The sequence below is a fragment of the Corvus kubaryi genome, unplaced genomic scaffold (assembly GCF_017639235.1).
Source record: "Corvus kubaryi isolate FWS band 111438036 unplaced genomic scaffold, C.kubaryi_AGA036_p1.0 37398, whole genome shotgun sequence".
Taxonomy (NCBI): Eukaryota; Metazoa; Chordata; class Aves; order Passeriformes; family Corvidae; genus Corvus; species Corvus kubaryi.
Window position 1 is genome coordinate 11,784,567 of NW_024581137.1, and position 139,680 is coordinate 11,924,246.

At 41.8% G+C, this 139,680-nt stretch overlaps 3 protein-coding genes across 6 annotated transcripts in view; 2 read left to right on the forward strand and 1 right to left on the reverse strand.

The window, feature by feature from the left end:
- Window positions 1-15,789: 15,789 nt before the first annotated feature.
- Window positions 15,790-92,288, forward strand: AOAH (acyloxyacyl hydrolase). Of its 2 annotated transcripts, none has more exons than XM_042042853.1 (22): window positions 15,790-16,063; window positions 16,648-16,802; window positions 30,132-30,227; window positions 34,657-34,717; window positions 35,818-35,917; window positions 43,848-43,907; window positions 49,270-49,340; window positions 50,628-50,688; window positions 51,192-51,262; window positions 51,768-51,816; window positions 52,159-52,207; window positions 53,320-53,414; window positions 60,481-60,572; window positions 62,478-62,560; window positions 68,843-68,879; window positions 69,898-69,972; window positions 74,920-75,092; window positions 77,517-77,575; window positions 77,656-77,715; window positions 79,260-79,356; window positions 82,407-82,483; window positions 88,823-92,288. In XM_042042853.1, exons 2-22 carry the CDS (start codon window positions 16,649-16,651, stop codon window positions 88,949-88,951), a joined length of 1,749 nt encoding a protein of 582 aa, XP_041898787.1. In that variant the 5' UTR covers window positions 15,790-16,063; window position 16,648; the 3' UTR covers window positions 88,952-92,288. The 2 variants fall into 2 exon arrangements, with proteins under 2 accessions (XP_041898787.1, XP_041898786.1); XM_042042852.1 differs by lacking the exon at window positions 15,790-16,063 and adding an exon at window positions 16,121-16,260.
- Window positions 90,531-119,692, reverse strand: ANLN (anillin actin binding protein). 3 transcript variants are annotated; one of them, XM_042042849.1, is made up of 25 exons: window positions 119,570-119,692; window positions 115,258-115,411; window positions 114,601-114,885; window positions 113,837-114,183; window positions 112,910-113,132; window positions 111,808-112,001; window positions 111,564-111,671; window positions 110,961-111,081; window positions 109,970-110,086; window positions 109,201-109,427; window positions 108,515-108,666; window positions 108,057-108,204; window positions 107,283-107,418; window positions 106,779-106,961; window positions 106,089-106,215; window positions 105,200-105,248; window positions 105,064-105,120; window positions 103,268-103,306; window positions 102,868-102,889; window positions 102,021-102,133; window positions 100,328-100,381; window positions 97,428-97,514; window positions 95,790-95,897; window positions 94,252-94,424; window positions 90,531-93,899 (listed from the first exon to the last, which is right to left on the reverse strand). In XM_042042849.1, the coding sequence occupies exons 1-25, from the start codon at window positions 119,585-119,587 to the stop codon at window positions 93,776-93,778; spliced, it is 3,366 nt and encodes a 1,121-aa protein (XP_041898783.1). In that variant the 5' UTR covers window positions 119,588-119,692; the 3' UTR covers window positions 90,531-93,775. The 3 variants fall into 3 exon arrangements, with proteins under 3 accessions (XP_041898783.1, XP_041898785.1, XP_041898784.1); XM_042042851.1 differs by lacking the exon at window positions 119,570-119,692 and adding an exon at window positions 118,987-119,135; XM_042042850.1 differs by lacking the exon at window positions 100,328-100,381 and having other exon boundaries at window positions 119,570-119,691.
- Window positions 119,693-131,825: 12,133 nt separating this feature from the next.
- The window catches only part of KIAA0895 (KIAA0895 ortholog), a 26,183-nt gene continuing 18,328 nt past the window's right edge, over window positions 131,826-139,680 (forward strand). The window contains exons 1-2 of the mRNA XM_042043002.1: window positions 131,826-132,001; window positions 138,854-139,536. Of these exons, the coding sequence (XP_041898936.1) occupies window positions 131,977-132,001; window positions 138,854-139,536 (708 nt within the window). The 5' untranslated portion in view covers window positions 131,826-131,976. The remainder of the gene's footprint in view (window positions 132,002-138,853; window positions 139,537-139,680) is intronic.

Here is a 139,680-nt window from a genome sequence, read left to right on the forward strand (position 1 = left end):
ACATGTGAAAGGTTTCTTTGCCAGGAGTATGACATTTAAAGAGCACCAGTAGAATTATTCCGGGTGTTTTTCACCAGCACAGGTCCCTCTGCACGTGTTCCTTCACTCATAATACCCTCTGTCAGTCTCTGACATTTCTCAAAGCCCTGGGTTCCCCCTTTCTGTCTCCCGTCCAGGGGGCGTGCAGTGATACCTTACACATGTCCACCCTTTCATTTATCCTAAATAGCCAAAGTACAATCCAGCCAAGCCGGTTTTCACATAAACCTTCATCTCACACTCTTGGTTCTCTTCATTCCAGCACAGTCTGAGGTCCATTGAAAACTGAATTTGAGGCATTAAAATGGGCTGGTGTGAGGGTGGCATCTCCAGCATCTGATAAGGTTGTTTCAGCCCACGTTCTTCCTTCAGTGAGGAACTTTATCGAGTCCTCTACAGCACTCTTCATAAAACCACTTCTGAGCCTCCGGCTTCTCATGAAATCCGGCAGCTCACAGGTGGATGCACACACACAAACACATGCACACACACACAAAGGGGGCAAGTGCCTCAGTTCCTTTTCCCCAGGAAACCTGTCCTAAATGATCTCATTTAGAGCTTAGAAGTGTTGGATGCTCCAGGGGGCAAGCACTGAGGTGAGAGGGGATGGAGAATATCAGAGCTGATGGCAGCTGGTGGGTTAATGGCCTGGATGGGACAGGATGTGAGGAGAGGAGCGTGGGGCAACATGAATAAGCAGCCAGGTCCCCACCAAAAATATGGTATACCTGCAGCCATGCTCAGGCACAAGATGAAGTGAGGATAACATCCTTATTTTAGATTTTTATTATTATTTTGAACCGCGGCTGTTATGCCATGTAGAAGTGCCCTGTTGGCATGGGTGAGCTGCATCACTGGGTTTTCCTCACCTTGAATCCCCCAAGAAGAAGCAGCAAGGTGCTAGTGTGGGTGCTCCACCCAACAGAAGGGGAAGAGGAGCACTGATGCAATGCCGAGCTGGCCAGGAAAGTGGCAGTGGTTCTGTTGCAAAATGCCACTGAAGGAAGATTTAACACACACAAAAATTGTGTGAATTTAGCTGAATCACTGATTCAGTAAGGAAAACTGAGAAGCTCAAGTGACTGAAATTTGCTGCTCTGTTGGGGAAGATGGAACAGGAAAACCTTGGAAATATGATTGCCTGACAAAAGATTTTGGGAATATGAAAACTACAAGCAACATCGAAATGAAAGCCACTTTTGAAATACCAGGTCTTAGTTACTGAACAACTAGAAAACAATGGTATGGCCACTGAAGTAATCCCCTCTTGATGAAACAATACCCTCTGCTTGCAAACAGGTCCAAGGGTCAGAGCAGACCCTACTAGCTCAGCAGAAGGGGTCCAAAGAGTAGTTTTTAGAAGTTAAGATGTAACACTCTATGGTAATATAAGGACTCTTATAGGCTGTATGTAAATGCTATAGGATTTGTATCTTGTATTAGATTGGTTAGTGACAATTAGAATATTCAGTACAGAAGATGATTTATTGTATTGTAACCAGGACTTCAGACATTCTCACTTCTGATTCTGATTCTCTCTTCTCTATTCCTCTCTTCCACTTCTACTCTTACTTCCACTCTTGCTCTTACACCCTCTCTCTCTCTCACCTGCTTACTCTCTTGGGCCTGCTCAGAGCTGAGTCTAGCAGCTCTGAGCAGTGCCCCAATACCCACGCCCTTTACAATAAACCGACTGTGTCCCAAGACCTGCCTATAGAGATCTCCGTCTTCGTCCCGACCGAACCCGCCCCGTAACCTACACTGCTCAGCTGACTTTTGGACTGTCCCAACTGGGTCATGGTTCTTCTGAAAAGAATTAGTGTTTTAGAGCCCTTTTTTAGTTCTAAGATTTAAAGTACTATAAAAAGTTGGAATTGAAACAAAATGTTAAATTTTTTTTGGTTGGTTGGTTGGGTTTTTCTAGTTTTTCACTTTTTATTAGAAGCTTTTCTTCTTTTTTTCCCCAGAAAAGAAGCCAAACTGCAGCAGTCTTGATACCCTCCTTTGATCAGAAATTCTGGCCTTGTTCAGCTCCAGAACCTCCATCATCAAACCTGCATGGCCTGAGGAAAACCATCCCACCTGGCCATGTAAATGACTAACAGCAGGAAGGTACACATAACAGCTCCATCGACTCATACAGAATGAATGGAAGTATTTTCACCTAAACATATTTCTAATATGAAAACAGCAGTCCAAGCCCCTGACTATTGTGGCGTACACAGGACTAGCTGCAGCCATGAATCAAAGCTGTCTTTGAGGGGAAAAAACCAGGAAAGCAAGTGGCAATTGCCTTCATTGATTTGGTTTGATTTTAATCAAACCCAAGTCATTTTTAAATTCCCAGAATTGAGGAGGCTACTCAGCAATGGGCTTCTGAAGACAGGTTCTTGAATTAAGCTAATTAGTCAAGTGACTGGCAAGTATTCCTTCAGATCACCCTGCCTGGAAGAAAAAAAAAAAAAGGAAGTGTTGTGGATTTAATACATTTGTTCATGCAGAGCAAAGAAATTAAACACAGCCAGCAGCAGTGCTGTGGTCAGCCTGGACCTGGGCACAAACACCCTGCAGGCTGTCCTGTCTACCCCAGGGTGGGCATCAAGAGCCTAGACTTCCAGGTGAGCCCTTGGCAGCAGGGAATTGTCCCCTGCAGTTTTCCAGTGCTTTCCACTGTGTAGCTTCCTAGAGGTTTATACAATGACAGGCAAGCCTGTCAAGCAGGCAGGAGGTGTAGGGGGAGCACTGTTTTCCTCTCACATTTCAATGAGGCTTGATAGACCCTAGATGCTGAGTTTTGCAGCGACTGAGCAGGGTACTGCTACATCACCTCTGCAGGGCCTATCAGAACTGCTCCTCCCAATCAGAGGCACTGGCAGGTATTTTGCCATGATGCCTTGCTGGAGGGGTGCTCAAGAGGAGGCAGTTTCCATGGCTTTGCACCCTCTGCCCAGCACACAAATTCCTCCATGAGGGCTGAAAATAGTGGCTTTGCCTTGTGGGAGCCATCTCCAGGCACCTGATGGCTCCCCAGTGGTGGTGCTGAGTGGGGCAGCTCTGTCTAGGAAAGTCATCTTGGGGGAGCAGGAGGTTCCTGATGTGGTGTGTGAGACCTTCATATCCCATGCCAGGTGCAGGAGATAAAAGGTGGTTCCTTTGCACCCCTTCTTTGCTGGATGGGGCTGAAGCTGCGCTTTCCACACCGTGAAGAGAAGGAAAGCATGTCTGTAACTGCCTGGTTGGCCAAGTTCCTGATGGCCAATTAGTGCCTTAGTGCTACTGAGACCACCTTGTCTTACTAGCAGCATATCAGGGCACCCAAGATGATGAGGGAGCACAGTTTTATGCTATGTACTTAAAAAGAAAAAAAATTTGGTATGGCGAGATGAGAACTTTTTGGTGTTCCCCATTTATTAATGGATTCATAATTCTCTTGCTGACAGATTAGTGCATTAAAAAGGCATTTTGCAGCATCTTGAACGTGCTAGTGAAGGCCCATTTCCATTGGCCTTCTTTACAGTTTTCTAGTTCTGAAGCTTGCCACAGACTCCTGTGGGCAGCCGTCCCTGTCTCCCAGACAGTTTGGTAATGCTCCGTGTCTTTTTGCAGCACACACTATCTCTTTTTGGGAGATAGGTATGCTTATCTTCAAGAAAGGAACTGCATTAGTAAGGTAAGAGGGGATTTGATTCTACCGTTGCAATGAAGGTAATTAATATTCATCTCTGAAAGACAGAGGTGGATGTGAGGACGATAAAACTGGTGTGCAAGACTGGAGCAACTGGTGCTGAATAACTCATGAAGAGGATCCTGGGATTTAGTAATGACATTGTGAAATTTAATTTCTTGCATGAACCGTTCCCTGCAAACAGAGAATAAGGTCCCATCAATTCCCCCTGGTATGAGCACAAAGAATAGCTCCCAGCAGTCTGTCACACTTGGGACAAATGCAGGATTAATATATTGTGGCTTGTGTTGGCCTGTGCCATGCCTTCCTCATTGTCATCTGAACCTCCAGGGGATGGGAATGTCTTATTAATTAATTCTCTTAATTCAAGCACCTGTGACTGATTTATACTCAGTGTAGGGTCTGATCCTGCAGGGCAAGAGCTGGCTTTGGTGAGGTGCACCGCTTTCCAAATCCCCAGCAGAAGGAAATTAGTGGATTTTATGCTGCAACATAAGCAGAGAGAATATTTGGAAAACCTCTGCTGGCTTTTCCCCCGTGTAGCTAAGACATGGCATTTGTTGCTCGTTGGTGCTACAGACTCACAACTCAGCCAAAATTCACTTTCTAGGGATGTATGTATGCTTGGTTTCATCCATGGGTGACAGCACGATCTGGAAGAAGAAGGGAGAAAATGATGTCAGGGGGAGCAGGGGATTTTGCTGCTCAAGGAGGCAGGGGATGAATCATCCTTCTCACAGAGATGTGGTCTTTTGCCAAAGGCTTCAGCTGGTGCCCACCAGCTCTTTCAGCTTGGTGTGCTCTCTCCTCAGCTCCGCTGCAGTGGCCAGCCTGCTTCTAATGCAGGAAACAGTTTGTCCTGGGAACAGTCCTAGCAAGTGCATGCATGCTCACTTCAAGGGCAGCCTGACATTGTGGTCTCGTTACTCTCTTTCAGGCGGTACCACAGCATGGGGTTATACCTGGGAAGCTGAGGGGCCAAGCAGTGCATGCACAAATGGAGCCAGCAGCCAAGGTTTGGTGGTCCCAGCCCTCCTGGACAGAGAGGTCAGTAGGTGTGATGGATAGGCCATTCAGTGGGTCACAGCAACTTTCCCACTCGCAGCTGAATCACCAAAGAAATAAAAGTACGCAAACAATCGAGCAATATTTTAAAATGAATGGTTACAATAAGCCCTTGTCCTGGTGAGATATTTTTCTTTAGTCAAAGGGAAAAAGAATGTGCTTCCTTTTTTTTTCCTTTCCCCATAAATGTGATAGAAGAAATTTCTTTCCAGATATGAGTCTTTTCTGCCAGGATGTATCTGGTCTGTGTGCACACATGAAGTACATGTGGAATTTTCCTTGGGGAAAAAAAACTGGACAGTAATTCTGCCTGTCTCACTGCCCATCTCTAAAAATGCTGAAAGCAACTATTTATATTATGGCAGTACTGTTCTGTGGTATGTCCCAAGTGCTGCAAGCAGAAGTGAGCAGCTTTAAGGAATGATGGAAGTCTTAGCTACCTGTGCACTGGGAAAATGAAGCATTTGGGTAAATACAGTATGTGGCTTCTGTTGGAAAGGTTATTTGCTCTCAGAAATGCCTTAGGACAAAGCTACAATGTGAGGGGAAGCTCTAAACATGTGTGCCCCTAGATGGCTGGAGTGGAAAAGCAGAAAGCACCACTGAAATTGCTGAGGACCCACCACTCGTGCCCTGAAGGGCCAATGTTACCATCTGCGTGACCACACTATGCCAAGAAGAGCAAAGTGCAGAGTTAAGGTGAGAATGGAAAGATTCCACGACATATTGATTTTATAAGCAGTGTCAATTAGCAGGTCAAATTTTAGTAAATTAAGTCTTGGGCCATGGGATCCCAGCTATTCAGTATTTTAAAATTTGCCAGATCTTTTTGGGGGCATACAGCTGGAAATCACACCGGCTATTCTTCCTATAAGCAAATACAAAACAGCACCTCAGACAGCCCACATTGTCTTGTGTTTATCTTGGTGAGAGGAAGGGACTGATTCATTTTCACCTGGGTACTGTAATCTCACATCATCAGATAAGCTTTTCTCACACCATCAGCCTGCTTTCCTATGGCCTGTTTGCTCACCCTCTGCTCTGGGGAGAGTGAAAACCACCCCCAGACAGCCTGAATGAAAGCTCAACAGCAGTGTGTGGGTGGCACCCAAACAGCCCACATCTCTAGGGCAAGGGAATGCACCTCTGACTTTGTCTCCTGATGCTCTCCTGAGAGCTACAGCTAAGCATGGAGGAGCTGTTGTGGTACAAAGCATCCTCCCTCTTGCATCCTGGGTAGAATTGTTTGGCATCCTTTGAGGAAAACAGGCCCACAGTGCTAAGGGAGCCCTTTAGTGAGGTGGACACTCCTCAGGGATGCTGGGGAGCACCAAGGATGCCATCCCAGGTGTTGTGTACTGGCAGAGTTGGGGTCTGGGAGCCCATGGAGCAGTTGGCACTCTTGGTGGGAGCAGGATCGAGTCCCTTTTCTGAAAACACAAGCAGACACCTGATAAACATAGGTAGAGAGTTTTAGTTAAAAGTTACAGCTTACCTTCTTCATCTGCAGTTATTTTTGCTAATCATCAAAAGAAACTGGATGTAGGATTAAAGCAAAGGAATGATCTAGACACATGAATTATGAATTTTGCATCATGAATTAATGCCTAAAATAGTGTGTTGCACCAAATACATCTAGGGCAAGTGCTCTTTAGATTTGAAGGACTGGAAAGGACACCAGCTTCAGGGAAAAGAAATAATTTCTTTGTAGATCCTAAAAAAAATTTGGGGCAACTTTCCTCTACCTAATTGGCATCTAGTAGTTTCTAAACTCTTTATACAAATTTTGCCACAGTGATGTTTTTGGGTCTTGGCTGCTCATCTTGAAAGGCTTCACTGGGATTTGCTTTTCAGAAGGTCAGTGCTAAGCATTTGCCAAAACCCATCTGTCATCAGGGAAACGGAGAACCAAACACTGAGACACCAAAACGCAGATGGGTACTTTTGGGCAGGAACATCACTTTCTGTATCTTTTCTGCCTCTTCTCACTTCCTCATTGCTAAATGCCCAGAAACTTGCAATGTGGTATCATTAAAATTTCTTAACCAGCTTTCATGGTTTCCACATCAGAGCTTTGGGGCAGGGGACTTCCTTTCTGGAGGGCATTCAAGGAATTTGGCTACAGAGGGTGAAAAAAGGACAGGCTTGAGTAGAAGAAAAACCTTGGTGAGAGCTAGATACCCAGATCACTGGATAGCTGCATAAATAACGTTATTAGCCTGGCTCAAGGTCTGAGGCTTACCCCACTTGGCATTAACCACAGACATGCTGATGGAACATCTACTTACATGCTGTCACCCACTTCTGCCCCAGCCCAAAAGGAACTTTGGTCTACTGCCTTTCCAGCTCCTAATACAAAATGAAATTCCCTATCTTGCACATTATCTTTTATCTGGACATTTCCCAACACCACTACTGCTGTATCGCTCGGAGGCGAAATTATTCAGGCTTCCCGCTGGGGATCTGCAGCATCTCTGCTGCACAGAGCGAAGCACACACAGAGACTGCAAAAAGAGCTGTTTCCAGTATGCATGGAATAGATTTGGGCATACCCAGATATGCAATTATTATCATTTAGACTTTCTGAAAATCATTTTGTGGCATCTGATCATTGCTAAAAGTGGCTGCTTGCTTGTGTTAAATTCAGAGCCTGGAGATCTCCAGAACACACCTGTTCTCTTCCTTTGCTTAATGTGATGGGAATCTAGTGAAGAATGACAGACTTGCTGCTGGAGTGCCTGTCTGCCACCTCTTTGTGAGACTGAGAAAGCTGCATTTGTTTTTTGGTCCCCAAAATGCATTTCCACTTACTCATCCTTCCAGAAGTGATGAAGAGGTGCCCTTTTCCTTCAGGAGGTATAGTTCAGAGGGTGAAAGTCACTCAGTCCGTGCTTTGTTATCTTCTGGGCATAGTGTTAGAACAAGATGTTTACTCAGATATTTTCATTTTGAGAAAATCCTCCAGTGAGGGGAAGGAGTTTTATTGGAGGTTCTTTAACACCCTCAAGCTTTGTTGCTAATTTATGTTGGTAGCTTTAAATACACGCGAATGATGAGGCTAAATGATGAATGGTGGCAAAAAAGTTACAGGGAGAAAAAATACACAAATACTCCAATGTTAATTTGTTTTCTATGCCAAGAAGATGAGGGAGATACTATTTCTGTGTCACACTTCCATAAAACCCTGAGTAACATTCCTGAATCCTCCTCTTTCTTTTTCTCATTTGTTTGTAGAGCATTCACTCTACATTATTAAGGTAAAGAAAAGAGAATCTCTGGTGTGGTGTCCAGCAGCTTAATTTAAATACAAATAAAAAAAAATTTAAAAAGGAAAAAGGGACAGGAAAGCCTGAACCATACTTTCTCATGGCTGTGGACATTCCAGTGCAGGAAAAGGAGGTTGGTCCTGCATCAGCAGGCTTGGAGTCCTTCATTGTGGAAGACAGATAGATTTGCAAGGCAGAAGATTGCCTGCTCATTTTGTCTGAACAATTTAGTTGGGTAGATTTTGCTAATGCCCATGCCTGTACTCCTCATATTTAAATAACCTTATACTGAGCATATATCAGGGTTCAAAAAGGATTCACTAACTCATTGAAATACATCATAGCTCTTTTTTATGCATCCAGAGCAAGAGCAGAAAGACGTCAGAAAGGTATTATAAGAGAGTGAACATTTATCTGAAATGCTATTTATATTTCATTTAATTGGCTGAAAAGGACTGTGGAAGGCCAATAATGAGTGAGGGAGGCAGGCAGCCATCCCACTGTGCATGAGGGATGGTGTCTTGATGGGTGGTTTAATGACTCCAACGTGTGTGGAGGGGCCAGAGACCAGGCAGCTGACCAGGCAGAAATAGGCTGTGTTCAAGGCACAGCTTGAGTGGGGAAAGAAGAGTGATGCAGTGCCTGCTTTCCCCCTCACTTACAGTTTGATGGTCCTTGTGCTGCTGGTTTTGATTCTCATGGGTCCATTTCTCATTGTGAAGGCAGGAGTCATGCCTGCCTTCTCCAGGTTCAAGTCTCTTCTGGGATGAATTAATGTGTCAGATTTGCATCAAGCCCCAGCTGCTCACCTTACCATATCCCTCAAGAAGGGGCCTGAACAAATGCTGCTGTGTTTAACTGAGCATTTTCTTTAATACCCTAATTTCTGGAATGGGACAGAAAAGAAATGAAAATACAGCTCTGAGTCTGAAGCTGGAAAGAGATAAGTCTGTGGGATGCCCAGACAGGGTAAGGAAGCAGAAAGGGTGAAAGGTGTTCTGAATAGAGAGCCATTTTGGAGAGGCACGTGTCTGCTTTATGGTGAGGTAGCTGTGAACAGTGGGAGATAAAAACAGCTGCCCTTGTCATCTTCTTGTATATATGCAAGGCTAAACCATCGATGTCGGACATCAGCATAAAGTCTGACGCAAGTGAAAAGACAGACAAATGCAAACAAGCCCACCATGAATTTTCAGTGATAGAGCTAGGCAAACTGTGACAGAGGAAGTTTAAACTGAATATTAGGAAAAAATTCTTCATGGAAAAGGTTGTCAAGCATTGGAACAGGCTGCCCAGGGAAGCAGCTGAGTCACCATCCCTGGAGGTATTTAAAAGATGTGTAGATATGGTGCTTAGGGATGTGGTTTAATGGTGGATTTGGTAGCAGTGGGCTAACAATTGGACTTCATTATCTTAAAGGTCTTTTCCAATCTAAATGATTCTATGATTCTGTGATCTGAAAGGTGAAATGTTAAGGGATGACCTCATGCCTGAGTTTGGCTTGTCTGTATAAGATGAGATTATCAGTGCGATCTTTACTGACTGCTACATCACCCTCATCTTCTTGAATTAGTGGATGTATATTCCTCCAAGTGCTTTGAGTTCTTTCATACAGCCTGACTTCTCTATAGCATGAAGGCTCTGTACATAGCTGGCTGGCCAGTGACTTGCCTAATCAATATTTGAAAAATCAGCCTGCTCTGCCTTTTCGTATTCACCCATGGATGATGGATACTACTCCTGCAGGGCTATTTTGCTGATGGAAATTGTCCAGCTCAGCTGCAGGTCTTTTATTATCAAAGCAAATCAGTGAAAGATCTCTTTAGAAGGACCAAAAAACCACAACGTCCCCCACCCTATTACTGAATGGCAAAGTGCCACCACAGTACATATGCTGTAGAGATCCCATTTCTGAGCACAGAAGTCCCAGTACAAGCCTCAATCAATATGTTTAAATAAACTTGTGAACTTTGGTATGTGCTAAAAATGCCTCCAGTGACATTCAGCACTGTTTCCTAGCCCAAACACTGGGAATAATTATCTTTTATTGGCATCTGTTCTGTGCTGAGATCAAGAGGCTGTTGAGCTGAAATTCTTTTATTTGCGTTACTGGAGGAAAGATCAAATGGAACAAATATAATCAAACATTTATTTTTCTTCTTCTCTGATGTTGTGATGCTCCCCTTGTAAGCACTTACAACCTGGCAGCATCTGGGGCAAGCTTTTGCCCCACCCCCCTCCACCACAGCTTCATCAGCACTAAACTGGGAGCCTGATAGGGGGTTGCATTTCTGACAAAACCCAACGCCATAGCGATAGCGCTGCAGGGATCGATGCAGTAGATGCGATTTTGCCTTGCCTAGCAGGCTACTAGCTATTTATGGCAAGGCAATAATCACACTGAGTTGGTAATGCTTGGATCTCACTTCTCTGGGATTTAAATCAGTACCCAAACTGCAGGACAGCAGAGAGTCTGTCCCAAGGTTCCTGACTTGTATTTAAGGCTGGCTCTGAGTGACTCTCTTATCTAAGGCCTCTGACAAGTCTTTCAGTAATATTGCCACACTCTCATGCTCCTTAATTGCCAGAGTTGAGGGTTTGGGGCACTTTTGTCTAGATAATAGCAAGAATTAAGTCTTCTTTAGGTTGGAAAAGGCCCACAGCTGTGCCCATAGAACTCAAACTGCAAAATCTATGTTAGTAAGATTACCTCTGGATTTGTAGGGTCATTTGCACACAGTAAGAACACAATAGCCAGGTTTGTTTTTCTGCATTAATATCAGACGACTGAGGAAATGTACTGCGTCACCAATAATCACAGAGCCATAGAATCATTTCGTTTGGAACACCACTTTAGGATCATCAAGTTCAACCATTAATCCAGCACTGTCAAGTCCACCACTAAGCCATGTAAATCACTGTAGGGCTCCTTACAGGCAGTAGTGAGAAATACACTTTGAGGATGCAGTTCATCAGATCCCTGCTTTGCAGAAAGCCATCTTTAGTAGAAAATCCAAAGGCACCCCTTTTTTTCAACCCTAACAGCCAGAGCTTCCCAGAAGCGCACAACCTGCTGTGCTCAAGTGTGCAGGGTGATGTAGCTGTATTTTTCATGTGTTCCCTGTTTGAAAGCCTTAAGAGGCTTGTTCCCACATTTTAATGTATCCAAACTGAAGCCAGTCATGTCAACGATTTACATTTCTAAGAGCACACATATCAACTGTCCTTGCAAGCTGGGACAGGTAACTTCATTAAAGGTGGCAGAATAAAGGATAATCATCTCAGCTGCTGCATGGCAATAACTTGGAACAAATTTTTTCGATATGAGTGCAAGAAAATACTGGTTTAAATGCTTTCCCTGCAGCTTTGAATGACAATGAGATGGAGAGACTCTGAAACAGACGCATAACTTGAACTGCAAGCAGCAACTGATAAGGAAACTGGGGCAGAGGGAATGACTCAGTTGGCTGTGGTGCAGTCGCAAATCCACATGGGGCTCTGGAAATGTTCATCCGTGCCAGTGATAATGCACCAACCACAGAGATGCTTATGACAGTCAGAGAAATTTGGAGAGCAGTAATGAAAAATAACCAACGCAATAAACCACTGGGAACTTCAGAGTCAAAGGGCACAAAGGACAGCGTTTTGAAAATAAAAGGAAGAAAAGGGACTGAGAAGATCTTTGATCTAAAGGCTTCTTCCTGCAGGTTTTATCTCTCCAGACACAAAAATACAAGGTTTATGTCTATTCCCTTAAGAACTGAACAGCGTGTCAAAGAGGAAAGAAAGGGAAAGAAAGACTTCCAGTATAACATTTAATCATCTTAAAAATGCATACATGAATGTGACAAAGAGAAAAAATGCATATATCTTAAAAATCAATATGTAAAAGAAATCTAACCAAACAGGGGGAAAAAAAAAAGTGCATTAATGTGTGCAGTGACTTGGACAGAATAGGATAGATAAATATATACTGCCAGCTGATCTCCTTTTGTAAGATAACTATTTCATATTTCTTTTTTCATCTAAGTGGCCCCTAATCCTGACAGATGACAAACCAATTCTTGCTTGTCCTGTTTTGGGGCTTCATGGAAGTATTTTTCATTCTCTCTTCTTTTTGATGGCTTTTTTCAATGTATTTGCTGTATACATAAAACAGGTCTTTAGGGACCCGTTATAGAAAGCAGCATTGAAACTAACTTCATTTTCGCATCTCATTTCACAGTTCTAGCGGCAATCACGTATTGCTCCCTACAGGGAAGGGGTGACTCTTAAATTGTGTTTAAGACCTTACTCAGAAAATCAGAAACCCTAACTCGGTTCCATTGCATCTCTGTCAGGGGCAGCAAAGATAGAGGCTGAAACCTTACCTGTCCCCTAGCTGATCTGACACCACCCCCCAAACCAATGTACATTAGGTGTCAGGAACTCATATGGAAGCACAAGAAACGGAGAAATGTTGTGGGTCCTTCAAACTCCAGAAACCACACCCCTGCTCTTGGGATCAGACTAGAGGATTGTATTTCTTCACTAGCTACACGTGTTCCCTAACACTGTCTGCTCTGCCATCATGGAAATTCAAGCTTGTCTTTGCATGCTTTGCCTCAGGTTTTTGGCAGCCACACACCTGCAAGTTTCTCTCAGATCTGCTTAAACTAAGAGAGGCTTGAGGGTGTGGCTGGAGAGATTGGGCTGGGAGTGACCGAGTGGGGCACTTCATGGGTCATTAGCTCCTGCAGCTAATTGGGAACTAATGGGGTCTGGTGACCCCCAACCAAAGCCCTCTCCTACATGGTGTGTCCCCCACACATGCTACTGGCCTGTACCTGAGGATATGGTAACTGAGATTTAGCTCTGCAGAGCCTCACATGTGCTAAAACTCCCAAAAAAGATAGACTGGATCAAGCTGGGTGAGCTGAGAAAGTTCTTCAGTGTGTTCTGGCACCCTGAGAGCAAATACTGAGAGCTGCAGGACTTCCCTTCAGAGCAGAATTTAACCAAAACCCTGCAGAGAATGCAAGGCACATCCTTCCTCATCTGTGTGCTGAATGGAGGGAGTTCTGGCCCCCTCCCATTTCCTTAGCAGGAAGCAGCAGCAGGTTGGCCAGTGTATATCATGGATATACATGTGTATTCATTTATTTATATATATATTATCACTAGTACCACTAGTCCAAATTCAACCTTGAAAAAATTCAACTGACCCTATGTGTTCTGCCTAACAGCTAGCGAATGACTGTGGAGCTAGGTCATTCCAGGGCACTGAGGGTTTCCCATCTGCAAGAGGTGGTGATCTCACTGCACCTCTGGCTCTGCACTGGCCTTGCCTCCTCTTCAAAAGCAACACATGGAGGTTCAGAGAGACAAAGTGTTGACTGCATTCTCAGCGCTATTTAGGTGAGTAATGCTGCAGACAGGTATTTAGTGGGGTGTCCAGGAGCATTTCTGTAGAGTTTATTCCTCCATCCACTTGGCTCTCATCGTTCCCAAAAGCACGTTTCAGGGCTTTGAGGCACTCGTGGGCTATAACAACCCTGAGCAGCCCCACCAGCCCTGGGCACCCCCCTGAACTACACTCCTCTGCCACCTGGCTGGACCTGCTCCAAGCCCAGGTTGCAAACACATTAAAAAGAGCTGATTTTGTTACAGCTCAAGAACTGTAGGGTGACCCTGCCAGACCCTTTTGGGCAGGGGAAACCCCAGACATCACCTCTCTGCACCTGGTGCTTTGCAGAGGGAAGAGTTGCTCCAGCTCTCATACTCTATTTCTAGGCAGGCAGCATCTCCTGAGTCACCCTTGACCTAGGTCTGCTTCCCTGACTTACGTGTTGTGCACAACCTGATGGAAGCATTTATAATCAAATGCTTTCCTTTGGGACAGGTCTAATTTGTTTTTTACCTCCCATTAATATCATTTATGCACTTGCTAAGATTAAAAGGCAACATCAAATGCTCCTTCGCTCCTGTACCAAGACAGCTTTAGGTCTTACCGTGTCACGGACTTGGAAGTAATATAAAATCTGCTTGGCAAAAGGAAAGGATTTGCTATCTGATTGGAGTGGGAAGAAGAAAGATTTCACGCTGGTCTGGGGAGGGGCCAGCAGGGGGAGGGGTGTCACCTTCCCAGGTGGCCTCTAATTCAAATCTCTCATTTCTCTGACCAGACTGCAGATTTTAAAAGCTTTGGGGTTTTGTTTCTTCAATTGGTTTAAGAGCTTGACTAATGTATAAGGTACAGTGCAAAGCAGCTCTGTGTTACACATGCAGTTATCTCACTGCTCTTTCCACAGGCTAAAATGAAAGAAAATAGCACAGCTGATTACAGGCTTCAGCTACATGCTTTGCAGGTTTACATGCCTGGGAGCAGCTTGGGATCTATCTCTGTGCTTTATAAGTGCCGTTGTTTAGCTTTGTGCTTTGCAATAGATATAAAGCAGAAACCATTCCCAAGACCTCTCTGCTAGGAAGGTTTTCCTTGCCTATTATTAGCACTCTGCTTTTGCAGAAAATGCTCATGAGCCAATATGCAGAGTTCTAAAGGACTTCAAAGTGTCATTGGGAACCAAGTGATATGTGTGTTAAAAAGGGTTTAATGGAGCTGCAGTCGCTGTAGCACAGTGTCTTTTTATAGCAAGTTTTTACAGCGTTAAGAAAAACATCCTGCAGATTTCAGTAGGATTGGCATATGGATAAGGTACTTTGCACTATGATTTTTGTTTATCTGCTACTAAAAAAAAAGAAAAAAGAAAACCAGCATTGCTAGCTATAGGGAGAATAATAAGCAGAAACAGTTCTGCAAAACTCAGGCAACAGTTATTACCTTCATTTTGGGTTTAATTATTTTTTATATTTTTCAAAGAAAAGCATATATTTGAAAATAAATGGCTTGGCTTAAAGAATGGAGATAGAGAGTGATTTATATTCACATTGAAGATTTTATAGTCTTTTTTTTTTTCCCCCAGAGCCACTGGATTATATTATCGTTAGCACAAGGCAAATCCTCCTTATCAAAGTTGAGGCAAACTTCCTGGGACTGTCTTTAGAAGGTCGTAGGGGAGGCTCCCAAGGAAGGAAGTGGTTTGCAAAAAACACATTAAATACTGAAGCAGGTCTGATCCATGTGTGATCGTGTTGGTCTGCAGGAATTGGCTGGGAATCACTGATTTTAATACATCCTCTAGTTTCCTTTTTACAACACTATTTGTAAGTCTCTTTTAGTTATTCCTGGGAAGCATGTGGGGAATACTTGATGAGACAGGCTCCTCATTGTCCTTTAGCAACCCATGTCAATGGCCTGCCCACTTCTGAAAGAGACAGACAGGGAATGGAAAGGAAAGATGAGTACCCATTGCCCACTGTGAGGGGAAGAGACTTGCGCTGGTTTATACAAAAAGGCAAAGGTGGAGGTGGGACACAGCTTTGTCCCTCCGGTGCCTCAGTCCTAGATCACCTCCTTATAGCCATCCTTGCATCCACAGTGCCTGGGATGTAGCTGTTTGGACTTGTTCCACCTCTGAAGTCATGTCGTTTAAACATGTTTTACTCTCTGCTTTTGCTTCAGGCTGGGGAACGACTGGTTTATGCCTTGTCTGAGGGATTAAAAAAAACAGAGCCAGGGAAACCTTTAGTTGTTGTGACTGCCAAAGCAGGAACAGCTCAGGATTTCTCAAGGCGCACAGGCAGCTGGGGGCTGCAAGCGAATGTGCTCAAAGCCGATGGGAACGGGGGTTCAGCTCCCAGTGCTGCCTTCACACTGGCAGCTGTCTCCCATCCCTGTGGCTCGGTCCCAGCACTACTAAAGCCCCGGCAAAACCCCAGAACCCCAGCACGGCAGCCCCGTCCCTCCTGCCCCTGCGGCTCCATCTTGAGCAGCTTCTTTCATTTTTCACACTCAATCCTCCTGAACGGAAACCCTGGTCAGAAATTTTACAGAAGCAGCTGAAGAGATTGGTTTTTTTTTTTCCTTTCTGCGGAGGAGGACAGAGGAGCAACGGCGCACGGGGGAAGGGTTTGTGGAGTTGTTTTTTTTTTTTCCCCTTTTTGCAACACTAGTTTTTCAGGGGAGTGTCTTGTGTTATTAATGCTGAGTGGCTCCGGCAGCTGCTGTGGTTCAAGGTCGTTAGTCATCTACTGCTACTGCAGGAGACACGGGAGCGCTGAGCCAGAGCTGTTCATCCAACCCTCTTGGTCCTCCCAGGCCAGCAGGTTGGGAAGAGCTGCACATGGGGCAGCGGGGTCGCGTGGGGGTGTGGAGAGCAGCCTGGGGCCACAGGGGCATCCTCCCAGCCTGGTCACAGTGTGCCCAGGTCTATGGGACCTGCTGGGTTTAATGGGTGGCAGGGCCTGAGAGGGGCTGAGGGGTTGGGAGAGCACCTGCGATGTGCGAGTGTGGGATCCTCCATGCACCCCATGAGAGGGCAGACATCTCTGTCCCCGCCTGGGAATCTGTCCCTGCATTACTTACAGCTGCACAGGCACGCCAGTCTCCTTTCTCCTCAAGCTGCACGGATGCAGGATACTCCCTGAGAGTTAAGGGAATATAGGTCCACGTGCACCCTTCCCTCCTTATTTCTTCTTTTTTTTCTTCTTTAGGATGAAGGGGTCTAGGCAAACATTCCTTAATTTATTCTGCATCCTCTGGCTCTTGCTTCTGCTGAAGGCTGCCTCTTCCTCCCCTCTGCCCCATGGAAAAGACCCACGACCCCCTTCGCTCCCCTTTGGGCTGTACAAAGGACACACCTGTGTTGGTATGTATCCAGGTTTTGTTTGCCTGCTGGACTAGTTCATTCCTTACTCTACTGGTGAGCTGAGAGTTGCTATTCACATCATAAATTGCTTCTTTATCTATTTCAACAGCTGTACTGCAAAATGCTTGTAGTCTTTGGTGAAACAGTCACTGAAGATTTTGCAAGGCCATCATGGGATCTGGAATTATTTTATGATTTTGTTTTTTGACTGCTGCTTCCCAAAGTTCATGTTTTTGCTCTGTGGGGAATGGCATCTGAAAAGTTGGCTTTGATGTCGGTAGGTGTGGGATCAGGAAATAGGATGTTAGGAGGTCCTAGTGTTTCTTAGGGTTCACAATGCATTTTGCTTAACTGGCAGGAAGGTTCCCTTCAGGCTTGCCCAGGGTCTCCTCATTGATTTCAGTGCCTAGAAAACTGTTCTTAAGGATGGTCAGTCCATACTGGGGCCAGAGAAACTTCGTGGTCTGGATGATCGTCTCTGGATAGCCGGGTTGCAAAGGCTGCTTCTTCACATTTCCTTTCCTTTTTGTGAGCACACACGTCTGCGTGACCCATACAGAAGTGGGGCAAGTTGGCAACCCCCTTCTCACGTGACTTCAGTGACTGTGGTGATCCCCACAGTACCTATAGCTGGGGATAGGTATCCTACAGTCTCAGCTGGCTAAGTGATTCCCAGAGCAAGACTGGTAACACTGGAATCAGTGTAGACTGTGGATATCTCTGCACCAGAAATGCCCTTGGCATTACAATCCATATACCTAGGGAGATGTGGTAGGTTATATTTTTTAAGTGTGCAAATGGGTATGTCTTATGCATTACAGTCATATGCTTTATTTTGTCATCAGGGGGACTTGTTGATCTTACAGGCCTTTTTCAGCCTTAAAATTCTGCAGTTCTTCTAGCTTCCCAAGGCACCTTTGTGCTGGAAACATAAACCCTGTGACTGCTCTCCGTCCTTCAGAAGGAAATAATTCTTTTCACTGTGGCTCAGGGAATACAGTTAGAAATAATAATCCTAAACTTGATAAAAGCAGTTTTTTGCCCCACTTCTGAGCCACCCACAGTGCCCCTGACAGTTTTGGTGGGGCAGGGTGAATAGAAAGCAGAGTAGAGTCAGGGTGGTGAGGTGGTTCAGCCACCAGCCGGAACATGAGAACAAGAGGTGAAAAACAGAAATGGCTGTGAGGCTGTCCTTGTTTGGGCTGGGAGCCGTGCAAGCGGTAACCGAGCAGCTGCCAGAGCTAGGGGGAAGTGGTGTTGTTTAGTAGTGAGCGCTTAAGGCAATAACAGTTTTGATGACAGGAAAGGCAGTGATCATGCTCATCTGTGGGATTTTTACACTGGTGGTTTTTGGATGTCAGGTTGTGAGCATTGTCTGTCCTTTCCATCCTGTTGACCCAGAAAACTTTTAAATACCACATATTGCATTGAAGTTGCCTTGTGCAAGAGAACTTGTCCTTTCTTTCCTTCCTAAAGGGAGGGGAGCTGTACTAGCCCCATTGCTGGGACCACTGAGCATCTCTTTTTTCAGGGAGGAGACGAGAAAACCACTGCCTCCCACACCAGTTTCTCTTTCTGAGGTGTCCCTTCAGCTAAAAACATCCTTGTGAGCTTGACTCAGGACCAAAACAGACTGTGCCCATCTCTGTAAACCACAAGATAAAAATGAAGTGTGGATGGTGCTAAAAGGGGCATGAGCCAGGCCTGTCAGGGAGGGCTGGTGGCTGCTACCCCAGATGGCCAACTCTGGGCTTTTGCTGATTAGCTGCTCTTTCTACTAACTCTTGAAAATACTGTGTCCCTTCCTTTTCTCAAGCAGAAAGGGAAAGCACAGAGGAATTGGTGTTTGCACTTGCCATGGCTTGGAGCAGGGGTAATGTCAGCTCTTGCATCTGATTTGGTGACCAGCCCTTTCAGGAGCACATCCTCCTAAAACTCAACCCCAGATTCTTAGTTGGCTTACCATCTGAGAAGGTAATGAGAAAGAGATATGAGTACTTCTGTGTCTTCTTGGCCTTACAGATCAAGGACAAGATGATTTCTTAGAATCAGAGAGAATAATAGAATAGTTTGGGTTGGAGGGAACATTAAAGTTCCTGTAGTTCATCCCCCCTGACATGGGCAGGGAAGCTTCCCTTGCATCAGCTTGCTCAGAGCTCCATCCAACCTGGCCTTGAATAGTGGCAGGAATGGGACATCCACAGCTTCTCTGAGCAACCTGTTCCAGTGCCTTCTCACCGTCACAGTGAAGAATTTCTTCCTTAAATCTTACCTAATTTTTAATGTGAGAAATTCCCATTGCTAAATGCATAGGAGATTTTCTTGAAGAAATGGGTTTTTTTCATGCAAGTTTGAATGTGTGGTCAGGTGTCTAATCTTTCAAAGTTATCTGCCTCACTTTTCTGAGGGAAATGAGGTGGCTACACACTGAATTTCTGATCACTCCTGTGTACCACCTGCTTGACTGAGATTGCTATGTTAGTAGCCAAATCCAGTCAGAAAGTGAATGCTCTTTCAGTAACAAAACCAAGAAAATATTTCCCATTAAGCCTTTCCACTGAAAGTATCACACTTCTTGAAGAAATACATGGAAATAATATGACAGGAGAGCAAAGTGCAGCTCTGATACCTCTGTTAAATGTGCTACAACTTGGTTGCTTCCTCCTTCTGTTCCCCTTGCTTGCAACACTCCCTGGGTAGGCACCACCATCTGCCCCAGTATATTCCAGTCGTACTGGCAAAGAAGTTGGGTAATTCAAGGGGCTTCCCTGCCCTTAGCAGATCCTGGAAAATGTATTTTGGGTAGGCACCTATATGCCAATATGGCATAGGGCTGGAGGAGAGGAGGGTGTGCCTCCAGTGAGATTTAGACAGAAGTTTTAATCACCCTTCCTAACTGTAGAAAAAATCGCATCATTTTTTCTCCGTTTTCCTGAAAAATGTGGCTGCTTCATTCAGAGAAACTCTTTTCATAATTGACTTGGTGTAGAAACAAAACAACTGGAGTGTTGCAACCTAAAATGGGGTTTAATACTACTTCATTTTAGAGTTACAGCAAAGAGGGGGAAAAGCACCCAATATTAACCCTCCCAACCACAGGATCAGATGTATACCTAAGCAATTCCTCACTATCTAAGATAACTGGTCTGTAGCAGTACCTAACCACAGCCAGGTAAATGGTCTTTCTTTGGCCTTGTCACAAGAAAAACTTTCCCAACATCTGACAGTCCTTTTTCTCCATCAGTATTTCCTGTCTCCCCAGGCTGGTAAAATGCCACCCTTTTTGAATTCTGTGAAATCAGCTCAGGCCCTTCCTCTGGGCCTTCTGCACTCTTTGCGTGTGATATATTCTTCTGGTTTTTCCTTATGATAGATGAAAGGGCTTTTGCAAGTTTTCCTGCATGCAAAAGCCCACTAAGCTGTTTTTCGTCCTGCAAAGGCAGTGAGGTTTTGTTCTGTGCCCTGGTTTGGGAGCTGGATGCTGGGTCTGGCTTTCCTTTCTGGGTTTGTTACTCATGGGCAGTATGGCTTAAGGGATTTATTCAGGATGAGACCTGGAAATCCCTTTGCTGAGTGCAGCCTGACTGTTTCAGTGCGGCATTCTGAGAAAGAGATGCAGTGTACTTTTCTCTCAAAAATTAAGCATGAACGAATCCCTCATATACTCAGGTCTTTACTTTCCCAGCTGTTAAATGAGGAAAATGCTGCCTGTTTCATGGGGCAAGCAAAGTTTTACTTAAGTTAATGTTAAGGTACCCAAAGACAGTGCAGCAAAACTGGTAAACTGTTGACACTGGTGTTAATGTTTCATCATTTTTCTACTGGTTTTGAAAGCTTTTATTCAATTCCACCCTGAATTACAACAGAGCCCTTTAAGGGTTTTTGCAAATTGCTCTGTTCTCTAGCAAAGGTGACTTCATCCAGAGGTACCTGACGCAACCTCAGGAAAGGCAGAAGCTGCCCTGGAGGATGCAGAAAGTCAGGGAGACACTGAAAGGCAGAAGGGAACTTCTGTATTCATCTCCCTTCAATATACCAAGAAAGGGTATTTGGGGAATGGTAGATTAGTCAGTTAAACATCAAATCCTACAAAAATCCTGCAACAGTTAAAACTTTTTAAAAACAACTTTCAAAAGTAGCGTCAGATCAACCTAATTTTCTTTGCCAATGGGATAATGCCATGTAGACATGGAATAAGAAGTAGATATTATAGCTGGGCTTTTGTAAGTCTTTTAGCACCGCCTCAGCACTAATCTTATGCTTGAGAGATGTGTGACATTGATTAAGCTTCTACAGGGCAGAACAAAACGGATGGGTAGTCTTGTTCAGAGAGTAATTACAAGTGTCTCACTCCCTAAGCAAATGGATGTACAAAATCATATCTTTCTTGGACTTCTCTTTTGAACATACTATCATTCCATATTTTCTCTAGCCAGGATAATGAAATTTGTGCTATTAAATTAGCAGTTCTTGTAAAGCTGAAATTGTTTGCAAGTGAAATGGAGGGAAGAAATAAATTCAAAACAATCTTGACAACTTGGAGTACTTGCATCTGAAAAGGTAATTTCAATATGGGAATATTGAAGGCACTTCAGCAGAAATAGTCAATGACACACACAGCAGATGAGGAACAATGGGCTGGGTAGCATCCCTAGGGGAGATCATCCGGGCTTGTAGTGGCACAGTGATGGCTTGCTGTCACAAAGCACGCACATGCGGCACGCACCGAGACGTGCAAACAGAAGTTAGCGTGCAAGACATGTGAAGTAACCTGTTACCTTTCTCAGCATTGACAAAGCCTCAGAGGGATTTCTGACTTCCCTTTTGGGGCTGTGCATCAAGAGTGATGCAGAGTGACAGGAGGTTTCAGAGAAAAACAAGAATAAGCTATAAAGAAAGAGTGAATAAATTAGAGTTAACTAGTCTAGAGAAGAAAAACTTGAGAAAAGACATATCTGTCCTTGAAAACATTAAAGGCGTGATCCATTCTCCAGGTTCATAAGAGCTATGGCAAGAAGTAACAGAAATGGGCACCAGTGGGGACATTCGGGTTAGGAGGAGGATTTTCTTATGACAGTGATAAGTGAGCACAGTAATCTGTTCCTGAGAAATCTGTAGAAGACCTCATCAGAGATCTTTACAAACTGTGTCTGCCCTGTCCCTTCAGAACAGCCTAGATGGTATAGATCGTCTGCTAGGGCAGAGGTTGTGTAAGAGGACATACTCCAGGCCAGCATTTGGGGAGTTCTGTGCTGTGACTGCAAGAGCAGCATTTGCAAAGAGCAGCATTTATTTATTCCCCCCCCCCGCAGCAGACTGCTGTGCTCTATTGGTGATTAACTTTGGTTGCCCTTTATGGAACGAGGCGATTAGTCAGGGGGCCCTCAATAGGGCCAGACAGCAGCACTCTCCATCTTCTCTGCAAGTAAGCAGTAATCCTGTGGGTCAGCAGCCAGGGAAGCAAATTTCCCCATCTTTGTGCTCAATATAATGCCATTCTCAGCAACCTTTGCGGGTCACCGCCTCCCTTCAGCCGGGAGCACACAATTCGTAGTGTATGAAGGAGCATGTTTTCGAAACATATTTCCAGCTCTGATTGCATTAAAGAACGGGTGTTTCTGAGCTACTGGCAGCATAAAATGCTGACCTTTACCTGTGTTGATTTGCGTGATAGTCATTGTCCTCAACAGTTTGCCTCTGTCTAGCTGTGCATGAGTGCAGGGATGAAATATGCCCTGTGGAGTGGCAGCAGGATGGGTGGCATTCAGAGTTCCCGATAACTTCACACAATGGAACATGCCAAATGGAGTTGGAGGCTTCTAACAACTGCGCTCAGACAAAGTGGCTGTGCACATACTGTCTGGGGGGGCACCATGACAGAATGTATAATTTACAGCTCAGTGAGTTCTGTAAAAAAGCCATGCCCAATATCAGTGTAGCACCACAATGTATTTTACTCTAAAAGGTTGGGAATCGACTTTGATTACAGCAAAGTCAATTCCAAGCCACAGCAGCTCTGCTCACTTCACCAACATTGCTCCATTTAATCAGCAGCAAAGTTTGACCTGATGATCAGCAATAAATACTAAATTTGACCATAACATTTTTCCTATGATTATACTTTTGCTAGAATAAACACAGGCATGGGAATAGTACAGTAGAGATACTAGGGAAACTATTCAGCAGCTTTTCAGCAACTGATGGTAAAAATTTCTTTTGCAAAATCACCCCAAGTCTTAGTGAAAGCCTATGACTGTAAAAGGTATATATATCTGTTGATCACAATAAAAAGATGTGCTCAGCATGCAAACACATCCACATCTATGTGTGTGTAAATGCACAGTCACGTCCATGTGCATTTGTAGACATGGGTAGTCTTGTACATTTTACATTACTGATGGTTCTGTTGAGTATAATAATCTTATTTTATTGATTGTCTATTTGGATGCTGATTGCCACGTGTGGGCCTCTCACTCTTGTTCATGTGTTAACCCTGTAGAGATCTTCTGCTTATGTTTAAGGCAATCACTTTTACTGCTCTTAGGAACTGTATATCTGAAAAAAAGTTTCTCACATTCAGAATCCTAAAATGGTGAAGCCTTTGCAACAAGGATGAAGTTATGCACTTACATTAACTCCCCCTGACAGCATTTGGGCTTCAGTAAATTTTCAATACCCTTTCCTGATTTTGGAAAGAGAAATGTGTTAATGTCACACATACATACGCAGGGGTTTTTTTCCCTCTTAATTAATACAGAAAACATTTCTATTGGAAATGCCTGGGGTTATAGATTTTGTTAAATAGGGCTCTTTCAAGTGTAATGAAGGACACACTAGGGATACATTTGGCTGGCAGGTATGGATACCAGAGTCTTCCACTAGATGGAAAAAACTGAATTTTCTGTACTGTCATAGCTGTATCAGAGTCCTTGTTGGATGTCTTAATGAAACAAAAATGAATGATTGGAGCTCTGAATTAGGGGGCCTAAGGTGGCCCACTGCTTTTGCATGAGCAACAGAAATCATAACTGGTATTCCAGGAATTTGTTACAAATTCACTCAAAATGCTACTATATTGATATTAATATTTTAAAAATGTCTTTAGCCACTATACTATGTGCAATTTAATGCCCAGTGACAGGTTTGTTAATAGTGTACCATTTAGTGTTTCCAAGATATTTCATAAGACTTAGCAAATTAAGGATGAAAGGGTCTTGTATATGCTAACATATTTGAATATGGCTACCTATAATTATATTCCATCACTTCAGTATCTCTGTAAAATACCTTAATACTGTAAATGAGATAGGAAACAAAGTCTGAGTTAAAAGACTTTATCACTCAGATGCGTTTCCAAATTACCTTTCAAAGCAACAAATCCTCTGGCTGTATATGGGAAGATAACTGTCCTTACTTTGTATAAATGGTTATGTCATTTGAGCTGAATATTTCCGTGCTGGAATGAAATCTTGAGGTTGTTAAGGGCTGTTATTTGAAAGTATCAGCTCAGTAATGAGAAGCAGTGCAGGAAGGAAATATGGATATTGAGCACTGTTAGGAAAGGAATATATAGTGAGTGAGATGCTGGAACAGGTTGCTCAGAGAAATTGTGGCTGCCCCCATCCCTGGCAGTGTTCAAGGCCGAGTGGGATGGGGCTTTGAGCAGCCTGGTGCAGTGGAAGGTGTCCATGCCCATGACAGGGGGCTTGAAACAAGATGATCTTTAAAGTCCCTCTCAACCTAAACCATTCTATGATTATATAAAAAAGAAAATATTCTCTGTGTTGTAACTTTGCATAGCCATGGTCTGCCTGCACCTAGAACACCCACATGGATGTCCCCATCTCAGAGGAGAAAGCCTTATTTCTTATTAGCACCCCATGTGAATAAGGAATGTCTTGTTCCAGGTTGAACTGGAACTGGATAAGATTAGTTTGGAAAGAGGTGTTTTTATGCCAGAACAACTGCATCAGCACAAAGCAATATCCTCTTTTGTAGACAGGTTCTTGGGTCTTCCCACCTTTAGGCTTTAAGAGATGCCTTTGGAGCTTAGGATCATCTATAAATGGAAGAAGCAAAGACTGTTTTGGGAAAGCCTTCATCTTCTGTATAAAGCCAGGAATGTGATAAATGGCTTCTTGTGTGCAGAGCCTTGCTGCAGCAGACAGATTTTTAGGCAGAGGTTTGCCATATCACCAAGCAAGGCACCAGTTCCTGCTCCATCAGGAGTGAGCAGAGTGGCCGCGGAGTAGCCACAGCCTGGCCAGCAGGGTTTTTATTGGTGTCCAACGCCACTTTTTTGGACTTATGTCCTCCTTGTACTCTGTGGGTACATATAATTTATGACTGGAGGGGTGAGAAAGAAATTCAGCATGCAGAAACATGAGCAAAGGATGGCAAAGGAAGATGTGCCAGGTGCCAGAAAACCCATTTAACAGAGTTTTACTCAGACAAATATACCTACAAATCTGAAACTTAGAGAGGCAGCTTTCACTATCCAGATACTTTTTGACATCCCTAGGTAGAATTCTAATTATAGATCCTTTCAAACTTGTGTGGCAGAAGTGGATTAAGTTAAATAGTCTGCTCAAACTGCCAGAGGCTTCACAGCTAAGCGCTGAATTCCTCTAGTTCTGATTTTATTAATGGGGTATGATTTTTTTTTCCTGGGCTTGTTGGAAATGGCATTTTTTTTATTACACACTACTTTCAAATACATGGAGAGAAGTACTTCCTGATGTGTGAGTTTTCACCTTACTGCACCGAGCAAAATGGTTATGGTCTTGTCTTATCTCTTCAGAAATTAATAGCAGGTGGGACAAACCATCGCTAAAAGCGACAGGCATTTATTAAGACAAGAGTCTAGTTTCTAATGCCTAGTAAGTATTATAATGCCAATGAATTTCTTTCAGAGAAAACATCCTTCAGCCTGTCAAGGTATTGAAACCTATTATTGAAGTGAGACAGCAGAATCAACGTACTGAAAGTTGTTTCTAAAGAAAATCATGTGCAACTGTAAAAAAAAAAAAAAAATTGAGCTTTATTTAATGATTAAGCCTATTTACATTGCCTTATATGTGTCCAGCTCATGATGAGAAATAAATCACATCTAAATATCTGGTAAATTAAAAGCAAGCAATAGTTGCTAATGACTGGCCAGATCTGGACATGCTTTTCTACTGATGCTATAGTACTAAAAAGTTTATATTCTTGCACATGTCATAAGTAATTAAAGCAGTGAGATTTTTACAGTCAAAGATGTCTGATTTCCCCCTGTCCTTTTTAGCTAACTAATTATTTTCCATTTTTAGCCAGTGGAATTAAGACCTATTAAAAACTAGGATAACTGGTCAGCATTTCTTTTCCTGCCACTCAATCCAGAGGAAGATGATAAAAAGAGAGCAGGTTTGTAGTATAAGCAAGGATAGTCTGAGTTAACTTAAATTTATAGACAACTCATCTCTTGAAAGTTTACCTATAGCCCAACACCAGAGATAGGTTCTCCTAGAGGATGAATCTGAATTACTGGGGAGGCATGTTTCCATGAAAAAAACACGGAGCTTAGGTAGATCAGGCTCCCTCTACCACTCTGAGTCCCCTTAGGACATTCCTCATCCCTCCTCGCAGGGTTCAACCTTTTTCCTGAGTATTTTAGAATCTCCAGCCCAAAAACTGCTCCTGATGACATCAGCCTAAATGAAAGGCTTTGAGGCCAGCAGACTGCACACATAAGCAGGCATCCACCAGGGCACAGCTCACGGCAGCAGACCACAAGGAGTAAGGACAGGTTGACCAAGGGCAACTGATAAAAGCCCAGGTAGATGGGGAATACAGAGAGCAGATCAGCCAATGGCACGTGTTGGTGGGGTGTGTTCCTGGTGTGCACCCTTCCTACCAGAGGGCAGGGAGACGCTCCAAATTCAGGTCCAGAGATTTCAGCTGTGGTGCCTGAGGAACAGCAGATCCTTTTGAAAATCAGCCAAGACTTTGTCTATCAAGTTGTCCCATGGAGCGTGGCATTTCATGTGGAATAATTGCATTTGGATAACCGAGGTGTGGTCTGCAAGTGGCCAAGGTGGGAAGGGTGTAATAGCACGAGCAGAAACCTCCTCTCTGTGAGAGTGAAGATGAGTTTATGAGAGCAAACATTTTGAAGTTCAGCTCTGTGTGTTTTTCCCAAGTAGTCAGGCTGTTGTTACTGTTATTTATATTCATATAGCATCTAGTAGCCTGAGGTACTGCATTAAGTACTGCTCAGACTCAGCGTTGGCTCCATTCATCCTCATGTGAAGCAGATTTGCCTTTGGGCCTGGTTCAATAGACGAAAAGGTGTCTATCTGACTTAATCAACACGAAAAATTTTCTTTTAATTGCTGTGAGACTGCTCCTTGAGTGGGGATACCTGCATGGTTGTGTTTGTGATTAAGAATTCTGTTTCTATTTGGCAGAGCTGAACCAAAAATAGTTTTGGTTTTTTTTTCTCACTCCCTCTGTGGTACTTTGACAAACATGAAAGAGCAACTTACATCTTCAGTGAAGACTGTCTGTTGTATAACAGAGAAAATGGAAATATCAATGGTATTTTTATCCTCGGCCCAACTTCTTGGATTTTGAGCTGTTTGTCCATAGTCCCTTTTTATTGCAGCCCCTGGCTGCAGGTGCAGGAGCACTGAGTTACACAGCACAGGCAAAATGAGCAACACTTCTCTCTGCTGCAGTAGGTGACACTGTCAACTCCAACCTAAACGATTCTATGATTCTGTAGATTCCTCAAGCTCATGATGCAAAAGAATGAGAGGTAAAACAACAGAAGCTGTGCACCTTGGAAAATATCAAAGGGCTAGCTTCTCCCTGTCTCTCTGCTTGGACTCCTTTTGTCTTTCTGACTTCTAGACAGCAAGATTGATAGATGAACATCTGACCTTGGTAAGAGTAGAAAGGAAAGCACAGAAAGACTGTGTGGTTTTGTGGTTAAGTCATCATTTAGGTAATTTAATTTTTCTGAGCCTCCATCCTCATGAATAAAACAGACACAGAAGTCAGGGGAAGGGTAGTTCCTGTTGTCTGTAGGTTGTTCATGTGTGTTAATAATGCAGCCTTATAAGAACTAAGTTACGTAATGCTGTAGATGTGTTATGATGTGTTTTCAGGATGTGCACTGCCATCTCAGTGCTACAGGATGGAGTCAGTCCAGCAAGGCTATTCCCACACTACCCTGGCAAAGGAGCCAGGGTCTGTTTTCTGTCCCTGAGGCCAGTGCAGGGCATGACTTGCACTAAAATAGCTGAAGTCTCTTGCATTCTTTAACTTCCACCCCTATCACTGTGGGAATGCTGGATGTCCTATCCCTGGAAACATTTGAGATCGGGCTGAACAGGGCTCTGAGCGACCTCATCTAGGTGAAGATGGCCCTCCTCACTGCAGAGGGCTTGGACTGGAAAGGTCCCTTCCAATCCAAACTATTTCATGATGAGGCTGTGCTAAGGTTAAACCTGGGCCAGATGGCCCCTGGCCTGTTCTTTGAGACCGAGACCTGAACGTGCTATACCCTTCATCTTGGATGTCCCCCTTACTTTTAGTTTAGCTCTCTATTATTAAACTTTTTTTTATTTTCAGCTATTAAGTTTTTAATTAGCTATTAATTCCTGGGACTAGTTAGCCTCTGGCTATTTGGGTAGTTGGGGAGGGGAGCAGGAAAGAAGGAATGTCTTGCTTCAGGGTTTTTCTTGGTCACATCTGTCTCCATTTATTCTTCAATTCTTTTAGGCTGACTGGAGGTAATGGTTCTTAGTATGCTTCATAAATCATTCTGCAGAGGATCTAGAGTGAGCCTTTTATTTAATAAGTATGTAGAAGTGGACTTTTATCCCCGCAAAAGAGGTGACAAATTCTCTGTAACTTCCACTGGATTACTGTATTTGGATAGAAGAAGTAATAGAAAACTCAAAAATATTGGTCTTATAGCAAGTTCCAATTGCCCTACCTTCTCTTTTACTTGCCATAGAAGCATCAAAGTTATTTATGTTGAAGAACAGCACTTTGATTTAATAGCACATAGGTAAGGGTTCTTGGAAGGAATTTATAAGCTCACTTTGAAGAGTTTTGACAGTCTGAAAACCTGAACATTAATGTTCTTGAGCTTTGGAAAAAGATGAGTCTGCAGCCACATCAAACTACTGCAGTTCACCTCCATTTCTAGACTCTGCTAGAGCAAGTGTGAGAGACGAGATTTCTTGCATAGGAGAGGAAACACAGTTCAGTTACAGGGATTTCAAAGAGAAGTCTTTATTCAGGCTGCTGCAAATTGACATCCTGGCTCCTTGTCTCCTGTCTGCCTGGGATACCTGCCTCTCTTGCACAGGTTCTGAGTCTAGGCAGTGACCTCACTCTGGCTAAGAGGTCTGACTACAGTGGGCAGACTTTGCATCACCGAAGATGTATTCCTCATAAAATTGTGAAGCCACTGCAGAGAAAGCACAATGCAGACCTGCAGCAATTTCAAATTGACTTGAAATGAATGCTCATTGTGGATTTTGAATGACTGTTCCATGGGGATCACATTGAATCTATTCAGTCCCCAAAACAGCAGGAAACGTGCTGCACATCTCAAGAAACTTCACTAGCCATGTTCACACCCAGATTAGTGATGAGAAATAACCAGAATTGTAGGTCATAGGAAGTGGTTTCTTTCCAACCACAGAAGCAGAGCAGAATGAACTGTGAAGACATTTTGGTTTTAACAAATGTGTAGCTGGGTTCAGCACCCCTGTGTGTGCTGAGCATCGCTGGGCTTCAGAGGAAGGTCTGTGAAGAAATGATGCAATGGATGCTCTGTCATGGTCAGCACATGTCAGTGGTGTGACATCTCTTCTGAAGGCAGTCACAAACATTTGGTTTCCTCTCTGAGCAGCTTTTGTGGAGAGATATAAAAGTCCTGTCAAGTACAGACTTGTGCCTTTTTTCTTGTGAGATAAAACGACAGAGCAGGCGACCAAGGAGGCAGTTGTAACATTGGCTATCCCCTCAACTCCTCAATTTTCAACCGTGAAAGAATGGCGTCATTTTTCCAGGAGCATCATACAGTGCTGTAAAAGCCAGGCTGTTCTGTGTGCTCCTCTGGAATCAACATCCTCTCTGTAATAACTTACAGGGTATGAATGAAGACAGAAATTAATTGATATTTTTTCCCCTTGAACACCTATCTGCCATGGAACACCTCAAAAAAATGAAATGCCCAAAGATGCCAGAAGTACTTCTGTGGTGCAGGGCACTTCCTCACATTTCACAGATAATGGTATTCCCTCTTTTTGGTTTCTTGTTTGCTTGAAGGATGCGTGCTTGTGGTGTCTGTCATCGAACAGCTTGCACAGTGGCACAACAGTACAGTAAAAGCAGCCGTGGAGAGACTGTGTGACTACATACCTGGTAAGTACCAAATAATACGCCATCTGTCATGTTGGTGCTGATGTATTTCTCTGTTAATCAAAAACTCACATATGAAGTCTGAGAAAACTTCATCCACCTCTCAAAGGTGTGTAGCTGGGAGATAGCAAGTGGCTATTTACAGGAAAGTCAGTGGCATGTCTTCACTTAGATTCAGAGCTGGGATTTCGTTCCAAACTTAGAGTGAATGGGGCTGTATTAAGCCCTGCACACACGTGAGCACCAACACATGCAGACCAGTTCCCTTCCTTTCTCTCCCCTTTGTGTCTTTGTTAGCAGCTTGAGAATAGATTCACTGTATGCCCCACTGCTCCTCCTTCTTGTCGATATGGGTCTTTATAGCAACGGTGAAGATGAAAATGTTTTCAGCAGGTATAGGAGCTGCTATTGTAAAATTTTAAAAATGAGATGAGGCTGACAGGTGTAAGATGTGAGCATTTGGTGTGCACAGAAAAGCTATTGAAATGTAACTGGTGATACAAATTTCAAAAGCAACAGCTATTCAATACAAATATATGTAAGACTCCCCTTTTTCTCCCCTTATTTTATCTACCCAAAGGAGCTTGGAGCTCCACATGCACACCCCTAAATAGAGAACAGTTTGAATGCCAGAATAGCTTTGTGCCTCACAGACCAATCCTGTAACTATTTAAGTTACTAGATCTCATATTCCTGATATCTTTTTGACGTTATTAATGTAAAAATATGGCTTAGAATTCTTCATTAAAATGTCATTTTTATATGATTTCACAAATTGTATCTCTGAGAAACCATCTCACTCTGTAGACCCTAGTTTCACAGAAGATATGTATAGAATATTAATTCCTTCCTTTCCAAGGGAGGATTTCCCAGTGCAGAATGGGGCAGGGAGCTAATTGCTAGGATTCATTCATTGATAGAAGACATTTATCTGATTTCTATTCCATAAGTCATATCCTCTGTGTTTTAAATTACAGGCACACAACCATGAAGTTGCAATTAGAAGCACTGATCCTGCTATTAAAATACAATTTTCTTCTTTAAATTATGACATGCTAGCTCTGTGTTCATGATTCACTCAGTGGACCTTGTTCTTCTGACATGTCAAGATATTTCTTTTCAGCTGCCATTCTTTACACACATAAAATCCTTTTATCCCTTTAGTTGAATCTGTATAATCCAGTTACCTTCTGAGATGCATGGATATACCCAGTAGAAAAAAAATGACCCTGAACTTGAAAGGAGTGAAAAATCCTATGGATTGTGTGGGAGCTACAGTGTAACCCGATTTATCCTCTCCTGGGAGGTGAACACTGCAGCCCAGCAGGAATCAGCAGCTTCTTCTTGCTGCTTTAAAGAGTAGAAAAGCTTTGGATGCTCGTGAGGAGCAAACCTACTAAAGCAGGTCATGCATTTCACCTGGAGAAACAATTTCATTATTATGCACATGCCTACAATCGATAACAAGAGTAACAGCAACAAATTAATGGCAGCAGGGCTTTTCCTAAGGCATAAAAAGGAGTAGAAACTCCAAAAACCCCAGAAAGTGGGATTTTTTGAGGGCCTCCTATAATTCTGATTACAGTCAAGTCAGGTTTGGATCAAGCCTTCTGTAAAGTTATGTGATGTTCAAGAACAAAAAATGCTTAGAGAAAAAGAGAGAAAATTTCGGTACCTGTCAGTCCCACTCAATCTCACAGGCTGTGTAGAAAACAGAACCACATCCTCATTTATATGGAAATACTTGCAATGTATATGATTCAAGAGACATGGCAAATAAACCTATGAGAATAAGAACAGTAATGGCATGAGTGAGGAAGGCTCTTGAGCAGATAGAAAGGCCAGGTCCAGGGGAAGGGACAGTATTTACAGCGTAAGAGATGTTGTTAGCAAGAATTTATGTTTACCTGGATAATGACTGTCTGCTTGATGACACAGAGGTGTCTGATACCCAAAATGTGCTTTGAGAACCTCTGCCTCTGGCTTTGCCTCTGAGTCATGCTCTGCTTCTGTGTTGACCACTGCTGTGTAAACACCTTAGAGCTCAAGTGCAAATGGCAACATGATAATAGCATCTTTTTTGCAAATATTTGTCCTCTGGGATTCAGCCAGAGTTTGTGTTTCCAGGACTATGAAGCTATAGAGAAAAACCTTCTGGACTTGCTTCTACCTGAAGCAAGTATACTATATATTTTCTCTAAATTTTCCAGCATTTAGTTTTGTTTAAGCTCTTTTCTTGCCCCTGAACACTCATAGTTATTTCTGTTTCTCTTCCCCTCTTTTCTGACTTACACTTCTTCCTAACAGAGATTTCTCTCTGCAATATCCTCTCTTTGTGTGTGTTAGCAGAGCTGGAGATTTGTGAACACATGAATGCAGGCTGGCTCCAATGGCAAGTCCTGTAAATCCTTTCTGTGGCTTTGGTCTTGGTGTTTTCTTGAAAGCCAAAGTCTGAATGGCATCTGAATCTTTCAAGAAGATTTTATGTGCTCAGTGATAATTTAACATTATTACTGTTCTTTTTCCCTCCCATCATTTTTTACACTGTGTGGTAATTACACATTAAGCTTCCTATATGCATAAGGAAATCAGTGTGACCAGCAAAACACCTATATCAGCTTTCCAGAGCTGATGGGCAGCCAAATTCTCCTCTCTTCTCAGACACCAGGAAAGGTTGCAGCAGCCAACTGGCTCCTCCAGAGCCAGAAATGTTGTAGAAACCAACTGGTTTGGGAAAATCATAAGGAGATTATCACCTGCAATGCACTGGGGAGGTGTTGGGGAAGCCAGCCACCTTTGCCTGCAGGTTACTATAGGGAGCCAGGTACTGCACTGGCAAACCTCATCAGAGGGTGTTCTAATCAGCAGAGATGCCAAACACAGGATTATTGATGTCTGCGACATCTTTCATTTTAGGTGAACAAGAATAAAATCTAATTCTAGTCAGGAGACCAATTTTTATTTGCAGATTGCTTCTAAAGAGCCAATAGTAAGGAGTTATGTGGCAAAGGAGGCAAAGAAATGAAGCTAATAACTTGGTTGAAATAAAACACTTGTCATGGGATAAGAAAAATCAGCTACTGTCATTACAGAAGTTGCCTGCAACAGCATGAGTAGGAGGGTGTTGGGAAAACTCTCTTAATTCCCTGATATGCCTTCCTGGTGCCAGTCCTCCTTTCTCAGGTGCAGGTTGCCAGCCAAGATGCCTGCAGTCCTGGCAGGAGAGCAGCTGTGGGAGCAGGAGCACACCCATGCCTACCAATGGAGTCACTGCCACGAGGGTTTGTACCCTCCACACAGCAGAACTACCCACCCTGTATGTAGTAGCCCCCCAGCCCTAGGCATATCCAGCCTGATGCTGGTTAAAATGGAATAGTCAGCCCAAAGTTGGAGGGGAAGTGACTGCTTTGGGTGTTTCCATGGCTTTTCTCCGGGAAAGATGAAGGATGAGAATATTCTGTGCTTTCTTCCTCAAGTACAGATCTGTCTGGGTAATGGAGGTGCAAGAGAATACGACAGCTCTAAGGAATTTGAGGAGCTGCAAGTTTGTTGTTGTCACGGCACTTGTGTGAACCTGTCTCTTCTGACATTTCACAGCACCACCCCTGCTGGAGCAAGGCCTGACATCTCCTTTGCAGGATATGTGCATGGTTAACCAGCTCTAGTCCGTTCAGGCCAAGAAACAGGCAGTTTACCTTCATAGGAACTGTCACATCATTGCCCTGCTTGTATTCAAACCCCCAATCTTTCCCTCAGTGTCTTTGCTCAGGCACGTGGATCACCTGTTTTTTTACAACAGTACCTTAAAGAAATCACTGATGAACTGTTGTATCGAGGACATGCTTCATACATATTAAGGAAATCACCTGAGCCAGCATCCCAAAAAGGCACATGGCTGTAGACTGTGAAAGGAAGCCAAATGAAAGGTGTCAACTATTTCTTTGAATGCAATTACTCCTGCACAACTCGTGCTCTACACAAAACATATTCTCTTAACTCCACAAGCCCCCAGATGCTCCCAGACAGTTCTAGGAGTAGCATCAAGCCCAACATCACTTTCTGTTCTTTGATTTATGTGTTTGTTTTCTTTTTTCTTTCAAACCTACTGAGATGTTTGTTTAAACTGCTTAGAAGATGCTCTGGCATGCACAATTTCTTTTGACTTTTCCATTATTCTATACTCAGAAAAATTAACAAAATCTAGTTATTCTTTTTAATCATGTAACTTACCTAAAGCCAGAAGGGTTTTAGACAAGATTAGAAATTCAGGTTTTCCCATTCTCTGGTACTACACGGAGGTCAGAGATTCACATGCTTTCCCCTAAGGTAAATCAGCATTCACCTTAATGAGCCTAATGCTGCTGTATTTTGAGTGCTGTAAAACAAGTTTCACCATGCTCAATTACTTAAAATAAAAAACTATGTTTTCTAGAAAAACTGCAAGGTTTCTGTTACGTGCTTGCTGAACTTTATGGACCACACATAGCTGAACTGTAAGTATTGCTGTGTCCTCTCAGATTTTTGCTTTGCTTGCTCTTGATATGTACAGATATGCTATCAGGTTGAAGTGGAGGGATTTCACTCCTAAAATCACATTATTTTTAAAGCAGAGATGCTTCAAAGTGATTCTGGTTTGGCATTTGGCACAGCTATTCCTGAGTGAATAAACACAGGCTGCCACTGGTAACCATCTTGATATTCCATTTAAATCTCAGATCAGGCCCACCTGATGCAATTACCTTTTGAAATTCAGCTCATTTGACTGAGGGAGGAATTTGAATAACCCGTGTGTGAGAGACAGGTTCTATAAAATCACACTCTTGTTGCTTGGCTCTTGCTTTCCATTCTACCTTTAATCAGGCTTTCTAATTGTCAGCCCCTGCATGCTCTCAGCCCCGACCTTGATGTGCACTCTTGGGGAAGCCTACTATTTAATCTAAGTGATTAAAAAAATAAAATGTAGGTCATTTTATTCCTCTTTGAAAGTTCTTAGTTTAATTAACAGAGCTTTTACTAGACCTTCTTCTTCCCCAGGGCTTTTGTTTTTGTTTTTAAAACTAGCCAAGGGACTGCAAAGTGCTTACAGGGCTAAGAAGTGATATAATCAAACATTTTAATTTAATTCCTGATTAGCCCAGAGGTATGTCCCAAAAAGAAAGAAACAATCCTAGCACTCATGCTTGGTGGTTAAAGGTTAAGAATCTTTGAAGGATTTCTGGTTATTTTGTTGAGTTAATGATTGAACATTCATATGTGCCAAATTGCATATGCATTAACTTTAACCTTTAAATCTTTGTCAGGCTTATGATTGATTAAAAAACCAGAATAGTTATAATGCATTTGATTCAGGTGCTGTATGTAAAGCACAGTCCTTTTTCATCATCCTGGGTTCCAATTTCAAATGCTGAGTAGGATGTCGTGGCAGAAAATCATTAGAACCCAACGCAGTACTGAGCAGCGGTTATGGGCCACGGTGAAGTGAGCTGAGATTATTGTGTGGTGTTGGGAAGATTTAGTTTCCCATGGAAATAGCTTCTACTTTCAAGAGCCCAGAAAAACATAATAGTCTTTGTTTATGCACCATTTCATTCAGCATAGACAGGGAAATGAATGCCGATGTGGTTTGCCATTCCTTGAGGCTGTGTAAACAGGATCCAGGACAACCGCTTTGTCATCTCTACTCTCCTCCAAAGGTGAGTTGGTTTCCCACTTTTCTTGAAACTACTGGTTGTGGAATGTCCTTCAAGCTGGAACTGAGCAGTTCAGAGGCTTCCACAGCACATGCATTGTCTAGGAAATAAATTTCAACATTTAGAGCACGGACACTCCTAGAAAATATCTGTTTGAACAAAAGGTGCCTAACACACATTAGCTGTGTGGACCATCATCAACTGGGTTGAGGAAGCGTGGGAGTCACAGGGCCAAATTCTCAAGTACCAGTCTGGGTCAGAGAAGAAGAGTAGGGAAAAAAAAATACCCCTTTCTTCAGACTTTATTGGTCAGCAGTACGATAACCCCAAAGCAGATACTTAGCTGAGGTTCATCTATGCCACCACGTTACCACAGCACGACAAGTGATCCCCACATTGCCTGATCTGCTGTGAAAGCCTGCGTGGGCATAAGTTACCTGCTGCAAATGCAGGGCTATTTGACTTGGATTAGTCTGCAGTGCAAGAGGTTTAAGCTAATGTGCATTATCTTTTGCCACAGGCTGAAAACATATTTAATTACCACTGTTTCTTTGATATACAGTTACTTGCTACAACACTTGCATGTCCTTGATTGCACATCCTAGACCTTTGCTATACTCAAACATATACATATCTGCATAGGTGTCTAAACGTGCTGTTTGTTTTGGGATTCTTTTGGTTGTGAGTAATTTTTTCCTTCCCGGCCATCGTGTATCTCCAGTCACACTAAAACTCGTGAGTGTGGGGGTTGTTTGGCAGTGTTGAAAAGCAAGCCATTCACTTCAGCATCTATTTTTGGAAACCTTTTTCTCTGCATCTGGATGGAGAAAGGCATGTTTGATTTCTGAAAGTCTGCATGAGATGTTTCACACAGGATCTAGTCCAGCAATCATTGAAATCGGATAATCTTTTTATGGGCTTCAATGGCCTGCGGTCCATATCCAAGATGGATTTAGTTCTGCCAATATTAAGGTCTGGAGAAACACCTGCCTTCCAAGAATGACAGTAATGCTTGGTTTATAGCAGGTGTGAGTCTATGCTCCAGGATACGTCAACACAGAGATCTATCTATGGGTGTGCAGCTACACAGGGGTGAAAGAAGATGAGTGCAAGCAGCAGAAGGGGTCCACACTAACTCAACCAGAATATTGCCTAAACTTAATCAAACAGGTGTCCAAACGTCGTCAAACAGGTTTCATCAAGATCCCCCATCTTGAACTGGGTGTCAGAAGTGCAAGGCACCTCTTGAAGTCAAAGGGGATGCAGGCAATGAACTGCACTTAAAGAGAGGGATGGATTCTCCATGGCTGCACAGGGAGTTAGGTGTCTGGAGAGAGGGGCTGTTTAAATCAAGGCGGCTCCTGTGAAGAAATTAGAACACCTGTGTTGAAATGCTCGGTTGATCAGACAGAGGGGAAAGGATGCCACTAGTGGGTTGCTGTCACATCTTTGTGAGCTCTTACCTATCTCCCAGATCAGGTGTAGAACCAAGGTGTTGACTCCTTCCACCTCCAGCGACAGCTTCAGTGAGTGCACTGTCCGCAAGGAAAACAGCTGAATGTGCTGGAGTTTTGGGTTGGGCTTTTTGACAAAATTTGGAATCTTTTTTGCATGGCCTGGAGACTGTCTGAGTGAGTGGTTCAAGCAAACCCTCTTCCCTTCCAAATGGTACTTAAATCCCTTTCTGTCAAGGCTTTTGTTTCTCATCAGGAGTAAGGGAACTCTACCAACAAAACAGTTTTTTACACTGACTCTGCCCTTCCTTTTGGCTCTCCTCGTGCCCTGAGAGAGCATGAGGAGATGGGAGGAGAAGAGCAGTGCTTAGAATTCATGCTCAAGTGGCTGATAAATTGCCCACAGTAACTCTGTGACAAGCCAGACTGAGTAAAAATGAATTATGGGTGAAAAAAATTAATATACAATCAGAGACACAGGTGCATAAAATGCAGTTTACCTCACATTTGCTTCTTTAGTTTGTAATTTGATTGATCACTTTGGTTTTATGAGTCTGCAAATGTTGGCGCAGTCCCCTGCTGAGTGTTTGAACAAGACTCTAATACTAATGACTGTTCTGTTCAACTCTATTGATTTTCAGGTACTTCACTTACTCATTTAGAATTTTGGATGCCCATTTTCCCAGAATTAGTATCATATTTGTACTGGCAAAGGGAATGAAAGAAATAGCATTACCTGTCCTTGGAAGGCAGTATAACGTCAAAGGTTTTAATTGCCTTTAAGGTGGAATATATCAACATGTCTCTGCTTTTTTCACCATTAGTTTATTTTTTTCTGTTTGTGCAATGTTGCTTTAGTGGTTGTTGTGTTTTGAGGGAGGAAGAGCCCCTGCTTCAGAGGCCTTTCAAACTATCTACGTAATAGAGACACTGCAATCCATTTAAATAATACATGCATCATTTTACATACTTCCCTGGTCTCTGACAAATTAGCCCAAATTATTATTTTTTTTGCCAAGCTGCCTGGAGCTATTAGCACTCCATGATTATTCTGGAAGACTTTGCTCTAATTATGAATAAAAAATGTTACTCCGTTCTCATGGAGCTCAGTGTTCTCAGCATAGAGCTGGAGGACATCCAGCCTGGGCAAGGGCAGCCCCCTGTTGCTGGGGCTTGGCCAAGGTGGGCTGGTCTGCTGGGAGGCAGTTTCAGGAGCAGACCTCTGATGTTGCCGGGGAAGATTGGAAGGGGCCCTTGCAGCTCCTGGATCACCGGCATGACCATGTGAAATGATGTCCCTTGTAATGGGTCCTGTGAGCCTCTTCTTGCCACCAGTGGCTTGTAGAGCAGAGCAGAGGTTCTCCTCTGCCCTTTAGTATGAGGGTGGCAACACTGGGGACTCGTTCAAGTAATGAGACAAACTAATAGGGCACATCAAAAGTGAAGGCTTACTAAAGCTGGCTGAAAACTGGACGGTATCTGAAGCTGCTGTAATATGCTTTGTGGTTTAAGCCACATCAACAGCAGATATTCTAATATGGGCTGCAGCATCACTCCAAAACACTGACAGGAGTACAGGCATCCAAGATAGCTGGTTTAGGATGACAGGATAATGTTTTAGCCAAAATGTTTATCAGCTCATATGTTGGAGGACTTTCTGCACTAGGTTGTGTAATGCAGGGATGTTCCTCTAGTGAGTGAAAAGGGCTGAAATAGGGTGACGGGTTTTAGGCACTGCCTACCAAGTTTCCTTTCTGGCCCTGGGAACAAATAGATTTGCAGAAGATTAATATCAGCTTGTCTCTAGATTGTTTTAAGCCAGCTGGCCTGTTTGGTTAAATGGCAATACTTTAGTTGATTTTTTTGGGGCTAGAATAATGGCTCGACTTCAGCACTGTGGTCATGCTCTAGCAATGGCTAAAACAGTCTGTGTTGGAAGCAGTTTGTACTCCTTCTTTATGCCTTTCAGGGTGCCTATTCTGCTTCCCATCACTTTTCTGCTCCAGATTATCAGAGACCTTTTGGCTGCATATTTTGGCTTAATCTCCATCAATAGGATTTTCGTGGAAGCCATTTTACATCAGTAAAAATATACATATTTATGTTCTTACCATTTTATCTTGCCAAAATAAGCATCACTGCCACAGGCATTCTTGCTCATTCATGTACTCTCTATCAGGTCTTTTCACTGACTTTGTAGAAAGCAGAAGCCACATCCTTCATGGACATTACTGTGGCCGCATGCTGTTTGACAAAGTAGGAGCCAACCAATTCTGGGTAGAAAAAAGAAATCTTTTGGGGTTTAGTAAAATAAAAATACTCCTGCTGTTTTCTCTCATTTGTCTTTCTCTGTAAAAATGTGAGCTTCTTCCTGGGAGATGAGACAGAACCAAACTCCAGGGTGGGAGTACTTCTGCGTTCCTGATTAAGAGCAGGTTTCCAGTCAAAGGTAGGCCTTGTGACTGGGACCTGTTTCCTTCTTTTGAGACCACAAGCTGTGAAACAAGCATCTGGGAGGCAGACTAGGTCCTGTGGAGCAAGATGCCCTCCTTTTAGCCTTTGTTTTTGGAAACCCGTAAGATCTGCTGAAGTGTCAGTTTTTTCTGCTGCAGCCAGAACAAAGCCCTGAAGAAACTACAGGTAATAGCAGACAGGTAATAGCAGAAGGCACAGTTTGAGCACTAGTTCCTCCTCTTTTACTTGTTTCTCTGCATTTCCTCTGCTCCACTTCACTGGCAGAAAATAAAATAAAATAAACCCTACCTAAATCGAAAACGCAAACAGCCCCAAAAAGTCAAATCACACAACCCCAACATTCCACCACATAAATCCAAGGGAAGTAGGGTGGCATAGGGTTTGCAGGGTGGTGTGTGCAGCTGTGCCATGCCAATGTAGAAGCTGTCTCAGGCAGAAGGACAAGAAAACAAGTATTGGGTGACCCACGGCCACAGAGATATTTGGTGTGGGAGGGTGGCAGACAACTGTGAGGACAAGGAAGTGTTGCTCGTGAACAAATCCCACTTTTATCTGTACTATTAGACAAGCTTTGCAGAATTTTGCTATCTTGGTACTCTTGGTTAAAGGATGATGACAATGAGTTAGAAGGGAAACTTGAAATGTTTTGTAAATATCCGGTCTCCTGGGAAAAAGCTGGCTAACAAGGATGATAAATGAGAGAGAGTTGGTTCGTGCATTTGTTTACAATGAGAAATACATCTGTTTGCCAAAAAATAAATCATTACTGGGAATGCATGGTCTCTGTGGAGAACACTGAAAGAAAGCAGTGAATGAAAAAGCAGTGATGCCCCACCCTCAGCCCCATCCATGGTTGGATATCTTGTGCGCACAGGGCAGCAGGGCTGCTCCAGTTGGGGTGGATGGTGCTGGCTGCTCCCCAGGAACTCATCCATCAGTTGCTGAACCCTCCTTGGTGGTGTTCTCATGCTGTGGGAAAGAGAGGAGGCTCCTTGCTAGCCAAGATGCAGCAGGAGGGGTTGTATGGGCAGTATAGCCTTCGGTGGCAGGCTTGACGTGCTGGTGTCAGCCAGGGATTACAGGTGACCCGTGAAACCAGGAGTGTTTTCTTCCCCATGGATGTTTCAGCTGCCAGTCTTCCGCAGCCCAGCCTGGAGTCTTGGCTGAAGTAAATTGTGAAGTGAGAGAAGGTATCAACTGTAGTGCTTCAGAGAGAGGATTTTCTACATGCAAGGCCAATCCAGCCTTTCCTCCCTTTTTTTCTGCGCTCCAAGTGCAATATTCCTGTAGCTGTTTCTCATGGGCTGCTGCATTTCTCATGTGCTGCTGCTGTGAGCAAGAAAGGTCTCTCCTACCCTGCCCAGCAGAAAAGGATTGATAAGTCCTACCTCTCTGGGAATTTTCCTTCTATTATACTCAATTTCAAGCCATTTTTCACATCTGCCTGTCAAGTAATTTTATTGCAGAAATGACAGCAGCTGGTATTGTACAACACAACTATGGCAAATGGAAGATGCATGATTGGTTTTGGGGACAGCAGATGCCCAGGGGGAAGAAACTAGAAAACAATGTCTTGGCTCATTGCTAGCTTCTCTCATCTATTTGTCACATACCCTGATTTTTAGAAGATTATAGACACCATGAATTAAACATATACGTATATTAATGTGACACATATACTAAATCCCAGCAATTTAGAAGTCTGTGTTGCTTGCTGCTCATGCTTATTCGTCCGTATCCCTTTGTGTTGTTCACCATAAATTTTTGACCCTTGGATATCATGGTTAATTAATTTGCTTTGATCACTTCCTAAATCAATTATAATGACATGCTAAGTTTTATCCCCAGCACAAAAATGTTGGCAATGATTACTTTAAATAAAAATTAAATCTGCTTTAATATTCTAAGCTGGCATGCTGCTGTTCAGTAAGGTGCCATCACACGAGGGACTTTTTTTTTTCCAAATGCTGTAATAATAGCACTTGCTGAAGCATACCTATTTTCCCCCTTGCTGAGTTCCTGTAGCTCTATCCAGATAAATATATATGAATTTGTGCTGACTTTACCTCAGAGCCCTCAGACCCAGTTGATGTTAGGCTGGCAGTAATGTCCTTAGGCTGGGCTGGAGGAGGGACTGATAGCAGGTCATTTTCAGACAGAACAGTTTGTCCCCACTAACAATTTTGAGCAGAAACATGCTGACATGTTTGTGATAGTCTAGATTTTTTTTTCCCATTTGAACCATTTTCAAAAATAATTTATTTTTATATCCTTTTTTATTTTAGGGTTGGGGTTTTTTTGCCAGTTCTCAAAGCCTACAGAACATAAGTAGTTATTCCTGCTGAAAGAGAGCAAACAGGTAGTGCTGTCAGCCTTCCTCATGCTGAAGGGAAGGACAGAGGTCATCACATAAGTACTTCCTCACAGATATGGCTGTTTTCAAAAGTGGCCTAATAAATGCAGCACAACATATGGGAATTGTCATCACTGAGATACAAGAATATTGTCCTGAATTGAAAATGGAGCAGCAGGAGGGAGCACATTGGTGTTACGCTGACCCTCCCAGACTCCTCTGACTGTCTCTTCTCTTTTTTTTTTCCTAAATTGAAGTTGTGAGAACTTCCTTTCTTACGGAAAAATGTGGCCGAATTTAGAAAGTGCTGTTCATCAGAGTTGTTAAACAGTTGTTAAATATTTCAGACTGCATGAGCATATCTGGGGCATCTCCTCATCTCCATGACTGGGAAGAGTCCTTGTGGCAGGAGGAGCAGTGTGATCTTTCTGGGCTGTGATACAAGACAAATTTCTGAAGGCCGAGGTCAACACTTAATAGCACGGTGCAGAAACATCCCCTGCCTGTTGCCTATGCCTCAACATTTAGGCAGGCAGCACCCAGGGCTGTGGATCTCATGGGCCACAAAAATGTATTTGTTGAGGTTTCTGCAATGGCAGAGCCTTGAGCAAGGCCTGGAGAGCAGGGCCATGGCAGTGTTTGGCAGTTCCTGGCCATGGCAAAGCAGCCGTCAGGGTGCACTTGACCACAGCCTTGCCGCAGCACACATGGCACATCTGTCCTCCTGCTGCCAGCAGAGCTGGTCCTTGGCTGTCCCTCACACTCGTGGATGGTGCCCCTTGCACAAAATTTCCCCTGCTCCTTTAAAGAGCTTGTGTGCAAAGGGATTTCAGGAATTTTTTGTGTATCACTGGTAGCTGACTTATTTGTAACCTGTGGCCTTATGATGGCCAACCTGATGATGCCTCTCCAAGATCTTTTCTTGGAATAGTTCTCCTACTCTTTCTTTCTACGTAGGTATAAGTATCCACATTATGGAGGTATCCCAAAATGCCTCTTCAGCACAAGTTGGTATGCACCCAACAGAAAAACTATCTTGCCACTCTCAGCAAGAGCTTGGCCTCCAGGGAAGGTATTTCCAGAATAAAAAGCTAACCTTCCTAGATCCTAAGCAGGAGATTTTCCTTCCAAACTATTCCCTGCTTTGTACCTCCCTGCATGCCAGGTTCCCCTGCTGGGAAGAACCTCAGCTGAGTATAACCCTTATCCATGCAAAAGCAAATATTTCCGCTGTACCCTTCCACAGCAAGTCAGACTGACATTACATGAGTTATACCCTCTTTTAGTCTTCTAATGGATGAGCTTTCCTTCAGGAGGAGTCACTAGAGAAGTATGTCCTCTGCAGCTCAGGCTGTGCAGTCAGGATATGAATTTCAGCTCTTCAGCTGATCTGGACTTTTCCTTGGAAAATAAATGATGCCCTGGAGCAAAATAAATGAACTCTTGCAACTGGAGTTTCATAGAAGGTGACTGGATAATTGATTGTTAGTCCAATAAAAAGTAACTGATGAAGACTTTGTGGACTCATACATCATGTCTGTGCTGTGACTGATATTAAAATAGAAAAAAAATGGTAGGAAATGGGGAGAAAAGTCGGTAGGATACTATGAGGCTGATTTGGTTGTTTTTCATTTTGTTCTTGCTCTCCTAGGTGGGACTAAATACTGCAATAAGAAAAGCAAAAAGAATTATGAAGACTTCCAAGGACCTGGTAAGAAATAGATGGCATTAGGGTGTTTTACGCTGTACTGGCATTTTATCAGGAATGAGTCCTTGTTTGTTTTATCTGACTCTGAATCCTCCTGATCAGCATTGAACGGAATGCTGACTCACTCCCACTTGATACAGGATCTGCTCTATCAGGTGACACTGGAAGAAGGAGAGGGAGAAATAGAGAAAAAATAGGAAAGTATGGGGAGAGCGTTAAAAAAAATAATGAAAAATGCAGCTACCTTGTAGCTGTATGTAGGTGGGTGCCTCATGAACTGACCCACTGCCTCAGAGCAGAGTGACTGTGCTTTGGGGCTGTCTGAAACTCAAGCAACGGCCTGAATGCAAATTCTGCGTGTTTTTCCTGTATTTGTGAGATGCTGCCTTTGCCTCTAAAATTTGAAAACTTGGATTTGAAATCTTTCTGCCTCCAACAGTTTTTGGATTTGTAGAGGATCTCTGAAGAGTAGCAGAGAAGGGAAGGGCAGCTTTTATTCTGCTAGGTTCACTTAGGTGAGTCAGTGCAGTCCTTGTTTTCAGGCACTTAATGCAGAGGAAAGGCTTTTAACTGTTTGTGAAGAAATTCTTGATATTGCTTCTCCCTGAATCCTTACTATGATGCTGCTCACAAAAGGGAAAATTGAGGTGCCTGATTAGCCTTTGGGCAATTGCTAAATTGCCAAGCCAGGGAAATAAACAAAGCACTGGAGAGATGGGCCTCAGCTCCCACAGATCCCTGCAACCAGCAGGATCTCTTATTCATTTTCCTTCCTATTCGGTGCTGTGCTACTGATGGCCTGGAATTTCTGCTCAAATACATGAAATTTTTATTCCTCTTTCTCAGGAGCAAGTCCCTGTGTTAACACCTGTAACAAGATGCTCTGAGTCAAGCAGGTCCTCTCTGTGAGCTGGAGATGGGGTGCAGGCATGGGGCTGGAGAGGGACCAGTGTGGGGAGGCTGCCCCTTGGGACACAATTCCTTTGCACATACTGTACCCTTGGCATACTGGGCTGAGTTTCACACATGGCCAGCCACATCCCAGTTTCTTGTGGGTGCCACACCCTTGCAGGCTCTCCTGGGTAGGGTGCCATGGTGGGCATCATTTGCTGGGTGCAATAGGCTCTCCTATTTTGCCTCTGCTCTCCCGTGTCCTCAAAGCTGCTCAATGCCCCAATAGCTCTCTCAATCTCCATTGACCCTTGGCCCTTTCCTGCTCCTAGCTGCCCATTTACCAGCAGGAAGGACAAGCAGACTGGAAGCAGAAAGGTCACAGTTGCATTTCAGTGTATTTTTTATTATTTTATATTCCTGCACAACGCGAGGTCAGCTCAAATTAAAACACGTATGATATGCTTGCTCAGGCTTCTCCTGCAATTATTCCTAGTGTGCTTCCTGTAATGACCCTGGCTGAAACTTATTTTCAACCTGGAAAGTTGAAAATAGCAACATTTCTAGAGGCATTACTTAGCTTGCAATTTCCCCTTCACTAAGACTGAAGTTATTTTCAGATCCAGAAAAACAACACAGTAAGAAACACAAAGGAGAATCTCTAGGAGGGAGCCCAGTGAGAATCATACTTGCATAAGCCATGTATCCCAGAGCAGCAGTCTGTGATGAAATAGTAAGGAAATCACCTGCCCAGTCTCAAGGCTCCAAATCATGGTGTGTTACCTGCACAGGCAGATACATGTCAGTGAGAGTGGAGGTGCTCTAACTGCTTGGGGAGAAGGTTACGTGGCTGAATGTGTGGGTGAGGATCCAGAAACACCCCATCAGTGGTAGCACATCCCTGCTTCCATGTCAGTGAAGAAAGAAAAACATTCATCTGGCCTCTTTCATGCTCTGGCTCATGCTAGACCAAAACATCAAATTAGATCTGTTCTTTCTTCCCATATCTGCTCTTTTCATTGCTTTTGCTCCATTGCATGTTTGGGGAAAGCCTTCTGAAGTTCTTGCAAGTTAACTGTCCCCATCTTGGCTTGGCAGCTGTGTGTGACTGTGCATAAAAAAAGAAATGTGATTATGGCTGTTGTAATGAGAATGGGAGATCCATCTGGATCCCAGGATTTCACATTTACTTGGAATTTCTTAGGATCATTGTGAGTTTGGGAAAAAGAAAAGGTATTCACCAGATAGAGAGATGCAATGAAAGCGACTACAACTCCAAAAAATTCTAATAAAAGTCTCCATTCATTAAAAGGAGTGAGCCATCTGTAAGGCACTGGCTTAAACCAAACACCAACAAGCATTAGGGGCTCATTGTTATTCTTTTTAGCAACACCAATTAAAATAATTACAGAAATGTCATTAGGGAATGTTAACAGGCAATTAATAGGATATTAGTGTTATCAATCTCTGTGAGCACCTCTAGCATTAACTTTTCTTGTGGGTGGAGAAGATACTAAGGGGCAATAGCAATAGCAATGAAAGAATTGTGATTAGAGTTCTGGCTGTAACATTTAATGAGAACAGGCATCATTTGGACAATCCTGTTGTGTCTATGAGGTCCCTGCAAGTCACAGCCTGGCAGTGGGACAAGTGGGAAGCCATGGAGCGAGCCCAAATGGAATTAACAGGTAGATGAGGGCATAAGGTGATCTCCTGCCCACCCACTTATGTTATACAGGGGCAAGTAGACCATCTTCTCATAACAACTCATGCTGCAATCATAGCCTGTCTCTGCTGGGAAGGACACAAAAGTGCCTGCTCACACAAAGATTCCCTCTTTTTTTATACCTGTATTCCTTTTGAGAGTAGCCTAGGACACCCTCAAAGAGCAGATGAGCCACTCTCCTGCACAACCCCAAACAGAGCTAAAGCAGCACCTCCAGATCCCACTGTCCCACCTGCTGCAGGAATACGTAGGCTGGGGAGCCAGAGGCTGCTGGGCTTTGGAATGCTGCTGCAGCTGGTCTTCAGCAACACCCACACCACTGCCAGGCCATCATCATGCAACCATTCCTACCAAAGTTAGGAAGTCTTTGGGACTGCAGAATAATCTTTCTTTGAAACCAACAGAGATCCAGTCAGCAAAAATCCTCAAATGACTAGCTGAGTAAAAGGCAGGAAAGATTTTATTAAGCTTACAGCAAAGGGTAAACTTTTAGTGCAGTCTGTGAGCAGAATAAAAGGAGGTTTTATTTATGTATTTATTTCTTGCAAGCCCTGTAGTTTGTCTTTCTGATGCGGTTTTGGCTCCAGGTGCCTTAACTTCAGAGGCTTTGCATACTGTGACTTAGGCTGAAGTGAAAAGCTGACAGCTCCGATGAAGACCCTGCAAATCTTAGCCTGGTGGAAGGCTTAAAGAGCCTCTGGTGCTTCTGTTGGCAGGATTAGTCCTACAGGATGGGGGGGGCAAGGGTGGCGAAGTGATTTCTTTCCTCTTTCCAGGAAGTGTAAATAGGTTTGCAAATCTCTTTGAGAAAAGCTGGCGTCCTGTCTGTGCACCTCTCACACTCTCTTCCCACCTGACCATGCACAAAGAGCAAAAAGGGGGCCTGTGTCCCAGCCATGCTGCAGGACACAGCCCCAACGCAGCCAACAGCTTGAATACAGAGGTGCAGAGGGATGGGGAAGAGCACAGGGCAACTGGAGGTGCAGCAGTGGGACCAAGTTGGCCTTTCAGCCTTAAGGAAAGGCTCTACTCCCCAGCTGCTTTTGGCTATTTCTCTGCACTTCTGTGGTTGTGTTCTGGTTTCTCCTTTCATTTCACCAGTACCTCCTCTCCCTCCAAGCCAGTGTGGCTAAAGCTTTGTCATTTGAGTGTGTTGGACAGAGCTGAAGAAAGTTAATTGGTGGCTTTTTTTCAGATTTCTTGTCTCCCTGATGTTCCTTTTTCTTTTCTCCCTGATTTCACTTTTGCGTCCTTTAGAAAGTGCACTGTTACAGCTCTACCTCCACTGCAGATCTATCCTCCTCTGTTTCAGTGATGGCTGAAAAGGGTACCACTCCTTTTCATCTTCATCTTGGTGCTTGGTCACTTCAGCCACCAGCACAAACGTTGGCTGCAATCTTTGTACTATGGGTTCTGTCCCCTCTCCACTATCCCAGTCCTCCTCTCCACACTGAGATCCTGGCTGTGGCATATTGCTGTGCCTAACCTCCTGCTCTGGGCAGTGGGAGACCCTTATCTCCATCTCCCCTTGATATCTGTCCAAGCAAACACCTTCCCTGGAGCTGCAAGGCAATGCCCTATGCTCCTTGACCTCACTGCCTTGCTGTGCTGCCTCAAAGTTCTCCTTTGTCACTCAGAGCTTTATACACTGGGGTTATGAACCCACGTGGTGTGTAATAACCTTCCACTGGCCTCTCCTGAGCTGTACCCAAACTTTACCTTCTGTTTCCCGTTGGGCATGGGTTGTAATATCATTAGGTTGAGGACTACCTTACTCTTTTTTTTTCTGTGTATATAAAGTATGTAACACAAGGCAGTTGGTCCAAGGACAGTGCTGTGTCTGTATAAACAGTTACCCTTGTTTGCATAAAGTTATGAGTGTGCCCTTCTGCTCCTCTTCTCCATATTTACATGGTAAGTGTAGCCTCAGTGAATACAGCCAGTGAGGCTGTGCACCAGTTAGCCCTCTGCAGTGAGAGACCACTTGAGCACCCTCAGTGTTTCAAGACCAACTGAACTTACAGTGAAGCCACATGAGCTGCGTGTTTGTGGCATTAATTGCCAATGCAACACAATTCATTAGGAAGGTCTCTCCCAGCTGCTGAAGCTTCCTGGCTACCTGGAACATCAACTGGATTGGCCCATGACTATGGGCTACTAATGTTGAGAGAGTTTTTCTAGCAGCAGCTGTCTTCTACATCTTACAGGTTTGGCCAAGATAAAATCTAGATTTCCAGGTAGAAATCTCATTTAATAAAATCAAAGGAATTCTATGCACAGTCTGGATCCTCCCATTTCTTCTCTTCTTGGAGTTGTTCCTGACATTTGGCATGTAGAAACCAGACTCATGGCTCACAGTGTGTGGCTTTCACTAGTTTTGCACCGTGTCAAATGCCACCATGCCTATTGAACATGAGAACAGTAATTTTTACAAAGAATGAAAAAAAAATTGTTTGCATGAGAGAAGACAGCTTTACAGGAACCTCTTCCTTCCTTTTTGGGTTTTACAGGTCTTTGTAAACAAGAAAAATTGGTTTGTAAAATGCTTAGCCTTAATCCTTGACTGCTGTGTCACATCTAAATCCAAGGATGCATGTAGCATCCTTGTTGTCATCACTGGAGCTTTTTTATGTTTCTAGGCGGAAAATACATGGTTTAGCTCTGTAATTCACTGACACTGAATATCCCAAGCTACACTACCTCTGTGAACTAATGCATCCATCTATTTTTATTTTTCTTCCTCTCCAGAAAATCTTCATGGGGTTCTCAAGTGTATGTGCATTTCCTCTTCTGGCTGACCTGTGTGAGAAGATTAAACAGTATGTATAAATTTTCAGTCCTTAACCAGAAACAGAACATGGTACATTTGCTTCCTTCAAAAGTCATCCTTAGCCAGCAGAGCTTCCCATACTTTACTTATGTTGGTTTCCTTTATAAAACCACTGTCTAAGAGTATAGAGGGAGCTTGCACAGAGTTCAGGTAAGATTCCTCACAGAGATCCTTGTGGTTTCTTTAGTGCTTAAAACATTTGCTTAATTTTAGCACATCCCAGAGGTCAAATATGTGACACACTCACAGATGTGGCATCCCCAAGAGGAAGCCACCTTTCTCCTGAGATTTTCTGAGCCCAAGAAACTTCTCCATTTCATTTGTTCACCCAATTGCAGTGCCCATGGCTCAGCGCAGGAAGGCCACCAGCACCTGCATAACTCTGTGAGGAACCTGAATTTAGTATCAGTTGTGAAGCACAGAACAGTCCTGAGATGTTTCAGAAAGTCAGGCAGATAGCATCCAGGAAAAACCTCTCATGACAGTGCTGACTTTGAGTCAGTTTCTGAGAAAGGCCAAGGCCATGAGCTGGGGTATTACTTGTAATGTGTATTTATCAATGTACTCCAATGACTTGGAGGAATACTCAAGGAAGTCTAAGAATAAATCAGGATTATCAGCTGTATATTTGACTGATTCAGCTGCCAAGACTAACTTGCTCACCTATTTCTGCTCATTTAATTGAAACTGCAAATATCAGGAATTTATTTGGAATGGGTTGATCAATATGAAAAATCTTGCAAGTATCTTTTGAAATGTTAGTCAGGACACATAAGCTGAGTTTGACCCTGCGAGTTCAGACAGTGGAAGTGGGAATAAAATTGTATGTCATATGTTGGATTGCATGTGTTCGACTCATCTCTTCTGATCTCTCCCTCATGCACTCTGTCTCTCTCACTGTCTTTGCTTTTTTACTTTCCTCTTTCTGTAGCTACAAAAAAAAAAAAAAAAGAAAAAAAAAATATATATACAAAAATAACTTTTGCCACAGATTTGATGTGTAGTTTGGTTTAGAGACTGCAGGTTTGACGTTGAAGCCATACAGGAGTCCATCAGCCTCACCTCCCAAGCTCAATCAGCAGCTATTGAAATACAGGATTTGCTCTTTTGGGCAGGATCACTTTGCTGAAGTACAAGCACAGAGCCACAACTGAATATGGAGCAGTGAATATCATGCCAATTATGACCTATTCTGTACGCTGCACTGTGGTTTTTACTTTTTGAATAGATTCCCTTTCATATCTAACACTATGGTTTTTGTTTTTGCTTTTTACAGTGTTCTAAGAAATAAACTGCCTTTTGAAGATTTTGATGGAGATAAATTTAGTACTTTCCCAGTAAGCAAAGCCTTTCCTTTGGTACAGTAATCCCTTGATAATGAGGATGTCTCTGGGATTCCTCCTACTTTCTGCAAAGCCTTATCCGTTCATGTGAAAATAGGTATAGGAATAAAGTGAATGGAGGGGTTTTTGTCATAAAATGTCCCGTTTCTTCCTGGATGAAAAAGCAATCATTCATGTGTGCCACCTGGGGAGATACTCACATAAAGCTGTGCTCCCTGCAGAAGCAAATTGCTCTGCTGCTGAGTGGTTTGTTTACTGAATTAATAAGAGCTGAAGTAAAGTCATATTAAAAAAAAAAAAATTAAAAACTTGTCTTATTTCTGCACCAAAGTATGCTAGGTGTCACTTGCTAAAGCTTAGCAAAGGGACTCTGGAATACAACCTGTTTGCTGGGTTTTATTCCTACACCTTGAGTTAGATTCTCATTTTAGATATTTTAAATTAAAAGTGCAAGAGTAAGAATGACTGTTCTATCTGCTGTTTCTCCTGGCCTTTAGACACTGAGGGGCTATCACTGGCGAGGCAGAGACTGCGATGACAAAAACACCACTGTGTACCCTGGCAGGCGGTAAGGATTTTAATTTTTTTAAGGGCTTCCTAATACTTGTGGCTTTGAGAAGAATGAGCTCCAGATTTTGCTTTGACCATACTCTTAGACAGCACATCACTGCTTGTTGCTTGATTTCACTGTGAGTGAGACCAGAGGGATTGACCAAGACCAGGGATGGGGCTCATTTGCAGGGGTGGTGCACACATTTCTTTCCTTTCTCTGAAGCATCTGCAGCTAAAATTGGTCAGACAGACCAGAGGTGGAGAGGGAAACCATGCCAATGACTAAAAGGATGAGTTTCATTCAGCAACTTCCAGTATTACCTTTAAATTAATATTGCATTTTGCATTTGCATTTTGCTAGGAAAAATTGCCTCTCCTAGATCCAAAGGGGGGAAACACCCACCCTTCCATGCAGAAAGGAATTTCAAATTCCTTTTTATTCTTAGTGAAAAATGGCACTAGGGCTCTGATTTCCTGACTTTTTTGGTGACATTGTTTATCCTTTTGTGTCTCTGTTTTAGTCCTGATAATTGGGATGCAAAAAGTGACTCTAACTGCAATGGCATATGGGTAAGTAAATGAAGTTGCACCTTCCTGATTTCTGCTTCTCTTTTGTTCTCTCTGGTCTTTGATTTAGTCTACAAATGTTTCTTTTTTATTTATTCTTGTTTTATTAGCTGATATTAACAATTTGTTTATTGATGCTTATGGTTGTTTAAATTATAGCTTATATGATTAATTTAAATGTACATATACTTACTAAAATAATGTGATGGAAAACATCATTATTATGATGCAGTGCCTCCTGCAGGCAAGCATTCAAGAATAACTAAATTCTCAGCCTCTGTTTTGTACTACCATTCTTCAGGTGCTAGATAGATGTTATTATCTGCCCCTTCTCTTCTTCGACAGGGTGTTGATCCAAAAGACGGAATTCCCTATGAGGAGAAATTCTGCAAAGGTAAATCATTAGAGTCAGTACAAGAAACCATGTGTCTTATGTATTAATTTTACAAATATTTCAACATTTGCACAGTCATTCACAAGGCAAGGAAAAGACAACAGGCTTTACAACGTCATGAGAAAGGCAAAATTATTGGATTTTTTAATCTTCAGGATGGGCAAAGATGAAACTTGAAAAACACAGGCTGCTGGTAATTTCCTGCTAGAAGTCAGCTCAGTAATGAAGCTGAATACATAGATCAGGAACAGCAGCAAACAGAGATGTCACCTCTGCATTTTCTCTGGTGCTTGAAGACTGACCCAGAGTAATGGCCTTGGGATTTAGGAAAGCAGTTTAACATCTGCATTTGTCCAATTTTACCTCTTCCCATAAATACATACTTTTTTTCCAGAGAAGGCTTTAAAGGGGTGAAGTGATGGCATCAGCTGATCTCCCTGACCACGATGTGGGTGGCTTCCTGTGTGTCCACATTGCACAAATAAAAACCTCACAAAGCAGCCATGACTGCAGCTGCCACTCACCTCACCTTACTCTGAAATCAGTATCCTGGGGATGAACCATTGCCTGGCAAGGCTCCTCAACATTTTTAGATGAAAGGCAATCTACAAATGTTAAGCGACATTAATTATAAACCAGACAGATTGTTCTAGCAGAAATACTCATATGAGTAGCACATCAACCACCCAGTTCTGTTATAAGAAGCTTTGTGCAATTTTCTGAGTAATCCGATTTCCCTGAATGTTTAAGTACTTCTTAATGCATAATCTATGGATAGTAAAAATAAACACTGTCTGCACAGCAGAACCTCTGCTGAAATAACACACCATTGGAATACAACCAGGATTCTTTTCCGATTAGCAAGACCTCCCCCTGGTTTTCTTGCCCAGTCCCCAGTTGTTTCTCTAGGGTTGTTGGCAAATGCCTGATAGATGGTTTTTGCTGCAGAAAATCCTATTGCAGTGTCTGAACATTGAAGCCAGGTGAAGAGAGGTGTAGTCAGTCACCCTGGGACTCCATCACCTGCCACTGCTGTTCCTCTTTAAGTGCTCTCCAAGCTCAGTTTCAGTTTGCTCTTTCTGCCCATGTGACTAACAAAATGCATCCATCAGGTGCAGACTCGAAAGGGGTTGTGCTCTTGGGAGACTCGGCCGGCGCTCACTTCCACATCCCTCCTGAGTGGATGACCGTCACACAGATGTCAGCGGTGAGGAATCACGTTCAGGTTGCCAAAACCACTGATTGCCATTTGCTTTCTCTGCTGTGCTGCAGGTTGCCAAGGGGAAACAAGTACAAAATGCTTCATTGCACTGGAATTTGTAGTTATGGTCTCATGTGTCAGTCCCCTCCTGCACCTGCTCCTATGAAGATAAAAAAGCACAGCCCTGTGCTACTGCCGCTCCTCCGACATCTGTGCAATTGGGTCAGGGAAGAGTTTGGCTGCAGTGTCCCAGTGCTGTGCCAGAGACACAAACCAGGACATCTGGCTTTCCGTGCACGTGCCTGCAGCTCAAGGAGACCCGTGCTGTCTGTAGGATCAGACCTGCCATTAGCAGACTGGTTGGGATGGCTCCTTGCTATGAGAGTGTTTGCAGAAGTGACCCTGCTGACAGTCAGGGAACTTCTGCTTTAGGAATTTGGCTTTGAAATGACATGCCCTGGATTGTTTTCCCTCCTCCTGTGGCATATGTGAAATAGATCTCATAACTCCAGTGTTCAGGATTTGAGGCTTGTTGAACAAATGCATCCGCAGGTATTTGAGGGTCATCCAAGTATTTACAATAGATTTGTCCTTAAGGGAAGAGTTCCTGTGACCGTAAAATATCACTGCCACACCGATGTCTACCCTTGGGTGGTATCCCAGCACTTCCTATTTTCAAACAAGAAAATGCACCTGACTGTGAGCTATACTGAACCTGGTGCAGGTCACTGGCATGTAATGAAATAACTGAGAGGAAAAGATCATTCCAGCAAACTGCAATTATGGGGGTGGAGATAAATGCGCAGGTATGCTCCTGACCTTCATTGTCACTCCCTAGCGAGGGAGGACTGTACCTTGTCCTTCTCTGCACAAGGGTCTGTTGCACAGGGGTGAGCAGATAGATCATCATGGCCCACCTTTCCTGGTGAAAACCTGCTACTCCTCCACTGGTGTCTGTAGAATAAGGTTACGGACATTTTCTGGGGAACAATTCTTTTTCCAGAATGTTAGTAGTTGCAGCGCTGTGGGAGGTCTGAGAGTTTCATGGATTTTTTTCCACTTTTGCTCCCAGAGCTGATTTAAATGTTGCAGATTAGCTGTTGTTTTTCTTTGTTAAATGCTTATGAGCAACAATTAGAAGAATGACACTGATGACAGAACTGATGAAGAACATAATAAATTAGCACTAATGATAATTGAGATTGTCTCGTCTAATAAAGATGATCATAATACTGATGGAGATAACGATTCTGGCAGTAACACTGGTAGTAAAGCCATGTAAGCAAGACCAGTTTTAGACTGTGTCAGCATTTTATTATCACTGTAATGAAGATTTAGAAAGGATTTCTCTTGCTTGAAGCTTGCTGGTCAAGGTCTGGTAATAGCATGCCAGGCACAAGCTTCAAGGTTGGGAGCTGGAGTGCAGACTACAAAAATGAGTTTTGAAAGCTCTCTGTTACTGTCTGATGAGTGTACAGCAGCTTGCATGGGAAGGGAACTGGTGCTCTCTGTGTAAGGCCCAAAAAATATATGTGAGGTTTGGGATAGGAAAGAGCATGTTTTTTCCTAGGACTATTTGCAAGCTTTCCTACCAACCTGGCAAAAATAGTTAAATATTAATGCAGACACATAGAGAGCTCAGTTGTATAAAAACTATTACCTGTGATTAAACTCGAGCAAAAGTAAAAAGTTATTTCATTTGGAGCTCGCCATGAGTGAGAAAGTTGTCACCTGAGCACGAAAGTTCTAGCAAAACCATTTCTGAACCAATTCAGACTTTATCACTGGCTCTGCCTCTTGCTTGTCCTCTAGGTCTTGCTTTCTCTGTGGAGAATGTCAATAGCAGCAATTTAACTCCCTTGGGGTTGCGCAGGTGCAATACTCTTGTCTCTTGTGTTGTATTAAATGCCACTGGCAAATATCCTTCATCTCTATGCTTAATTAACAAATTAACTGGCTTCAATTATTTTTCAGTGCAAGGCTTCCCTCGAGGAGAATTTTTAAGCACATCCAGGGATGGTTTTGTGACCAGAGAGAGTGCAGAGGGTCTTTGTCCTAATCTTACAGAAAACATCTTTAATCTGTGACCACAGCAGGAATTTGAAGTTAGGCCCTGGAAAGGAGAGGATAAGGCATCAGCTTTGTGTTCCTGTTATTCCTTTGTGCTTTCTAACTCAAGACACTTTGCTTTGATTCTGGCAAAATTTCTTTGATAAGACACATAAAAATATTAGTTTGTCAAATGGTTTTATCCACGGTCAATAGTAGAGTAAGTTCAGAGCTTTAATTTCCATTTCAATAGACTCTCAAACCTCTACATGGATTTCCAAATAGCACTTCCTTGCTCCTGTCCAGATTTTTTATCATGTGTAGCGAAAAAAAGTTGTGTGCCTGTTAATTTAGGTTTATTCAGTGTATTATTTTATTACGTTAATGTTTTTCTATATTTTTACATACCCACTTTATGTGCTTTCTATATTTCACGTTTCTTATTTATCTTTATCTGTTTTTGTGTTTACATATACAAGTGTAAAGTAAAATTTACACTTGGTAACAATGCTGTGGGCCCATCTGCTGATCAGCACCACATTAGTGGCAGCTGTTAATTTAAAGCTAATTAGGTGCAGAAAAAATTTTTCAGGAAAGATGCTGAGTATTTCTTTAAGAGGTTCTGCAGAATGGTTGTTTTCCCTGATTTTGCTGCACGTAGCGTACCATGCAAAGGAGAGGTTATGATGAGTAAGGGAAGAAAGAGAATGTGAATGAGAAATTCACTTCAGGATGTTGTTTGGGTAGCTGAATATTCAACACCAGGGTGACAAGATGGATATTTGGGCTGAACAACTTTGGAATTTGTATGTCCATGCCATTGACTTGAAGAGCATTGTTGGGAAGATGTTTTACACTGGATTTTGGATTTTCTGGTCTAATTAGGAACTCACTGCCCTCTTAGCTTTGCCCTGTGAGGATCATAACCCCCAGTGTAATCCAGTGCAGGGGGACATGCTTCTGTGGTACATCTCATGTCATATGGGATGCATCAAGTTGCATCACTCAGTTTTTCCAAATCAGGTCTTCTAGGCATGCTCTGTATCAGATGGGGCACTCTTGTTTTCCAGCGCTATTTCCAAAGCCTTTACCTAGGAGCCACTCACATATACAGTTACCATCCTTCCCAGAGTATGTTCTTCCCACAAAGAGTATATGGAGACATTACTGCGTGTGGAAAATACCCCTTATGAGGTGGACAGATGTTTGAAAACTGCAGCTCAGGCATGTTATTTCTCCAGTTGAAACAAACAATCAAACAAAGAAAACAACAAAAAACCCCACCACTCTTTCCTGTGTAGGGAAAGTCACAGGTACCTTACACAAAGAGAATTATACATCTGTAAAAAGGGGTCGAGTCAACTATATTTTGGCTTTCTGGTCATCAGTAGCTTTTGAGTTTGTCAGACTTTTCTTTTAAAAGTTTCAGCAAGAATAGAGCTGAATGTTCATTCCTTTAACCTGGAAATTTGGACACTAAAAATGAAGCGTAAAGCAGTAGACATGCACTTTATAAGGTTTAGCAAAGCAGAAGAAATACTGGGGAGTTTTTTGAGGTAGATGGTTTTTGCAGAAAGCTAATATTGAAAACACTGGTATGTCTAGCAATGGATGTTGTGCTCCTGCTGCTCTGTCCATCTGCTTACAATTGACTTCCAAATAGCTACTAATTACAGCATTTTTCTGTTGTATGTCTGGAATAGAAGCAACTTTTATATCTCATTTTAGAGACATTTTTATTTTGAGGTAAAAGCACTATATTTATAAATGTGATGGAAATAATACCCTTTAGAAAGATGCATTTTAAAACTCTTGGATCTCTATTTTGTTGCTCATTGAAGAGAAAAATAAATCCTACATTTATCCATAGTCCAGTAAATACCTAATTGCCCGAAAACTCAAGGGTTTCTCAGGTATCATTAAAGTAACTGTTTTATATTATTTATTTCTTTTTAGCAGAATTCAGAATTTCTTTAAGTATGGATTCAGGATATCCCTAACACTTATCCCACTGACTTCTTTTTTTTTGCACTAGAAAAAAACCAGGATTTTGATGTGTGAAATTCTTGTTAAAAACATTATCTGGCATTCCTCCAAGTCCAGTGAAACGCAGGCAGGTTTCTCCAAGCTAGTATTGTGATGACTAAGATACTGCATTTTGTGGGAAATCGGTAATAATTTTGCTAATTTCAAACCTCTGTCTGTTGAAGATTTACAGAGCAGAAATGCAGTTCGTGCTTTTTAAAATGATAGGCTGAGCTTTTCTCAAGAGCTGTAAGGTTTGCTTATTTGTATACTTACAGAATAAGAAAGTTGTCTGTGGTACTTAATACTCTCACCAGGATTTGAACAGCGCTAAAGTCATTATAAAAAGAAATACCCAACTTTCCTTCAAATTAAGGTATACATCAATGATTTCAGGATTTCCAGGACTGGCATTTCTAAAGACTTGTGTGAGTGTTAGGTTTCCAGTGCGCTTTTGTATTCTGATTTTGAAAATCTCTTGCCATAGCAACCCTGAACCTTCTTTCACTTAAGCACAGCTTGGCATGTGTGCATTTAGCATCAGCCATGGCTTTGGCTGCTCCCTGCTTCAAGGTAGGACACATCTATGAGGGGAGGACATTTATTGAAATGAGACCCATCTAAAGCATTTGAGACTAAAATACAGCATTTGAAACTAAGTTGGAATAATTTTCTACTGATTCTCTGCTAAAATCTGGCACGTGGGCTGAAGTAGGTTTCTCAGCCAGAATAGTCTAGAGAATGGTATTTAAACAAGGCTGTGCTCAAGAGAGTTTTATGCTAAAAGTCAACACAGTTTCACCTCTAGTGTGGGACACATTTGCATCTGAGACTAAGCAACACACAGTCTGTTAGGCTGTACTTTCCAAACTACATCAATGCAGAATTTAAGGTTCAGCATTCTTCTGAATTTTCCATTAACTACTCATCTTCGCCCTTTGGACCTGAAATATCTTCAAAAGCCTGGCCCTTGAGTGCTTTGTTGGAACAGTGTCAATGCTAAATGTATATACAGTTTTCAAATGCAGCTATAATTTTGGGCTCAAATGTTCCTCTTCAAATCAATTTGCAACTCAGGTTCTGGAAAATTCATATTTAAGCCAAGCTTGTGGGGGGAAAAAAAAACCAAACAGTTAAAAATTATTGGGACTTGTCCAATGAAGATATTGTTTTGGAGTGCCAATGGGAAATAATGAGAGAACTGGTCATAAAACGATTTGTTTTAAAAATATTAAATCATTTTTATCTTTTTTTATGCACTTATATATGTGTGACTCATAAGAGATCGTGTCTACAGGGTTTTTTTCCATGCTAAGTGACTGTTTCTGTCACCTTTAATACAAACCTACAAGGAGGGAAATACTGCAAATGGCCAAGCCATGCTGTAACCCTCCACTTCTACTCATAGCTGTGCCCTTGGACTAAGTGCTTGTTTGCACACAAAACTAACAGATTTGAAGAAGGCAAATTTGAAGGTTCTCTCCAGCCCTAAAAAATAGGTATTTTTATGTGTATATGTATGTACACATACACACAAGGACACATATATGTACGTGAGAGAGAGAGAGAGAACAATCTGAAAGATAATTAAGACAGGCCCATTTTCATCTTGGTAACTAAAGCAGATCTACTGTTAAGTGGGTCAAATGTGCTGTTACATGCTTTAAACTGGCATCTGCTGTGCATTAGACTGCTCAGAGCATGGCTTCAGGATTTGTTTCCCCCACAACCCCCCCTTTATTTGCCTTTCCTCCCCTTTCTCTGCATCTCCCTCCATCCTCTTACAGCCAAAACCCTTAGACATATACTCAACCAATATACTCAAGTGTAGCTCCCATTCACCTAAACAATAATTCTCTGGGAATTAGAACTTGGTGGGGAGCACAAGATTTAGCTCTACTGTAGCTCCTCAGTCTGACCCTCCTGGATAAAGAATTACCCACCTGCTTGTTGTTTATAGCAGTGAGGTCTTAAGGAAACCCCACAATTTCTTGAAGAGAAAATGAAGCTAATAAATTATATGGATTAAACCAGCCTGTAAGTTCTCTGATTTTATATTTTGACCTTCTTTTGGTTATTACCTTTTTCATCAGCAGTTTTTCCTCTTTATGAGCACACTGGATTTATACATTTGTCTTTGCAAGTGTATCCCAGACTAGGAGAAGCTGGAAATTTACTCCATGTTCTTGTCCTCCTGAGGTGACACAATGTATCAAGGCTATTTTCCTAACCTTCCATGATTTTTGGGACATTCAGAAAACAAAGTGGAACAGGACAGGGCACTGTGTTTTGAATGTGCAACATGGCTTGCATCTGTAGAGAGGCTTTCACAGGGGCACTCACTTTAAAAAAGTGTTAGGGACTAGTATCAGCAAAAGAGAGAAGGGCAAAGGGTGCATGTATTTGCACAGGAAGGTTATGTCAGATGATGTGTTTTCCTCCTTCGTCCCTGCCGTGCTCAGAGGCCTTTCTGACTCTGTTGCTGTAGTACCGTCCCCAAAATTTACAGTGAGGAGCAGGCAGAGGTTTTCAGGGGATTGGATATCCCCAGCTCATCCTGCTGTAGAGGGCAGGGGAGCTTTGAGAGAATTTGACATTATGCATTTACCATATTCTCTGGGGACATCAGGCTGTCATCTGTGCCCAAGGCTGACCCACCTTTGGGCAGGTCAGATGCTGGAGCAATCAGCTCCTGCCTTGGTGGTCTGCACCTGCAGTACATGCTTACATCAGGAGGATCTTTGGACTCTTTCAGGAAAAAAGGGTGCCAGGACCTGCAATTCAGATATCTCCTCTGCTTTTGCTTCCTCCATCTCTTCATATGCCTGTCTTACAAGAGTCAACTTTTTAAGTGTATGCATACATAATTACCACTACTAGCTGTAGTTACAACTGCTGCTGTCTGGCTAATGCTCTGGCTAAGAAGTGTTCAAATTTGCTAAGAGGATTTTATGTCTGTGAGGGTGAAACTGTGTTGATTTAAAAACTTCTCTTTCAGAAATCATTTGCTAATCTCCCCACGGCTTTCAGTGACGAGCTTGACTGGCCCCAGTTCTCAGAGATCACTGGATTTCTGAATTCCACCATCGGGTAAGCCAACAGACAGGGTGGCCAAGTCATAGCGAGTCTCTAGGTCTCTCAGAGCACAGCAAGAAAAAAAACAAAACCGTGCTTGAAAGGAAAGAGAAAAATACTATTCAGCTCTGCATCTGCTCTTTCTGAAACCAAGATCAGCACTGGATCTAGGGTTTTTAAAATATACTGTCAATATATAAGCAAGTCTTCCTGAAATGCAGGGTAGGTTTTAGAACTCATCAAACTGTAATTTAGAAGGAGAAAAACCCCAAAGAAATAAAAAATAAACTAGTTTTTTTACAAAATTCAGGGGAAGGAGAGCATTGCTGAAACTAACAAAAATCAGCCTTTCTCTTTTCTTTTTCTTTTTTTTAATCTTCCTCTCTCCCTCATGTTTCTTTTTTGCTGCTGAAACAGTGGAATAAAGGGTATCCCCATGGTTATTTTGTAGTGTTCCCTACTGGGGGGAAATCTTTCTTCTCCCCCTCCCACACCTCTTTTTTTTATTTAACACATTTAGAGGGAAATAGCAAAAGGAGAATTTGAAAGAGTCTGTGACCTAATTTGCTGTGTTAGTTTGGCTCATGTGGATGGGGAAGGATGCAGGGATAGATGGGAAAAAAAGTATGTCTCCTGCCAGAAGGGAAGGAAAATAAAGTCCAAACACAAAACATCTTGAAATGCCTGCAATTCTAACTGTGAAGTTTAAAAAAAATCTTTTTATTAATCATCTCTCTGGCCAGCATTAAGAGGCCTTTGAATCCTGCAAGAGCCGTAGGATACAATCATCAACCAGTGCCTGGTCTGACCTAAGTTTCAGATAATTTTTATTTTTTATGTCTAAGATAGGTCAGGCATACAGCTGAATGCCAAACCAAGCATGGGTCAAGCCTGAAGAGGCTTTCTACCAGCAGAATTTAAAAGTTGGCAGAATACATTTTTTTCCAGGAACAATACCTGTTGCACCATATACTTGGACTTTTGTTTCCCTTTTTTCTCCCTGTGCAAAATCCAGGCTCTCAGCCTCAGCTACATTCACACAGTATCTGCTTTAAGGCAGTTTGCTTCTTGACAAGCCAACAGGAAAGATCTATGCAGCCTTCTGTATCAGAGCCATAGCAAAACTGACCTTTAAAATCTGCTAAAATGCCCAGCCACTCAGTACACAGCATTTGTCTGGGCTCCAAAGAAACTGAGGCTCACAAGTGATCAGAGCTCAGAACTGCCCCTGAAGTTGTCAGTGATAAGCCTTGGTCCAGTGTTCAGTTTTTAATCTCTTCCACGCCTGGAAGAAAAACAAACAAACAAACAACTGCAACTCAGATAGAAATGACTGTGTACTTTTGGCTGGGAGCTTGGTCTTCTCATCACCCTTTGGGCTGTTATCCTTTTCATTTTCTTTTTCATTTTTCTCAGCAGTGCAAAATAAAGGAGAGAACTAATAACAGTCAAACATAACCTGTTTTCAGATTAATCTGTCCAAGATTTATGATGTTGGGAAACAATTGCCCTGCCAATGTTTCTTCTCTTTTACTTACCGTTCCATAACAACCAATTGAAAAGTCAATTTGTGAACGACCAACAGAATTGTTTTGATAAATGATGTACAACAAAAAGGTTTTTAAACACCTTATCTGAAAGACCAGGATAAAGGCATTGTTCCTGGATGGAACAATGTCAAAGAAACTCTTCATCGATTTATAGTTTCTAGGAAGATATCTTTGCTTTATTTTAGGCCACCCTGTTTGAGATTAAAAAGATTTATGACCACAAAAAAAGAGAGATGGTGAAATAGTAGCATATACATAACTGGGCTACTGAGTTTATCAGAGACAAGAACATACTTCATTTTTAATATCAGCTGTATTTTCATCATTATCATATGAGTTTAGCAGTTTGTATTTTCTCAATTTATTTCAGAGGCTGGACAGACTCTCTGTATCTACGTTTACGCAAGAGAAATCGCTGTAATCACAGAGACTTGCAGAACATTTCCCAAAATGGTATGTTACATTTTTAAAACTTTTTTATTATTATTTTTAACATTACCAGTGCTGATAATTGATGCTGCATTAATGAACATCTGTCAGGAACAATGCAACACCTTCTTAGTTGCATGCATTTCTTATGGACAAATAGAGAACAGCACTTAGCACCTTCTCTTCTGGCTCTGAGCAGGGAGGTGTGTGGCTTCATCCCTTTTACCTATGTGCTAAGAATTTCCACTGAATTAAAACCAGTGTATTCCACTGTAACTCTGTGGAGGTTTTCCTGACCGTGGCCAAAAGGGAAGATTTAGAGGGATGTCACTAGTGGTGACAGAGATAAAAGGGCTGCCCTTCATCTCCTCCAGAGGCTGTGGCCTGGTCCCTGCTTGCTTGCACAGCCCTGCTCTGTACTCCTGCAGGGAATCCTGGGGGGGGCCTACACTGCACCCCACGGTAGCACAGGGCACTCACTGAGCTGCCACACCAGCTGCCAGAGTGGGCACAAAGCGGCCATCAGTCTCACAGCAAGGGTGCCCATGACATCCTGAGACATCCTTTGGGGACCAGCGAGCAGAGATCCTCCTGAAAAACTGAGGAGGTCGGTGGTGCTGGCATCTTAATGTGCTCTGAGAACCAATTTTTAATAAATAATCAAAGACATAAACCAAACTTAACACTGTTGGGTTTTGATTAATTAATTTTGTGGGGCTGGCACACATCATCTTTCTATGAAAAAGCATTATATATATATATCTATAAAAGATCCACATAAATATGCGGCAGATCTGATCTACCTAGAATTAAGGAAAGTGTCTTGCATGGTACCCCAGTGTGCAGTGAAGAAGAGGAAGATTAATACAAGAAATAAGAAGTGCATAGAGGAGCAACTAAGCAGGGAAGAGCAGTGAGTTTGAGAGCAAAGCCGTGTCCCTCCTGCGTCTCTCCTGAGGCTAATGCTGCTTAACATTTGGAATGGTGACCTTAGAGCAAAGACCAAGGTACATGCTTGATGGCTTCTATGAATGATGCAAAATTGCAAAGTATTAACCATCCTGGAGCGGGACACATCCTTACACAGGAATAATTTAGATGAACTTGGGAACAACAGTGGCAGGAATTGCAGCAAATACCATTGTACAAAACATGCATGACAGAAGTAGTGATGAGACTTCTCTGTAAACTAGTGGCCCACCAGCCAGACATGGTGGAGGGACAGAGGCTTTGGGGTGCAAAGAGAAATTCGAAGAAAGCATCAAGAGTGCAGGGTAGCAGTGGAAAGAGACTAAGGAAGTTGCAAGATGCATCATGCATGACATTTTCTCTAGAGACAGGGAGGCGGTCCTTCCTGATACAAGTCCTGATAATACCTCAGATTTTGATCCCATTCGTCTAGAGAGGGCTGACCTTGATGGGGATACAGGGAAAGGTTTTGGGGAGGATTAGGGCAATGGAGACTTCTGAAGGGATGATAAGACATGTTGACATTTGAACAAAGCAAAAATTAAAGGGTGTTATCATTTTGAATTCTTTTGAGGCATAAACATCACAGAGGTAGAAGGATAGTTCTGGTGCAAAAACATGGGTTTTCATTAATCTTACTTCTTCTTGGAGGGAAAAATTTTTTTAAAAATTTCACTATCAAGGAGTGAAAACCTAGAATAATCCTTAAACCAGAGGAATGAAGGCAAACAAGAAATCCTGAGTTGTCAGAAGGGTTATGTGAAGGGGTAACAGTAGTCTTCCTTATAAATTGATGTTTATGATGTTAGCTTTTGTGTCTTGGATTAGTTAATGTCCCCAACAGCATGTTTAAAAGATACTTGATTATGCTGTGATTATCCCTTTTTGTTTCTATTGTATTTAATTAATTTTCATGCTTCAGAAGCTTGGGAAGATTTCTTTTCCTCTGGTAGAAAATTTGGCTATATGGGATGCTCTTCCTTTCCAGCAGATGGTTCATGTTGGCTACAAGTGAGGAGCACTGCTGCCTCTAGAGCTACTTAGAAACTTATTAAATGTTTGGAATTTCCTGAAAAATTTAGGAGCAGAATGGATCTGCCCCAGCCCTCCACCTCCAACAAACAGATACATATAAACATCTCTAAGGCAGGTGCCAAGAGGACAGTGCTGGACTGTTTTTGGTGGTGCCCAGTGACAGGATGAGAAGCAATGGCCATAAGATAAAATTCAAGAAGTTTCACCTCAACTTGAGGAAGAACTTTCCACTGAGGGTGGCAGAGCACTGAACAGACTGCCCAGGGATGTTGTGGAGTGTCCCTCTCTGGAGACATTCCAAACCCACCTGGACATGTTCCTGTGTTCAAAGTGACCCTGCCTTGGCAGGGGGATTGGACCAAATGATCTCTTGAAGTCCCTTCGAACCCTAACAATTCTGTGATTCTGTGAGTCTGTGGGCATGATGCTCACTTCCAGGCTTAGGTGGGCATTTTCACCTTAAAAATTGCATTCTGGTGCCAGCACCAATGCCACTGGCAATGCCTCTCACATGCATTCCTCCTTCCTGTGGCACACGTGGTGTTCCTGAAGCTTTGAGGCTTCCGTGAAAGTGTTTTACAACATCTTTGGTGCCATCAGTCAGGTGCTTCCGACTTTCTTGCCTGTAACTTGCAGGGCACTAGAGTTGATGGCTCCCATCATTACAGTCCCCCAGGTGGGCTTTCTGGTGAGAGAGAATTAAAAAAGGCCAAACTAGATGGTCAAGGATGACTAGTTGTCAATGGTTCTTCTCATTTATATCCAAATTGTCTCAGTACCTGATACCCTAATTATCTTCTGCTCTTTTTACATTAGTGGGAGTGTGTCTTCGGGTGACTTTATGATGTGTATCCCATATTGCTGCCCTACGCCCAGAAATTAATTTTTGTGCCTTTTCTATGCCTTTAAACTGGGCCTGAGAGGGGGAAGGAAAAACTGAGCAAAACTTTTTCAAAGCAGTTTGCAGCTTGTTCAAGGTCACACAGAGATAGCAACGTTTGTTTCTCCCAGCTGCGGCAGGGGAGCGAGGAAGCACCCGGCTTGCTGCTTTCCAGTCAGCTTTTGGCCAGTTGTTTCAGTTTCTTTTTCTCTGGAGAGAGACTGAGAGTTGAACTTTTTTTCCCTTCCCTGGAATTTCGGATTTTCTCCCTTTTTCTACTGGACTGCTTCGATATCAGAACACATCGGGAGGACTTTCCACTGGGCACAGAGGGCCTGGCCCTGGGCCAAGCCCCAACCCCAAGGAGACCAAAGGGAGGACTTTTAACACTTACCCAGGTTTTTTCTCCACAGCGAGAGATTTTATTATTTAGCATTATTTTCCTTTTCCCGTGTGTTTGTCAAATAAATAGTTCTTATCTCTTTCACTTTTCTTTGAGGAAAATTTATTCTTTCCCAAACCTGGTGAGGGGAGGGATGGTGACCTGCCTTCTCTCAGAGGATATATTTCTAAATTTGGCCAAACCAGTACAGAGTGGTACTTCATGTGCTTCCTTTTTCTAATTCCCTCATAGATTTTTTTATAACCTCTCACTGTGTGCATCGTTCGTTTTTCTCTCCACGTATCTCCTTTCCACTTACACTACAGACACCTGTAGGATATGAAAAGAGGAGAGCCTGTGTCAGGGCAAAAGACTCTGCAGAAAATTAAGAAGTGAATTTAAAAAGGGAAAAATTACTAGTGAGAGAAGAATCTCAGGATATCTTCTCTAAATCATTGCTCTGACACTACATTTTAAAGGTTCGCTTTTATTGCCTCATTTGGTGTAATAGTTTCCCAGAATGGGAGGATTTAAGAAGCCACCCTCAGTGTCAATAAAGCACACAGCTGGCCACCAGCCTGACCTAACCCCACCTGGGACAACTAAACCTTCCTCTGAAAATGATGCTTCATAGCCCTACATGAGTGCAAGGAAAGGATGCTGATCTGGTGTGGGAGGTGTGCAGCCAAGAGCTAGAGCCCAGGGATGGCAAGCCAAGCCAATGTTCCTGTCCAGCTCTCCTGCAAAAGCACCAGCACTGTGTCAGACTCAGCACAAAGGGACATTCCCCCACTGCCCTTCTTAGGATATGCATCTTCACCATGGAGAAACGCTTCCCCAGCCTCCATGCTTACAGGAGTTCTGCCTTCCCTTTCTTAAGAAATCCCATTATCCTCTGGAGGTGGTGGACCCTTCCCTCACAACTGGAGGCAAATTGATTTCTCAACCAAAACTAAAAAAACCCCACTGGTCTGAGAATGTTTGGAAAGCAACAGAGAGAGAGAGGCAGGAAAGATCCAGGGATAGATTCCAGGACATTCAACAGTGTAAAGATAACTGTTCTGCTTCACCTCTTTTTCTCTCTTGAATGTTTTCACCACAGATTGCATCCTATATCGCAAAAGCTTCCTTGAAGACTCAATTTACCCATGAAAACTGTTTCCTAGAAAACCCCTTCATTTTCTTGATGTTTTGATTTGTAACTGTGCTAATGCTTTCCACAGAGCTGATTATAACTACCTATGCTTTTGGAGGTAATACATACCCAAGAACAGCTTATTGCCTTTTTCGCAAATACTTTTTAATTTCTAGAGGTCCCACTAGTTTATTTATGCTGAAACTGCAGCCACAGTCCGGGGGGCCTTGTGGCAGAATGGCTTAAACAGAGGGTGTTCAGCTCTAGCTGAAGAAGGGCTATTAAACAGAAAAAAAACAAACTACTGGTAGCTATGTTCCAAGTCATATTTTCTAATGTTTTTGTGGGGCTCTTATCCTGCTGAAAAGAGCTTCTCAGTAGAAGGCCTGGATTTTTCAATGGATCAGCAACCCCCAGGAGAGAAGCAGCAGATAGATGCACTCATTTTTAAAGTGGAAGAACTGGATTATTTAAAACATAAAGGATTCCTTGATATATGCGGTTGGCATCTCTGTGAGTGGTAATAACAAAGGCATCACTATTAAAATGCAAAGTGTATTATTGCTACCTTAGGGGTTTATCTCTTAGATCTCTTCTCCCATACCAATCCAGCAGGGATTTAATGATGTTCTGTCCACAAGTTTCCCCCCAAGAGCTGCAGGGAGGACAGGATTTACACCTCAAAGCAAGCTTCAGAGGCACAATGCAGAAAAGAGAAGAGAGAGAGCAGGGAAGAGTTGATCTGAGAATAGGAGGAGGATAAAACAAGAGGAGAAAGAATGAAAAAAGAGAGAGAGAAAATACTGCAAAGTAAGAGCAAGTACTACCTGTAGGATCTGCTTCTCTGAAGTTTGTTTCTGTACATTGCTATGAGGTGAGCTTCTTGCAATCACAGCCCTAGTCTCATCTTGAACGAAGCATAAAGACTTTTTTGGCTCCTTGTTTGCTATGCCTCTTGTACTGCAGATGATGGAGTTTGATTTTTGCGCTGGGGATGGTTGGGATCAAGGTGCATAGCCTTTAAAGACCTGGTATTAACTTTAATGCATAAAAACTTTACTAAATGGGAATACTCTTCTGATTCAAAGCATAAATGAAATATTGCAGATGTTCACAGATGTTTAGGTGTAGCCAGCTCCTCTCCTCAAGGAGGAAAGATTTTCATCCAACCTTTTGGGTGAATCTCTATTGAAATGCAGAGCTTCTTGGGAGAACTGCAGCTGGCCTAATACTACTTTTTCTGTCTGACACTTGTGGGGAGAGCAATGAAGGAACCCAAACACTGGTGTCTACAGCTATTTAAGGTGCTTTGTGGTATCTTTCCCACCTCCAGCTGCCTCTCCAGAAGTGCACAATCTCTCACGCATCTTGTGATGTATCTGCCAGCCGTGCTGCAGCTGTCTTGGATACTCTGGGATGTCAAAAATGGCACTTGTGCCTATGTTTAGGACCTGAATCAGTCCCAATGTGGTATAGCTGTGAGACACTTACTCTCTCAGAAGAGTGAGAACAGTTCTCTTTGCAATTTATAGGGAAAGTTAAAATAGACCAACTGTTGACAAGTCAGGTTGGCTGGTTTACAGGATACTACTACGTTCAACAGATGGGAAGAAGCTGCCAGATCTGGATTAAAAGCCGGATCCAAACAACCCTGCACTTCAAAGTATTTGATTTTCTACAGTCTGAAGTGTGGGACTCTTAAGAAAGCAGCAGGTCCCTGGATATAGCTTTACTTCTTAGTGCCAACACCTAAAAAGGTTACAGAGATGAATTGTTGCTCCCTTTTTACTTTTAGTGCTTCTACATTCTTGGAAATACGCAATGAAGTTTGGGTTTGCATTCAGGATTTTTTTGTCACTCTAACAATGCTGTACTATTTCTCTTGTTCCTCCTATGTGTTATCAGGTGGTTCTTCAGGAAACCTCCTCTCATTAATAAAAAGGTGAGTGTTTAATGGGATTCAAGACCTAACTTGAAGTACATAAGCACTGATGGAGTTTTACTTCTTTGACAGAAACAAGCAAAGCACTGTGAGGAATATATTATCCATGAGTATTCTAAAAGGCACAGCTTCCCTTGACCAGCATGCTCTGAAGTGCTGGCTGTTTCTTCTCTGGTATAAACATCATTAAACGGAAGAAAAACTGGTTTTGAGTGTGGGTATCACCATCTCCAGGGCCTTGAACTTGGCTCAGTTAAGCCAGGGGACCATTTCCAGTGATTTTAGGGAAGAGACTAAGCCTTTCTGTAAATCTGTTCGTTGGGTCCCCTTAACTGCGTGTAGCAATGTAGATAGACATGGGCAGGTCCACTGTAATTTCCATATGGATATAACTGAGTAGCTGCTGGGTAGTGAGAGCAGCAGCTCTCCTTTTCAGATGAATTTGGGTGGGTTGTGATCATCTGGATTTGATTTAGTTTGCTTGACACTGATGTAGTTCACGTCCTAAAGGATTTATTTGTCTCTCCTCCAGAAAAAGTAATAATGAATCCTTGCCCTCTAGCACTGAGGTTCAAACTACATCCTGATTTGATCTTGAGTTCAATTCTACACGTAGACTTAGCTGTCAGCCAAACCTAGTCTTCCTCTCCCATCTCTGATTTAAAAATTCCCGTCGTGATTCATGTCTTTGCCCCAATTGATTTGGCTTCTGAATAACACAAAGAAAATAGAAAGCCAGCAGGAAAAACAGTGAAATAGACAAGTTCATGAGCAGCAAAAAGGAGAAGTGAAAAAACTTTATTTAAGACACTTTACTAAAGTATAGAACTAGAGTGAAAAAAACCCAACCACCCAACAACAAAAAAAAACCCTCTCCCAAACATAAGAGCATAGTCTTTTGGTCATTGGCCATATCCAACCAGGATACTTCCAAATGTGATCTCACAAAAGCACAGTGTTCAATTCAGACACTGAGAGTGTATTTCCCCATTAATATGGCTCCATATTTATCTTTTAGTTTGGCCAGAAATCAGCTGTTGGACAATCCAGCCATAGTTATCTATGCTACAATTGGGAATGATGTCTGCAATGGGTAAGGTGTAAACTAAATGAACGTTTATAGTAGCATAAATTTGACTTCTTTAGAATACTGCTGACTGCCTGGACATTTGTGTCTCACTGCTTTGCACTCTTCCATGGTGGCATTTTTCTTTGCTATTGGTCTTTATTTCTTAATTTTCTGCTGCAAATACTTGTTTCTTTACCTGTATTTGTCATAGGCACCTACCAATCCTCATTTGGAGCTTGCCTTTCTTTCTTTCTTTTATAAGCCAGTCATAAAATGACCAATGGTATGTCTGAAGTAATTATTTCTAACTTAGCAAAGGAAATGAATAATAACAACAGGAGGGGGAAAAAAAAGTGTTTAAAAGCATGTATATCTGTCTTACCCAGTGTGCCACCTCCTGTCAGGAGGGTGAGCGTGACTGGTTTATCATTTCTGAGGAGTGAGAAAATAATCCCCTGTCGAGGTCTGTTTTCACCCTGCCTCTGCTGCCTGCAGTCTTTGCTGTGCTCTCCTGACGAGGTGTTTTGTCTTTCTGGCTTTACTCACATCATAAGCTCTGCAGGAGAACGAACTGAAGCTTTCGAAACTAATAGTTGCGGTATTACATTAGCAATGCTCACAGGGACACCAAGAGTTCACTGGTTGGGTGCTTCCCTTCCTCCTGGTAGTGGGAAGGCAGAAAACACCTTGCAACCAGGCCAGTGCGCAGCACATCCATACTGCAGTTTTGGTTTTGCAGGAGGTCTGAGTGCTAGTGCAACATTATTTTCACCATGTTCGGTCTTCATCTTTTCTTGTACGTGGAAGAAATCAATCTGACTTACATACACAGAGACTTACACAGAGACTCACTTTGACAAATTCTGCACACTCAGCTAAGTTTCCTTCCAACGATTTTGAAAATTCTCACCTGCAGGTTGTATAATGAAGTTGGAGCTATTATGCAGGCTGTCAGACGTGGCCATGAAAATGGCCAAGGTTTAGTATCATAAAACTGCTTAAAAGGCAGTTCATGGGTTGAAACTCTGCTTGACAGGGGTTGTGCTCCAGATGAGGATGTCCAAAGGCCAGGCAGAGCTTTTCTTGGCACTGCAGCACCTGGGAGCCTTCAGCTGGGGCAGAAGTGGGACCACAGGAGCACCTTTTAGATCCTTTCCTGGCATCACCAGCGCCCTAGCCACAGGCAGGCAGCATGCAGAGATCACCTCCCATGAAACCTCCACCCTCTGGTGCTTGTGCTCTCTCTGCTCCCCTGCCCAAAACTGCCAAATCTGCCCTCAGCATCCTGCTCCTGTTAGGGGAAAGATGCACAAATCCTCAAAAGCAATGCTACCATGCTCTGACAGAGTGGGAAAAGCAGTCACAGGCCTCCTGGTACTCGCTGACAAGACTGTCCCGGGGATCTGTTTACTGGGAAGCTAATGGAGATACCGTTGCATCCATTGCCAGGATGATAAAGCCCCTACTTCCCCCTCCACAAAAAATTAAAAATCACCTTCGCTGAAGTCCATGGCTCCTGCCATGGCGACTTTCAAGGTGTCTTCTCACAGGCTTGGCCCAGGCTCTGTTGTACACATATTTCAATTCTGCTGTGTCACTGCCTTTGCTAAAAGCACCTCTTTTTCCTTTGTTTTATTCCTCATTCTGCAGGTTATTCCTTTTGCTTATCCTGTATCTAACACTGCTTTCTACTCTTGTCTGAAGTAAAAAGAAATTTTCAGAAATGTAAACTATTTTGACCTTGCCTCACCCATTTGTTTATTCCAAAACCTGCCAGAGCCGTATTTAATACTTGTTTGAAACTCTGATATCTTTTTATCCTAGCATCCGCTATCGAGCAGAGAGACTTTTGTCTGCTCAGATTCTCGCTGCTGTTTTCTGTCTGTTTTCTTCCAAAACATTCACAGCATCAAAAGGGGCTATCAGGCTGTACTGATCCCTGTGACTCCTGCAAGGAAAGATGCTGCAGCTTCTGTAGCATCGTGCTGTTTCCATTGAGGGGGCTGGACAGCAGAGAGAGATTTTTTTCAGTGTCCTGTCACTATGTAGCTGCCCTGGCTCTGATGTACCTACAGAGGTTACAGAGGATGCAGAGCATCTGATGGGCTTGACTTCAAACCTAGGGCTTGGCAAATAAAAACCCCTTCAAGGACAGCTTTAAACTGCAGCAGTACAGCCTTCCTGGCCTTATTCTGCATTTTGGCTTCAAAAGAGGGCATAGTGCTAAGCATACTGTAGACACAGCTCTTCCCAAAGCACTGTTAAAATGTGAGTATTTCATCCCATGCGAAGAGTGGGGCAATGAGTAATGTGGATGTTCGTAGAGGGAAAAGATAATGAAATTGGCAGCCTGTGTTACAGATTTCCAGTGGTCTCCACACCGTGGTGTCCAAACAGGGGGTTAGAAAAATAAAGACAGATGGCAATGGTATCTCTCAGCCCACCAAGGTGTGAATGTGGGATACAGAAATCTAGAACAAAAAAAAAAGATCAGACAAGAAAATAATGAGCACCAGAAGTCTCAAATGCTGTACAATTACTGCAAATACTAATTGCATTTAGTGTATGGCACTGCTTCTCCAGCCTCTCCTTCACAGGTCTGCACTTACGGCATCTGCAACAAACAGCAAGGTGACAGCAGCAAAGCAGGCTGAGCAGGCACCCACCATGAAAGGACCTTGTACAAGGTGGCACCAGTGCCAGCAAGAGCATAATGCTCCTTTATTGTAAGACTATCAGCACCAAAGAGCTGCTGCACCCTCAGGCCCTGGAAACAGTGTGTGAGCAGGCAACATTTCTAGCCCTCATGCCCTGGGCATACCAGCCTTACGCAGCAAGCCCAGGGGAATGAGGTGAGGGTACCACAATGGACCCTGGTGCTCACCCAGACACCTTGGAGTCTTTATGGAGGAGCCAAAATAGAATGTGCCTACAAGGTTGCTTTCTTCTCATTTGGTTTTAATTTCGTAGCCTGGCAAAGAAAGGAAATTTGAAGAAATACACTAACATATCTGCATGACTTCAATACCATATGACAAGAGAAAGTGGAATTATGAATGTCATATTAATTTTGGCTTATACTGACATGTTTACTTGTGGTAGAGGCCTTACAACAGACCGGTATTTTGATATCAAGTGCTCCAACACCTGTAGGCGAAATGAAGTAATTTCAGAGCAAATCCACAGTCTTATCTCAAAAGTAGCTTGACTGGGTGGCTGTCACAAGGATAAACCATAATCTTAATGCTGTTTTTCAGTTCTCCCTACTAGGAAGTCTCAAATGCTTTAGCAGCACATACTGCATTAAGATAAATTTCTGGGCCCAGGAAACTCACCCAATTATTATTTTGTGTGCAAAATGCAGCTCACTGAAGAATCCCAAATCCTTCTAAGGGAACATGCTTCTCCCACACAGGACTCAGCACCCACTCCCCCCCTCTGAACCCAAGCATTTCTAATGCCTTGAGACAGAACAACAGTGCCTTGGAAAGCTCCTGCTTCTATGGTGTTCACTGACAAGGAATCTGACCCAATTCACCAGCAGCTGGCTCAGCACTGCAAGCATCAAGTTTGCCCTTCTCTTACCCCTGGGAAGCCAAGAAAGAGATGAAAGGACTTTCCTAAGGAAAGGGCCTGGATGGAGCCTTCTGGCTGCTAAAGTGATTGCTTTTCTACAAGCAAAGAGAACAAGGAAGAGGAAAAAATGTGGGAACCACTAAAACAGTGAGGCTGGTCATTAGTGCAACCTTCCTGCTTGGAAGGACATCCCCTGTCTTACTTCTTAATCTTTCTCTCTGAACGCCTTGATCAGCTGAGCCACACCACTAAGATGGAAGGAAAACTGTCACAAGACCTTGCTTCCCAAGGTGGATGGATCCTCTCTTGTTGGGATGGGACTGCCTTCTGAGGGCTGTGTTCCCTGCCTTGCTGTCAGCCCCTTTTGGGCACGGGCACCATGAGAGTGCGGCAATAGGTCTCAGGCGCGAGAGCACGTGGACACTTTTTCTGTAATAAAGTGGTTGCTATAATAATGTAACTAGAACATTGTTCTCCAGGCAGCCTGGGGTGGTTTTGCTTGTTTGTTTTCCTTATATAAATTGAAATGTATTTCAACTTTAGGATTTCATTTCCCCCCACACTCCTGTGGCATTTACAGCTAAATACAAGAGGGGAAGGATAAACCCGAGCTGGGGAATCTGGCTTGAAGAGGTTCACGCCTGACAGTGAGTCACAACATGTGGGCATTCAGTCCATGTGGAACACTGACACAGCTCCTGTACCCCAATGGACTATTTTAATCTTAGATATCGCCTCTCTCCAGGCTCACATGTTTGTCCAGACCCCTCTCCTGCCCTCCTGCAGAGCTCTGGTAAGAGGTGTAGGACATGTGAGAGACAAAGCTACCTTAGATATTCCTACCTTGCATAATCAAAGAGCATGTTGAATATAAGCTATGAGCAGGAACCCATGGGGAAAGAAGTCCTACTTTCACCCAGCTGTGATGAGGGATTTGCTTTGCATCACTTCTTTGCTTGCTTTCTCTCTTCTGCTTCTTCCTCGCTTATTGAACAATAACTGGTTTGTTTTGGTTTTTCACCTAGATCCCCCCAAGTTTTCTTGCTTTTACTCTCTCTTCTTCCCCTGTCTCACTGGGGAGGAAGGGAAGGAAGGGAAGCAGATGAGCAGCTGTGTGATGCTTAGCTGCCCACTGGAGTTAGGTGCCCACTGTATAAAAAAGGGATGCATCTGTCTGTTGTAGCAGAGAGATGGGACACACTGAGGGAGGGAGGTTTTTATATCACGTCTGATTTTGGCAATGACAAGTGAGAGACATCACAACATTTTTCTAAGGTTTCATTCAGTTGACTTAATGTGGAAAAGCAGCAAACAGAGAAAGTGACACTGTTTCAGCTGCCTTTTTGGGGACACAGTATTCTTGACACCATGTCCTTTTGGCATCCTCTTCTTTAGGGAACGTGACACGCTGGCCCACATGACCACACCCAAAGAAATGCTCTCCAATGTGGTGCAAGCTCTGCGATACCTGGACTCCCATCTTCCAAATGGCAGCCATGTGATTTTAACAGGCTTGGTAGACGGTCGCTTCCTCTGGGATAACCTGCATGACAGATACCATCCTCTAGGTAAATATGAGGTGTTGTGGGGTTCCTCCTGGTTATCTGTCCATTCATGTTGTCTTCTCTCCCTAAAAAATCTACGAATCTATTAATGATTTCAAGCAAACCTGACAGAGTAGAGGAGATCTGAGAGATAGGAGCCATATATTGGCTGTGCTGCAGAAGTAGGAATGACAGCTCTTACCATCCCCAGTGCAAGACAGGTCAGTCCCCTATTCTGCCCGGTTCCCCCACCAGCTCTACCCACCCAGCTCCAAACCCAGGCTCAACACATGCTGTGGTGGTGTAAACAAGCTGTTCTACCCCAGTTTTGGCCCAAAATTGTGGCCAACCTGCCTGCACTTCATCCTGATTGTTGTTATAGGTGGACATTTAGTTGACACTCACTAATGGATGTTGACACTCACTAGTGGATGTTGTGGTAAAACTGGATGTGGACCAAGGCAGAAGATTAAGTCAGGGGGTTGTAAAAGACTGTTTTTATATTAGAGAAATGAATTTTCTGACAGTGCTGGGTGCCTGGCACCTCCTTCACTACCTGTGTGTGATGATTGAAACCTCACACCGTGTGCAGGCATGTTTTGGGGCATTCCCTAAGAGTGTAGTTACTGTGAAGTGCTTTGGGGCATTTTTTTCAGAGATTTGGAGGCTATCTGTGGGTGCCTGTCATCTCAGGGTGTGAATGACATGATACCTCTGACCATTAACAGATCACTTAGTCCTTGATTTTCTAGACCAAAAGCATGCACTTATTTGTATTTTAGTAAAGGAATCTCTTTTGCATCTGACAAGGAGGAAGTTGTTGTCATAATAGTTCGCACCAGCAAAGAGAGAGAGAAGCTAAATCACATCATTAAAATGGTAGATTACAGCTTCAGATGATGTTGGCAACCACCGGTAACACAGCTTGCAGCACACCCTGTGCTGTAGCTTCCCAGTGTTCCCTAGGGATTAGCAATGGGCCATCTTCCATTACCATCTTACCATTACCATCTTCCCCATTTCTACTCCTGTATTTTTCCCTCATAACCACTATACTAGTAACAATGAAAAAAAAAGAAAAGAAAAAAAGAGAAAAATCTTGCCCCTTTCAGGGCAGGGGGAACCTGTGATAATTAATTTTTAGTCACAGAAACCCATTTCTTCCCCTGAGTGCATGTTTATCACAGTGACAGTTCCTCTAACTGGGTATCTAATTATCAGAAACAACACGTAGCCAAATCAGGAGTGATTAACTATAGGATCAGTTGGAAAAATTTCAGAGGGGTAATTTGCCTTGGAGGGACCCAATTAATCCTAAGCAACACGTTTTGCAGCAAGGGATCCCTTCTGGCACATCCTCGGACAGGCTGTGAGTAGGATTCCCCATTTGGCTGCCGGTCAGCCATGACCAGACATCAGTCTGGCTTTCTGCCAGATCCCTGGGCCCTACAACAGCCCATCCCAGGTCCTGATGCTTCAGGCTACAGGAATCTGGAACATCCAGATATCCAGAAGTGACGCTAGATCTTTGAACCCCCCACCTTTTGCTTCCTGGGCAGCTGGAACTGCTGCTGGGAGATGAGCAGCTGTGTGAAAGGCAGGAAGCACATCTGTATCAGGGAGCCACTACAAAGCAACCTGAGAAGCCCTTTTAACTTGGGAGAGATTATACTTTGCAGTTCCTAAAAACAACAGTAAGAAATTCCTATTTCAGAACTGCAAAAATATCAAAGCCTGATGGGATGATCAGTGTACTACAAACAATAAAATAGCTGATACAAAAAAATGTGGCCATTTAATTCCCATCTTAGTTGTAGTTACCAAAGAAGCAAGAAGATTGAGAAAATGGATAATTTTCTCAGCAAGCCAAGCTATTGCATAGTACAGTGAATTTTAGGGAATGTTAGCTGGATGTTTGACTTGGTGCATGAATTTCCTCACCCACACAAGCATATCCACCTCCCTCCATGACAGCAAAATTGTTTCTCCCTTTTTAAGGCCAACCTCTGTGAGGTAAATGCAAAACTCAGACTGTATACAGGCACCCTTCAACTTTGCAAACCCTGCATTTCTTTGGCGGGTGAGAGACATGTTAACGGGAAAATATCAGTCACACACGTTGGAGGTTGGCATAGGCTGTGATGACTAACCCCACATGTGAGACAAATCACCTATGAAAGGCCGGAGAGGGATGTTGGAGAAGCAGGTGTGGGGCTGTGCACACTGTGGGGACATGGGCACCTCAGCAGCAAGGATGCCTTGGTGCTGCCACCTCTATTGCACCCCAGCTCTGGTGGTGGGAGGGTACCCTGGGGTTAGGGGGTGTGGTGGGGCTCCTGGGGTGCCTCTTCCCACCTAGGGGTGTAAGGCATGGGAATGCACAGATGCGCAGAATGAAGTCACATTTGGCCATCGGGCACATGAAATTCCGCTCTCTGTGCTTTGCAGGACAGCTGAACAAGGATGTCACGTACAGTCAACTCTACTCGTTCCTCGACTGTCTCCAGGTAAGGTCTGCAGCTGTAGCTTAGGAGCTCCGCATTCATCTTGGCCCACTGCTAAAGCCCCTCTCCTCATGCCTGCCCAGGTGAGCCCCTGCAGCGGCTGGCTGACCCCCAATGAGACCCTCAGGAATCTGACCTCGGAGGTAAGTCTCAATGAGGCTGCTGTGGGATCGCCCCAGTACACCGGCACTCTGCCCTGTGCCTGAGGAGAAAAGTCCAATTGCCTCAAAGGCAAGATGTCAGCACAGGTTTTTTTCCTTCCAAAGGCAAGGAGAAAATGTGGAAGTATCCACAACAATCCTTTCAAATGCTTCTCAGGCTCTGGGAGGCAGCATGCTCAAGTTAAGGGATTTGTGAAGGTATTCCTGTTACAACCTCTCAGCTACCCAAATTTATGCTCAAGGGATGTGATCTCCCCAAGACAAAACTGTTCAGGTTCTTGTTCTTTAAGAAGAAAATGTACCTGATAAGAAAGGAAAGGCTTTTGAATCAAGTGAGCTGTTGGTATGACAAGCCAGCTGCATAGACTTTTCTGGCTGCGGGAGCAGGTCCTGAGAGCAAGAGCCTTACCCTGTTCTCATTTGGGATTTGTGCTAATCTTCCTCTGACACATTTCTGTGGACTTAATCACCAGATGGTGCGACCAGGGAGTATCCAGGCTCAGTGCAGGAATGGGAACAGACAGAAAAGAGATGTCTTAAAACTGACCCTAAAAATCTGGCTGCAGAAGTAAATGACACATAATACCAGCCACTTATTTTCTTACGGTACAAGCTGATTTTTAATCCCAGCAATCCCCTGCAGCCATGTAAAAGAGCCAGTAACCAACTATTAATCAAGGTCTCATCTCTGTGTATGGTTGTATTAATGTTTGCATTCACTAAACAAAAAAATATGGCCTTAATTTCACCAAAGCTTACATTTTATGCACTGTCCCTCTTGACTTCAGAGAAGGCCATTAAGCACATTCCTAAACCTTTGCAGGGTTGCGGCTTATATATTCATACCAACAATACAGAGCAGAGAGTACATGTAACTTCTGTCCATGAACAATGAATATGTCTTCAGGGTATGAATTAATCATTCCGAGTCCTTGTCTGAAACTAATTGTCTGTGTTATTATCCAAACTGCACAATTTATTTAGGAGATCCTGATCTCTGTTATGGCTGCAGAAATTACACTGGATGTATCAGGCAGACACTCAATGGTGGTAATTTACTCTTCTGAAAGTAAGGGTGGAATTTGTTCTGCATAGATAAGCATTATCACCTACAACGTAGTAGTGGGAAGGATAATAGGAAAAGAGTACATTTCTCTTGTAGAAAAGTTTTTCATTTCTTTAAGAGGAATGAAAATTACTGGGCTCCAAAAGCAAGAAACTTAGAATATTTATATAAGGACACTACTAAAAGAGGTCTCCAGTGAAATAAGCATATGCTGTGTCAAACTTACGAAATCAGCTGAGGCCTCAGCGCAACCTGCGAGGATGAGCTGGGTAGTCCAAAGGCTGGTGGTGCTCATGTAAGTCCACGTTCTGATGAAGGGCCCCAGTTCACCTCCTGTCCCCCAGCTGACAGAGCAACATTATCTTTCAAACTACTGCCTCTGCATCAGTGATAAAAGCTGGATCCGTGTAAAGCAACATGAATAGCAATGAATAGTCATTATATCGCTTGATTTTTGCAGAGAGCATTACAACTTTCCAATGTCCTGAAAGAAATAGCAAGATCTGAGAAATTTGTCAACTTTGATATTTTCTACATGGATTTCCCACTGAGAAAAAGTAAGTTGTTTTTTACCCTGTCTTTCTCACAAAGCACTTATTCAGGTGCTGGGCTGCTGCTATGCTCCTCATATTTTGGCTCTGTACCACGAGAAGGGCAGTATAGTCAGCCAGCCTAGGTGACCCTGCAGTCAGGGCTGTGGCCAAGGAGGGATCCTTAATGCCAGTTTCTCCTGGCTTCCATGGCTGGGGTAAGCAGGGACGTTTCCTGAGACAAGATCCCACCACCCCCTTGGGAACAGCAACCTCCCCGCTGGTCCCAGCTGCCGGCACCCACAAGCCCAGTGATGCACAGTCCAGTGGCCACTTTCTCTTGGGTAGCAAGGTGACAGGGACAACAGATGTGCCTTTGCTAAGAAGGCCTCCTGCTTGTCCACTGCAGCTTTTCAGGCTGATGTAGAAAAAAAAGAAATCTCAAACCTATCCTGGTCTGTAAGATTTGGTTTTGGTTTTGAACATTGCTTTTATAGCGGGTCATCTAGGCTGGAGATGCATACCTGCAGTGGTCAAAGTGGTCTTCGTGAGATGTAGTTTACTTCGTCACTGAAGTAATAATAATATAATTATTATTATTATAATAATAATAATAGCCTGAATGTTTACATTCAAAAAATAGTATATAATAATTAGGGATAAAGCTTTATCTGCATTTCCTTGTTTTTATATTCACATAGAGAGGTAGTTCCATGTTGGTCCTTATTGAAAAATTTTATCTGGGGACTGTATTTTAAATCCGAACATGCAGGCATCTAAATCCAGAGCCACGAAGGGACAGAAGCACCCTGTCAATACTTTAAAGTGTACTTCTCTAACACTTCTCCCCATTAGTGCTTGGCTGTCCTTGAAACCATGAAGCTGCCATCTCATTTTGCAGCCAAATCCTATCGAAATTCACAAACTTATTTTATCCTACATGACCCAATTCCAGAAGCTGGTTCTGGGTCTCATGAAGACCATATGGAGGAGGAGGAGGTAAAGAAATGAGGATGGGAGAGGCAGCCTTTCTGTCCAAAAGTTTCTGTCAGAGAGGTGGGGTCCACTGTCAAGCTCATTCTCATAGCACAGAGTTTCAGGGTGTCCAAGCCTCCTGGCAGCTTTTGCCTCAGCTACTTAATATTTAACAAGTCATTAGGACTTGGAATGAACTACCTGCTGGGTAGGCAAATTACTTTAATAAGTTAAATTACTAACTTTAGTTAATTTGTTTGCTTTCACAAAAGGAAGCATCTTAATATAATTTGCTGTTCTTGATTACATCGCATTAAATACATGAAGTAAACAAAATCACACATGCATATACAAACATCAGCTTTGAAAGACACTTTGCAAAATTTCCTGCAGCCCTGGAGGCAAGGATTCGAACTTGCCGTCAGGAAAGCTGTCAGATCGCGAGTGTGCTCAAAAGCCAGCTAAGGCTACTGACCCACTTTTCTGGTCTCTTTCTGAAGCAAGCAGCAAATCCTCCCCGAAACTCTCCAGACATCAAATATTTAGCAGTGGTTAAACACTGTGATGAGTACATTGATTTCAGGCTGACCTGGGCATATTTATGTACATAGCAGCTCCCAGCTTTTTCCCAGTAAAATTTGAGCATATTAGCATTTATTCTAGGTTCAGATGGACACTCTAGCCCACATGTTGACCTTGACTGAAGAAATTAGTGGTTCCTTTATGAAGCAGTGCAATAAAGAGGGGGATAGGGGTTGCTTGTTATGCCTTTTCCTTGGTGTGGATAGAAGCAAGCTCTGGTGTCGTCCAGACAAGGCAAAAGGCATTTCTAAGACAGACTCTGGACATACTCAGTTGGTGGCTATTTGCTCCACTATTCTAGGATTTTTTGAGGTCAGGTATAACAGTGTAAATTAACCTATCTTGATACAAATTTTACTTATCTTACTTACTCCTCTGCTATTTCTGGCACTGGAACAGTATCCTCTCTACAAAGTAAAGCACAGTATACAGCCTCATACTCCATGTAGGATATCATATATAAGGAGTTAGGTAAGTTCACTGTGCATCTATATGCGCACTGCATGGAGTAATCTAAGGTAAATATGTGTTGTGCCCAACATACTGTAAATTTGAAACAAACCTACAAGCCCCGTGTCTTGAAACAGGTTTTGGGCACTGTCTGAAGCATCACAAGTGGGTTTTTATAGTCAAAGCAGGAATATCACCTCTTTGTGAATGAGAGTTAGCGTGGGCACCCAGACAGCACTTTTTGACACAATAACCAGGGTCCAAAAAACAGCAGTGAGCCCAGATCAAACTGTGGTGCTTGAATGGAGAACATTTTCCTCCTGACAGGATGCTTGCATAATGCTATTAAGAATTCTCAATCTGTCATTATAAAAGGAATTATTGAATTTACAGTCTGTTAATGCCATATCCACTAGTCCCATGTTTGATCACTCCACAGCCCTTTTTGAAGAGAGAAAGCTTTTTACTTCTCTAATGGCTCCAGGGCTTACAGCACAGCATCATTTGCATTGAATGTCACGCTTATGCAATTCAAAAGGTTATTTTGTTGGAGTTGAAAAAGACCACTCAGAAGATAAGTAATCAAAAATGACAGTCTGTTCATGCAGACTTCAGCCCATGTGAATATTCTGTTACCATCTCTTTCCCTAAAAAGCACTGTTTTCTTCATCTCTATTTTTTCTTTTGCACTGCTGAAGATGCAACTAACATGGGAAATGCAAAAGTATTAAATCAGTATTAAATAATTTACAGCCTTACTTGCTACAGCATCCATCTTAGTTGGGAGGGAAAGTGAATTGTTTTACGATCATTTATGTTCAAAGCGCTTTCTTGCATAAATATAGCAGAGGAAAAAAATAACAATAAAGGCTTAAATACTGCCCCAAGGAGAGGGGATTGTACACACTATTGGCTCTGACAACTTTATGTGAATTATCATAATCTTCACGCAGAGCTGTCGTGTGCTTAAAAATACCAGCGGTGCTTTGAGGAGGAGGGGGGTACATCTCTGGGTGGGCATCTCCGTGCTCACTGGTTGGTGATAACCCCTCTGCCTGTGCTCTTTGCAGCAGCTGAGGAGTGGCGCAAGATGGGAGGTGAGCCCTGGCAGCTGATCGAACCAGTTGATGGCTTCCACCCCAGCCAGGTAAAACCCAGCCCCAGGAGATGGGTGGGAGCAGGTGGGATGTGGGAGCAGGTGGGATGCTGGTGCCCGTTACTGCCCCAGGCACCCAGCTGGCATGCCACAGGCATGCAGGTTTGGGGAATCTGTCTTTCTTAAAAGAGAGAGAGTCATAGAATCATTTAGGTTGGAAAGATCTCTAAGATCATGGAGGCCAACCATTAACCTAACACTGCCAAGTCCACCAGTAAACCCTGTCCCTAAACAGCACATGTACAAGCCTGTTAAATACCTCCAGGGACAGTGATGCACCCATTTCCATTGGCAGCCTCTTCCAAGGCTTGGCAACCCTTTTTATTTCCCTGAAATAATTTTTCCTAATATCCAATCTATACCCTCTTTGGTGCAGTTTGAGGCCATTTCCTCATATCCTATTAATTGTTTCATGGGAGAAGAAACCAACCCCCACCTCATCACAACCTCTGATGATTTGTTAGATGATAGCATAAGAAGAATATTATTGTAGAGAGCACTAAGATCTCCCCTCAGTGTCCTTTTCTCCAGGCTAAAAAACTTCTTTTCCCTCAGCTGCTGCTCAATAAGTCTTGTGCTCCAGACTCTTCTCCATCTCCATTGCTCTTCTCTGGACAAGCTTCAGGACCTCAATGTCTTTTTTGTAGAGAGGGGCCCAAAACTGAACACAGGATTCAAGGTGCAGCCTCACAGTTGCTGAGTACAGGATGACGGTCACTGTCCTGGCCCTGCTGGCCACACCATTGCTGATACAAGCCAGGGTGCCTTCTTAGGCCGGTCTAAATGACAGCTGTAGCCCCAGAGCTGATATCTCCATTTCTGATGGCTGCACTCTGCTCTGACTCCTGCAAGGTCTTCTGCCTTTTCCCCTTACTGACCAGTATCGTGGCCAAACAGGTCTTAATGCGCAAAAACTGATCCTCACCACTTAGGCTGGCCAGCTGCCTGCCCAAACACCCGTGGGAGTTGTGCAGGATCAGGACAGTAAGGCAGCACTGCAAAAACCAGACAGGTCTTCTCCAGCCCTGCTCTTGCCCTGCAGCCTCTGAGGCTGCAGGTTTCCCTGTCACAGTCTGGAACAAAGATTCCTTTTTGAAGTTATACATTTAAATTGCTTATGCTCAGCAGCTACGTATTATTACGTTTTCACTTGCTTGCTTGGCCTCCTAGAACAGGTGGCAGGAGAAGGTTTACAGTCCATTTATTACAGAAATAAATAAAAGAAGGAGAAGCAGCTGCTCCACTGTAAGTCCTTGCTTGCGTTCAATAATCTAGTGTGAGCTTGCCTGGTTCCCACCATGCTCACTTCAAATTAGTTTTTTTCTGACCCTATAAAAAATGTGGAGAGAGCATTTTCTGCAGTCAGCTGCAAGCAAAACCAGTTTTCTATACACCACCTGCAGGTTTCAAACACATGTGCAGAGGAAAGCAGCAGTCAGTCTCCTTTGCAAGCAAACCCCACCACACTGCCCAGCCACTGGCAGTGCCACTTGGTAGCTCTAGATCATGGGAGGATTTTATGGGCCAGTTTTATGTTGTGAGCTAATGCCCTGCATGTGTTGACTCCCACAGCCCCATCTCCATATAACCCAATGTGAGGCCGCTTTCCACACTGGGAAAGAGCAGTCAGTGGAGAAGCACTTCAATGGGAGCGAGTTGCAAGCACTGATGGATTCCAGCACTGCAGCAGCTTCTCCATTGACTGTGCTTCAGTTCAGATAGGGGAGACCTGCTGGGAGAACTCCAAAGGCAAAATAGATGCTTTAGGTGCTATCTTTTACACCCATGTTAGTCACTCGGGGCAATACAGTGCCTTGCTTAGCCATGCCAAATTAAAAGATCCTCCTGTTTGAAGAGGGACTCCTTCATAGCAGAAATTCCTGCCTGTCTACCACACAAGTACCAGAAGACAGCTGCGTGAAAGTATGAACTCACAGCCTGGGGATGTGGAGAAAGTGTGCCTTGATTTTTGGCTGCAGGCCTTTCGCAAGGAAGCAATTAGAGAAAACTCAGCAAATGAAATGAGAGTGAAAGCAGTGACAAAACAAACCCCATTCCCACCCCTGCCATCTGGGGAAACTGTGCAATATGAAGTCTGGAGTGCAATGGAAACTTTTGCATTATTTTCTTGGCATTATTTTCCTGTCATTATTTTCCTGTCATTATTTTCCTGTCTTTCCCTGAGGCTGGCCTTAGGTTTCTTATAACCCCCAGGACCAGGCCACAAAGGGAGCCAGGCTTGCCATATCACAGCTTTTCATCCAGCCTCCTGCCCCCATCCTGTATCCCACCAGCAGCTGCAAGGTAGCACAGAGTTGAAGGCAGCAAATGTTTATCTTAACAGAATCCTTCCTTATCCAAAAGAAAATTACAAAAGGACACTGAAGGACAGCTGCAAACCCTACTTGCAGCCCCCAGAGTGCTGAGCTCCAGGATCCAGTCAAGCACTGCCGTATTTCACTCCCTCTGGACCTGGCATCCTGCAGTGGTTATGATCTCTCCCTCCTGCTGTTAGGATGACGTTAATGCTTTTATAGGTACATTCTCCCTTACAGTCAAGGTGCCAGCTGTAGATATGCCTCACTTCATGTGAGTTATTGTCCTCCTAGGATTTATTAATTAGCCTTATCCAAACATCCACCATTTTAAATCCATTTTTCTTTTCCTGTTGGAGTGGAGAAGTCCGTTATCAACATACCACTACTTGGAGTGAGACGCAGCACTCTGCCCCAAAAGAGTGACTCCTTTAGTAAATAGAAGGGGAAGTGTGGGCAGAGAACTGCTATTTTAGAGTATGCTTAAGGAAGATGATAAATAATTCACTCACTCCTCATACAAGTTTTATTTAAAGTTTTGCTTTCTCCTGACATGAATGCCTCTGGCCAGGTATGGTTTTTGTAGCATATAGAGCTGCCTAGCGGGAGAGGATTGATTCCATGCAGCTTGTCAAGTGGGCAGAGGCTCTTTCTTCCATCCCTGCAGCTATTCCCCCCACCTCAAAGGCATCTTGATAAATACAACAGATAAGATACCTAGCCAGGGCATTTCTGCTGAATTTTCCCTCTGTAGATCTTGAAGCACCTGACAAATATTGCCAAATTTTTGAATTGAGCAGCACTCCAAGGAAAGCATAAACACCTTAGCTCTTGCCTTCAATGCAGAGAAATTTTGAAGTTTGGGATGAAGGAACCACTCTCTGTGCCCCTTTCACCCCAAGGGTGAGCTGGCAAGTGTGATCACTAGGTGACCCCTAATCACTGTGGTACAGCAAGGGGCAGGATAAACTGGTGTCCATTGTAAGCCCCCAAATTTCACCTGCTGTTTATCCACTGTCTCTTTAATTAAAAAAAAAAGGTTGTCCACTGGTATAAACATGGCAGAAGCAGGTGTCAATGTGTATATCCAGGAGTCCAGAGGTCCAGACATTCTGGAGGGGTGTGGGAGGGAATTGAACCTTTCTAACTGAAGCTTGCATACGTTGCAAGGAGAAGGAAAAGAGAAAAGAAAAAAGGCCACACTCACCCTGTGCCATCAGAGCTAGTGCAGTTTTTCATGCATTGCAGAAAGGTTAGGCAGGCAGGAAAAACTAGCCCACAGTCCCTACTCCAGGCAATATTTTATATTTAAAAATTTTGAAAGATGGGATAAACACCAAGTCCTAATTTGTTTCACTGTGCCCAGAACCACATTCCCTTCCTGTAAATTTCTTGTGAGGAAAGGGGTTTCGTGCATGTTTTTTTTTAAGTTGCGAAACAGGAGGGTGCAAACAAAACACTCATAATTGGCATAACTGCATTCCACTAAAGTTTCAAAGTTAAAATTTTCCTCCATAAAGTGTTTTCCAAAACATGCAGCGCAGGATGGAGGCAGAAGAAATTCACGCTATTTACTTTTGACACTTAAAATCAAAGTGATTCACTCAGTCCTCCCAAGTTTCCTCTAGAGCTGTTTTTGAGACACCATTCCCCAAAGTTCAGCTTGGTTGTCCTTGGGAAAAAATCTGTCTTTCTCTTCCCAGTGACTATAGAGGGAGCCCAGGGAATTTCTTCAGCATCTCCTCCTTACTACAAAATTTCACTGCAAATCTTTATGAATGCCAGATGGCTTCAAGGACACCACTTCCCTCTAGAACAGTCGATTGCTTTGTTTGGATGACAGGGCCATGCATTTCAACAGGATCCTGCATAAATGGCTTCCTTTCTTGCTTTTATGAAGGTATCAGGGAGAATGCAAAAGCCCTGAGCATCACAAACTGGAACCTGAGACGCTTGGAAGATTCTTAATGTTTATATACAGGCAGGAAAGCACAGCTTGAGTGTGATTAGCTTCTCCCTTTTTCTTCCTTAAGTCATAGCAAAGCACATTCCAGGCAGAAATAAAGAGGAAAAGATGAAGTGACGCATATCAGATGAGTTGGGTATTTACACTTTGCTGAGAATCATGCCTATCACCTGTTTGCTGAAGACAAGGAAAACAGCCAGAAGCTGCTGAAATAACACAGCCACCTCCCAGTTGCAGTCACCCAGAGCACTGGGAGGAATGGATAATATCTCCTTTTAAAAACTTGCTTAGGGGTTGCCATCTTCACAACAACAAAAAAATAATTGCAAAGCTCATAAAAATTATAGCGCATCTCAAAGCGCAAGAATTTTGGAATTTAAAAAAGACCTGCAAGAAAGCGATTTCCAGAATCACAAACCCTTCTCTGTGCTAAACTACTCATCCAGAATAAATTATTGAAATCATTGGGACATCAAGAAACTATGCGTGGACAGAATCTAATTCAGATAAAAATTTAGGGTAGTTTAAGTACATATACCCTAAATTACAGTCAGCATTAGTCTGAACACTGTAGAGCATATGTCCAGTGATACCTTTGCAAAGGGTGCACCATGCAAAGACAGTAGGGTTTTTTAAACCAACCACCCAACCAGCCAATTAATCAACACCACCCATCCTGCTAAAACCCGTGGAAGGTGTAGGGAGGTTTATGAAGGAGGTTTGGAGACTAGCATGCCAAAATGGACCACTCTGACAGGGATGGGTCTCAGCCTCCTGGCTGCAATAGGGTGTCCCAGAATAACGTTTGGTCACAATACAAACTACAACCAGGAGAAAACCCTCTATTGCACAAATCTCCACTACCCCTCTCTCCTGCCCATTCCTCCATTAGCTTAACAAGACTTTGAGTGACCAGAGTCTAAGAGCTTCCACCCCACAAATGCTTCTCTTTGTATGTGAGCCCTTAAAAAAAGAAAGATTTTGTCTTCCAGGCCATCACTACAGCTTCTTTTAAAGCACAGGATTAAAAAAGCAGCACATAAAAATTCCCGAAAGGCTCCAGTATCTTCCCAAACTCTGAAACAACAGTATTCAAGTAGTTTGATTCCATAAACCCCCCTCGGCCCTTAAAAGCAACCAAAAAAAAAGCTTTTGTTAGCCTTATTTAATCCTCATAATTGCAGTCAATATCAGTGTGTTGAAAAGTTTGAGTTGAAAAGAAAGTTCCCATATAGGCCAAATATAACCGCAGGTCAGGAGTATAACAAAAATGCCTAGCAGGGTGTGAAAACTTGGATAAGGGAGAGTCAGGCTTTTCTCTCTGTCCCTTTCTGCTACCACTGATGTTTTTCGCCCTGCCAGTGCAGCAGATACGATTTCTCTTTGGCACATAACTTCTAGGGCAAAAACCTTTGTGAAAGCTGGAGTGAGACTGCTATTGAGGAGAAAAGCTATTCTACCATTTCTACAGGTCTCATGGGAAAAAACTCTGAAGACAACCCAGTAGCAGGTGCAAACTTAGAGCATCAGACACAGTTAGTTATGAAACTAGAAATAATTGGGCCTCTTTTTCCTCATCACCTGTGGTTTCCTCCCAGGAGAGCACAGAGAACATTTATTAGAAGTACCAAAAGCATTTGGGAGCATGAATTCCTTTGGACTTGCAAGAGCTTTATGCGTTATACCCAAGCGGTGCTTTTGACATACTTTCAAAATGTTTCATGGGAGAAAAAAAATAAAAATCAGATTTCAGGGCCTTTGCATAGCAGTTTATGCACTAGACACCATAGGCATCTGGAAGTGATTGGAGACAGACTATCATTATTAGACAAATGACGGGAGGTGCAGACATATGGCCCTAATACTATTTTTACTCTCAGAAGGATTTTGCCCTGGTCAAGCAGCTGGAATGGTTTTTTCCTTTGGTTATAGGCTACAGTCCATCCCATGGTTATACTGGGCAGTCCTTATGGTGGGGTCTTCTAAACTCTGGCATGAAATGACTGTATTATAGAGGCACAAGGAATTGATAGCATTTGTGGTTTGCAGATTGCTGCAGCCCTTGGAACAGGCATTACCTGGCAGAAGGCGCTACACGAGTGGCCTCAAGTGCTTGGCAAGGAGAATCCATTCAATGACCAGATTGAAGCCATATTCAAAGACCAAGGTGGACACTGACTTCCAAACTGCCGGAGCCCTCACGCAATTTATGGTGGCGCTTCCACGAGTCAAGATGATTAAAGACACAAAAAAAAAGGGCGGAGGGAAGTTATCAGAGCCAGTAGCAGTGGACATAACACAAGAGCATTCTTTCCAATTTGTATCTCACCTGCACAAGTAGGCTGTGCTTTTTCTGTGGAGCTACAAAAATAAAAATCAGAGGATAGCTGCCAGCTAGACCATTTGTTATATCAGTTTGAAATTCTGTATTTCTTTTATCCATATTTAGCAAACTCCTACCTCTAGCTAATTGTTTTTCCTTCTGCAGAACATTTCTAGGCTTTCTACTTGTACTGTTTCAACAGTTAATCTGATCCCAAAAGGAGAGGAGGGGACCCCAAACTCATTATGTTGCTATAAATTGTGTGTATGTAATTGCCTTGACTGTCAATACATTATTTAGCTGCTATTTGCTTATTAAAGTGTGCCAGGAATAACAAGGCACTACAGTTTTGATGTGCTTGGCAGCATCAGCACAGGCTGACTGAGCACAGGTTCTCTTCCCCCATTAATAAGATATTAAGTTGACAACACTTCATGTATTCAAAGCAGGTTGCTTTTTCAATCTGTAATGTATCTTTCCTTTTTTGCTTCCTGAGGAATACAATATGCCCAGTCCTATGTCTTTTACAGGCATGGCTGAGGGAATCACTGAAAATACTGGGCAGCCCATACTTCACAGGCAGACTTGAAGATGGAGAATTACTGTGTTTTTTCACGAGCTTATCCCATGCTCTTAGAAAAATAAAGAAATATTTAAGAATTATAGACAGCTCTACCCTACTTGCAACCTTACTGGTGATGGAGGGATCAGAGAGCATAAAAAGGCATTAATTACGGGCGGAAGAGATCTGGTAAATAGCAAGCATTAATATGACATGACTAAAACCCACCCCGGCAGCCCAAAGCTGAAGTAGAGTCACTCTGCCCCTTGTTCTGAGCACAGCCCTTGCACAAGGCTGTGTCACACATGAGGCAGCTCTTGGGCTGTGGTCCAAATCCAAGGAGAGGGCCTGGCTGTAGGACATGCAGCCACTCAGCATTTTGAACAGGCAGGGGATGACTTGGCTAATACTATTTTGATTGAAGCATCAATCAAATAGTATCCTTTCCTAGATCCTGCTCCTTTTTTTAGAGCACAGTCTTTTATTAAGATATTAAGACAGAAATTAAGATAGAAATTCCTTTGGGATGACTGCTAACACTTAAGTAAATATTAAGTCACCTACTTTAGGAAACCAAAAGGGAATACATTCCTTAATTGAATGGTACTTGTTAATAAGGCCCCAATTCATTCAAGGCATTTAGATGTTACCAAAATATCCAGTCTCCCAAGAAATATTTTCAACTCCAGAGAGGCATGCCTGGGGAAGAGTATTTAGCATTAGAAGGAAAAGGAAATCTCCCTGCTTCCTGTAGAAATTCTCTTCAAACAAAATAATATTCCATGTACCCTGGCCAGGTAAAACACCTATTTTTTTATTACCTATTCGGGACTCTTATCTTTCATTAAATACAACACAAGAACAGAAACAAGTGCATCCACATGTTTTTACTACAGACCAAGTACAGCACAGGCAATAATTACAGAATATCAAGATTATTTCCTCTACATCAACATACAGAAGCATAGCAATTAAAAGGGGGAAGGGAGTCATGTTTAGAAGCCTAATTTTCAAGGCAATTTCATTGCAAATTATTGTATTTCATTTGAGGTTGGGATTTAATAACACCAATTAGGAGTTTTACAAAGTAGTAAAACTGAAAATCTCCTCATCTAAAATAAGCTTCATTGCCTAAAGCAAAGCATTTTTCTCTTACAGACTTTCTTACTAGTAAACTTCTTGAATTTGTGAACAATGGGATAAAATGATTTCTTAGAACAACTTTTCAAAGACAACCTGAAACCTCCATAGCTGAATCCCAAAGCAAAACTCCCAAGTGTGCTCAGTAGAATTCCTCCATGCTAGATACAGGGCCCCTGAGGAACACCAAGGAATGGGTTTGACCCTGCTTGAAGGCACACTACCCAAAGCACATGCCCTCATGCCTCAAGGTGAGCTCTGCAGCTCCAAACCAGGCTGCATGCAGAAACCTGATTTGTAACTAATGCAGTAACTATCAACCTGCAAAGAAAGATGAATTTCGGGACTTATTAAGCCATCAGCTTTTACAACCACTATATCTCTCTATTATTTCAAATGCAAAAAACAGCTGAAGATCTGCACCCCCACCATCAATCACTTACCCATACCACACTAAAAATACATGTCCTGTATTTAAAAAATGCTGCAGAAAAAGTTTACTTATGCTAAAGCAGAGACAAAGTATGAATTCTAGTCTATTCCATTAGGTTAACTGTCTCCTGGTGCTTGGAGTGGTTGAAGGTGACAAATGCATGGGGAAAAGAGAAACAGAATGTTTCTCTTGGAAAGCTAATTATAATTCCATGCAATTCAAACTTAATAGCAGTATGTATTTCTAGAAGGAATGGTCTGTCAAGGTCTTTTCTGGGGAGAGTCAGAGCATGTGAAGATAGGAGGGATTATGTCACTAGCTGGGTCCAGCACTCTGCACATGGGAAGGTTCTCTTGATGTTACTCTGCAAACAGTTTTTACAAAACTTAAAGCTTTGCATGAAATCAGACAGTAGGAACTCTTTTTGAGGTATAGAACATCTAAAGTGACCTGAAGCTATTTGAATTCACACAGTCTGGCCTCTTCACAAAGGATCTGCTTCAAACATGGAAAAACTACGTCACCCTTGTTGCAAACTCCTTCACTGCAAAGCCCTAAAAGAGCTGAGGAACATGGGAGGGGAGGAGGTGGCACCCAGCAGTGCCAGCCAGAAAAGCCATACATGCAGGCTTCCTGCTGAGCTTGCATCCCATGCTTCTGCTGGCTGCAGAAGCCCATGTCCTCACCACTCACAGCTTGTGCCCAGAAGTCACCACACAGGTCAGCTTTTCTAACTTAACACCACCTGTTATACCTTTCCTTTATGAAGGGAACTTCATCTTGGACAGTGAAAAACACAGACTGGTTTCTACAAGAGATAATAGCCCAATTAGCCTAAATCAAAATGTTCACTTGAATATCACCCAGTTCTGTTTGTAACATCTTTCTATGGACTCCTTTCATAATTCAAAATTGAATGACTTTTAACATCCACTTGGAAGTTTAGGAAGACAGCCTACCACACATCCACTGATGAAATTTGCTCTTGCACTGTCCCTGTTGCATTATTCTGTTGCCATGTCACTGTCACCAAAAAAAAAAAAAAAAAAAAAAAGAACCATCTCTCCTCTTCATATTTGATGAGCTGCTGCACACGAACAATCTGGCCTCCCACTACAAAATTCAGTGCTAGCTACATGCAAGGCTTCACACACCAAGTGGAATTTTGGGATACCTGTACAGAATAGAATCCTTCCTTAAATACTGTGTGGAGTCCAGCTTTTCTTCAGCCTACAGACTAGTATCTCAAATGCATAGATAACATTATGAAAAAAGCAGGAAGGGTTTTATTTTTTATTTTAAATGAATAAAATAAATCTCAATACATAGTTTGGAAATATTTAGACATCAGAAAAGAAAACAAGACTTAAAAGCAAGTACAAAAGGGGTAGGATGAAAACAGTATAAGCTAACAGAATTTAGTGTTTCAAGTGTGAATATGTAAGAGTAATAGCAACCTTCAGTATTCCACTACTGCATTTCTAGTGAAGTAATGAGCTGGTATTTCAATATGCTCAATGAAAAGCTGTGAAATCTGCAAGTTTTAACTGAGAAATGTTGCCATTTTCATGATGGGTCTCTGAAGTACTGTTTTTATATGCATTTGTGGACACGTCTATCAAGGGGAGGAAGACCCATTCTTTCAGCCAGAGGAGTATTAGTTGGTACATAGCAGCTTTGTAAAGTCTTCTTATTAAACAAAACAAAAAAAAGGCACTTTTACAACCTATTAACCTATTCCTGGTTCTCAAATGGAGAATTCCAGCTTGTAAAAACCACAAGTCCCAGGAAATACTGATGTATACAACCCTAAACCTAAATTTTTCTGTTTGATTATTTTTTAGATAACAGTCCTAGAAAAGTATTCAAGACCTTCCATTTCTATCAAAGTGCAATATACTGCATACGTAATTCCCCACCTGCAAATCACATAGTGTACATGCCATGCACCTATCCATACTAGCTTGCATGAGAAATTGCAAAAGTAGCATGAATATGTTGTGCATTTTGTTCTGACCACAAAGATGCTGTATAAGCAGAAATATCTATACTGAATGTTGTAGAATAAAATTGACTAGTTACTTTTATGCCTGATCATTAAAAAAGAACCCCAACAAATGCTACAACATTAAATCTTATGCTTCAGCAGCATCCTTGTTAGAGTATTTTGAGCTATTGTTTCTTTCAGGGAGCTGAGTTATCTAAAAAGCTTGTCTTTCACTAGCTAGTGCCTCCCTTACTGCCCTGAAGTGTGATTTCCTGCAATAATTTAGTTGTTTAAAGGAGAGAATGTAGCTAGCTAGAAGACTTCCAAAAAAGGAGTTACATAAATATTTAGCACATTTAGAAACAAATAATTGCTTCCTACCATACTCAAAACTAGAAAGTAAAAAGGTTTTAAAATTTTTTTAAGTGAAATAAAAATACTGCATAACATAGTCCTGTATAATGTTAAATACTCTCTCAAATTTAAAGCATAAGTGACCCAGAGGACTTCCCACATTTTCATTTCAATGCTTTCCTTGCATAGTTCCCTTCCAGAGTTTAAAGCTTTCCAGTAGGTTTGTAGCAGGCATCAGGCTGCCACATGCGAAGGTCGACAAGGACTTGGTTGAGCTTTTGCATCCAAAGGTTACGCTCTTCTTTAGTATCAGCAGACAGCCAGTTCCTAGAAGGCAAGGAACCCCATGGATTATTCTCCATCTCCAATTAGTTATTGTGATAAATCTCAAGCTCTGATCAACCATAGAAGCCCAAACAGCAGGGTTAAAAATTAAGTCAAACATTCCACAATCCTGCTACCAAGCCACGTGGCATTTCCACTTCTAGAAAGCAGTTTGGACTAAAAGTAAACAAAACAGTTCAAGTGCCACCCCAAAATCTTAGCGTTTAAATGATCTCTGCGTCATTATGACAAAGCTGTAAAGCTCTTACGTTACTAAAGCTATCACAGGAGGTAAAATACCCTTTCCCCACATGTCCCATAGCCTCCCACAACCTCCATGATTTTATGCACTCACTTTGTAACACAGAGTGTGTCTCTACATTGGCTGACAAGAGTCTCTCGGTCATCTTCTCTCTGAGGTCTGACAGTTATTAGTTCAAAAGTGTTGGGCCGAGCACAGAATTCCCTGTTGGCAGGTTCAATCTGATGATTAGTGCAGTTAGCCAAGTTTATCCGGCCCAAAGGATGCTGAAAGTGAGATCAGTTCATCAGTCAAGAACACTGCAATCAAGAGTCATTCTGAACAACATATGCTTGGACAACTTTGACAATATTAAGTGAACGCACCTTCCCTCAGTCAGTTATTCCATGCAAAAGGATAACATATGTGCAGCTGTAAGAAATTTATTTAAAAAACCTTCCACAATTTAAAGTAATCATGGCCTAATACAGATATTTATGAGCTACATCTATCTCTGCATGATGGAACAGATATAGCAGGGGTGAGGGGATGCATTTATTAAGTTTAATATTTCTGTAGATCACAAAAATACAGCTGGACCCTTTCTCAGAACAATAGTGAAACAAGTTTAGAAGATTTGCAAGAACAGAATCTGGAAAACAAACCAGAGCTTCTTCCTTGCAGACAAAAGCAGAATAGGAACCTTCTTCTTGCTTAACTTAACTTTTTTTTTACTATCTTCTCTTACAGTAGGCAGAGATTTTTCCCTCTTTCTTGGCAGGGAGAGAAAGTACATTGATATATTTTGGCAATGTCAACTATCAGCATATGGTCTTCCTCTGTTAGCAGGGAAGAAACTAAACTCAGGCATCTGGATTGGCATAGAAGACCCAAAAAGACCAGAGTTTGCCATGGAGTTTGGGAAAGAAAGTTCTGCCAATAAACAAGAAAGTGTTTAATGGTAAATAACTTCAGTGAGTCTGAAAAACCCTCTTGAAAGCAGTCTTTAAAAGAACCTGGGAACATTTTAGTACACTGCCGGAACACACTAAGGAGACAAGAAGGTTCACCTCAGTGACAGATGAGCCTCTGATTTGTCCCATTAGCCCAACAAGAACTTAGGTTTCTGTGAGAACCACTTAAGCAGCACCAGTTCCAGCTACAATGTGGAGCAGCGAGAAGAAAATTACTTCAAATAAGATAGTCCATAATTACAGCTATGCTTCTGCAATATACAAGGATTGCCCACTCTAACTCTTTACCATATTAAGTGTTAGTCATCATTTTGTCTCAAACTTAAGGCAACTAGATAAGTCTGCTTATTAAGCTGGACGAGTCCAATCAATTTCAATTAAATAATTAGTGATTTGATGAGCACAATAGAAAACCCTAAGACTAAAGGGGAAATTAAATATGGATCTTCCATCACTTTTCCCCCTTTCCCACTAGACAGGGCAGTCAGTTTCTAAGTGTGCCCCGATTTAGGTCAGATTTATGAAGACGAGTCCTCTCCATTCCCCAAGGAAGCTTTATGAGCTTGAATCCCATGCTTTACCAGTTTTAAGCCTACACATTACAGTCCTTAAAAATGAACAGCTATTTGTGTAGGGTACGACAGAACTTTAGACTTAAGCTTTATAAAACAGCATTACCTTTCGTTTTTCATCATCTGGGTATGTCCAATAGGAGATACAATTTCCAGACAGCACACACCAGCGCCTATGCCATGCTCCAAACCCACTGACATCTTCAAACATAGTCTTAAAAAAAAAAAAAAAAAAAAAAAAAAAATTAAATGGGGTAATATTGGACCTTGAGCTTGGTCTGTACTTGACTATTTTTCTACCAGAACGGTTCTGTAAGCGCAATCCTTCATAGGGCTAAAGGAAAGAGCAGGAAAAAAAATTGTACTGGGAGAGGCTTCTAAGGACAGTATATTTATTTTCCAGATGGCATAGAAAATGAGCTCACACTATCATTCTCAGGTTTGCAGCCTTTTGCTAAAAGGCACCTATCACTGTTATTTAAAATGACCAGATTTTCATGTTGATGGTGGCAAGCATTCCCATTATTTTAAGATAAAGAAGGATTATTTATAGTATATACAGTATGAATGGTTCACAAAAAATGTTCAAATAACAATTTATTATTATTAGATATTTGAGTAATTTTTGACTTACAAATCAGGATTAAAAAACCTGCAGCTATCCAAGAGGCCACACTCTGGAGAGTCCAGTCAGTTCAAAGGAAATTAGAAATTGATTTTCAAATGTTTGTGTTGGCAGTTCTTTTATTGGATGCTGGATTTCATCAATTTCAAGCCCCATTTCCTTAGTACTGGAATGGACAGTTTAGTATCTGACTTCTATTCCTGATACCTCTTGAACTTGTACAGAACTTTTTTTCCAATTAATGTGTGTATTGTGATTCTCACTCTTCACAATTCAGATTATAATTTTCAATGGTGCAGAGAGTTTCCAAACCCTTACTCTGAACAAATTCAGTATGCAAGTACACCATTCTTCAGGTTTTACATATTGTGTAGTAGAAGCAAATATGGACTTTCTCAAACTAGTACAGAGAAACATGGGACAGCAAATACCATAAGCACGTGAAATGTTTGCATCTAATGAAATCTGTTCAACTTCAATTATGTAAAGGGAAAGGAGACATAAAACAGTGTTTGAAAAGAGTCTAAAGAAATCGTGATTTCTGGAAACACCAAAATAACAGCAAACGTTAATGCTTCATTTTTGTAGCACATTTACTGCCATCTTGTGGCCATTTCAACACTTCCAGCTCTTAGGCCCAAGTATAAGCTGCATTTTCTAGGCCCAGTTTTAGAGAGAACTGCACAAGATGTTTCTCAAAAAAAAAATTACTGTTGCTTCTTCTTCATTTCGAAAGGCTGTGAACACAGTGGAAAAAACCCAATCTTTTCTTTTTATTAGACACACAAAGAGTTCTGTAACGTTTTCTGCCATAGAAATTAAAATCTCATCCAACACCACAGATTTTAACAAGAGAAGGTTAACTGAAGTTCAAAATAACAAATAAATAGGTGCTTAAAAGAGAGATACACAAATTCTTAAAGGTAACTTTAACGTAGATATGTTTAGAGTATAGACTAAGACATTTGTGGTCTGGTTCAGAGATTAAAAAAAAAAAAAAAAAAAAATCAAGCCAGTTTTAAGCTTCAGACACAGGTCTGACATTAAAAAATTACCACATTTAATAGGACCTGTAATTTCCAAGGCAGGAGTTTGAAGTGAATACAGTGAATACCTTACCAAGAACCCTTTCTCCTCCACCGAAGAGTCCACTTGGCATTTCAACTTCAAATATATATGACCTTCCAAAGGAGACAAAAAGGGAACCTGCAAAAAGTAAAACAATAATTTAATTTTGACACCTCTCAACTCAGTCTTACCAGTTCAAGCAAGCCACCTGCACCAAGATGTTAGCACTGTCTTGATCTTAGGATCTTCAGCTGGAAAGAAGCAGTCAGACTCAAGCGAGACAGTAATAATTGCTTTTTGCTTCAAGTTCATTTAGAAGCTTTCCAAGAATTATTTATTAGTTTGCTCAGGACATATGCATAAACATGCACTCTAGCTATAAAAACAGGCACTCCAAGCATGGTTAGAAACAACAGAAGGCACCAGTCCACACCCTTCAAGCTTCTGCCTCAGTTTGATACCAAGTTGTTTGGAAAATATCAACGTGAGCTTAAACAGGAATGGTACTTGGATACCATAAGCATTTTTGGCAGATACTGATGTAGGAGTGCCTACTCAGATAAATCTTTGCATAAAAGAAAACCTAGAAAGCAGAAAAGTAATGAAAACAGTTCTTAACTGGCACTCAAGGTGTTAAAGACATGTGTTAAGTAATTTCTAACAGAAAAGGTTCCAAGTCCTATCTTCTGCCACTGGAAAAAGAAAATAGTAGATAACTACTGTACCAGATGTCAGTTAAACAGTTATTTGATAGTCAAGAGTTTTGAGGAAGAGCATACAACAAGGTCTAAGCCTTTGAGCTGACTACCCCCATGAAATCACATCCCTTCTTTTTTTCCCACCTCAAAGAAACTGAGGAAAACTGCTAATTCAACAAGCAAATGATGACCTGCAGGGCATTCTACATACAATATTTTTTTGATAATTTGAATAAGCAACACTGTTAAGAATCTTGAAAGGAAATTGACAAAAAGTCAGAAACATTGGTCTTCTGTATTACTAGAAAAACCAGGAAGGTCAATGATGCTACTCAAATACAAATAAAGAACTGTTTGCCAGGGAATAGGCAAAGGCATGGTACACAGTAACAAAATAGCTTTCAGAACCATGGAATCAGTGCCAATCAAATGGAACTAAATTTTGCTAGTAGTTACAAGGAACAGGAGTAACCCTCAGTAATTAAAAGTGCTCCTTTCTGTGGGCCTCAGTGAATCCTGCAGAACACCAAATTAGGTGTTGTGGTTAGAAATTGATCACCTTTGAATTGCCAACTTCCTGCAGCTTCCTCCCAGACATAAATACAGATGCACAGGTAGGTGATCAAATCATTTTTACATGTTAGATGTACTCAACTAACTCAGCATGCATGGCTTGCTCCTGTACTCAACAGGAATTGTATAGCACTGAAAAATTCTAAGCATCGGGTAGGAGTCTCCATGACCACTTGAGAAGTAAAAAATAGTAAAACACTTCCACATAACAAAAATAAAGAATCCAGGACTGATGCAGCTTAGCAGCAAAGACAGCTATTACCCTACATGCTACACACCAGGGAACAATACCATATGATCCTAGCAAAGCACAGTAAAACCCATTTGTGAATGAGGGCCTCAAGGACATCTGGCCATTCCCCACTTCAAGTTTATGGGTTTTGCATCCCCTTAAAGCTTTAAGTCAGAAGAGGAAGAATCCAGTTAATGAATTATCAAGTTTACCAGTGAAGAACTGTGTGACAGGCAAAGCAAAGAGGTTGTTTAACAAACACAACACAGTTTTGCAGAGCCTACACCATTACTAATTACTAAAGCTATGTACTATGAGCAGGTGCTATGTGTACCCTCAAAACACCCTCCTGTATACATAATGACAAAACATTGAGTTCTAGTTAACAATACATCTCTTTCAAAGGCTTGAAGGTGATGGAAAGAAAGCAATTTGACAAATATCCAGCTAGATGAAGAAAAAACTAAAGCCCATGACTAGGCTATCTTGCATTCTGGTGTGGTCATTCAGGTGCTTACCATAGAAAGACAGCTAAACTGTCGTCCAATATTATTTGTAAAGGTACTCAAGATAACTCAAGAATTTGAAAAACCGGTTTCTTAGGAGACTTTTGATTAAAAATAGGAGATGATAGGTACTAAAATTATCACTTGCCTAATTTTGAGAGACAACATGAAAATTCATCTAAAACACTTTCTTCTGCAGGACACAAACTATCAATTAGATGTAACTATTTTAGAGTTTAAGGACAAATTATTTCTGTTAAGGATGTAAATCCACATAGTTTCTAAAGCCAAAAACATATACACCAAAATATTTTAAGTGAACATCTGTGAACAAATAAGGACCTCACATTTTGACATTTTTAGTATTTTCAAAACTTTTTGCTTAAAAAACCAAATGTCTTGATACATCTTGTCAGAACAAGGTTTCACTAGAATAAGAAGCAAGATTATTTAGGTCCTGAGAGATTTTAATTTTCTTCAGCAGCAACAAGTTGAGTTAAACCAACATTTAGGCTGCCAGACATTTTTCTCTGGTTCTCTATCAGCACAGCAGCCGATTCTATGTTCTGTGCAGTTCATCAAGAAGCTGGCTCAAATTTCCTGGCTAGAGATCTTTAAGAGACACAACAATTTGTTTTGAAGCAATAAACACCCTCCTCTAATGATCTAGGAAAACAAGAGACACATGTTAGTTAAGGAAAAACCCTAGGCAATGTAAATAACTGAGTTCTAGCAGCATGCTTGTTATTGTGAAAGACAAGGGGTAGAATTCTGCAAGTCTGAAAGGCTCCTAACTTCTTGTGTTTAGTTAATAAATCATTGTAGGCATTTTCTTAGAAGAATAAAAAAAAAAAAAACTGCAAAAAGGCCAGACAGACATGAGCAACATGCACTAGGAAGCAGGTTCCTATTTTAAGTTATAAACTAAAGGATCATAGCAACCTTGTCCTGGAACATATAGCCCAACAGTTCTTTTTCCTCCCCTTCAAAATTTATCTAGGGAAAAAAGAAACATGCTCAATGCAATTAGTGTAAAGTTATGGTCTACAAGAAAAGGACACAGTTACACATGAGTATATTTTGGTCCTTTTTACCCTGAATTTTAACAGTACATATAAAAGAGAGGAATGAAACTAAAAAAAAACACTGTGGCATGAGTTTGCTCCATATTAGAAATGCTTGAAGCAAGTTAAAAAGCAGCTGTTTGGTACAGCCATAGGCCAAGTCAAAACTGAAATTTTACTGAGGTAGTAATTTAACAAAAAAAACCCAAAAATTTACAAATAAGAATTCCCCTTTTTGCCTGATAACTGTAAGACTGCACCTGCAAAAAATTAACCAAGTAATAGTTTCCCTGGAATTCTTTTTGAACATTGTGCTTTTGCTACATTACACTAGTCCAGTCCAGTGTCCTGTCATACAGTGTAAGCTAATGAAGTCCAAACCTAAAACGCTGAATATAATGCAAAAGCTGATTCCATTAACTCCAAGAACAAGGGGTTTCCAATAAGGAAGCTAAACATAGATTTCTAGGTATCATTCTGGTTAAGAGGAACATTTTTGCCAAAGAACCAAAGCTGCTATTTCTGAAACTCACATCGTCATAACAACAGTGCAATTTAACTATTAAGTTCTGCCAGCTGTTTCAGTAAAGGAATCTGCTTCTATCTACAAAAAGTAAAACTTCTAAAAAGCAAGTTGGGATTATTGGGATATTTTGTTTTAAGGCTTATACACAAACAACTAGTTCTTGTTTTCTCATCTCTCATCAGAAGCTGTAATTGCAATAACACTATCATCACAATAAGACTTGATTAGCCAAAAAAAAGAAAGTTACACTTACGCTGCTGTTTGGGTAGCTAAAGCTGTGATTTAGTACCATAAACTGTAGTAACATTTGAATTAATTTAAGTTAGTTTAGGATAGCTGCTGGCACAAACACCTACTAAAATAGATTTTAGGTAATAGGTATTACAAGGTACAAGATTACCTTGTGAATGTAAGAATGGATTTTTTAAACTTCTCATAGCAAAAGCCAATAAACATTCTGTTTATACAAGGAACAAATTGTATAAAACTCAATATTAAAAAAACTCTAAGAAAAATTGAGATAATTTGTTTCTACAAATTTAATTGGGAAATGAAAGGAAAACCTCATATTCCTAAATATATTCAGATGGCAATTTTTAGGTCAGTTAAGTGCAGAAAACTTCAAATACTTCATTATCATTAAAGCACACTTTAGTGATAACTGCAAGACTAGGAGCAACAATATGAAGACCACATACAGAGATGCCAACTGCATACATCAATTTTTTGTCAGTGAAAGCAAATCAATAATCAAATTCCTTCATTATCTTTGCATAACCATACCTTATTATTGAGCTAAGAAATGAAAGAGCATCAGGCATAATAACGTACATCTCTGTTGTATCTCAAAAATATATAATATCATATGAATTAAATGTAAAAGTAACAACTATGCAAAAAGTTTAAGTGCCTATATAAATATCTATAAACCTATACGTGTTTCATTTCTAGGATGGTACTTTCACCTGAAAAGTAAACCCAGACTCATTTATTTTTCTAGTAGTATGCAGTTACATTTGTATTAGTAACCAATAATTTCTATTACCTTGTCCAGTGCAAATTTGGTATTTCCTACAGAAGACAGTGATAACTTGTGGGATCCAACAAGGATGAAATTAGTACTGCGTATGGCATTTGGGCCACCTGGACTTGCCATGGCTGTGGAGAAAAGTTGAAGTGAGGTTGTAACAAAACACACAATCAGGATGCTGCAAGGCTTTAAAAAAGCACTTTATTTGCACTACTGTATGCATGCCCTACTCAGTACTCCGGGAGAGGCACTCTTTGCACTGCAGCCCAGCAGCACATTCAGAGACAATCTTGATACACACCATTCCTCCTCAGCAGATCTTTTCTTTCAGAAACAAGCTTTGAAAATATCCACAAAGGAGAAAACAAAGCATTTTACCTCTCAGGGGGATGGAGAGCATGCTGAGGCACCCTACAAAGCACACATGCCCTGCAGTAGGAATGTGACTTTTCAATCTCGTGTCTTTTCAAGTGACACACTGCAATCTTCCAGAAATTGTACGCCTTTTCTTTGCACTTACATCAACAGAAACACACACTATAGTTCAGGTTCAGGAATCTTACTAGTTGCAGCAGCATGGTAGACATTCCAGATTTAGTTCATGAGCTCCTAATTGCTGCAATTTCTGCTAAAGCTAGCTCAAGTATGCATACTTTAGTCAGAGATGTGTATAACATTTTTGTATACTTAGAAAAACACTCAAAGATGCTGTCCTTCCCCATCAACAGTCAAATATAGAAACAAATTTAGTGTTTATTACTCACAAATTGTTGTATGTTACAAGTATTATTTATTGAGATACTAGTTTTGACAGCAAGTGTAGATTATTCATCCTGACGTAAGAGGTTTAGACTTTACTTACCTGGAGTAAGAAGGTTGCTTTTCTAGAAAGAGAGAGAAATAAAAGCTTAGTGAAAAAGTACTTCTGACAGTTTCTACAGAAGACAAAGCTAAGGTAGAAAGAAACTAGATTTGAAGTACTTTTAAAAATCCAATCAAATAGAAAAAAAAAAAATCGAAAAGAAAGTCCAAATAAATGTACAGTAACTGCATACTTTTGGCATTACATGTGTAACAGAGCTGTTTCTTGAGCTGATGACAGAAAATTTTGGCAGAAAACTGGACAATTAATGGACATAAGGGATAGAAATACATAAGGGATAGAAAGAACCTATTATGGGCACAGCCTTAATCCGTGTGAGAATACAGCCTTTGGAAGGGATCATAGTCAGATCTTGTTACAATATTACATTCATACTTACTGAGGTAATAGATGTTAATAATCTCTTTGGAGTAATAACCTACAAAAGAATACAAGAGGATAAATGCATTTGCTACTGAACTTGTCCACCACCTTAGCATGAAAACTAGACAGTGAAACTACTGAAGGTTTATCTAAAATTTTGAATGGGTACTTGTTGGGGTCCCTTCCCCCCTGCAGCGGGGATTACTGCAACAAGTATATTTCAAACCAGGAGTCCCGTGGAAACAAAGTATATATGGACAGATTCGTGGCAGATGTTTCAGAGATGTTTATTTCTCCGGCCGCATGGCCGGGGCTCAGCTCAGGAACTCCCCAGTCACAGGACCCGAGGGTCCTTGGCGTTATCAGGGAACCCAAACCAACCAATGGGGAATGAAGCTGAGCAGGGGCAGGGAAACCCCGTGTCTCCCCCCCAGGGCCCATCTCCCAGAGCTCCATGGCAGGGGGAAGGGACCCCAACAGGTACTCATGGTGTTGAGTAAATCTTGGGTTTTGACCGGATGTAATATAGCTCAGTGGAAGAAATGCTGCATATCAAAGAGATAATTACTGCAGAAAAGTTAAAGCATGCATTACCTTGGGATGAGCAGCATATTTTAAAAAACCCAATCTTAGTAGGCCTTTTTACCTATGTAATGGGATTTCAAAGTTACATTTACTTACTAAAGGTAAGAGTTAACAATAAAAGTATGGGTATGTTCAATATACTGCTATTATACGTTGTTATTTTCAAATTAAAATCTCAAAGTTTAAGTGAGACTGTATTAAACATGAATTAGAACTATGTGCTCATCTCTTCTTGATGCTGAAAGACAAGTCTAAGCAGCTTGTCGAAAAGCAGATACAGGATGCCATTGGCAAACCTATAGCCTCATATCAGCAACTTACCTACAGTAGCACAAAACCATTCCATTTCAAGTAAAAGTTCCTTTAAACTACAGCACAGGAGGGAAGTAAGCCCTGGATTTGAAACTTTTATTAGAGGATAGGTGGAAGCTTTCACTATGGGAGGCTTTCATTGTGCCAAATCAAAGAATAAAGAAATTTCCTATTTCTGCTTGCAGACATGGGATTTAAGTACTCATTCCAACTGTTTTGAAAGACACTCAAGTTTCTTGTTTTTACTAAGTGACAGATATCTTGTCAAGGAGGAAATCAGACCTGAAGCCATTAATTCACTGTGTGCTCTAGCTATTAGAATGAAAAGAAGAAAAATACACACACCCTCTCCCCAAAAAAACCCCAAACAAACAAACCACCACAAAAAACCCAAACCACCTCCAGAAAGGCTTGTTTAGGGAAACATATCCTTAATAAAGCACAAACACTTGACATGTACACCCTTGTTAAAACAATGTTTGCTTTAAAAAGCAAGTGTCTAGGGCTTTTACTTAGTACTGGGGAGAAAGAGGAGTTTTCAGTCAATCAATAAAACCTTTAAGAAAAATCAAACTCCAGGGTAGGGCATAGTTTAAACTGGTGTAGTTTAAATGAAGTGGAGAAAACGGGCAGAAAATCACTATTGGAAGCCCCACACCTAGTAAAATAAAGGTCTGCGAAGCATAGCATGTTGGAGAACTAGTAAGACTTCTCCTTCCTCTCCAATATATTTCAGATTCAACCAAGTGCTGCAAGTCCAATCTACTAATTCCTATAGGTCTCCATAATCCATCTGTCATTGCAGATGTTCCAAGAAGGGAGCAAAAGGAAGCAACAGATTGTCTAAGACTATTAGTCAGTTTTCCTAGTGCACCTTCTGTTGAAACAGCACACTGATTTTCAGGTTTCATTTACCTTAGATTTATTTGTCTTTTTCCTTTTATCCGTGCTTGTAACTTCTTTTCTCTGCACCTGTAAGGCAAAAAGGTATTAAGAAAGTACAGCACATCATTCTCCCTTACACCTCCTCTTGACAGGAATTGATACATACCCAACTGTAAACTTCTATATTTATTTCAAAGTCATTTGACACATCATGCCTAAAAGGGAAGAAATAAAAACAAGTTAAACAAACTGAAGCAAAAAGGCTTTTGTTTTGGTTTGTGGCAGGGTTTTGGGGTTTTGTTTATTTGTTTGTTTTGGTTGGTTTCATTGGGTTTTAAGTTACTCTTTACTTCTTCCCTCCTTTTACTCCTTATAACTGTCCAAGGAGCAAGAAGGTTTTAGTGTATTACTATTTAAAAATACTTTCCAGAACTCAGAGAAGAAAAGGGGATGGGAGGACAAGGGGCAGATAAAGTGCATCTACCATTTCTCAGATTGCACCCTTCAGCACACTTCTGGCACATGCTTCTAGAGACAGATTGGGTTTTTTGAGTAAATTTCTTTAAGTGAAAATTCCAGTTCAACTGAACTTTAAAAAGGGACTTTGTTTATTTATTTTGAAGCCTTACTAAGAAACAGCCATTTGAACTTAAAATACCTATTTAGCTGACATATGAGCATTGAAGTTATAATTGTAAGAGCACTATTTTTCCAGATACCAAAACCAAATAGCTATATAAAATGTTAGTTGCTGCAAAAGAGAAAAACACATCTCAGGCACAGCAATCCATCTGTCATTGCAGGTGTTCCAGAAAAGAACAAAAGGTAGAAAAAACAAGAGCTAAAATAGCTGATGGATGGTAGAATAAGTCTAGGTTGCTCTTCTGAGAGAAGTGCCTTCCAGCTATTTTTTGAAGAAGGAAATAGCTATACCACAAAATCTCTCCAAACTTTTTTGCAGAATATGACATTCTTATGACTAAGACTTTAAACATTTTTATGCATGGTCCACCAGCAGAGTTCAAACTGGTTCAAAAGAGTTTCTTTATACTTACATAGTAAACGTTGTAGTAAAAGTAAGAGCATCTCCATTCAGAGAGCTGGCAGTACTTGCTAATGGAGTTGCAACCATGTTTTCTGCTCCAGATCTCAGTATTATTACATAATAGTAATTTCCCGCTTCTGTAAGTACACATCAGATTATTTGGTTAGCCAGAGGACTCACCAAGTACTGCATTGCTATTAAGCACATCTGTTTCACCCCACTTAAAACATTTAGTTACAGTCAAGACTTGCTTATAAAATTACTCTTAAAACATTTTAATTTTCTTTATGCTACTAGCATAGCTAGCAAAATTGTCTCCATGGGATTCACAGCAACTGCTTTACTGCCTGGGGCATCTCAAGCCAGACCTACACAAACCAGTGCATGAAAAGGGAGAGGAAGGACTTGCAGTCAGATCCAGCAGACAATCTTAGTTCTTTATACTCCTTAGGTCTGCCAGCTTAACCACACATCAGCTTTCACTGAAACACTGAAAAATTAGTCAGAAGCAGATGAACTGAATGTCATAGCTAAATTTTCATTACCCCTAGATTCCTGAGAACATCAACACAGAAGACAAAAAAAAAAAAAAAAACCACCAAAAAAAACCCACACAAAACCCAAGGAGAATGAACCAGAAATATATGTTGGGAGAATGAGGAAGGAGAAGAGAAATAAAGCTCTTGTTTGATAGTTTTACCTGGCTTTTGAACTGTACCACATACAAAGTCTGCTTTTAGAGGTAGACGCATTTCTGAAATGGAAACAGATCCCCTGGAGGGAGCAAATTCAGCAGATGTAGAAGCAGCTTTATTTCTTTTGTTATGTGGTCCCTCACTCTTCAGTTTATTCAATTCTTCCAATAAAGCAGTTCTCTTCTCAGCTGCATAAAGAAATTAATTATAGTTCAACAGAAAAAAAAGTACTGAACAATTTTTTTTCTGCCGTATGTTAAATGCAACTTAAATGTTAATCATTTTACAGCACAGTAGGAATATTACAGTCAAGAAAGATACTAAAAATGTCCTCTTGCCTATAAAAAGAGCTGAGACAAAACAGATGCTATCCTGTTCTTTTTTCCAGGTGAAGAACTATTAAAAAATGGCCACAATGTAACACAATAAATGCATGGGGAAGAAATTATGAACCCTGTTGAAATGTTCATTACAAAGAATTGAACTTAGAATTGAGTACAAAAACCTACTTGCGAAGAGAAGAAGTCTCTCTGCTTCTGCTTCTTCTTGTGACCCTTTTCCATGTTCCTCATCAAAACAGCAGTTCAGAGCTTGACTGGCTTGATAAATCACTGTCTGTTGCATGTTGATCTCATTGTTCAGCTCCTAGAGTAAACCAGTAGTAAAAACGCTTAACAAGAAGAGATTTAGTGTTGCATTCAAACAAGGAAATGCCTCCAGATGAGCATTTTTGGGGTCAATGCTTCAGAAGAAAATCAGATCCTTTAGATATCAAACTACAAAAACCTTGCAGTTTACTGTTACTTCAGCAAAAGAACATTGCAGCATAAATTTTCTGATCTCAGAGGTATGGTGAAGAGAGAAAGACTAATATTTTATGTTCCATATCCAGTCTAGTCTTCCCTTCACCAGGTTAGCAGCAGCTAACCAGAAATTCAGCAATATAGATGAACAAAGCACTAGTAAAGATCAGAGTATTACCTACTGAAAGATGTAGTTACAAATTCTACCTAATTCAAAGGCAGTAAGTGATAAGACACAGATTCTGTCTCCTTCTCAAAATAATGGCTTGTTCTCTCCAGACTTAATCTATAACACTAATCTTTTAAGAGAAGCATTACCTGTTCAAATTATGCATTATCATTCCCTACCACTAGATATTTATGTGAAACAACCTAATTTTGCAGTTCTAAGCAGTATGTTAATGTCCTGGACATTCACAGGGGCAATTAAATTTGGAAACAGTAGATAAGAAAAAGGATTTTAAGAGGCATATTATATACCTGCATTTTCTTTTTGATATTGACTTGATCAGATGGGCCATTTCTTCTCATTTCTAGTTTGGCAGCAACATCTTCTTTGCGAACAATGATTTGCTTTATTGAAGGACGAGCAGTTTCCTTAAATCTTTGGGATCTGTACGCATCGACACTTTTAAAAAAGGAAACCCCACAAAATGTTTCACAGGAGTGCCAAGCTTTTTTTTAATATATTCATGGATATGTATTACATATTGATGCTTTCCAACTTGCCAAAACGGCTTTAAAGAAAGCATTCTATGAGCTGATTTTAAGCAACATAAAAGACTACACAGTTCTTGATAAAAACTGAGATCTTGCAAAACAAGCTTAATTTGTAGTCTGAGTTTTGTAATTTGAGCAGTATGCATCATTAGTAGAGTTAAAAAAGCCAGTGTCATAACTTGTACACAGAACCAGGGGTGGGGGGTTATGTTTATTACCTATAAGGAAGGTTGCGATCTTCTGATATAGAGCCAATACTGTCTCCAGATTCCGCCCTGGGAACTCGAGCCCTTTGGAACTTCTCAGACTTCAGACTTACATCACTGATACTGCTACCTTCCCCAGTTGACTTAGAAGGAGAGCCAAAGGCCTGAGGAAAAGAAAACATTGTGTTACAGATATCTGTTCACATAATTATTATCTGTTTTCTCTCTCCTTTACTTGTTCTGCATATAAACAGTAAATTTGCTTAATACTAGTTAACAGATGATATTTTACGAATATGGATATAGAGCAAGTTCATTTATTTATCTTAAGGACACCAACAGATTATTGAACTCGATGAGATGCCACCTTTAGTTTCCACATCAGTAGTTACATAAGTACTTCTCTTCAGATTTTTCATCTGCGGTCAACTCCATTGAATGCACGGATAGCACTGCAAATCCAGTACTAGTAACAGATTTGATTTAGCAGAAGACCACTTGTTAAGCAGAGAATCCAATATGCTACACTGTTTTCAGAGAAAAATAATTTTGCCTCATTATGCTTTCATTAGCAAAATATAATTTGTAACTTTTTTTAGCCCAGATATCCTAATACTACAAAATATCACTGCTCACAAGCAAATTGTACCTCTCTGTGTGATAAACAAGCCCTTCCCCACCCTCCTAATAATTCTCACCTCTGAACCAACAGATTCCACTAGAGGGGTTAACAGAGACATCGATGAAATATTCAGCGACTCTTCCTGCTCATCCTCATCACTTTCACCTTCCAGGCTCATGCTCATTTCTTTCTTCAGCTTTTCTATGTCTGGACCATCCTCTTGAAGAATTTCAAAAATCTCATTTATCACTTTTGAGCTATTCATCTCATCATCCACACGCATTTTGCCTTCATATACTTCATCTGAAGGGTGACATTTTTAAACGTATTAGTAGCATCAAGACTCCCATTAAACAAACAGAAAAGCAAACTCGTTTTGCTTTTCAAGCAAGCTTGATTAAAAAGCACTTCTTATAGTCGGGCATATAGAACCCCAAAGTACACTTCTGTGGCTATTTTAATATACTATTTTTACATATACTGCATAATCAATGTAGAAAGGGAATGAAAAGATGCAGCTTTTAGGCAAATTTCAACCTTTTCATTTCAAATGCATCTGAAGCTTAACTGCAAGTCCAACAGCAGAGCAGTCATTTCTGTCCTCTCCCAATGAACTTTTAATATCAACTTTTTAATATTCCTTGAAGACTTGAACATCAAGAGAGAAGGGTTATGTATGATAAAAGAACTTTCCTGATTTGTTTTATATAAACCTCATTACAAAACACATGGGGATCAGCATAGGGATGGTGAATTCATTATTCATACTTGAAGGATATTAACACTGTCCTAGACAAGTGGCAACAGAGACCTAAGTCATTAATACTCATCTACTCAATACAAACCTTTTGGTTTCTCATCAAGTTGTTCAAGTTTTGAGACAGACATCGCTTTTACAGGGCTCTTTGACTCAGCAATCTTCAGAGGACTGGGTTTATCAGCCTCTTCACATTTAGAAGTATCTAAGGGGTTTATAAAGAAAAGAAGTATTATGTCTAGCCTTTAAATTTTATTTTAGTTACTGAATTGTAGAAGTTTTACTAACAAAAAGACCAATAGATTAAATATTCCAGTTAGCCACACATAAAAAAAACCCATTAGAATACCCTCTACAACCTGTACATCTAGACTTCTATCTTATAATCAGAATCTTTATATATCTTTATATCTGAAACTTATACCACAAGAAATGATGCTGAGACCATAGTGGAGTGCAGCCACTCAAAAGCAAAAAAGGAGAATTTTAAAAAGACAAACAAAAAGATCCACTACACAGAAACCACTGCATGCAAACCCAATTATTCTAGAAGGACATTTGATAGACCTTACAAGTAAACAGGCTACCAAGAGTGTTAACTAAGTTCACACCTGTTTCACAGAGTTGAAGATTCTTCCACTCAGTAAACACCAGAAAGGATGTCAGGAGCACCTCAAAATTCTTTTCATGTGTCCTACCATAATAATTAATATCATAAAGGGATACTGACAAGGGAAATGTTCCCTCCACTAGATTCTTGTGGAAATTTGGATACTCAGGTACAGAATAGACTAAATCTGTAACTGATAATTGTCATTCACTTCCCTACACTTAACCTCCAATAAAGTTTGAAACACAGGTATACCCATTAAAAACCAAAGAGAATCTTGCCTTGCCATCCTTCCAAGTGGTACAGGAGTGCAGAGTACTACTATCATATGAGAAGACTTAGATAAGACAATCAGTAACCAAAGGAGGGTCCAGTTCCACATGTCAGTGTTACTGGCCTTTTTCTCTGCTCATGAATATCTAGTGCAGTGCTCCAGTACAGCACTAGTCACAGGCAAACTGTGACTCACCCGAAGACTCCACACTGGGAGACTTTGCTGGCCTGTCACCTGCTGGTGTGTCTTCTGATGATGCAAGAGCAGAGGCATCTGAGCTAGAAGGATGTTTTGGACTAGTCTGAGATTGGCTTTCCTGGCAAGAATAAAAACAGAATGCATTCAGGCGGTAATGTTCAAAGTGACTAAAAAAAAAAACTACCAGAAAAAACCCACATTTTAACACCTGCTAGGAAAAAGAGGTTGCCTATCCAGTATCCTATTTATTTATCTAAGATATTTAGCTGAAGTAGTAAATATTAAATGCTTGCATGAGGAGCTCTTTTGCTTTTGCAGTTATAGAACATAAAACCCCCCACACTTAACATTGTCAAGAAGTAAATAAATCAATTGGCTCAACGCAGTATCACTTGTCTTAGTTAAGTCTACAAGAGGTAAAAAAATCTAGTAATTCTTTAATAATCATACAAATCACTTGACAAGTCATCTTGTGCACCCCAGGCATTCCCAAAGCATAGGTTTTTATCTCTTATATACATTTCCACATCTAACCCTGTGTTCAGAACATGTTAAAGCAATCCAGACTATCTTATCTTGATTGATGAGGTAACACATTACCATTTTAGCTTCTGGAAGCTTCCTCTTTGAACTGTCACTTTTCTCTGCACTCCACAGATTGCCCCTATCAAATCGGCCACGAAGGCATGCAAGTTCTCGTTCACGTTCCTAAAGAAATGAAGGGAAATGGGAGAAAAGCTGACAGCTTTAAGATGTGACAAAATTTCAGATTCTTCAGGTAGGTGCAGAACAGTAATAACCTTCCCCAAGCTTATAAGTTAGCTATGAATGTAACAACTCATACCTGTTTAAGTTGAAGGGCTAAACTGGCAGTAGAGGAATTTTCATTTTGTTTGAGAAGCCTCTCCTGGATTGTCCTTGTATTTGGGGTAACAATGGGTGTTCTGCACCCCGGAGTATTCGTAGCAGGGCTGCGTGCACTACGCTCTTGACAGCACTCCCCAAAGCGTTCCAGGAAGGGCTTAATTCCTGATCCCCCTACAAGAACAATTGTTTTGCCTTGAAAGAAACTCTCAAAAATAAAGAAATCACTGCAACTTTGTATCCTGATGAAGGTTCCCAGAGAAGCAATTAAGCTGTCTCCTTTATAGCTCTTACTCCATTATACTTAATACAAACTGAACCTGAAGTGCAAATCATAACACTGATATTAATAAAACAGTAAATCAGAGCAAGAAGATGTCTGTCTCTTACTACAGTCCACATGTAACACACCAGTTATTTAAACTGGTTTGCCTTTTCCAAATTTCCTCCACAACCAGCCCCACTTGTATCTCTCATGAAAATAAGCAATCTTGTATATGAGGCAGATATATTGTTTGGCATCCACCCTACTTGATTAAGCTTGTCTTTTATTGTCAGCATATCTAAAGACGAACACTTGCTTTTCTGGCCACCACTTCAAAGAGTTCAAGCTGTTAGTCCAGATTTCTGACATAATAAGCAGTTGAATTTAAAACTGGGGATGTTCACTTGTTTTGACATCAGTGCTACCACTGAAAATAAAGACACCACAAAGTTAGAGCACCTATGTGGCACCAAGCTTTGATTTCTTCTAAATATGCTGGCTCTTAACATTATATTGAATGGATACATACAGTATCCAACCATCTGAAATAAACTTTGAAAGATTTCAGTTTACATGTTAGGCTGCTTTTGCTCTTAAGAGTTACTAAAACCATGTCCAAGAAAATGTCCCCTGCAAAGTACAGAAGCTGTACAACTTACAACAATTATCACAGAACTCATCAGCATTTTATTCAAGTTACAGCTGGAAATAGGTATTATCTGGTATGGTACCTTAAATTCTTAAATATGTAGTTTTCAACACAGAACACATAGGCCTAATTTGAATGAATATTTACAGAAGCTGAAAAACAGCCTACCTGGTGTTGTGGGTTTACCCTTAGGTTCAAGTTGCACATGTGTTCCTTTGACTGGCTCTGCTTTGGACTGAACTGGTTGAGGCAAAGCTGACTTTGCTGTTTGCTGTTTATCTTCAGTTTTCCGAGGACTGCAGAGATTCTCTGTTGGCAGTTGTTGTACTTCAGATTCTTTAGAACAGGGAGCAGTGACTCTTGAGGATTGTGGTAAAAATTTGTTTGGATCCTCAACAAGGGAAAAAGGAAAAAAAAAAAAAAACCATGAGACTTACATTCTTATTCTCTCAAGAGGAAAAAGGATGAAAGCACTCTGCATATCATACTATCACCTAATACATATATTCCTTCAACAAAAGAAAAAGCCAGGTGTTAAGCTTTTAATAGATTTTTTTTATCCAGTATTTCAAATTGTTTCAGCATTTGATTCCAGGTGCTCTTGCCAGCTATTTCAGGTATATTCCCACATTTCTCTAAACATGAATGCACATGGCAGATACTGTCATTGCAGAAATGGCATAAATTGAACAATAGGTGTCTGGTACTAGTAATTTCATCATTCTGATTAAGTCTTTGTACAGCAATAATATTTACGATTTCAGACAATCAACTACATGAAGTTACAGAGTGAAAGCCAGTATCTCTGTAACAAGTCCCCCTTCTGATGGTCAAGAGCAGCAATCAAGTACATTGACATTGACAAAACACATAAGTACTCTCATCTTTAAGTCTCAATAAAAGGAATGCTAAGCTGTTTCATATCTGCTATTAAAAAAGGGCATGTGGGATTGCAATAAAGCAGAAGTTGTAAATAGACTAAGATGACTCACACCAAATCTTTAGATCCAGATTAAACAGTTATGTGCTAACATTTGTCCGCCCCAATACAATACTCAAATCAATTTTTAATCAGCAACTAAATCAGACACTCACCGCTCTCTTTGAGTTTGCTGGTTTATTAATAGAAGCCTCAACAAGCCTTTGAGAACAGGATGCAGCTTCCTGCTTTACACTGCTACTATTGATTCTAGCAGATGCTCCACTTGTAGTGGACAATTTGGATAAACAAGTAGTGCCAGGCTGTTCTTGTGCATTGTTTTGCTTTGCAGATGGATGACTTAGGTCATCTTCCCAGGAACCAATAGTAGCAGCAAGGTTAGCTAAACGGCCTCTTCTCCCAATAGGGGTTTCACTTGTCAGGGCATTAGATCTCTGCTTAGGTGGAGAAACAGACAGATCTTTTGACTGGAGAGGAGACAGAGGCACACATTCAGAGGGATCTGAAAAAAAGGAAAGCACATTTATTTCGCTAACAAAATACATTGAGATATATTTGCGTCTTTTGCATTGTACTATATATTGAGTTTATCAACAATTAGATGTTCCTGCCATCAGCAGAATCAAACTACTATCCCTGGAGGCATTGAGACTAATCAAATTAAACATTTTTAATCAAGCAGTTTACTAGTTTTATGTCACTGTTGTGAGGAGCAAGGCATCAGACTAGTAGAGGAAAAAAAAGTTTAAAATTAAGCTGTAGACAACAGCTTCAATATTTCAGGCCTGCCTTAGTGTTGTCTTAGAACTCTTTATGAAAACATTAACCTTCACACACACAAAATTATCTTATTCTAGCCAACATAATCATCAATACAAACACAGAGAGACACCAATGGTGCTTAACAAGTGAAACATACCCTCACTATCCCAGCAGCGCCGCTGTTCTGCCAACTTCTGCATACGTGTTTTGACTGAAGGGGCTGCAGGAGTTTCTGACTTGGTATTTGGTTTTACTTTCTCAAGAGGCTGGACCAATGAAGCTCTGTTAGAAGTCGTTTCATGTGATTCTGAAGTCATCTGAGGGGAATCATGGCTTGTGGAACTTGAAGGAACTGGTTGTATGTTCTCCGAACTAGAGGCCTGAGTCTCTGTATCGTTTGAGCAGAGCCTCTTTGATGGTGATGGCTTTGTATCTGGTTTTACTGGATGGGTCAGAGTATTCAAGCAAATTAGTATTCAAACAATCTAAAATATTTTCCCGACAATACAAAATTGTAGTGCAAATAAAGTTGTGGTTTATGAATACCCTAATATGCTTCCCAAAAAAATGCCCTTCCCAAATCTACCAAGCACAAGGCACTCTCTTTGGCACTACACAATTATTTCTAAATAGCTTACTAATGACTTGACACACCTGCTCTCAGGTCCAGCTAAACACGAGCTAGTCCTAGTGGCCAGGTAACTGCATCCATCACTGTTTAGTTTAAGATAAATGCTCAGTGGTTTCACTTTCCCTTTGGAAAGAAAATGGGACCTCTATCAAGACAATCTTTATTAAACATGTTGCAAAATACCTTCATCACCAGGAAGAGGTGCCTGGTTACCAGTGTCTGCCAAAGGCTCTCTGGCTCTCTTGGTCTGCATTGTGGGTCTCGCCCCCATCTTGGGCCGCTCCGCCATTTTCCTCTGCAGGTTCTCTCGCCTGGCACGGGTTCTTTCGAGGAGTTTCTGAGTGATCAATAAGTCATGTGTTACCACAGACTGCAGTGTGTTAACTAGTAATGGCTCAGAGTAAAAGATGGTGGAATTCTGTTTAGCATATATAGCTGGTAGGTTCCAAATTTCAGTCATTAAATCAACTATTGTCTCCAACTAGCTTGGCTCTGAAAAAAAAAATCAGGCTAGAGAGACACAAGTAATGGCAAAATTAAAGAGGAGGGGCTCCTATAGACCCCAAAGTCATCAGAAATGTTTGAAAGTAATTTTTTTTTTATCCTGAATCACCATATGACAGTCTTGATCTGTCAAGTCTTGCTAGTAGGGTTTTCTGACACATTGCTAAAGCATCTGGTCAAGTCACCTGACTGGCACTAGCCCTGTAACAAAATAAACAGCATTGAAGCGATTGTCAAGAGGTCGTAAAAAAGTTCAACAAATAAATGCATGGCAGTCAATATTTAAAAAAAAAAAAATGTTATTATACCCCCTAAATCAAAAGGTGAATTTCTTTGCCTCAAGCCTAAATTTTAAGAATAGACTGATGATATAGCTAGCTATATTATGATAAACAGCCTGTTTATTAAGCTATCTCTATGCAGAAAAACATATAAAGAGATACTAATAAAGCTATATAAAAACATTCTTTTTCATTTGCTGCCCATTGGAAATTTGAGTACTCTGATTATATTCAATACAAAATAGCTGTTTTAGTAAATGTTCCACACTAGTACAAAATGATTCCTTACAGTATTCAAGTTTAAAATAGGCTGTGGTTTGTTTGTTTGCTTTAAATATAGCACTTGTAAGTCATTATCACTCAGTTTGATCACACCTAAAGGATACTTAATTACTCTTTTGATCGAGGTTTTAAGGTCCTTTGAGACAAGAAATTGTGAGATTGAACTAATGGCCTTTAAAGGGAAGCATATAAACTGCACTTGTTTGGTGGCACATAAATTATTGTGAGAACTGTGCCAGCTATTATCTGTCCTGTTGCACAGCAATTAAATACACATTTCACATTTTTAGCTGTCTAAGGCTGAAGTGTTAAACAATGTTCCATTGTAGGGCAACACAGGACAAACAGAATGTCAATCTCAACAGTTTTTTTGTGAAAGCAAATCTCAGCTTTGCTAACTTTCACAGAAGAGAAGGAATTTGGAAAAAAAAATCCCAAACCACACTGCATAAAATGCTATGAGTGCCTTCAATGCAGGTTCCATGTTAGTTGTGTTCCCAAGTCAGCTTTCCTTATTTCCAAAATGCAGAACTACAAAACACACATAATACCCACATTAAAAAAAAAATCCCAAAGGCGAGTTAAATTAACAGTTCTTGCAAAAAGTTGACCATCTCTTACAACAGTATTCCTACAGTTCTATTCAAATAGAGTCACATTCCTTTCTGTTTTGTTAGTTGAGCAAAATAGAGTTTCAGTTGTTACAAATGAGATGTCACTTCCCAAGAATGCACGCCTCTGTTGTTCAGCTCCGGCTCCTATTGGCTTCTTGCATCTCAAATTTTCCATGCAACTGCCATTATTCCAACGGTGCTGTTAACACACGATGAGTAAGCCACACTCCACAACTAGAGGATTACTTTCCAAGTTCATCAACAGGGTAATCTCTCCAAGTACATTCTCCAACTGTTCTAATGACAAAGTTTCAGAGTATCATAGAAGTCTAAAATCCTAGAATATCCTGAGTTGGAAGGGACCCACTAGAAGTCCAGCTCCTGACCCTGCACAGAACAGCCCCAAGAACCACATGAAGTGCGTGAGAGCATTACCTACTTTATTACATCAAGGAATCTGAAGACTACTAAGTCAAAATCAGAGGATCACTGTGTTACAAAAGCACTTTCTAAAAATCAGAAAAAAACTTCAAATGTTAATGGACCACCTCAGTTTTACAAAAGTATGTTTTAAAGTACATATTAGAGAAGACACTCAGGCCCATATATATGATTACAAGAATTTGTTCTAATTACCCTGCTTTACTAGCAGGATAGAGCAAAGGGAGCAATTGAAGGAACAGTTAACTTCAAATCTCACATTTGCAAATTTTCTCCAAACAACTGCATCGCTTATTTCTCTTTGCTCATCCCCCATGCTAGGAAACCATACTTGCCTCTAAGAATATTAAAAACTACTTCAAAGTACTAAATAACCTAGACTACTTCTAACAAAGCCTTCTGTGCAAGAAAGGTGAGTTACAAAATCAGCTATAAAGTCACAATCAGCATGTTCCTTGCGATCCTGAAAAAGCACCCACTGCACCATCTCCCCTGTGCGATCTGAATTAATAATTTGGTTGAAATTCAGAAGGTTATTAGCTTTTCCTTGCAAGATTAACCAAAAGAAACATTATTTCAGAACTGATTTGAAAGCATCCCACTGAATCTTACAGAAAGATTTATTTGAGCTTAAATTCACTGAGACACAGACAAAATTTGCTATGCCAAAGGGATCAGCATACACTGAATTAACAGTATGCTTCATCCAATTAAGGCTCAAATTACACTGTTTTACATAATCAACACTTACAATGCCTCACCAGGTCCCTGCAAGTAATAGACTGTGGTAATTTGTAGACAAAGATTATCTGAAAACACTTAAACTAAGGGAAGATTATATTAAAAGAAAAAAAAAATAGCAACACAAACCACAGAACATAAATAGGTGGTAAAAGGCTTTCTTTTCACAGAACTTTGGGGAAAGTGACTAAACTTCAATACTAGGACACTAATATTGGTCAGAACTTTACACAACAGTGGAATGTCCTCCACAGCAGAAGTATTCTTGATAAACTGACTTTTTATGCACACTGCAATACTGGCTAGCACTTGAATGAAGTTTACTCTGGGGAGCGGCCTCACAGTTGGTCATTTTCAAAGCATTTCAAAGTTAGCTTATGCACAAGAAGGGCGTGTAGAGGTTGGAATACCTCCCAGTATGCAAAACCATTTTAAACTTGATTCAGTAGTCTGAACTTGAAGTTTATTTAAGACATGCTGGATCATGTCACTCACTACCAACTAAGGAAGAAGGTTTTAGATGTTTACACTTAGCAAAACTTTACATGGGGGTAGGGTAGAACTGCCTTGGCATAACACATTTAGTAAATCTATTCGGATGAACACCTTATGTTCATCTTTTTAAAATCAGATCTGTTCAGTCACCTTTTTTGGGCATCCAAATTATTTGAAGCATGTCAGTTTGATAAACAGATTGTTTAAAAGGGGAGGAGAGAGTATTTAATCACTGTAGCTGATTTGAATTTTTTTTTTACGTAGTTCAGGTTTTATTTACGCAGGCTGTGGATTGAAGGCCCTTGTTACTATGACATTTCTCAAAGCCGTCACAAGACGGCTTTAAAACTTTATACCTCTGACATGAAATCAGAAGTATAAAGCACAGCATCTTTAAGAAACCTTCAACCTTCAGACAGATTCAAGGTGGTCAATTCCTCATTTTGCTACAATTTTGCCTCTGTATAACTTAAGCACACACACAGCCAATGCACCCTCACAACTGATGGGTTTTAAAAAAAAAAAAAAAAAAAAAAGAGAGAAACTGTGCCTACCAACGAATATGACCAGTCGCAGGTGGCAATAGTGCCAAATAGGACGCATTTTTTATCAGATGGTCTCCGCTTTGGGCAGACTTATGATCCGACCTTTAGGTATGGCAGGCACAGAGTGCGTCAACAGCGCTCCCATCTGCTCCCGGGGTCCCTCCCGTGCCCGCTGAAAATCTTATCTGCCAGACGCGCATGAAAGGCAGACGCCCGCCTTGGGAAGGGCCTCTCCTCCGCAAGCCCTTGCACGAATCACCCATGCTCTGTCCTCTCCCAGCAGGATCTGACAGCGCCCGGGCGGCTCCGGGAGAGGAGGCACCGGCAGGAGCAAGGCGGGGCGGGGCAGCGAGGGTCTCCCCGCTGCCGGGAAAGAGGGTCGCTGCAAGCCCGCAAATGCCCCCGCGAGCGAGGACGAGGGTGGCTGACAGGGCTCAGCCAGGAGCAACTATCCCGCCCGGAGAGCGCGGTGCAAGGAGCAGCTCCCTTCCCTTCGGACCCCAACCGGCTCCCTTCCCTGCGGTCCCCGACCCTGACAACTCGCCGCCTCCCCAGCTGACGACCCAGGAGCCGGGCCGGGCCATGCCCTCACCTCGGTGAAGGGGTCCATCGCGGTGCCGCCGTCGCCGCCGCTCGCGCAGGGTCCGCTCGCCAGGGCCGCCCGCGAAGAGCCGAACTCCCGCCCCAACCGCTACCGGGATTTGAATTTCAGCGCCCGCCGCGCGCGGGCACGACGGGAAGAGGGGGCGGTGCGCGCACGCGGGCGCTGATTGACAGGAGCGCCGCCCAATCCGGCCGCACGCGCCCGCCCGCCCGCGCGGGGGGACCTGAGGGGCTGGCGGCGGCCGGAAGGGCGGGCGATCCCGCTTCCCTGGGTATGGGATCGCGGCTGGCTCCGCGAGCTGCATCCCCGCGTTCTGCGTCTGACCCTGTGTGCGGCCCTGCCGCCCAGGGCTTCCTTGTGTTGCGTGCCCGGAGTCCATCCAGCCGTGGCTGCTCTGCCACGGAATTCCTTTGGAAAAGACTTCCGAGATCATCGAGCGCAACCTGTGACCGAACACCACTCTGTCGACCAGGCCGTGGCACTGAGTGACACTTCCAGTCTTTCCGTAAACACCTCCAGGGACGGGGACTCCACCGACTCCCCCACCTCCCCGGGCAGCACTTTCCGATATCTAATCATTCATTCTGTGAAAAGATTCCTCCTAATATCCGACCTAAACCTCCGTTGGCACAGCTTAAAGACTATGTCCTCTTGTCCTCACCTTCCTTACTGGCAGTCCCTCTTCTAAAGAAAAGGCTTTCGCCTGTTTTACAGGCAAGTAGAGCAATAGTGTCCAGTTGACCACACATCTTGCTGCAGCTGCTCAGTAGGAGTGTGCCCTGAGCCTGGAAGATTAATTTTTCACCTGGCATTGACATGGAGGTGTCAGTGGAAAACATGATTTTTATGTGACACAGTAAATGGAGAGGATACTTACCCAGTGCAGCTGTGAAACTTACTGGTCCTTCTCATGGGTTTTGAGTTTCTCTTCGTACTACAGCCGGTGGGTCTCATGAAACCTCACCCACCACTTCCTACAGCTGTCCCTTGCACCATTTCACTGGCAGACCTTTCTCAGTGGAGAATTAGCAGAGACCCACTGGTTGATGAGGTTCACACCTTGCTATCCGTGCACCATCCCAAACTCCTTTCCCATACATGTTTTGAGCATAATCACAAATACAGCTTGGTTTTTTTCATATCTGCCATTCCCCTTGGGAGGCTGCTATAGGTTTGACTGCCCCAGTGAATAAACCTTGTCAAATTTCCAGTCTATCCATATGTATTGACACCCCTTTATACTTTTTTGCTTGTATGCAAAAAGTGTTCATTACCTTGCATGAATGCCTTTCTTCACCAGTGCTGTGCTTCTTGCCTCTTTGACTGTTTATATGCAGCAGTCTTTTCGTCCAGCCTTTACTTTGCCTTGCTAAACAAACCAACACTCTTCTAACTGTCCCTCATTAAAAAATCCTTCCAATGTCTTATTTACAAACAGCATGGCATCAGTGTGCAGCAGAATCTGAAACTACAATATCAAATAATACTTTTCTGAAGAAATCTTCAAGATTAGACACTCTGGCAAACAAACATCTCTGCACTGTTCTCAGGTAAACATGGGTTGGAGCAGTCCAAGGTCCAGTGTCAGAACTTGCTCACACACCAGGCAGAAAACTGGGACTTACCAGATGGGACTTGTCACTCATTCATAATCTATGAACCAGCCTGTTCAGTGGTAAGAAGGAACAGGCTTTATTTCCTTCAGGAAAAACCAGGTTTAGCTATCACTGGTAAACAACAGAAACATTCCATTAATGGAGCAGTAGAGAATCAGTGCACGAAAACACCAGAAGACAAAATAGCCAATATGGAGCTCAAAGTCCTTGGCAGAAAATACAGAGAATTACCATTAGATCCTTTCTTTCTCGTACTATCTCAAAGGAAGAAAAGTCATGCACAATTTGAGCCCTTTTAATAATACCAAATTACTGCAATCGAAACATGCTTTCTGCTTTACATGTGAGTCTGTGGGATTTATATGGTGCAGCTCCATCTGTCCGTGGTGCATTTCCAAATGTGGCTTGGTGCATTTCCATTGCTGGTGTCTTTCAAATGACACAGTGTAGCACATGATGCTCAGCCTGGGGGCCGACAGAGTGGGGGCGGCTGCTCTGTTTGTGTACATAATGATGTGCACATAATACTGACATGTGCTAATCATTGTTAAAAAAGAGGAAAATAGTGATGTTTATTCTGTGCAATATATTTCTTGGAAAATATATTTCTCTACAGTTTACTCTGAAAAATGAAATGGAGACTCCTAGGAGGGTATAACTGCTTAAATCAATGCAGTATATATGTGACAAATGTCCTTTCCTTTTGCTCTCTACAGAGCCAATAAATTCTTCATCATTTCAATCCAGATTCATTGAGGTCCTGCTAGAAATAAATTGAATACTTAGTTTCTCATCTTGTCAAGGAGTTATGTCTGTCTTCCAGGAAACCAGTGGACAGTAAATGTATCCCTTTTATCACTCTAAGAAGCCAAAGAAAGTCAGTCATTTTCAAGAACTGTGCTATAGAAACGAGGTTTGTTGTCTGCCTAGTGGTGGGGGTACAGCCCTTAGCAATGGAATTTTCAGTTGGAGTTACATGATTTTTAAATAAATGACTAAAACTATTTCTACAGCAACTTATGGGGAAAAAGAAATCCACTGATCTTTTGCAATGTGAAGGCATGAAGAAAAAGAGGGAAAGAAAAGAATGCCATGTGAAACCAGCAGAACAATGAGCCACCTCTGCCTGTTTAACAGCTTTATATTTTATGTCAGACTTTTGCATTCAAAAATTATGAATCACGCCCTTCACTGTCTCCTCCCCTCACGTGATATGGTTTAAGATGTCTTCTTGCCAGGCATAAGCTAATGAAAACAATTCTTTCTGTAACAAGAAGTAACACAATACGAAGCACTTTGGGAACAATTTTTGCTGGCTTGCAGTTTTCATGGGAGAACTTGTGCACTGCAGCCAGTTTTTTTTTTTTTTTAACATGGCAAGAAGAACGTTTTTACTTTCCCAAATTTTCCTTCAAAAATTGTAATGCATATTGACTTTTTTCAGGGGTGTATTTCCATTTCAGAAGGCTATAGATGTTTGCACTAGCACTTTAATAAGAGTGGAGCACTTTTTAACTAGTAGGCAGAACACATGCCAGAGTGTTTTTATCTCTGGCTTCCTTATAATACCAGTACAATCAGAAATCTATAATATTGACACTGAAAATGCTCACAGTGTAGCTCACTGTGTAGCTCCATTCTGTAATCCTCAGAGAATATTTCCTAAAACTTCCTTTCTGCTGAGAAACTGAATTCACAATTCTGATTCCAAAGGAAAGATGAGCAAGATGCTTCCTTTGATGCACAGAAAAATCCTGTCAATTAGAGAAAATTAGTACTTTCCATCTTCTAATTTCCTTTTATTCGCTGTTTAATAACTCAAAATGAAAGTCAATGCTCACCTATCTTGTCCTTGCAAGCAGATTCAATCTGTAGCATTGTAATACAGTGCATTAGAGTAGTGTAATATTCCTTGGTGTGTAGATTTACTTTCAGGAAGTGTTTTTTACCAGAAAAAATCCCCTCTTCCACTAATCAGCTGGAGAGCTGTCATGATTCTGATAGCCATTTCCCACCTAGTAGTAGGATTGCATGGCAATCCACAGAGAGGAGAAGCAAATGTGTGGCCTAGCACACTGTGCTGTGCATCAGAATTTCTGGACTATAGTCCCATTAGAATTAATTCTTCCCCATGACTTCAAACAAAGGTGAAAGAACCTTGGGGAAGAGACAAGGAGACAGCCCTTGCAGAGCTTCTTGAGGACATCTCTTTCCCCTGGCCCACCTTCTTTTTTGCCTCCAGTGGATCCTGAAGGATGTGTGGTACAGGTCGGACTCTGTGTCTTCGTTATGTCTAAGTTGAAGTCAGGCTGTAAGAAATTCCCCTCTTCACAGGCCCCTCAGCAGGACCCCTGTAATAAGGGAATCCTGCACTACAGAAGAGCAGTAAGAATATAATATCCATCCTTTCAGTGATTCTGAAATGAAGAGCAAATTGTGCTCTCAAATCCTCTTGAATATCCCAGGATGCCACAGAGCTGGCCTGGAAAAAGGCAATTTCACCTCCAAAGAGTGAATAGAAGGGCTGATCCATAGTCTGGCAAAATGCTGCAGTTTGGATTAATCTGTATTTTCTATTACAAATGTTTCATAATCAAAAACATTTTGATGGGCAGCATTTAGGATATGTTCTCTAAGCCAAGTCAAAGGTGATTATACTGCTTTTGTCAGCTCCTATGATAATCACAGAGGCAATTTAGGCTGACATTATCCAGTAAAGGAATATATTTACGTCAGGAACAAGACAGGTTTCATGAGTGAGTAACCCAATGTGTGACATGGATTTAAATTAGCAATGCTCAGAGCACAAGTCTCTCTCCTAATAGTCTGAATATAGGAAATTCATAACCAGCTCACCCAGACTAAAACAATGCAAGACCCCATAGCCGTTACAGCGTAATTTTACCTGGGATTGTGTTTTCCATTACCAAAAGGATTCATTCATTACTCTGCCTTGACAAGTGTATTTGGGGGAAAAATCCTTTGATGTGGACACTTGCTGAGGGAAAATATTACAGAAGCTCTCATATGAAGAGCAACTGAAGGAAAAATCGCACAAAAATCAAAGCTGTAGGGAAAAGCAAAAACATTAGAGGTTAATGGTTGAACTCGATGATCGTAGAGGTCTTTTCCCACCTTAATGATTCTATGATTATGGGGAGAAAGAAGTAAAACAAGATGAGTGAAAAATAGCAAATAACAAGGGATGATAAGAAAGAAACAGAAGAAAAGAAAGAAGATATATTAAAATTGAGAAGTAGTGAAACAAGGAATGAGACAAACATATTTCATTAACAACAAAGTTGTCAAATGGACGCAGTTTCAGAAAAAGATCTCTGGGTGCTTGAACTCTGCTTTTTTACAAGGTTGTGGGAGTTAAGAAATATTTGCATGTCATGCATTCTCAAAAGATTTATTGTCTTCAGTCAGTATAATATTGCATTTGTATTGCTAAATCACAGAAAGTTTCTCACGACTGTTCATTTAGGTCTCCTAACTGATTTACACAGGAGAAGGAGAATGAGACTTCCTTCTTTTGTCTCAAGGTAAAATACCCCCTTTTCTTTATCCCTATGGTACAGATGTACCATTTGCTGACATAAAAATTCTGAACTGAAGCAAAGGACGTGAGAGTACTTAAGTGCCACGATGTTAATTGAGACCAGGATGTCTCAGTACCTGAGACTTGCTTGCAACTACAGCATAGTGCAAATGGAGTAATCACATAATCACATCAGCAGTTTCACCAGCCAAATTGTATCGCATTTTATATTCTTGAAATAATTTTCTGAACAATGGAAAAATTAGGAGATTCTTGTTAAGAAACCATTTTTCACTAAAAAAAAAGTGTTCTATCAGCTCTAGCTTTTTTTAAAAGACTCAATAGGCTATAAGTTTAACAGGTGATAATTTTCTGACCTCTTTCCATCTTATTTTAAATAAATAAATGAAACTACAGGACACACATAAAAATAAATTATTTATAAGGAAGGCCAAGAATGTTACCTACAAAATCACCTGAAAGTTTTTAAAACCAAAATAGGTGCTTCAAATTAAGTGTATCCTATATGCTTTGCTCAATAGGGAAAGATCTAAGGATATGAAGTGGGTTTTACATGCGTTCACGGTAGTTTTTTTCACTTTCTATGTCAGTTCTTTAGAAAAAAACAGCCATAAAGTATCATGAAATCCTTTCTGCAAAAGTAGCATGTTTACACTAGAGGGTGCTACTTGGACAGGATTTTAGGCTGCTCAGTGTCTTGCTTTGGAAATCTCTTTTTCAACATTTGGAAAAAAAATGCGTATCTGAAATAAGAAACAGATGTTTCTACTGAAATTTAAATAAACATAACTGAAATGATATTTTCCACACACATACTCATGAGGGACACTGGTCCCTTAGCTTCAGTACAAACTACATATATAATTACACTGAGGATGTGTTAGAGATGAGTAAATATCCTTAATATTTCAATCTGCTTTTGCTTAACAAACTGCTATGACACAGAAAATAGGCTTACTAATGGAATATAAAAATAAGACCATGACTCTTCGTTAATGAGAGGGACAGAAGCATCTGGTGGAATAAAACCTAAATTAGCAGTCTATAGTACAAACACAGTGTCACTGAATGCCTGGGTGTGATACAATGAAGGGTTGCCTCACCTTACAATAAAGCATGAAAGAAGATGAAGGGCATGGAAATGGCCAAGAGGTTAATTTAAATAATTCTTCTTTCATTCTTCCCGTGGTGATGAGAATTGTGAGAACTCTGAACACGTCTCTCTACATCTCCAGGGCCTTTGGCTGCCTCAAGCCAGAGCCCACATGGAGATGGTGCAGATCTTGGGCCATGAAGAGAGCTGCTGCTTCCTAACAGCTGTTTGCAAGCAGCTTGGTATGGGCAGCTTGTCTTCTTATATGTCTAATCTAAAAATCTCTTGAATTTGGCAGATCTGTAAGAAGGTAAGACAGTGTTTGCCGTGCACTGTCCCCATCTCAGAGATGCTGCAGCTCCAACTCTAGGACTCTACTAACACCATGATAAAGTGGTAGCCCAGGACTCTCCAAAAACAGGCAGAAGATGAAGGTGAATAAAGTCTGAAAATATCTCTGGTTTGGCTTATGCTTCTCCCCAACACTATTAAACCCTATTTCCATTGGCTGAACTTGTCACTGATACCCCTTGGAAGGTGTTATTTCTCATGGAGTAAATAAAATATCCTCAGCTGTTTTACAGTCCCATTTAACCTCACAAACTATGTGGGAATCTGCAAAGTAAGGCTCAGTAGCAGTGCCAGGCATGTACTTGGAAACTGGAAAAAGAGAGTGAGTTTATACCCTGGGTTCTGCCCCCCACTGAGTCTGTGGTTCTCCTTAAAAACAGAGTTTACCAGAAGACCACCTTCTCCAGATCGGGAAATGTCCCTTCTGGGCTACAAAATCTTCAGATCCTCAGATCCTGTCCTAAGTGTGAGAATCTGGATGTCCCATGAAATGAAATGCTTTGATGAAGAAGTACATCATGACTCTTTCCACAGCTACTGGGTCATTGCCCACTGATGTCAGCTATGAAGGGTCCCCTGCTACCAGCACTGGAGCTCCTGCTGTGGGAGAGTGCTGGGCCCAGCATGCAGCTGAGAGCTGTCCCCGAAACTCCCTGTACTCACACTTACTACTGCACAAGTTGCTTCTTCTAAAAAGCTGCTAAGGCAGTGTTTTGTGGGTTTTGGATATCCCCTTCTCATTTTATAAGTGTTGTATAGCTTGGACTAGCAAAAAATAGGATCGAATAAACAAAGTGGAAGAGAAAAAGATAAGGAAATGAATGGCAATAGAGAGAGGAACATTGTGCTTTTTTCAGGTTGGTTAAGGAAAGAGTGAACTGCTCACCTGATCAGCCAAAAAGGACAATGCATTACTCGGAAAACTGCTTTTCAACTGAACTTATCCCAGCACCACAAAAGAGTTGGCGAACTTCAAAAGGCACAAAGTACAAATGTTTAATAGATTGTAATTTTGGTGCCATTTGTGGTTTAACTGCAGCCAGCAACCAAGCCCCATGCAGCTGGTTGCTCACTCCCCCACCAGCAGGATCAGGGAGAGAATGAGAAGTGTAAAAGCTAGAAAAACTTGTGGGTTGAGATAAAGGCAGCATAATAGCAAAAGCAAAAGCTGCACACACAAGCAAAGCAAAACAAGGGAATAATTCAGTGCTTCCCATGGGCAGGCAGGTGTTCAGCCATCTCCAGCATCACACCTAAGAGTGACTTGGTAAGACAAATACCCCTCCAAACATCCCCCCATTCCTCCTTCTTCCCCCCACTTTATGCACTCAGCATGATGTCAGGTGGTCTGGAATGTCCCTTTGGTCAGTTTGGGTCACCTGTCCTGGCTGTGTCCCCTCCCAGCCTCCCACACACCCTGAACTTCCTGGCCAGTGTGGCAGTAGGAAAAGCAGAAAAGGCCCTGGCTCTGTGTGAGCCCTGCTCAGCAATAACAAAACCTCTCTGTGCTATCAACCCTGTGTTCAGCACAAATCCAAAACACAGCCCCATGCCAGCCACTGTGAAGAACATTAACTCTACCCCAGCCAAAACCAGCACAGGGGCAAATTGTCTTGTGCTGCCTGTGCTGCCTGATACCTGGTATTTGTGTTGCCACAGCAAGGTACCTCTGATTCATCTGCTGGTGTTTGCAGTTCGGCAGGCAGCTTTTGCTCGGGCTGACTGCCAGTCCTGCCTGCCACTGCCAAAGGCAACACCCTGCCTTTCTCAGAAGGACCCCTCTAGTGACAAGGCATTGCTGCAGAAGTGGACAGATGGTTAGAGGAGGAAAGGTCAAGAGGGGTGAGTTGGTCCATCAGTCCATACTGAAGGAGGTGCATGCTTTACTGTGACTATTATATTTTTATAGCCCACTTCTCTGCCATAGGAAAGCAGCCTCTTTTTCATTAGTAGGTATAAGTGCATTTGTGAGTATACAATAGATGCCCATATTTCTTTCCTCATATGGTAGCAGACAACAGTCAGCTGCACTCGTAGGTTCATGTCGCAAGGATCTTACGTTGCTTTCACTTCTCTGCCCTTTACTGCAAGGTTTGCCTATGTTTTGTTTGCCCTTGTTGGGTTGAGTGTATGGTCTTGAGCCTCCACAGCATAAAGCGTGAACAAATTCAGTGGATAAATCAATCTGAATACTGGAGCTCTATCAAGTTGTGCATCTTAAAATAGCAGTCCCATTGAATAAGTCTATGAGTAAGCAGCTCCCACAAGCATGTGCTGCATTTGCTGTGTACTAGGAGTGTAGGACCCAGCTGGAATCAGAAGGCAATGTCAGACATTTCTGAAGGAGTTTCTAGAAAGAATACATCTGGAAGGACGGTCAGTTGGAGTCACTTGATCAATGAAATTGTTTGGTCAGGAGATACTCAGCCAGCTAAGAGTCATTAAGCAGGGAGAGAAGGCTGACCTTGCCACTCTGAAGGGCCTGAAGCTGTGCCAAATTATGCGGAGTTAGTTAAGGACTCTCATTCTCAGCTTTCATAGTTCATCAGTGATTCTTTGCTGTCATAGGGAAGTAGCAGAAAGATGGTGTGAATATGAGGGAGGAACCAAATAAAACTGATGTTAAAACAAGTGTGCGTGTATATATATATATACACACACATTTAAAATCCAAATGCACATATACACATATATAGTTATATATGCATCTATACATATGCATTTATATATGCATGTATGTGTTGGAATTTTGCAGTGTTAGCTTCTGAGCGATACAGAGATCAATAAAATGTGTCACTGCTCTTCCAGACTGTACACATTGCAGAGCTTATTGGTGCTAATATTCCTATAAAGATACTTCTCTGCATGCAAGACATTGGAGTATTTTTGACTGGGTGAATATAAAATTAACTCTGAAGGTATGATCAGGTAAATCTGAAATTATCTCTGGAAGTAATGTTATATTAAAGCTGAAATACAAGATGCATGTCACCTTCAATTCTGGCTCCTTACAATAGATATAGATCCATTTGGACTGTGGAACTCTGTCATTTAAGCTCTATTCCACAGTGTGGCTCAGCTAAACATCACAATTTGTCCCTATGTTCCCTCATCTTGCTACAATGTGATCAGTGCCAGCTTCACTGATAGCCTCCAGGAATTTTTTCATGACAGAGTAGCTTGACTTTTTCCCCCGCTGTCCTTCCAGACAGACTTGCAAGCTAAGAAGTCTTTGAGGTCAGAACTGCTAGAGGTACACTATAGATACAGATAGATAGATAGATAGATAGAGATATAGAGATATAAATATAGATAAAAAAATTTTTTTATAAATATATGTGTGTGTGTAGCATTTTTGTCATGAGATACTCAGTAATGTTTTTCTCAACTGACCTCTCCATGTCATGCTTTTAATCAACAAAAGTGACAAAGTTTGCCCAGAGACAAAGCAGAAAGCAGGGACAGGTGGCCTTTTAGCATCCCTCCTCTGTGCCTTCTGCTGCTATTGCTTTTGGCATCCTCTTGCTACAGCCAGGAGCTAGTATGACCTAAAAAAACCTTCACACCATCCTGCAAAGGAAAAAGGCTAGCAGGGAAAGAAAAAAAAGCAAAGTGGAGGCAGCAGATTCAGGGGTCACTGAGTGCCCAAGCACTCAGGGAAAAAGGACTCTTGGACACCAGGGAGAAGTAGGCAGGAGATGAAAGAGATGGAGAGAAGGCATTCACTGGATGGAGCAAGGAGAGGGGGTAGATGTGTAAAATACATAAAAATAGCTGTATAGTTACTGATTTCATTGCTATGGCTTCCAAAGAATAGCATCTCTAGAAGGAGAATCAGGGTCTATGCAGCAAAACCACTGGGAAGTTATGGTAAAATGGTACATTGACTTTATATTTTAGCAGTCGTCTATCATTTCTTCATCAGCTGTGCTGATTATTTGCAGTGCTTGAACCAATTCACTGGTTTTGAGGTTTTTTTCTGTAATTGCCATGTATCACAAGCAAACTCTAACCCATTAGGGATAGCTTTGTCTCTCTAAATTTAAAAGTGATTATTCAGTTCCTGCAATTTGAGATTTGGAGACAAGCCTGCAAGTTCCAGATGCTACATTGTTAGCAAAATAGTTTAGAGGCTATTTTAGGTTAAACTTGGACATGTTGACAGAGTATATATCTTCTCGGTTCTTCAAAGAATTTAAGTTAAAAGGGACATCAAATTTGTCAGCTAGGTAGAAGTGTGTTTCAGCACTGGCTCCTCATTAGCCGACTGAGAAAAATGACACCTCAGTCTTTTCATAGCTGGTCTTAAGAGTACCTGGTTTTGACTGTTTGTGAGGCAGTAGAAAATAAAATGAAAGTATTTGCTTTAAACCCTTATTTTTGTTTTTTAATTATTGCCTGTGAAGAATGATATGAAGCTCAGTAAAATTTTTCCAGCTAGGACACAGAAAGGGGTTCCCTAAAGTATAATCAAGCTGTGATCTGTAGAACTTCCTCCACTGCTACTTGATGATACAGCCAGATCTTACTGGACGGTGCTATGGAGGGAGTCTCTGTGTAGAGCACATTGCAGATATGGATTTATTGACGGGAGGGAAGGTGGCAGATATTTAAGATACTCAACTAAAGCAGCACACAACTTCCCTGCTCTCCACTCCCTGGGAGATCACTACGCTCACATGATCTATGTTAAGCACTATTGTACTGGTAAGTCACTTTCAATTAAATTGCTCACTCCAATAAGAGTTGGCTGTTTAAAAAAAGTAAATGCATCATTAACACAGTAAAATGCTTTGATGTGCAATCCGACTTCAGTAATGCCCTTAAGTCTGCATGAAGAGTACAGAATCTTCCTACACCGTGCCTACATCAATGGCTTGCACAGCCATGATTGCTAAGATAAAATAATTTGTTCCTATTTGGTGTTCAATTTTAAAATGCACAGATTGTATTTCAAGGAGTGAAAGGTTTCACAAGCAAAGCAACAGATTGCACGACAAGTAAGGCGACAGGAGGGTGTAATATAAAGTCTGTCTTCTACTTTGAATTCTATTTACTACTTATCAATGTATGATAACCATCAGTTATCGCCCTAAACCGTTGCCCTGATGCAATTCCTCTTTTTCCATGGGATATCCCCGAGCATGAGACCCATCTCCCAGGGTGGCACATATCCTGCTAAGCACCCTTTGTCCCATGCAGTCTTTCCTCTGCTTGCCACAGATCCAGCAGATAATTACCAATCACACCAACTATTACCAATTGCAGCGATGATGGTAGCTGATAATTATCAGAGGACTGCAACGCTGCACTATACGTGAGTTATGCTCGCTAGACTCCTGCAAATGCTGGCGCTATAGCCTCTCCGATGCTGCTGACACCTGGGGCCAGCCGTGCCGGTGGGATACGGCGGGCTGATGCTCCCCGCTGGCGTCAGCGGGGTGGCGCCCCGGGACACGGGCCGCTGCACTACAGATCCCAGGGTGCAGCGCCCCCCCGCCCCGCCCCCGCCAGCGCACGGGCCGCGCGGAGCCCGCCGGAACTTGTAGTCTGCAACGGCGGGCGGGCGGGCGGGGGCTCTGCCGGCGCGGCTCCCGCCTGCCGGCCCGGGGCCAGCCGCGCTCCCCGGATCCGCCGAGGCGGCGACGCGGGCACATCCCGCGGCGCCGGGCGCTGCCTCCCTGCCGCCTCCCCTCAGGGCTCCCCGCCCAGGAGCCCACCGCGCAGGGGGCAGCCGGCGGGGCAGAGCGGCGGCGCTGCCCGGCGGAGCACCATGCTGGAGTCCATCTGTGTCACCGGTGAGTACCGGGAGCGGGGGAGGCGCGGTCCCCGCGGCGCCCGGGGCAGCCGGCGGGCCGCCAGCTCTTCCCTGCCGAGCGGGGAAGCATCGCCCGAGCGGCGCCGCGGGTGTCGGTGGGGTGTCACCTGGTCCCTGGGGACGAGGGTAGGGGCTCCACACCTGCCTGGCTCCAGGAGCGGGAGCCCCCCCGGTGAATATAAGGAGCGAGCGTGTTACCTGCTGACCCAGACCCTGCCCCGGGACACTGGGGAGTGCGGAGGTGACACCCGCTCTGCCGGAGCGAGAGACAGACCATGCAAGGAAGAATGCTAATAAAACTATTGCTGATTATATCTGGTGTCTTATACGCTTTGGCTCTACCCGTTGTTGCGTCCTCAGAGAAGTTAACAAATCCTTATAGTATGCGTGTATAAAAACCTTTATTATGACTATATAACGATCATATAGACAGGTGCCACACAAAACCGCTGTCCTCCGTGCTGTGTACATGTGGAATGCAGGAAAACCTACAATACAGTTGCTGCTTCAAAACAGATGTTCTCCTTGTTTAAATTTGACATCCTTTCATGTGTCATTACTTCAGCTGCTCAAGCCAATGTTACTTTGCCATGGGGAAATCTATCTACAAGCAATCTGCTGGAGGTGTCTTAGTGTGCCCTCATTCAGTACCCTTGCAATCATAACTAAGATCTCTTACAGCTACTCTTTCTCTGCATAATTGATATGCTGTTCCATCTGGGCATGGATATGACTAGAGTGTTACTTCTGATAATGGAAACAGAAATACAGTTCATGGGATTGATCAGAGCATCCTTGGAGATGTGCAATAGCTACTGTAATCTTAAAGGATGAGATTTCGTGAAAGATAGTTATTTTGAGTCAATATCCCTCCATCAAATATTCCTGACTGCACCTGTGCTGCAGTAGAACAAGCCAGAGATCTGTTTGGATGAGAGTTTCGTCCTGTGCAAGTCTGCCTATAAATCAGTGTTCTGTGCTTATATCCTGAGTTTATTAAATCAGTGGGAGTTTGTTGCTTGATTTCATTAGAGCCAAGTCTTCACTTTTACTGATTATTACTGTGCCCATGTAATTTAATTTGAAGGACCCGAATTTGGAGTCAGTTACATAATACTGTATTTCAATATAGTAGAAGCAAACATGCAGGAAACTGCTCACAAGTCAGTCCATACTTTTTTTTTTTTTAAGGTAGAAGGAGTCCATCTCAAATAGCATTGTCATTTTAAAGAAGAAAATCCAAACTGCCAATCAGTCCTATAAAGTCCAGAGCTACTTACAAACCCCGGCAGCTAATGAATCAGATATACAAGTTGGCTGATAGCTGAAACCTGCCCTTGGTTTTGAAGCTCAGAATTAAAAGCTGAATGACAGATAACACCTTTAAAGGAGGAAAGTAAATAGGTGGATATTTTTTGTGGAAAAAAAAAGTCTTAGGTTAAATGTAAAAGTTCCCAATATACAAGGAAATAACTAAGTTAATAACTAAGATGTTTGTGAAAATAGAAAGTAACTCAGTGTCAGTGTTTTTACAAAACTCATTGCCTAATTCTACTGTTAAACCATTTTCAGTCATTATAGACAGAGCTTCCAGTACATTCTAGTTCGGGTTGCCTGACAGCTTCTGTTCAAAACTGGAGTGCTTTTAAACTTTAAAGGTGTTTGCAGTGGTGAGGAAATAGAGGATAGGACTCTGGTCAGATTCTGTTATGCCACAAATATAAGCCTGTAGTGTTTGAGTGGCAGTGGAACATTACAGGTTTATGTTGCCTGCTTTTTTTCAGAATATTCTTTCTATAGCCCTCTGCACACACAAACCATACAGTCTAGAGCTCATAAACTACAGGGTGTTGTGAGTCTATTCTAAGTGTCTGAGTATTGGAAATAATTATTCTTTGTAATGTAATTGTACCTTTGCACAGTGTGTCAAAGGAGGAATCTTACTTGTCACATCTGTGTAGTTCTTTCTCATCTCTCCGTTTCAGACTTAACTATTGCTTGTAGATAGATCACCTACATTATTTGCCTTCTTATAAATTTGAAAATTCAAGTCAGCCTTGAAATAATTTCTGATTTTGAGCAAAAAGAAACTCAACCATATTCTAGCATGGTAATGGTAATCTGAAAAACAAAAGTAGTGGCTCAGACCATTACATTCCTAGGACAGGAGAAAGTCCTCCATGAAAATGTTTGCTAAGCTCCTTAGTCACACGTGCAGTTTGGAAAGGATTTGTTCATTGTGCATATATAACCTGAGTGACAGCTGCTCGGAAACTGCAGGAGCTGTCTGCTAGTTTAGAGTAAGGCTAGCCAGACAGAGAGATTTGTGCCCGCAAATACCTGTCATTAACCTCACTCCACCTACGGAACAGGTATTTAGGAAGCTGCTTGGATAGTTGCTGCCCTGTAGCCTAGAGGAAGGTATTTATACAACACTCTCCAAAGTCTAGAAAAATGCATACACTGGGACTTTACCACGCGTATTATTGACTTATTAGCTCAATCCATCAGTTTCTAAAGGATGGAGACCAATAATCTGGCTCCTGAATATAACATAAAATCTAACATTTTTTCTAACAAATAATCTCTGACAAGATTAGGCAGTGTCTGCAATAGTGCAAGGTTCAAGGCTAGTGACTGGGATGCAATTTATACATGGAAAGTGTTTCATTAGTGCAGAATCGTAATGAGATTTGTGGTTCCCACGTATTCACTGTTAGCAGTCTTGGACTCCATCCCTTTTCCAGTACTGCTGTGTCACTGGAATAGCTACCTGTATATAAATGGAAGTTACAGGTAAAACTCCTCTTTTTGCAAAATCAAGCCTGTGGTATTTTGAATTGTTCTGTGACATGTAGTACACTTGCGTCTGCAGGATGGAGTAAGTCCAGTACTGCCAGCTCCAACTGATATCTTGACAATGATGGGATTTTGGCCAGGGCACAACCTGCTGTCTTGTGAGATTCTTTAGACTCACAGGGGTGGTTGCCCTGCCAGCCCACCTTATGGGATAGCAGGAGCTGAACACCATGGCTCTAAAGAGGGGTAGAGCCCCTCTTGGCCCAAGACAGACCAAATTGCCATTAACAGGAAGGTTTCCTATTCTTTGGTACCCTAATTGTGACAAAAGGGGGACAAGCAGCCCTTCTGTCCCCTCCTTGCTTATGTCTACATCACCTTGCGCTGCAAATGTGGCAGATTGTTTCATGTAATACTTCACCTATGTCTCTAGGACCATGTTTTTATTAATGTGTTGTTGCAGAAAGGAACAAGATATAAATAAATGGAAGTAAACACGATGGAGAATCTTTAGGAAGAGACTGTATTAGTTTTGTTGTGGTTTTTCAGGGTTTTTTTAATTGCTGAAGGACTTGTGGCTTTGTGACTGTTGAGCGTCTGGAGGCAAGAACAATGAAAAGAATCTTTGTACATAAATTACATGAGGGAAGTTCTCAAAGGTAACTGGAGCCCTGGGCATATGTTCTTTGGCAGTTTTCTACTGCAAAACCAGAAATAAGTAAAGTCAGCAAATTCAGATTTGTACTTCTCAGAACACGTGTAACACCCGTGGATGAGATACAAAAGATAAAACCTATGGGATCTGTAGCGTGATATCTGTATCCTGGTATGGAGGATGGTATTACGTCATAGCATGGTGGTTTTCACTTTGCCTTTTTCATACCTTTTAGAAGTAATCTCCAGTCATCTGTTCAATGGTATCCAGAATTTAAAAGCTGGAAATCACTGCTAAGCAATCCAAGCAATTAATCTGGGTTGATAATCCATTACAACTGGCAACTTTTTAGCAGCATGGTATCTCAGTACTTTTTGAAATACTGAAGCAGCTTTTCAGGAGGTGCAATGAATTTGTTTTATATTCAGAATATTAGACCTCTTTTTCAATCACCAGGCATTGCTAATAATTGGAAACTCTTGGATATAGTAAGTCAAGTTTACTAGAAGACAGTATATTCCTAGTTTAGTTGATACTGTCTGATTTACAGATGTGAGTTTAAAATATGTTATAGCTTAAACAAATGTTCTAGAGAAAGAACTTTAAATTTGGTGCTTTGCAACATAATTTGACAGTCTCAAATATTATTTTCTAATTTATTTCATAATGATATTCAGAAGACTTTTACAAAATTTTAGAACAGCAGTTATATGACTTCTGTGAAAACTGCTTTGTTATCTATTATAATATTTCAGATTTGCTGGATTACCTGTTGATTCTAGGTTTCCAGCACAAATAGGCATGGAACGGTATCCTTTAATCAGAAGAAAATTAAGGACAGCCACACTTAGTTTGGCAGCTGAAAAATCACTTTGCTACAAGATTGCACTCGTAAAGTAACTACAGATTGGGGACAACTATTTTTGATACCAGCCATGTGCATGTGAAACCTGCCAGTGCATGTTCAGCACTCAACCACCATTTGTGACACTTCCAGGAGAATTCTGACTTACGACGTTCAGCAATTGTCTACATATAAATGCATTTATTACTGGCCGACTGCACCTCTTAGCTCTGACAGCTTGCTGTCATGACTTTTTGGTATTAGATTGACAAAAGCATTGGGGGAGGGAATAGGTGGTTTAAGGTCATTTTGAGTTGTTTCCTTAAATTCAGTTTCCATTTTTTTCTTTTCTATTTGTCACTTCGTAGATACATGTGTGGTATTAGTTCAAATTATTCCATTATAGCAGCAATTTAAGGCTTCTATATTCTTTGTGGCTTTTAGAAGTTGATTAGTTGGAGCAGGTTGTGTTGGAGAAGGTGAAGTGTTAATGCCTCTAGTGTGATGTTATTTCTTTGTCTATATTTTAAGAAGTAGCTGTATAATTTCCAATTTCAATTTTGTCTACCTAAGCAAAGTCATGTGCTCAGAAATTGAATATGTGTTCAGACATTCTGGAAACCTTAGTTTTCATTTACCCTTCTTAAAAGTAAGGATTCACATACTGTAATAGTTGATAGAAGTCTGAAGTCAATCTCAAATACTTGCCAAGAAATATGAGAGTGGTCATCCTATTCTGTTGTCCAAAAAATGTATCTCTCTGTTGTATTTAGTTTGATGTTGTTCTCCTTGTGATGGGGAGCTGTGGTTTCTCACCACGACAGCTCATGGGAAAGCAAGATAAGCCATGTAGGCAGGTTGTCATGTATGTGATGAGAATGATCTGACAGAATTTGAACAGGAATGCCAAGGAGCACGTTCTGTGCCAAGCATAAAAAGGGGATTCACAAACTTACCATGGAAGAAAACTGAGTTTCCACAGGATACACATGCTTTAGTGAAAGAGAATAATCTAATGCTTCTATCTCTCTTCTTTCCAGTGGAGGAAACACTCAGGCTGCAGATCACCCTTCATATGATCATGCAAATAGGACCTCTAGTCTGTTTTTAGGACAGGGTGTTCGGGAGAACTGAAGAGCACAGGTTGACATGGAACTGACAGAGGTCCAACAGCATGAAATGCGTTGGCATAGTGCTTACATTGGGAGCAAAACCTAATTTTACTGTGAAAATAAAGCTGGAATTAAGCCACTGTGGATTTTTTCCCTGCCTTGGAGGCATTTTAATGATCTCTTGCTAGTGTTCCATTCAGAGTATAATTACTGTATGTAAAGCAATTACTGCTCAGCTATGTATAACTGTGGGATGATGCTCAAATGCCTTTTGCAGGCTTTAATCATGCTCCAGCCACATCTCCTCTTCCACAAATCCTTTTGTTTTAGGTACAGAAATAGGAAACATTTCTCGGTGACACGATATATTTGTACCTGTAGTCTCAGCTCACCTACTGTTCTAGGAGGAACTGGCTGTCAAGAGGAGGGGATGGTTAGAACCAGTGAAGCGAGGTCACGTCTCTCTAACAAGGCAGCGCAAATGTTAAATGCAGTTTTAATCCTCAATGACTTTTCCGTGCAGCTGCTCTGCACCAGGGACCAGTCTCCCCCGAAGGCTATGCCAGGGGTCAGAGCAAGAAAGGAGGGTTCACTCATTAAAGAAACTTTGTTTGCTTCTTGCATTCATTTTAGTTTACAGTGTTTCTTCTAAAGTGGTTTTTTTTTAAGCCAGCAGTTATTGTAGAACAACTTTGATTAGATGAAATAACCAGTGTGGTCTTAAGGGTTTTCAGGAGTGTAACTAGCTGATCTCTCTTCTCTCTCCTCTTCAAACACAGCTTACTGTCTGTTTTAAGACTGAACACGTGAAACCGAAGTCTTTTAAACATATATTACTATCCATACGCTGTTGTAAATTGTTCACTGTGGCTGGCCCTTTCCAATGTTCTCACCCTTTTCTGAGAGTAAATTCTGTGAATCAGATTTTGCAGATGAGATCACACCAGACTGCTTGTATTGCAGCACAGATCCCTGTGGGACTTCACTGTAAACACTGCTCACATGCTCCTATACAGTTTCCCATGTTTTAAGTTATTCTTTATGCATACAGAAAGCCTTCCGTGCATGATAAAGATCAATCAGCTCAAAACTATACATTTTCTAATGTAGCAGTAAATGTTCGTGAAGCCCTGCAGAGTCTTTTTTTAAACAACTTAGTTCTTAGCTGCCAGCAATGTAGTTGTGCATGGAGATGCAAGCATAAAATATTTGTATAGCTGGACCTTACAAGTCCCAGTCTAGTTGTTCAAAAATACACACTCAGTTCTCCCCTATGCCTAGAAGTCAAGATTAGTGGTAATGTGACTGCAGTTAAGACATTTTGTGTTTCCTTTATGTTGCAGCTTTGAGTCCTTAAGATTAGTATCCCTGTGAAAATCAAGTTTGTCCTCATTTTTTTTCTTTTTTTCCCCCTAAATACAGAAAAACTTCACTGGCCTAAGACAGAGCTTTCTAGGAAATCCCTCCTGAGTCTGGAAGTTCATAAGCTGAACATTAATAATGAAAACAGCCTCCAGCATCCACCTTCTGGGATCCTTAAGGACATTTTCACAACAGGAACCAGTAGCTACAACGTCCTTCTGCAGAGCAAAGAGGAGAAGAAACACCACACACAAAAGCAGTCATCCGCCCACCACAAGAAACACTGGAAAACCACCCGGTGTTCGTCCACCTCGCGGGGCAGCGAGCACCGCAGAATCAAGGTGCCGCTGCCCTTGCTGGGCGGCGGGTGGTGCTGCCCCGGCCGGCAGCCGCCCCTCCTGGTCACTGGCCCCGGGGCCACCAGCGTGAGGTTTGCCGGCGGCGCCTCGGCCGCAGGGAGCGCCGCGGGGCTGCCCCCGCGGCCCAGAAGTCGAATTAAAAAGCATTCTAATCTGACAAAGCCAAAGCAATCCCAGTCCTCAAAAAGCCACGGGAAGGAAGGCGATGCCTCTGGCCAAAAACTCTGCTTACTGACTGCAATCAAGCCCTCCAATGTGGAGAAAGAGAAGGTTAAATTTTTCAACTCAGATTTCACGTACAATCCTCAATTTCAGTATGAAAACCCTGCTCTGCCAAATGTGTTAGCTAAGCACAGCCATGCATCTGACAGATTTCTTAAGCAGGTATAGTTACTTCTTTTTCTCCCTCCTTTGCCACTGATTATTTTTTCCTATACCTACATGATATTTGGCTTTGTTTATAGCAAGTAATTCCTCCTTATCATTCTCCCCTGCTGTTTTAAAAATGCATCAAAGATGAGAATGCAC

Bases quoted from the DNA above. Each gene is read 5' to 3' on its own strand.
- AOAH (XM_042042852.1), top strand. From the start codon at position 16,136: ATGCTGAGTGGCTCCGGCAGCTGCTGTGGTTCAAGGTCGTTAGTCATC. The intron at 68,880-69,897 runs GTGAGTGTTTAA...TTTATCTTTTAG, and splicing joins CTCCTCTCATTAATAAAAAG to TTTGGCCAGAAATCAGCTGT. The intron at 69,973-74,919 runs GTAAGGTGTAAA...CCTCTTCTTTAG, and splicing joins GGGAATGATGTCTGCAATGG to GGAACGTGACACGCTGGCCC.
- ANLN (XM_042042849.1), bottom strand. The intron at 108,205-108,514 runs GTAATAAACATA...CTTTTTTAAAAG, and splicing joins GATCGCAACCTTCCTTATAG to TGTCGATGCGTACAGATCCC. The intron at 95,898-97,427 runs GTAAGGTATTCA...TTTTTTTTTAAG, and splicing joins TGGAGGAGAAAGGGTTCTTG to ACTATGTTTGAAGATGTCAG.